Genomic DNA, 144179 nt, shown 5'->3' with positions numbered 1-144179 from the left:
AGAAAGGGTCTTAGAACATCCAGGCTTTCAACTGAAATATGTGACTTTCCTTATGCTTGAAGTGAAGAAAAGGTTTTTAAGGTCTCAAACCTGATTAAAAACACAGATGTAAAGAAATGTTCAGCTTTCAACCTGAGAATGGTATTGACTGATTTTGCACAGCATATTCTACGTTTGGAAATGTATTTTTTATTTTGCTCCCTGGTCAAAGAAAGGTAACATTTCTTGATTGACAGCAAATACTATGTAATGATTTTAATGGGGCTAGGAGGTAAACTCAACACCTTAAAAAACTATGTAAGTAGTTATAAATTATATTTTGGTGATGCATGATCCTTTAAAAATAGAAATAATTCATGAAAAATCTTAAGTGTTTAATTGCATTTTTAGAATACAAATCCGGCCCATAGTTGCTAAATAAATGCATTGGCACTCCATATTCTTACCGCCATCATGTCTCTTCCACATGGAGCTATTTCCTCATATTACGCATCATCAGAGCACCTTTATATTTAGCAGCCCTCTCCTTTCCACACTGATTAATGCTAAATTTGTGTAGTTCATAAGTTGAGAGTTTGGTGTATTCAGAGGCATTGAAGTTAAAGGAGTAAATAAAAAAAAAACATGCCGCACTTTTTAGATTGTTATGAAAAAAATATTGTCCTTTTTAGGTCTGTTTTAACATTATGTGCTACTTTTGTTGGTCTGTCATATAAAACCTAGCAAAATACTTTGAAGTTTGTGAACTGTTGAAAGTTCTCAGCTTAGCTGAAAGAAGATGTGCTCCATAGTTCCAACTGCGTCTGACTTTCCTGAAGGCCTTTGACATTAAAAGGAATGGATCTAACAGAAATATGTCAGTGAATGTGCTTTAAAAAATATTCTTTAGCAGCGCAGCAGCCCCGGGGTTTGCATGTGTCCCAGATAGAGGTTCTCCTTTGTCTCGTAAAACATTTACAGTGGCAGACGTTCCTGCCTTCTGCCGGTGGAAGAATGCCAGTATGAAGGCGACTCCACATTTAGTTTCCTCTTATCTCTGTCTCAGGTCAGATGCCAGTAGTTTCATGGATAACTTGAGATTAAATTTATATTCTTTGGGATCTATAAAAACTATATTTAAAATTGAAACCTGATATTGCTGGAAAACAAATGTGGGAATAAAATAGATAGAATACTACATGTTATTTGGAACTGCAGGAAAGTAAAATGCACGTATGAGACAAGCGATAACATATCTGGTTGTTGTAGAGGGTTTATAGGAACACATTCATGTCTGCTAAAAGGTTTACCAAATTTTTTGAGCTGGCGTTTAATGGACACTTCGTGGTTCTTGTTGTTTTGAAGCTGCTGTACCTCGTCCCTCACTATGACAGCTGCTTAACACTCATACAAATCAGCACTCAATTTGCCTCTTGGGTCTTGGACTTCACACCAAAATCTGAATAAATTCAGGATGTTGGTTGAAAAGGACAGACACATTTAACCCAAATTGCGTTGCACTGAAACTGATCACATTAACTGGATAACTTACACCATATGCCAACCGTCACAAGGATGTGTATGACAAGGAAGTGCTATATATACTGTGTGCATAATTTAGGTAGTTAACGTTATAATACTTCTTAAGCTCCTTGAGATATTTACTGTCACAGGTAGGAGCTTCGGCCAGAGAGTAAGAGAATAAATGTTGGGGCCGGTATGATTTAAGGAGGGCCAGCCCTCGCACGCTGAAATTAGGACCGGCCCACAGGGAAAATGCCTGGTATCACAGATTACCAGTCCGAGCCTGAACAGCATTCAGGGATGGCAAAGCTTACCCAAGATGATGATCATGCAAGAATCAATACTGGACAGGGACATTTTTTTATGTCTGCTCTGAAAACAAACGGTTATGATTTAATTTTCTGTTATCTACTGTAAAGAAATATGGATATCTTCTATTAGGGAGACTATTTACACTTATAATTACAATGTTACAATGCCTTGATTGGGCGTTCATAATGTGATATTTAGTCTCGAGTTAATGAGCTTAAGTAATCTAAATAAATATTAAAAGGTTGGGGTATATTTTAATTTAGAAATACTTTGATTAGAATATCATAATTCTGATATTTTTGTTTTTTTTTCTTGAATCGACTAAAATGCCTTGGCATAAACAAAATTTAATGGTTTCTGTTGATGGGAGCCAGCTGGTTTAATTATGGTTAAAAATTCAAATAGGTACTAAAGTGGGTCTAGATTTTTCCTGAGTTTTTACAAATACAATTTACTCCTACAGAGTAGCTAAACAGTCATTTAAAAGTTATGAATTAGTTGTTTTATTTCCGCACACCTTTCCTTACCTTCATCCACCAACCTGATAAATTAAATAGCTGCATCTCTGAATATTGTCAAACTAATAGTTGGCGGTCAGCAGTATGTTACATTTTATTCAAAGCCCTTAAACTTTTCACATTTTGTTACAACTGTAACCTTGATCATATTTTGTGTAGTATTGATTGATTGATCTCACAGTGGATAAATGTACTTGTTACATCAGCTCAAATAGTCAAAAAGGAAGAATGTGCCAAAGGAAGAAAAAGGTGTATGGATGTATACAGTATATGTATACATATACAGTATTCACAGTGTGTCCACATGACAGCTTTTTTTAGTAGCTCCTCCAAAAAACATATACAAATTTTAAGAGGCCAAAAAAAATATCTTTTACACGTAAAATATGAAACACGCAGAGTGCCTTTGGTTTCATTCTACTCTATTTGCTTTCAAAAGTCACATATATTTTATATAAAAAAAAAACCCTAACCCTTTATGTGATAGAAAGTGAGAATAACAACCATAAAATGTTAAAACACCTAAACTTTTTTTTTTTAGAAACAGTTCATACGAAGCTGACAAAAAAAAGCTTTTTAAAAGTTTCATTTTATTACTTTTATTTAATTGTGTCCAATAAACCAAAAGGGCAGAAGGTAACTAAATGGGGTCAAAGTTCACCAGCAGGAGTAGGAAAACAGTGGATACTGGCTCCAGTCTGCTGGAGCCAGGTTGCCATGGTGCTCCTGTTGGTTGCCGTGGTGGTAATCCTGCTTCAAGGTGCCATGTTCCAACGTGGAGACTGGGTAGACTGGAGCCGGATGGAGAGTCTCTGCTTGATCTCGGGTACTGGGTGGTAATGGGAATCTGGGGTACTCCACACATCTGGAGAGCAGAAACAGATCCATAGACATGTTATACAATATGTTTGCATCTGAGAAAACCTATTCCATCATGACTGGATGCTGAGTTGTTTTCTATATTAGATATTCAAACCTGTAAGGTTGGTATGCCATGGATGCAGGCACCATCTGTTCATCACAGCTGTAGTCATACTCCTGCAGCTCAGTATGTGTGTTCTCTGATAGATCCTTATCCAGGTTCCATTGGGAAAGGTAACTCCTCTTCAGTGACTGCTGTGTAGAGATCTGATTCTTCTCTGCATTTTCTGACTGAGAGGGAGATGGTGTCCTCTGCAGGCCTGATGAGGAAATACAGCATCTATTTGTGAGGTATACTGTAGTTATTTTATAATCTGAGGTTTTTATCTCCTGTTCCACCCAATGAAGACTTTAAACAGCTGATAAAAATCACAGTAAATTGGTTCATTAGTAGTATATTGGGAAACACTTTGAGTAAAATAGAAAAAAAATGACCTGCTGCACTGTTATGGAGACTTTTTTTGTCTTCTGTTGATTTTTTTGCAGGGGAATTTTTAGTTGAACGGCACCTAGAAAATGTATTCAATAGAAAAGTTATGTAAACAAAGGACACTCAAAAAGACATATGTGATGTTAAAAAAACAACAACAAAACTTAAGTTGTGTTAATTGATATCAGATAAAATCGGGGAAGAAATACCTTTTACTGTGAGAATGAGTTCCTCCTTCCCTAAATCCTTTTGCGAATGGATTGTTATCAATCTTCAGTCTGGTAATCTAAACAAAGACAAGAAAATACAGATGGTGTTTCGTTAGTGCCGGAAGTAATTTTATTCTTCAGACACATGGTATTTATATCATAAAAACAATGTACAGTACAATACTCTTTTGTTTTTCTAAGGTCCACATTGTGTGACCACTTCTACTAAAGGGAATTTCTATTCTATTCTATTGATTTAGTGTGATACTAAACTGCAGCTCCTTGAAATAAACTGTAAAATTATTCACACCCTCTGAGTCTTTCTGTGTTACAGCTACATTCAAATGTAATATTTTTATATAGAGGGCAAACAGAAATGACCACATAATTGCGAAGCACAAGTAAACTGTTAAAATATTTCATTTATTTTTAACAGATGAAATAATGGAAAGTGTGGCATGCTTGCCCTTTTAATGCGTGACCCCAAAATGGATGTGAAACCTTCAAAAGTGATTATAAATAATATATAATAAACTCCATCTGTGCGTCATTTAATCCAAACATCAATCCAACCTTTATCTGAAACACAGGGGAAAATCTTAGAGATTTTACACGGGTTAGTTTATAAAACTACGGTAATACCTTTAAAACTTTATAAAATTCTTTTGCATGATGGTTCATTTGATTACACAGAAATATAATTCAGTGGTCTTTCTGCATGGAGTTTGCATGTTCTCCCTGTGCATGCATGGCTTCTCTCTGAGTACTCCTGCTTCCTCCCATAGTCCAAAAACATGACTGTTAGGTTAATTGGCTTCTCTAGATTCTCCTTAGGTGTGAGTGTGTGTGAATGGTTGTTTGTCCAGTTTGTCTCTGTGTTGCCCTGTGAGACTGGTGACTTTTCCAGGGTGTACTCCACCTCTCAATCATTGAAAGCTGGAGATCCTGGAGATAGGCACCAGTGTGTAAAACGGATGGATGAATGGATGGATATCTGCAGTCCTGCCACTACATGTATGTTGACCTAAAGTCGCTGCCCAAAGATCCAATAATCAGTCATTCAGGAGGTTTGGGTCTATAGTGCCTTTCCGTAAAAGTTTAAAAAACAATCCACTGGACTTGGTTTCCAAAGGCACTTGGTGTCCATAGTGCCTTTTAGGAGAAATTGATACCAGGACAACTTTAGTATTTGATGTAACACACCATCCCCATTTTTCCTCTGCAGATCCATCCATCCATCCATCCATCCATCCATCCATCCATCCATCCATCCATCCATCCATCCATCCATCCATCCATCCATCCATCCATCCATCCATCCATCCATCCATCCATCCATCCATCCATCCATCCATCCATCCATCCATCCATCCATCCATTTTCTGACACGCTTAATCCCAAGTGGGGTCGCAAGGGAAGCTGGTGCCTATCTCAAGCTGTCTACGGGCGAGAGGTCGCCAGTCCATCACAGGGCAACACAGAGACAAACAGGACAAACAACCATTCACGCACACACTCACAGCTGAGGAGGACAGTCATGTTTTGGGACTGTGAGAGGAAGCCGGAGTACCTATAGTATAAAACCCACGCATGCACAGGGAGAACATGCAAACTCCATGCTGAAAGACCCCGGGACAGGCCTCTGCAGGGCCATTTGTCTGAAATAAAGGGAAGATAAATATAATATCCAGACTATTTTGGAAAAAAAGAAAAACATATGCTCAGAGTTTTACACTCTAACAGGACAAAGTTACAGGTTCCTAAGAACCATACAGACAGAGTTTGGAAGAAGGCCCAGCAGACACTGTACTTCCACAGGAGCTCCTGGTCATCTTCAAGGCCAGTTTTTCAGCCTGTCTTATTTGTCTATCATTGTGTTTGCCTCATCTACTAAAGAGTAGAGTGCCAAATTGCAAAAAGCAGTTCTGCAGAGAAAATCAGGGCTGACCTCCCCTCCATCCACAACTTGTAGAGATCTAGAAATACGAGGGCTGCTCACATCATTGCAGACACACAGTTGTGATTTTTATACTTCTATTCCTCTTTTGTTTAAACACTGTTTAAATACATATTTACAAGAAGAAAAATTGTGTATGTCTTTCAAGAAAAAAATGCATAAATATATTTATATACAGAAATAACTAGAATTTTAATTTGCCTGTTAAGTTTTATTGGTACCTTTGGGTTTTGGTAAGCAGTAACAGCAGTAAAGACTGTCTCAGGGAAGGAGAAGGTCTGAAATGAGCCCCAGCACACAGTATGTGGACTGTCTGCCTGTATCACATGAAAGCGAGGGTAGTAGCGATGCATGGAGTGAAGAATAATCTGAAGAGTAAAAGAGAAAAATAACCACAGTAAACACCCAGCGTAAGGACATTTTCATGGTCTAATTTATGCATGAAAAATGTTTTTACGTGGCCGTGCTGATCTAAGGTGTTGTTGGTGAGCTTCATCTTGAGGAAGGAAAACGACTGCTTCATCCAGTGACTTCCAACAGCAGGGGAGTCGGGGTGAATGTATGTCCGACATGGGGGCTCGGGCTCAGACTTTCCTGCGACCTCCCACTGTTCCTTTTTCCACTACAGAGAGACAGATGGGAGGGGTGGAGAGATGCAGCATTATCACATGAGAGACTGCAGGATATAAGTAATTAATCAAGAAACTCCAAGAAGCAAAAAAAAAATATTATAATTCATCCTTATGTTTATTTGCAGCAAGTAAAACTACTACTTTATTTTAAATCCCAGTTTAACATCCAAATCCTCTCAGACAGCAACCAAAGTAAAACCTTTGATTTGCTGTTTCCAAATGTGTTGAAAGCAACTGCTGAGACCAAATGGGCCGCAGAAAACCATAGGAGCTGCCGAATGTATGTGATGGCAGTCTGTTCCTCCATCGTCGAATGTGAATGAGGCTGGGATGCTAATTGATTGGGCTTCCAGCCTGGAGTGCACAAACAGGAAGCAGTAAAAGGCTTTGATATGCAGCAGTGAACGGTTGCAGGCAGACAGGGTAGAACAGTGTCTGACTGCAAACTGCTGCCTCATATTCTACAGCCTGATTGCTTAAATCCACTGACAAAAACAGAATATATAAGGGATGTGTTACATTATATCATACCTTGTATTTAAGGTTGTCTGCAGGGACGATATCCACCATAATAACATAATTTGCAAAAGGTTGAAGCCCAGATAGGCTTATGCTGCAGTGTGGAAACATTCTCCTAGAATCAAGAGAGGGTGTTAGAAGTTCCTTTCACCATCTTTTGCAAATATCTTCCAATTTAAAGCAAAGCTTTGTGTAAACTTCCATTATTATAGTTCTATAGATATTTGCATTGGGAGAGCTTTCAATGTTTTTACCTTCCGTGTTTTGTTATTATCATCTCTGTTCCAATGGTGTGAAAGGATTTCCATAGCTCTGAGTTCTGCAGGGTCATCCGGACGCAGCCTTGCTGGTAAGAATTTGCAGCTGATGAACACTGAGGCATGCTAGGATTTAATCTTTGGTCTGCTGGAAAATTGGAATTAAATATAAATGAGAAACATTGACAAAAAAGTAGAAATATAAATGCACAAACAGCTCGATTTGTTGTCTGAATTATACATTTATTTCAACTGCAGTGCAGAAAATGCAATGCACAGTTTTGTGCAAAGTTGTAATCAGAAGGTTTTCCAAACACTTTTTTTGTTGCACTTTTTCATTTACTCAAAAAAAAAAAAAAACAGAGCCTAACACTCCATATGCCATGACAAAGTCTGTATCAGGTTAGATAAAAAAAAACAGAAAATGCCAGATTGTGCGCAATAAGGCACAGTTTGTGGTAGAACCTCAAAACAGGAGCAACGTTTTACAACAACATATATTTCACATGAATAACTCTTTAGTTCCAGATCATAATAATGGAAATACATTAAAAGTTAAAATGATAAGATTACCGTTATGGATCTTAAAGTTTATTACATGGTTGTAATTTTTTTTCATGACTGCATTGACATTTATTGATAGAGTAAATGGTTAAAATTATTCTCATTCTTTCAACAACAACAACAAAAAAATCCATCTTACCAGAGATATTTGGCATGCTACTATGTGGTGCTGCTATCCTCACAAAGCAAACAAAAGGAAAATCACTGCTTTCAGATATTTGAAAACAAGCAGGGTACTTCAGGGATACCTATCCTTGAGAGGTCTGCTGAAGCTTGAAGTTGATTGGTCATTACTAAAGAGGTGTGGTCTAACCCACCTGGTGGAAACATTACTTGTTTTCTGCAAATGCAAAGAATTCTGCAAGAATTAACTTAATCTCTTGATTAGATTTTTATATGTGACAATTTTTTTGATAAAATAGTTTGCATATCTTTCAAAATAAACAGACAAAGAGATGCTAAAATATTACATTTTTAGGTGGGAAATTAATAGGCTATATTAAAGATTTCCCTGTTTTTTCTTTTAAGGCAGACAACTTCTGAATGGATACCTATGCAGTTTGTTAAGAATTTATGTTGCAGCAACTAACATTAAGGTATTTTACAAGAATAGATTTAATGGACCATCATTTGAAAACACATATAAATTAAATTAAACAAAATTATATATAGTTTTCTACATTTCTTGCATTAAAATGTGTATTGTGTATAAGTATCTAGTCCCTTTTTTATGATACCCTTAAGCAAAATCAAAACAAACTGCTCTCAGAAGTCACCTTGTAAACCAATTGGACCTGTTTGTCATTAATTGTGATTATAGATACAGCTATTGACATGGAGGTTTCTTTGAGACCCTTGTTGTACAAATAGTATAAAGGACATCAATAAATTGAGTAGTCATAAAGATGAAGAGTTTAAAGCAGGTTTAATTTATAAAAAAAAAAAAAAAAAAAAAAGCAAAACAGGCAGCTATCTTGATATCTTTGGAAGAGAATCAGAGGAAGACAAACAAATTGGAGGTTTGAATCTTAGCTCTTTATGCAAATGCATTGTGGAGCAAAATCAGTTTTGCACATTACCTTGAACAAACCATCCCTAATGTAACACATGATGCTGGAGGGATGCTTTTCATCATCATGAATGGAAATCCTGAAAAAGAACCTGCTACATATCAGGAAAAAAACATAAGATTGGAAAGAAGGGTCAACGTTCTAGAGCTACCTCTACAACACATATACACAAATTGTCATCATGCATTTTGATTGACGTTGCACAGTTTACCGTAAGTACAGCGCTCAAGAATGTCAGCAAAGGTAGTTGACAAACACCTGTCAGGATTATCCTTATTGATGATGCTTGAGTCTGTTAATCCCTAATATTACCTGCCTATTGCGTGTCAGAACAAATGTTTTCCTAAAAGGTTCATATAATTGGGACAGTTCCTCTGTCAGGGTAAAAGTCCATCTTCATTATGCATCTGGCAAAGATTTGGGAATGGAATAAGAGCAGTGTCCTTGATCTAAGAACAAAATATAATATTTTGATAAGGCTGAAGCCATGGATGTCTCCTCATATGTAAACATCTATGATGTAACAATGGAGTTGTATAAAATGCTTCTTTAACTGTGAACTGTGGCCACTTCACGAGATGGGAACCCAGGTGGTAAAAGCTGCGTTTGGTAACCCTGAGCAACTTCTCTGGTCTGAATAAGATTACAATTTCTATCAAAATCTGTTGTCATGTCTCATGGTTATTTTTGGAGTGTGATTTAAAGAGTTTGTCCCGAGTTACGTATCTCTTCTCAGGAAAACAACCAGAAAGAGAAAGTTTCAAGGTGTAAACACAGAGCTTTCATTAACAGTGCAGTTTTGGACCCCAAAAGGCCTGCAGATCTTATTGCAGCAAATGATCGTTCTACAAATTATTAAGTGAAGTTGGCTTAAAGGAAATGCAGGCCACACTTTTCAAATGTTATTTGTAAAAATATATAAAGAAACTCTTTCATTTTCTTTCCATCGTCAGCATATATTTAAAAGTTTGGTTGTACTGTAAAAAAAAAAGGGAAGAAGGCATTTAAAATACTCTTGCAAACCGTAATCAGGACTCTGGCAAATAAGAAGCACCCCCACCCCCACTGCTTCCAAATGTGTATTAGGAACAAGATGTGAAATCACAGAGGTTACTGAAGTCTTAGGTCTGGCCTTGACAATGGTTCTTCTCTTATCCTGCCAAATGGTCTCGTTGCATCCACCCCCCATGTCTGAACCATGATGTCTTTTTAAGTGTCCCTGGGGGGGTTGGGGGGAGAAGGGGGTGGCCTCTCTTCTCCTTGAAAGCCAGTTCACAAGGATGAGTGACATGAGGAAGGAGAGAAAGGTGGAGGTATATTAAAGAAAAACAAATATTATGATAAATATAGCCTTACCTTAAGTTTTAGGTATCTTATTGTAATTATTTTAAGCAGGCTGGTCATTAAATGTTAAAACAATGGCCCTAACACACACACAGACTGATAATATTTCAATCTTGATACATCAAATTCCTGCTGTTTTGGATCTGATCCAATTTACACATCTATAACAACCACAACTTCTCTTTGAAGGTTTCTATATTTTTTAGGCATGCCTAGTGTTTATGGGAGGGTTTGTTCTCTCTTCCAGGACATCTTTTAATAGGTCTAGCAAAGATGTTGAACGAGAAGACCTAACTTGGAGTCACCACTAATCTCTAATTTATCCCAGATGTGCTCCTCTAGGTTTAGGTCAGGACCGTGTGCAGGTCAGTCAGGTTCCTCCGCAGTAAATCTGCTCCTTCATGTTGCAATAGAACAACACCAAACTATATTCAGATAATTGAAAGCATGAAATTCTCCAAAACTTGCTTTGCTTGAACAAAGTGGCCATGCTGAACTCTGAAAGACAAGTCCTGTCCCAGTCAGGCTAGTGATGCTCTCTTAGCAGCTGCTTAGCCAACAGATGTCCATATGATTGCAAATTAAAGAAACACGATCCTGCTATCCAGAGAACACATCTCTGCTCTAAAGTCCAGAGGTGGCACATTTTGGTGATGTTAGGTTTGTATGCATCTGATCAGCCATGGAAACCATTTATAAAAAGCTATTTAAACATTGTTCTAGATCTAATGAAACAGCAACAGGTAATGTGGATCAGTTGACTAAATCATTTCACTGTCTCTATATTGTGATTTTACATAACATGCCAGTCTGATATACTATTGTTTCCAATTCATTTTCTCATTGCTATAATAACACCAGTAGCTGCTTATTAGAAAATACACTTTAAACTGAAAATGACAAGAATAGCCCAGTGAAAGTCTAGATTATGATCTGTTCAGAGAGAAGATCCATCTCCAAACACCGAAAGCAGCAGAATTTTCATAGAATAGATGGAGGAAACTTTACGTTTTTTTTTATATCAAAAGAGTGGGATAAAAGTGGGATAACCCTATAAAGAGATAATTCTGCAAAAAAAGGAAAATACTTACTTCTGAAGCCAGTAATTGGTTCATCTTTTTCATAGAAGAAATAGCTACTGATTCATATAAAAGAATTAAAAATCTTATGGCTTATAGTCCTGCATCCATTATCTGTTGGTATGGCTGCAAATTTAACAGATTAATTACTACTAATTATATTTTGCCATTATTTATAATTTTTTTCTTGCAAATTTCAATATATTATCAAAATAATCTTTCTATGAAAATATTTCCACTTTTTAAAGAAGAAAAAGTGTAGAAAAAGTTTAAATTTTAGCAATCTAGTAATATGATACATTTTGATGCTTCTTGTGTGGAAACTACATTCTTTAGATTTAAAAGAATTTTTGAATGATTTAGAGACGGACTTGCTGCCTTTGAAATAACGTTTTGCATCGAGAAAAGACAAGTTGGAACATTCCTCCTCTGCCTGAATCAACCTTAGGCTTAAATGAGGAATTTGCTCTGTTCCAGCCTGTGGCATGTAAACCTCTGCAACTACGCAACCACCTCGGCTTCTGCTAACAATATTAAATCAGAAGGAGTACGCATAAAGAAACAAATAGATTTTTAAGTTAGAGCTCAGAAGCAATGTATACAATTGCAAGCATCAATTTAAAGGTAAACTATTTATGAGATAGACTGTTTGGCTGTTCTCTGTTACATTAGTTCAGACATTCAGATAGTTTAGACATTCAAATAACTGCTGCTGCAGTTATTTTCTGACAGGAAATCAGAGGCGTAGCCAGAAAATCCTAATAGGGGAGGCCAGTCAATAACCAGTGTACATTGAGGGGTGGCCGAAAGGCACCAGAACCACAGGGTCAATCTACACTGTTTCAACAGGAACGAGCACAACATCCATATTTTCTAAATAAAGACAAGCTATGCTTTACTGCAGTCTTTGTTCAAAAAATAGGTATAGTGGACAAACTTCTTTCAGGTTTGAGTTCTGGGACGAACATATTTTACATTGTCATTACCTACTTTTATCAATAATCATTCTGCAAAAAATGATATATAGGAGCTAATTATTTTTTGTTAATAATTAAAAATGTCTTTTGTTTTTGTGCATAATCTAGCTAAGTTTATTTTACTTTATTGTTTGATATCTGTTAGGAGATTATGTTTTTTGGTTATTTAGTCATGTTCCTTTGTTTTTGGTTAGTTATGATTCATTTAGGTGAATTATTTTTCTTATAAATAGCCAGTCAATGGTAGGACCAGCATGTTTTACCAGCGCAAGAGAAACATGGAGGAAATGTTCGTCTTTTTTTTGTTTACTTGCCTGAGGAAAAAATAAACTGAGAAAACTAAAGGAGTTTACTTGGAACATTTTTTCTTTTTGCCTGCATAAAATAAGTCCATGGTGCATCTGTGGCCTTTGTGGATTTCCCTTTTTTGTGTCATCAAAGCTGGGCCACAACATGATATTTAAATCTATCCGCATTTAATGAATTTTGAAGTTAAAGTAATTGTTTATCTATGATTGCACTGAAGAATCCTAGATGACTTGCAGAGGTACGTAATTTTATCTTTACCCCAAATAATTCAAAATTTAGTTCTGAAAATAGAATGAATTCTGTATCTATCATCTTTAATGTTTTTATATTTATGTGCATAATTAACCACCGTGTTTCTGTTGTCAAGTAGTTGGTAATAGATGAAAAATATTACTGCTTCCTCCATCTGTATTAGAGGAAAAAAAGGTAGGGGTGGCCACAGGTGTGGCCAATGATTGGGTAAGGGTGACCATGGCCACCCCTGGCCCCCCATCTAGCTCCATCCCTGCAGGAAATACTGTGGTTGCAGCTTGTTAATTGTTAGTTGGAAGGTGCAATGTTAAGGCTATGGCTTGGATGCCTAACAAAGGAAAAAAAAGAAAAAAAAAGAAACAGAAATCCTATAAGAAGCCTGCTGTTGAAGCTGAATATGCTGAATATATAGAGCAAATATGCTCTATATAAATACCACTATTCCCTCACCCACCCCTCCTACTCCCGGGCGGGGTGGGAGGTTCCTTCATCTCATGTTCAGGTTCTCTACTAGAGCCATGGGAGCTTGAAGTTTCTTCCAGTATCTTAGCTGTTCCCAGAACTGTCTGTTCTTCCACTCAGACTGTTTTAGGGAATATTAGCTTCTGAACAGCAAAGGCATTTTACCTAAAGCCTTAACTGCTGCCACCTGCTGGGAACATGCATTTTAAAGTTTTAGTAAGTTCAAAACCTTTTTTTCCTGTGTTTGTGCATTAAATTATTATTCTGTGAATAAACATAATTGAATCTTAAAAAGGAACTGAGTTTTTAGCATAATTATGGTGGCAGGTATAATTCCCATTGGCTACTTTTCTCCTGAATGAGCTATTGTTGGTACAATGCTAACACAAGTGTAAACAGGACATGGGGATTCAGTGTTTGCTGCTTTATTTGTCCCATTTCTATTCTATTTTTATAATATAATTAATTATTCTTGTCTAAGGAGCTGTGACTGATGGGAGCTTCAAACTCCAACTTTTCCTATCTCCTGAAAGAGTTGTTGTGCTGCAATGTTAGAGCTAGTTTAAACATAATTCAACTCAAATCAGTTTATTTATATGGCGCTATTTTAAAACACATGTCATCTTAAGGCACTTTACAGTTCACCAGGTCATACAGTCAAATTGATTGGAAGTTTTCTATCTAAGGAAAACCAGTTGATTGCATTGACTCATTGACTTAAAGGCAATTCCTCACACTAAGCATGCTTGTAGCGATAGTGGAGAGGAAAAACTCACTTTTATAGGAAGAAACCTGCAGCAGAACCAGGGTTAGTGTGAGCAGCCATCTGCAATGGATACATAAGCAATAATTTGTAATAGTTTCAGACGGTTTATATTTATAATTTCTACTCAGGAGTTGGAGTTTTGACAGGGGATTTCAATCATTATTACGATATTATTAATCCCTTTTTTCTATAACACCAGTTTTGTTAACATTTTTGCTATATTTCGAATATACTGTATTTTTTTCTACTGAGGTACAGCAGCCAGCACAAAGGACACGTCTGCAGCCTCAGTCCCACATTTCTCAGGATAATTAGCTTTGTTGATATAGAAAACCTGCATTTTATATTTGATAATACAAAGTTGGCACAAACCTTTTTCATTCAATGACCTTATTTTTATTGTTTTCAGCATTGCAGATGCATAGGCCTATATAAATAAAGCCAGCAAAAATATAAAGACAAAATAGATACAATTATGGGGCAAAATGAGACAAACACAATAGTCAAATACCTTAAAACTCTTTTGTATTTCAGATGTATTAAACTAGTCTCCTTAGGTCTGATTGCTGCTTTGGACACTCTTAGCATCTTCCCGATGAGCTTCTTAAAGTAGTCAACTAAAACGGTTTTCTAACTGTCTTGAGATTTAGTAACAAAAATAAAGACAAACCATTAACTGAGAATTGCTTTAACATAGTCCTGTATAACAAACATCTGACTAACATCCTTTGACTCTTCCCAGTTGTTCCTTTTTGAAGTTATGACATGGCTGGTGTTTATTTCCTTTGATAAAAAAGCGACATCCTGGCCAGGGAATAATGCATAGTCAGGTATAAGAACATAGCATTTCATGAAAATACCATTTCTAAGAGTCAATAATAATTCCAAATATTCTACCAGGGATTTTAGTTTGACTAAGTTTGACTTGAGGGAACCTATTTGAACCCAGGACTTTCTACTATGAGGCAAGAACTCCAAAAACAGCCTCAGCTAAGCCACATTAGGATGGGTACAAATAGAAGATCAATGAATATCAAGAAACCTTTGCTAGCTAAACTTCAAGTTGAAGGTTTTGAGTCAGTTCCTAAAATGATGTTTTTAAAATAGTTTTAGAAAAGGAAAACATTTTCTGATATAAAAAGGAGTCTCACTGCTTATCAATATCAGGTAAAGGCATAAGAATGGGAACTCTTTTGCCATATAATAAATTCTGATATTGTTTGATAGAACTGTGTTTAAAGAGTTATGCCAAATCAGGATTAATTAATAAGGAACTGAGTCACCATACTGTAAAAACACAAATCAGTAGCTCACCAATTACATTTTACATTTACATTACTTTTTTTTTTTTTAATAAAAGTGCTTTGGTGAGCTTAGATTTTTTTTAATATTCACTTTCTAATTAATCTAATTTTGACACTGATTTTGTGTTTAAATAAATCGTTTAAATAATAAACTAAAGCTTGATGGGGAGGTATGTCTTTATAGTTGTATCTAAAATGTATATATATATATATATATATATATATATATATATATATATATATATATATATATATATATATATATATATATATATATATATATATATATATATATATATTTATTAAATCTTAATTTAAAATCTTTTTTTAAATCAAATCTTTGACAAAAAGTTGGTGAATGGTAGACTTTTAGTTTTAAATGCTAGAGACAATAAGGGATTGCTATAGACATGTGCAAACATTTATGATATAACCAGCAGGGGGCAGCACAACCCAGTAGAAAACGGGGGAGAGGCCTTTACAGTAAGTATTTAGATTGGAGAAATAATAAACTTCAAGAATATATAGGTTAACCTAACACAATAGTGCAAAAATTATTAGTTGGTAAAATTAGTTATATATATATTCAACACCAATAGATACATTTAGCAAAACTATATTAATGTGAGAGCAAAACATTTTCTGCTAAGTTGATGTTTGTTTTCTTCTTATAACTGTGGAATAAATGTAATTGAAAGCTCCCCTATGGATAAAGGAAATTCTTTCTCTGCGTGTTGCATCTCCACAGTAAACAGACTGCTACATCCTAACACGCCAACACAAAACACTTTCCAGCTTTTGCAGGAAATTGCTCCAGCAGCAAATATTTCAGCCTCTGTTTGCCTTCCCTTCAGACTGATCGATTGGCTCTACCCGACCTACAGGAACCCTGCCAGTGATAATAGGAGCCGTGGGCCTTCAGGTGCCGTTTCCGATTAAAGAAAGGATCCTGTGGCCCTGCCAGAGGCACATTTTAATAAATTAACATACCCATAGTGATTAAAGTTTAGGGGATACTATCAGAGCGTGATAGTCTATTATACAGGCACCTCATAAGCTGATTACCTGAAACAATCTCCAACAACTTTAAGGTTGCTCTTTTTAAAACCTTCACTGCAAAATGAGCTATTCAGCACCTGCGTCAGCTTCATGGGTCCTGCTTTGAAGTGTGCATGAGGACAGATGGAGCGTTGAATGGACAACCTGAACTACAGCTGCTCCTCTCCCCAAAGAAAACCACCTCCCACTCTTTGTTGGGGATTTATCCCTAAGACCCCCAAATCTCAACAGCCATCCGTATGCAGAGAGACTATCACTTTCAGCAAGGATAACAAGAGACTGACATATATGTCCTGCTTTCACTGTGCCTCAGAGCTGTTTGACTAATTGGATAGTGTGTTAATTAGGTCTGCCAGTCAGTCAGTTCCTCTATCTCAACTTTCTTAGCCAAAACATTTTCCTAAAACATGCAGGTGCATTAAAACAAATAAGTAGGTTACATGATAAATACTTGACTTTGTAAACAGATCATACATTTAAAGAATGTGGGGACAAAAAGTAATATCTGTATATAATTCTTTAAACAATATTTAAAACATGTAGTATTTTTGCATAAAATGTTGCTCTGAAACACAATTAATTATCTAATGTAACTGGACTGGATTAATTGCCCTTTTTATTGCAAATATTTGGATAAAGATACAATTATCATTTAAATACTTAAATCATTACATGCTATAAAAGGTATATAACTCCCTTAGAGGTACTTGTAAATGCTAAACCATCAGAGTTTGTTGAAGCAGGTGAACAATTAAACAGAAACCCATGCAGAGGTTTTCACTCATGCCCACATTAAATAAATGCTTCAATAAATTGCATTATGAACATTAACACTAAGTAATATTGCTTCATTTATCCTGTGCTGGAATAATGACACACTTAACAGTGCATGAGCTCCAAGTTGAAACCCAGCAGTTTTTTTAAATGTGGGATCTGATCAGGTTAGCAACTGATAGGAACATTAGCCATTAGCTATGGACAGAGATGGCAAAAGTACTCACTTTCCGTACTTGAGTAAAAGTACAGATACTTGTGTTAAAAAATACTCTGGTAAAAGTGGAAGTACTGATTAAACTTCTTTACTCAAGTAAAAGTAACAAAGTACAGGCTTGTAAATTTACTTAAAGTATAAAAGTAAAAGTAGAAACCACTTTTTTCATGCCGTTGCCTACATTTTAAATGGATGTCTGCCAATAGGACTAGATCTCAGTTGTGTTAATTTTCAATCATCTCGTCGTCCATGCTACAATGCTAACGCCACCGCCACCAAGCTGCAATGATTTGCCGCGAATACCACCGAATCTGTCGATTCATCTTGTAGTGGTGCGTCAAATGCAACGTAGATTCCCATCCAATTAGATTGAATTTAGTATTGATGACGTGAAAAATAATAACGGTAACTCCATTGAAATGATTCAAAACTAAAGTAACGAGACAATTTTTTTAAAATGTAAGGAGTAGAAAGTACAGATATTTGTGTACAAATTTAAGGAGTAGAAGTAAAAAGTCGGCATAAAAATAAGTAGTAAAGTAAAGTAAAAATATCAGAAAAATCTACTTGAGTACAGTAACGAAGTATTTGTACTTCGTTACTTCCCATCTCTGGCTATGGATTTCTTTGCATTTCACACTCAAATTGATTTCTCATGTCTGAACAAATTCAGCATTGCTCCATTTTTGTTTTGTTTCAGTTGAAGTCTCTTTGTATGTCCAGATGTATGAGGATTAAAGAGATGCAGAGATGTTTAACAGATTTACAGTTCTGAAAATACCAAAGAATGGTTTATTGCAGAAGAGGCATTCTTCATTCTTATACAGTTTACATGTTTTTATGTTGACTCATGATTCATTCTGTTAGCTTTTCATAACAACTACAACAGCTATAGGTTAAGACTTAAAAAAAAACTGTTTGACATTTGGGTTCTGGGATGTTAAGGAAATATTTTCAATTCCACAGTGAAGTTATGAGTTCACTAATTCTGCCTTGATATATATATATATATATATATAGCCTCCAATCACCCGTAAAGGTGATTTATTCTTTTTAGTCCCTTTCTGAGAGTGTTATTTAAAAGAAGTGGAAAGAAACCCAGCTCTTGGCATTTGCTTTTTGCTGCTGAGGCGTGACCCAAAAACCGAGGCATGTACTGAAACGTAATTTAGATTTACTTTTAAAGCCCTACCTTACAGCGAGGATCTTGGCCTGCGGAAGACCTTCTGTTTGCAATTTCCAGGGTTTCAGTGTGAAAACAATCAATTTAGACACATTGAAATTGAGGTTTTAAAGAATTATATTGAATTTCAGAGTTACGTTTCGGCATTTAATGACTCATCACACATTTAAAATCTATCACCTAAAATTATTTTTAAGATAACCCTAACCCTATTATAAGATTTCTTAAGAACTTAATAAGTACTGGTTTCTGTGAATCCTGCAAAATTTGTCAAAATGAGCTGATAGGCCAAAACTAAAAATAAGAAAGCAACATTTTTTTCTTTCATTTTAGTTAATTAGTTAAACAGTTTGTGTGAGAATTGATCAGATAAAAAAAAATGTCTTCTTTTAATAAACAAAAAAAAACAACCCCCCAAAAAACATATATATATACATATATAAATATATTTATATAATTGTACTGGTAGTCTCCCGCTTCATGTGGGACCAGGATTGGGGGACCAGCAGTCTCAGCAGTGACTCCTATATTTCCCAACTCCTCAAGTCTGGTCAGCTGAGATACATAGTCCCTCCATTGTGTCCTGGGTCATCCCCTATGCCTCCCCTCAGTCTGACGTTCCCTGGAACACCTCCGGAGGGTGGCGTCCAGGGGGAATCTGAAAAAGATGTCCAAGCCACCTCAGCTGACTCCCCTCGATGTGGAGGAGAAGCAGCTCTATTCTGAGCCTCTCCCGAATGGCCGAGCTCCTCACCCTATCTCATAGGGAGAGCCCAGCCACCATGCAGAGAAACCTCATTGAGGCAGGAACTCTCCTCCAACATGAATGCGACAAGCCACCTTTTTCCAGCTGAGAACCATGGCTGCAGACTTGGAGCAGCTGAGTCTGATCCCTGCCACTTCACACTCTGCTCTAACCACCCCAGTACTGTAGGACTTGGCAGGTGGGAGCTTTGTTTTCTTCTTCTTTTTATCTGCTCAGCATGCTTATTAGTTATTTAGCGTTTTGGCCTGTATTGTTTGTTTATCAATTTTTCTTTTGCATCCGTATCTAACTTTTGTGTCAACGTATCCTGGCAATTTTCTTTTTTCTTCTACTTTCTACCTGGTTGATTTTGTTGGCTAAAAGCTACCCTCGGGGACGGGAGTGGAAACTCCCGTCCCTCTAGCATATCAATGCAGGCTGTGATCTCTAAATGCAGTTTTGCTTAATCCCAAATATTTAGTTAAAAAGTGATTGACTGGTTCCACCTTGCCCTTGTAATGCTTTTGAAGGTAAAAGTGTCAAAGATGTATGTTTTTTTTTTTAACAGAAAAACACCTTCTCAGAAACACATCAAATATTCTAAATGAAATACATGATTTGTTAATTATTTTCCTGTTAGTTAGCATCCCCCTATGCACACAACATAGCATGGGCCTAGTGGTGGCTGTGTTCGCCTGTGGGTACAGGTGCTCTCCACCAGTTAATTAACATCAGTGGAGTGTGTCAGGAGAAGGAAAGGAAAACATGCTGCTGTCGGCAGAAGCGGTGAATATGTGACTTTGTAAACTCTAAACTTAATTTTACCTCTAAAGGAGTGAGTTCTGAGTTTGCATTCGGCAGAGCTGGGTTTAATTTCAACCCAACGGGTGGAATAAGTTAACACATATCCATAATGGTGCATAGACTGTTGCTAGCTGTGAAATGGTTGAATCTTAAATGTTATGTTTGTATTCTGTGCATTATGCATGCCAGATCTAGACATATGTCTAGCTGACTTTGATCTCAAGCTTGCATGTGTCAGAGCAAACAAATATTCTTGCATCAGGTGTTTTTTTTCCTTTGATACTTAGGAAAATATTGGCATTCTGTATAATCCTCTGTCAGCAGATTGATATGATGCCATTTGCATTCTTGATTAATGGAAGTGCAGAAACATGCAAGGATATCAAATTGATGGAGAGAAGCTGTTGTCATTGTGATCTTCATCTGAGTCAGTCCAACATTGCTGCCGAAAATATTTACACTCATCATTGAAATGAGCGAATTGAGGGAACTTGTTTTAATTCTGTGTGGATTGTCTCTAATCCCTTATAGTTATATGTACACCCAAAAAATTTAATTTTATACATTTCTTCACCCATAATGTTACAATCATTTGGTAAAATTTGACTAAAAACACACACCATGCTACACATGAGCAATCCTATTACCAGTAATAAAGGTCAACAAGGGAACCAGTAGGGTTTCCTTCTTTTTACAGTTGCATCATATAAGTACTGTAAGGCAATAGCTTAGACAGTTCCACAGTCAGGAGAAGTTTACCAAAAATCATAAAGGATTATAATACAGCATGCACTGAAAGGATACTTTGGATCAACTTAATTAAATTACTGTAATTTGCTACACTTACCGGTATATGTATTATTTTTTCTTAAATTAGATTAAATTAAATGAGAAAGCTGAAAGCATAAACTTTGATTTATTAGAAATATATATATTTTTTACCTTCAGTGAAAGAACAAAACTGCATTCAAAAGTTTAATTTTATTTATTTCAATTAGGAAATACATTACCTTTACATTTATTTCAAAGAGTAAATACATACCTTATTGACCCTAGACAGTTTTTATAATTCATGATAACTTTTTTTTTCTTTAAGTTTTTAAAACTGTAAAAATAAATAGTTGTATCTTGAACCTGAAATACCTCGTAGTTCTTAAAATTGTTTCAGTTGATTGTTTCCATGATAAGGTAATATTAATTCCGGATAAAGTAAAATCATTGGTTTCAAACAACATAAAATTTTAAGTTGACCAAATGACATGAACATTTTAATTCTTTTAGTGTATAAGATACTACGGTCAAATGAAGACCTAATGCTAACATTGAATAAAAAATTTGCCACAAGAAAGAGAAGTGTGTGTACATTATACGTTAGGTTTATTGCACCTTAAAAATTTTTTATTCTGTTGCAGACTTTAAGAGTTAAATCTAACACATGACTACAAAAAGTTTTGCTGCACTTTAGCAAGTTAAAAATAAAAAATTTAGAATATTTTGTTAATAGACTTTTGAGAGCCGCTCTATAAACATACATCTAAACTAATATTTAGTATAAAATTAAGGGGTAAAAGTAGTTATGTATGCATATATATATATATATATTAGGCAAATGAGTATTTCGACCACATCATCCTTTTCATACATGTTGTCCTACTCCAAGCTGTGCAGGCTTGAAAGCAAACTACCAATTAAGTAAATCAGGTGGTGTGCATCTCTGCAATGAGAAGGGGTGTGGCCTAATGACATCAACACCCTATATAAGGTGTGCTTAATTATTAGGCTACTTCCTTTCCCTTGGGTAAAATGGGTCAGAAAAGAGATTTGACAGACTCTGAAAAGTCAAAAATTTCCAGATGTCTTTCAGAGGGGTGCAGCAGTTTGGAAATTGCGAATTGCGAAGCTTTAGAAGTGGGATTATCGCACAATCAAGCGGTTCATCACAAATGGCCAACAGGGTCGCAAGAAGTGTGGTGAAAAAAGAAGATGCAAAATAACTCCCCTTGAATTGAAAAGGATCAAGCGTGAAGCTACCAGATGGGCCAGATGGATGGGCACCAGGTTGGATCAGCAAAGGGCAGCAAGTTCCTTATCGACTCAGACGCCAGCAAGGTGGAGGTGGGGTACTGGTATGGGCTGGTATCAAAGATGAGCTTGTGGGACCTTTTCGGGTTGATGATGGAATCAAGATAAACTTCCAGACCTACTGCCAGTTTTTGGAAGACACCTTCTTCAAACAGTGGTACAAGAAGAAGTCGCCATCATTCAAGAAAAACATGATATTCATGCAGGATGATGCTCCGTCACACGCATCAAAATACACCACAGCGTGGCTGGCCAGAAAAAGTCTAAAAGGAGAAAAAATAATGACATGGCCCCCTTGTTCACCTGATCTGAACCCCATCGAGAACCTGTGGTTCTTGATGAAATGTGAGATCTACAGGGAGGGAATACAGTTCACCTCTCTAAACAGTGTCTGGGAGGCTGCAGTGGCTGCTGCATGCAATGTGGATCGCAAACAGATCAAGACACTGATAGAATTTATAAATGGAAGGCTTTTCAGCATCATGGTGAAGAAAGGTGGCTATATTGCTCACAGATTTTTTTTTGTTTGTTTTTTAATGTCGCAAATGTTTATTTCTGACAACAAGTGAGATGGGTATAAATTTGTTTTTTATTATGTTGCCTAATAACTGTACAGTAATATTTACCTGCACACACACAGACATCCTCATAAAATGGCCAAATCTAAAAAAAAATAAAACACATCAACTTCCAAAAATATGAAGCTCAATAATAAAAATAATCCTCAAGAGTACAACTTGCCAAATAATTCTGCACATGGTGTATATATATATATATATATATATATATATATATATATATATATATATATATATATATATATATATATATATATATATATATATATATATATGTATATGTATAGAGAGAGAGAGAGAGAGAGAGAGAGAGAGAGAATTATTTAGAGCTTAATTACACTTTTGTTTTAGATTTTGAGCCTTTAACATTTGAATTTTCAAGAAAAACAAAAAAAAATATTAAGGACAGCCCTAATTGATGATTGATTCAAAATGAAAATGCAGAGACATTCTGTATGAGCTAAATATTTGTTTATAATTCCAGAATTTTTCAATCCATTTTTTTTATATTTAGCAATAAATGCCCTGTCGTCATTTATTGAACACCTTTAGAAAGAAAGTTTTGCATCACCTCTTGTGAGCTTGAGGAAATATAATCCTGAAAGTAAACCAAAAGCATTTTTCACACTTGGCAGATGGTGTTTTTCAGCCAGAAAGTTTCTTAGATACAAGAACTGAGAAAACCAAGTGCAGAAGCAGGGTCAGTGCAACACTGGGGTGGAGCATAGAGACAAAATTCAAAGTTGATTCAAATTTGGACACAACTGGATTCCCACATATGGATAAGCCTTGGTTTTAGAATGGATAAAGCAGCATTATATTATGCTTAAAATCCTTGACTAAAGTATACAGAGAAATGAGTGTGCCTAACAAGAAAGCTTTTTAGAGGTTAGAGAAAAAAACACATGGCTGATAGAACTTGCTTCGGACATTAAATCAAATATTGGTGAAGGTGTATGCATATATGAGGATACATATAAAACTTAGATTATAGAAAGTGGACAATAATTTCAAACTCGTGTTCTCAATTATATCTGAAAAACAAACAAGCAACACATCTAATGCACCAATAAATCCCCCGCATAAATAGCACTCATGGTCACTATGAGTGCTTGTAAACTTCTGATTTTAACAGAGCCCTTTAACACCAATAACACCCACACAACAATGTTCTCAAATGAAGCACCTAATAAGAATTCACAAATTTAAGTCGTTTATATTATTTTATTACGTTTTTTTTTTACAAAAATATTGTACATTAAAAACACAGCTTAAAATATACACAGTTCACTTGGTGATGCAATAGCTGCAAAAACATCTCCAGTCAAATATATCAGTTTATAGGTAAATATATCTTTACAGCAAGAATAAATCCTGCGCCCACGATGATGCAGCTGCAGGCAATAAAATAAACAGGAATATGGAATCTTCATTTGACAGCAGGGAAGTTATGAGAAAGACTCAGCCCACAGATGAACAGGAGATCCTCATTTTGGATCAGTGTCAACAAATTACAGCGAGGAAACAGGTCCATCCACCTACAGGAGGGGCAGTGTTAAGTATTCACACTCATTATAAGCAGTGAGGAGCTCGCTGATAGACACATGTTTGAATAAATTTTGGAGTTATTCAAATTCCACTTTGAAAAGCCTTTTGTGTTTTAAAAAAAATATTTTCAATAATATAAAATCTTTTTTTTCTTAATTTCTTTTAAAAAAATTACAAGTTCCAACAGAGAAAATAAGTTTCTTTTCTTCTAAATAAGAAGCCAAAACTTTGTTAAACATGTTTTTGGACCCAAATAGAATAGCAAGTGTTTGAACTATTATGAATAAGTATCCTGTTTTTGCCGTCTTGTCATGCTTAAATGTTTCAGGTTAAACAAATATTACTATCTGACAGATATATTGAGTCACAAGAAGCCTTTTTTTAATGATTTGATTTACTAAAGAAAATGTCGACTAAACCAGACTAGCCCATTGTGGAAATAAAATTGAATACCTTCGTAATCTTAACTTTACTATGTAAAGTCAGTTTTCTGTTCAAGTGGACGAGGCCCTGTCCTACAAAGTGAGATAATGGCCCTAATCTAAAGAAAATCTATGACAGATGTTTAACAAAATCATGGACATCTTTTTAATCCACTCTACAAAATCAGCTAAGAACTGCTAAGTTTTGTAATTACTGACTCTGTGTCCGCCTGTCTGGTGTGAGTAGTAAGTATGTTCTTAAGCTTAATTTTCATTTACTCTACTGCTCTTCTAATATATCTCTTCATTAACCTATCAAGAGACTACAGATTTGAAAAAGAAAAGCACTCGGAGACGCTGACCTCCCCCAAGTAGCTAATTTCCTCCGACATGTTGTGACTTCCATGTTAATTTAATGTCTGTATTCACAGAATCTTTCGAATAAGGGTAATCAGTAATCGAGATCATCTTTTTTGCAAGTCACTATACGCATCTTCTCTGAAAGTTTAAGCAAAATCGGTCCAAAACTTTTTATTTATTTTGAACCAGACAAACCAAGTCTGATTAAAACATAACCTCCAAGGCAGAGGTAATTAGTTTATGCTATAATTTAGAACGGTAGGTCAAATTTTTTAATTTATTACTGCACTGTATGCTGTCCCTTTTTAAATAAAGTGTATTATAATTAGTTTTGAGGTCCAAGCAAACCATAGTTTAAACCATTATTCACAAACCGACAGAAATATAGAAATGGTGTAAATATTCCCAAAAGTCCTCACGCACTCACACTTAAGGCCAGTTTAGAAACATAAATCAACAGTTTTTGGACTGTGGGAGAAAACCGGGCTACCTGGAGAAAACCCATGCATGACCTGCATACTAAATGCAGAAAGATCCCAGGTGTTCAAACTCAAGATATCTTTTCTGCAAGAAAATAGTGCTACAAGCATTTCTTTGATGACCTGAATCATTTAAGTTTGACAGATAATCAATGAGAGGACATTAGCATTACATCTGCATACTATTACAGCATTTCAAAACTGTAAGTTGTTTTTGATTAATTGCATTTATTTTACCAAGCTGGGCATTAATAATTATTTTCTATCTTATGTCCTAAAATGTTGCTCACCTGCGCACCTGAGTGATCACTGAACTACACCTGCTGCACATGGAGACATAAGAACCCTGTTTAAAAAATACTTCTGCTCTGTAAAACCTTTGTTAATGAAATGTTGTTGAAAATGACAAAGCATTGAAAGTCAGGTGCATTTGTAGACAGAAAAAAAAATAATAAAGGGATTTATTGAATAAATAACTGCAAAATCAGAGCAAAAACATACAAAAGAGTTTCGCATCAACATTTTTTAATTATTGATCAGTCCGCTTGAAAGAGCTTTGTCCAGTGCTTCACCATCATAGAAGTTCAGAGTAGAAGCATAATGAGACTGTCCAAAGAGGCGGCAGTAGCCAGAGTGATGATAAGGAGGGCCGGACCCCCAAAGGTGAAGCAGTGTCTGAGGTGCAGGAGCAAACCTCGTATCCGTTCTCTGCATGATCTGGGTGCCGCTGCACGTTGACTGCACTTTTGGCATCAGTGTCTGGAGAGTCCGACTGCATCTCGGTGCAGAGCAGCCAGTCCTTCGCAATCAGGCGGGGGTATCCCGTCTCCACCTCCATGTCACTGTCCGGCACTCTCCAGTACTCCTTTCCCTTGAAGAAGTATGTAGAACCTTTAGAAAGGGAGGACCAATGGTTAGAACTGTTGTGAAATATTTTAAATGTTTATCAATTTTATATGTGGACTACTACTAATGAATTACTTATTTGTTCAAATATAACAAATCTGTAAATACTGCAGCTTTTCATCCATATAGATGAACATTTTTATTTGGATTACTGGATTTATTTAAAATATTTTTTTGGAATTTAAAATGTTTTCCAACATATGAGGCCTCTAATAAAAAAAAAAACATTTGTTGGGTGCAAAACTTGTAATTGATTGTGGATTTTCTCTTAACCACCTGAGGTTACACATAAAGATACACATGCAGGCCTAAATATATATAAATGGTAAAATACACAAATATACTATACAACAATGTACTACTTACATTTCCATAAATAAAAAGTTTTTCTAGATCAGGCCAGACATACCAATGTTAAACCTTTATAAACTGGAAAATGCTGTAACACTAGGGCTGAGTATTGGCATGTGTGTGGTGATATAATACGTGTCACGATACTTGGGTCAAAATACGACATTTTCATGATTTACAATAACACTATATATTGCTATATTTTCTTTAGATATCAAAAAGAAATGAATTGATAAAAAGGAGCGGTATATGTTCAACAGAATCCATGTTGCTTGGGGTTTGAGTCAGTTTACTGTCACGGTCTTGGTTCTGTTAAGTTTCACTTTGCTGCATGTTTTCTAGTTTTATTGGTTTAATTCCTATTTTGTTGCATTTTCTGGATATATTTGAGTTCTAAGGGTTTTATTTGTTGCCCTCTTGTGTTGATCTTTTCGCTAGCTCCTTCCCAAACTGCTCTGTTCAAACCTGCTCCCAATCTGCTCGTTAGTACTTTCTTTGTTCAGTCTCTCATAAATACACTCCTTGTACAGTTCCTCAGTGCTGGTTCCTCATCCAACATTGCCTTACTTGGTCCTACCTCATCTTACCCTGGCTCCTTGTGATTGTTTTCCCCTGATGTCTCCATGGTTGTGGTTTGTTTTACATTTTTAAGTTGGAGTTTGGATTCCTGCCTCTGTAAACTGTTACCAGTAATTAAAACTGCAAGAACTCACCCTGCCTCTCAGCCTCTGCTATCAGGTCCTCAAAACCACAACCAAATCGTGACATTTACATCTTCTATTGTGACTGCTTCAATTACAGAAATTGCATTACAAAGCAAAAAGGCTCCATGGTGTCATCTACCAGAGTGGCAGTGCAGAGGTGGCCTGTTTTCCCTCATTGTTTTAGATAAACATGTTTGATTTTGGAAAACGTTGCTAGGTACTGAAAGATAGATATTATAATGGGCAGCCGAAAATCACGACATAATCGTCATATCGTTTCTTTCCACAACCCTAAAGAACACCTTCTCACAGTAAGGCATGTTTAGTGCCAACCTGAATACCGAATACTAAAAACTCTTTTAAAACATGACTTGAATTTGCATCTACCCACATGGACACGTCCACTTTCCTCTGGGGAAAGAATAGAGAAAGATTACGTTTTTTGGGCTTCAACTCCAAAATAATATATAGAGACAAACACACTTTACTGGATTTGCACCATGGTAGTGGTGAATTATTCAAAATATCCACAAAAATAAAAAAATAAAACAAAAAAACACTACAGCTATAGGGTAAAACTTGAATATAAATAGATGTGTAAACATGAACTTCTTAATCACACATCAGAAAATTAAAGCAAGCTAGCATCAAGCCTTGAGTGGACCTGGTTTTAACTATTTGATCATTTGCAGGTTATAATTAAACACTAAGTCTGTGGCTGAAAAGGAAAGTATTTGAAAAATCTTTATCTTTCATAGGAAGACTGGTTGTGCAATATATCCAGCATAAATTATACCTTGCCAATGTCTAAAACAGTATGTAAGCTTGCTAAATATTTAACAAAACAGAGTGCATTGTTTTTTTATTTAAGCCTGTATAAATTGGATAGAAAATGTACAGTACACTGAAATATGTGCAGCTAACTCTTAAAAATATAGATATTTAGAAATACATAATATAATTGTCATGTTCAGGATGTGTATGTCATTTTGTAAAACAATGTTAAACATATCAGGAAGATTTATAGTTAAAAATCACAGTCTGGTTAAAAATATAAACCAATCTTTTCCCCAAGAACCAAGTAAACATAATTTAGCCGGCAATTACATTTGTCAGCAACAAAATGGGGGAAGCAATCTAGTCATTTGAGAGCGTAATTTGCTGACATGAGGCTCTGTAAAGCTGAAATTAAAGTACACCCTTTATTCAGCTGATGTACAAATAATAACAACAGCGGACACACTAGTGTTATTCATAATGTGTTGTCATGAGCTTGTATTATGTATGTTATAAGATGTGCTGTAGTTGTATCTTACAACTAGAAGAAAAAATAACCAAAAAGACCAGAGTAGAAGCCTGTATCCTTATTAAACCCATAAGAGGATTGTACTTGCAGTACAGCTAGTAGCCGTACATTAATGTTGTTTTTCCTGTGTGGCATTGCTTCTGTTATATTTAAAGAGAACCTTCATCTATTTGGATCTGATTTAAAAAATAACAATCCAGCTTTTCTTAGATTAAATCAATTTTGAGTAATTTTCTTAACCAGTGGACTTACAGAGCCAAATCCTTTGGGCATTTTGCTCTCATGATTGCAATGTTTCACCAGACGTTTGCAGGTAGACACATCACTCCTCCTCTTGTCTCACTAAGGGGCCCTTAAGTTAATTGGAGTCACTGAAATACTAAATGTAGTCTGACACTCTCTGCCTCTGTTAAAAATGTCACCTGGTTGTACACCAGCATGTGATGTAATGATGTCAATTTTCAGGGCAACATTTCTACTACACTCTTTCTGTGCTCCTAAACAGAGTCAAAATTTGGTACTGGACTGAACATAAAAGCTGACAGACTCAATTTCTTATATGAATGTTACTCTGGAATAAGGTCCACAGCTCTCACACTGAATGATCTTTTTAATTTACTCTGTTTAAACAGAGACACAAGGCTTTATGAACTCATCCATTTGACAATACACCTAAAACAAAGTATGTTAAGTGGAAGGTAATCGCCTTGGCCAAGGCCAGATGAATAGTATTCATTTTCTTTATTAACTTACTAACTGAACCAAACAAGTAAAGCAGGATATAAACAAATCACAATAGCGTGCTTCATTAATAAGGAGTAAATAAATAAAGAGAGAGGTAAAATGAAAAACGTCCTCTCGCCAGTAATAGCTCACGTTGAAAGAACTCCAAGGACTGTAAGTCTTTAGTGGTGAGTGAATGGTTTCTCAGCAAGGGAGATGAGTAAAGACAGATGCCCTTGATTTATAACTCCACGCTTTTGCCTTGAAATGAAATGGCAAGCACACGTCACACTGTTAAAGTAAAGCACACAGTTTCCTACAGAAGATGAGCTTCTTGTAATCTGTGAGGTTTAAAATTGATGAAAACAATGAGGACTCTTAAAGGTGAACATGCATTACTTAACGACCAGTTTTATTGACATACAGGTTCATCACAAGACTTTCAGCAGATAATAGTGTAATAGAGTGTAAGAACTTGAAACGCATTGTTGACTTGTGTCTTTTACCTAGCAATGCATACAGCCGTACAATGTACCCCATTTACTAAAAAAATATGCCCTGTTTTTTCCCCAGGACACTACGCTCAAGGGTCCAAATTTTTACAAGCAGCAGATGCTGGAATTCGAAAAATTGAACTTTTGGTTCTCAACGAACCACATCAGCCAATCAAAGAAGCTGATCTGGGAGTTGACAGGGAGACATATACAGCACTGCTGATGCAGAGACCTACTGTATATCACTCCTCTAAAACAGTTTATTAAAGTCTAAATTACCTTAAAATGTCAAAACCTGCCGGCAATATATGTTTGCTTTTATTATTTTGGTGGCTACAGTTTGTGCCAAATACTTGAAAAATGCTAACATCTACTTCCAGTCACTTTGAACAGTAGCAGGAAACCCCCAAAGAGGCGACCGGGCCAGAGGAAGCCGCTGCAAGGGATTCCCAGTGACAGCGCCCTGCTGGTATGTGAAGGGGACTGAGCAGCTCCGACAGTGAAATAATATAAGGCAGGATCGTAATCTTGATAAACTGACTTTTACCCACTTATCATAGCAAATATAACAAAGCTGCTCTCTGCCATTGAACATAGGAGCAGCAGAAGTCTCAGATGTATCTGTACACATATGTTTTATGATGGCGTCTTATGTCTTCATTATGAAAGTTCCACCTGTAGTCAAACACACTTGCATCAATCAGGACAAAATTTGTGTTGTAACAAAGACAAAAACTTAGCTGCATTCCACATCAATATGAAGGAAATAGCATTTCAGAGAGTCTAAATTTCAAAGTTTTCCAGGGGGAGGATACCGCGGACCCCCCTACACTGTGCAAACCTTAGAGATGTGATACACCGAGGTATACGCCCTATGAAAAATTCCTAGCTAAAAGCCTGCCCCCTACATATAAACTACATTGTTTATATGTAGGGGCGACAGTAGCATCAGGTGCAGGAGTTGTGCAACCGGAGGGTTGGTGGTTCGAGCCCCGGCTCTGGATTTCAGTGTTATGTGTCCTTGGACAAGACACTTCACCTGCACTGCCTAATGACGGTGGTCAGAGGGCCCGGTGGCACCAGTGTATTGCAGCCCTGCTTTTGTCAGCGACCCCCAGGGCAGCTGTGGCTACAATGTAGCTTGCCATCATCAGTGTGTGAGTGTATGTAAATGGGTGAATGACTGAATGTAGTGTAAAGCACTTTGGTGAAGTCTCCCGACTTTAAAGAGCGCTATATATGTACAGGCCATTTACCATTGACATTGTAGCCAAAGCTGCCCTGGAGCACACTAACAGAAACAAGGCTGCTATGCAATAGACGCCAACAGGCCATCTAAGCACCAACTGCAGGCAAAGGGCAGAAGGGCCTTACTGATAGACACAACGACTGAGATGGAGTGGGGATTAAACAGGCAACCAGCTACAAGATGAAAAGATGCAACAAAGTAAGTTGATAGTTATAGAGACTAAAATCTTCAATCATTTGTTAATTCTGTATTACAGTATAATATTATAGAGCAATCGCAAATCAAATCCAACTTTACTTATAGAACCAAACCCGTACCTGAACTAAAGTGCTAAATAGCTGAATAAAAACACAAGAGACGTCAAAATATGGGAGCAGTAAGCAACAATATCGTTGATTTTGTGTAACTTTTATTTTGGTGTTCAAAATAACAGAATTTTGCATGTAACTTTATCTTTGTCTTTATTTTTTTTTCCTCTTTTCTTTAAGTACTGAATCTGATGTTAAGACCCAACAGGTGCTACTTGGGTGGGTAATTAACCAAATACAGAAAGTGTTGCTGTAAGTAGGTTTGCCAAAACACAACATTTACATACTTTAATGTACAGTATACATTTTAGGACATAAGGTCTCAGAAAAAAAAGCAACTTTTAAAAATTTTTTATTCAACGTAATCCTGACAAACTGAGCAGATGTTGGAGTTTAACAAATCTACATTTTCTCCCAAAAACATTTTAAAAGTTATTTTTTAGTCACAGAAAGTATATCAGTTATTATCTGCCATTTCTGTACGAGCTTGACCAATCTGCTTTGACTGGCAATGATCCATAGGAATGAAAGTAGTGGGGAAGGAAAGGAAAATGCATAGTCTGATAATCTCTGTTCGGGTCACCTGAGGATCAAGCCATGATCCAGAGGTGCAGCTTTCACAATCAGCCAGCTCTCTGTGATTCTACAATAAGATCACTCACAAACTCAGTAGTTTCTGCCAGGAACCTGTTGTGCATCTGCGACAGATGAAGTTATAATTTGGACAGATCCAACAAGATGACGTACAGAGGCTGCACTGTTTCTAATGCACTGTCCTGACTACTCCATCAAAATGTGCAAGAATGGTCCGGTCAGTGTTGAATTCTATCCTGATTAAGTCTGCTATTCCAAAGCCGTTTTATCTTTTCCAGTCTATATGACTATAAGTCATCTGAATTGGGATTCATGATGGGTGTAAAGTCACATGTGGAGAATCCAAAGAACATCCACAGGCTCTGACCCACAAGTAGCACAGATGTTACCAATATAGTTGCCATCATGAGCGGTTCTATCTCTGAGGCATGTGTTGAGGTAGCATAGCTAATGCTGGGCTGTGGTCATAGAAAAATAACTGACTGATAGCTGTCATCTATCTCAGCCTATTCACGGCAGTAAAAGCAGGTTAACTCAGCTTTCCAAGATTTATGTTGTTGTTTTTTTGCATAAGCAGCAGTAGGCTTTAAACTCTCAGTTTAAAGCAGAGTTTTGCCAAGCATAGTGTTGTTTTCTTTAATGCAAAATGTTGTTAAATTAGCATATTTCCATGACAACAACTGCTTCTGCTTCACATGGGCCACAAAAGGATGTGGGCTTGCCATTAGCACAAAAGATGACTATCAGGACAAAGACTTGCAGGGAAGCAAAGTTATTGTGAATCAACTCAAATCATTAAGGTATAGTGGAGGATGTTCTTTTTCTGGGTGGATCATCAAAATAAGAGGTCCTCCTAATTGTGAATCAATCTGATGATATGTTTACATAAGGCCATCCTATGTGCTCGTCCCCATTTTCACTTACCGGTGGTGAGTCTGACATATTGGAAAAATTGCAAATCTTCTTTTGGAAAGTAAGCTTGTTATATATATGCAAACAGCAACTTTTAAACGGAGCGTCCACGAGGAGAAATGGGCTTGTGCACGCTCTCACATGCGTTTAATATGCACACCCTCTTGGGAGTGGGTACAGGGTTGTGCATGTGCATTTTTTTTAAAGTGGAGAGGGTGGGTCTTTTAAAAAATGTGGGAAAATCTTCAACAATCCCTTTTTAAAAAAAGTAGCTTGTTGCTATTTGAACATGCTAAGGTGTGGGTGTCTTTTAATATGCCTTACAACATTAAATGTAAAAAAATTAGAAACTAATAACTGTTTTACTGAATCACTACTTTGTTTTCAGTATTTCTACTGCCTTCTCTCACATATCCATAACTGCATTAAAATATGCATGGAAATTAGTGACCTCACATTAACCCTACTGTTTAGCATAAAGACTTCTTTATGATGGATATGGGTCCTTTTATAGCTCCGAGGACCATCTGTGACATCCATTTCTCTCTGCATTACATACAAACATAATGAAAATGCAGCTACCTCAAAAATGGTGAGCAACTAATATATTTGCTTCGTAAACATGCCCGTATTTCTCAAGGGTTTTGATTCTAAAGAAAAAGGAGTACAAACACATGGAGGGTCACCCTTTTGAACTTCCGTTACCCTCAAATGTAAAATCTTCTTCTTTAAAAGATTTTTTGTCTTAATAGCAAATTCCTACAGCATACGAATATCATATTTTCATCTGCCTTTATTAAGAAACACCTCGTATTTTACACAATCTCTTTAAAACACTTTCTCCCAAAATGAACATTAACTATAGCACAATTCCCTCCACTAATTACAGTAATATATAATATATATATATAAATAAATAAAAACAAGGATTAGCATATTACCTTTCCTTTAGGAGCTTAACAATTGCTATTCCATATGGAGGCTTTAGTGCAATTAGTGAAAAAAGGCCCCATTGGTGGTTGGTGTGACTCATTTCCATACAGTTAAACAAGTTGTGATTGTGTGCAGAGGTGGAGCAGAGAGCACACAGAAATGTTGTTCAGCACATTAAGAAGAGAATTGAAGCAGAGCAGAGGTGATGGAGCAGAGGTCGTCAGAGTTGAGCGCACGGCAGACAGGTTTGGAGCGAGGTGCTGGGAGTTTAAGCGCTGCACATCTGTCTCACTGTGTGCTCAGACTGTAAGTGTGCGCACAGGTCGGTGGCACAAATATTAAGACATATATGGATGGCACGTATTAAGGCGACTGCAAACACAATAAGGCCGTAGCTTAGTTGTCCATACAGATTTAAAGGTATTCGGTTCGAGCTGTGGATTTTAAGCTTGAATACCCTCAGTGGACCAACACCTGTGATGCTGCTTTTGTTCTGTCTCTGGTTCTTACGTGTACAAGAAACAGCAAGTGGAAAGGTTTTCCGCTTGGGAAATGCAAATAATTGCATAGATTTTTTTTAAACAAGTTAAAATGTTATTTAATCGCATTACAGTCCCGGCACTATGAAAAAGGTTTGTGAAAAAAATCATGAGTTAGGCTCTTATATTCTAATTAGACACATTTATTTCGAAGAATCTATATTTGGTTCTAGTCAGAATATGAGTCTGATACTGCTCCATAGAGCTGTGATTATGGGGCGTGTTTCGAACGAACCAGGAAAAAAAATGCCTCTGCACTCAATTGGATAGATCTACAACCAATAAGAGCCACGGAGTGCGTGACGTATGTTAAGCGAGGCATAGTTGTTGTCCAAAAAAATCAAAGCGTGCAGTTTCACGCCTAGAATAAGAAGATGAGACTTGATCGCGTTTCTCTGTTCCTCTTTTAAAATTAATTTGCTGTCGATATCTTCTAGAACAGACCTAATAGCAGAATCTACTCACCCAAACTCTCCAGCGGCAGCCATTATTGTTGTCACCCAAGCGCGCTTTGGTCACGTGGTTGATTACGTTACTCTTGATCATCTGTCCATCATCGTATAAAGTCCGCCCTGACAATTTGATTGGATCGCCTGACAGTGGGCTATAATACTCGCGCTACTATGGAGCAGAGCCAGACCGAACTTCCCCGAACTCAAACCTTGTGGGCGGGACTAAGTTCTGACTGGCACCCAGGCTAGTAGGAAACTGTAATGCTTCTTAAACATGGAGCATTCCTTTTAAAAACACATTTACACATATTCATTGCCCTATTCTGCAGTTATTCATGCCATATAAAAATTTTTTTCATTGTATGCCTAAATCTGACTGTGGTGCAATTCTATGTTTTGGAGCTGGAGGAAAAAAGCGCAACAGGAAGGCATCGGGACATAACACATTTCAGCGTGGTTCACTGCACCTCAGTTTAACGCAACAACACGTGGGAGTGCTGAAACCTTTAAATAGGGAATTAAAGCATATTTGTTTAGAATGGCCTTTGTGCCTAAAAATGTACATTTTCGGTCCAACTTTTCTTTATTTTTTTAATCGATTTTATGCTTTTGAAAATAATAAATTTATTCTAACCAATCAATTGTATTCCTTTTAATTATTTGTGTTTATTTTATGCCACTGCAATATACTTTTCTTTTGCTCGTTATATACAGCACTTTTAATTGTGCTACTGAAATGCTCTATATCAGTCACCCTGCCTTGCCCTGAGCAAGCTCTGCACTGGTGGCAGAATTATTCAATAGTTCTCTACTGAGAACATCAAACTCTTGGATGTACTTCACCCTTTTTCACTGTAACTAAAAGTGAAGTCTTGCTGGATGGCCTATATAACTGTCAGATGTAATATTCTTAACAGCAGCTTTTCTGCTTCAGAACGATCTATTTCAGACACATCACCCCCTTTTATTAGAGAGAACAGTTACACTTTAAAGCTAAGACAACTTTTAATGAATGATTCATTCATTCATTCATTCATCTGATTACTTCTTAATCATTTAAACTAAGCTGAATACATCGCTGCCTTTGCTCAAACGTATTATCATCTTCTGAATTTATAGTAGCACTCAATTAACATTGATTCTACTAAAAAAATAATAGCCTTTTGGCAGCTTCTCAAAGCATTGTCCTTGTGAAAACTGAGCTTCTATTGATCAGCAGCTCGTCCCTTTATTCTGATAAACTTAATAAAGACTACTGTCCCCTTAATTGTAATTGATCTCTCTCTTCCTTATAAACAAGTTGTAACTCCTGGCTGTCTATAAAATATTGGATGTCAGTATATAATTAAAAAAAAACAGCGTTCTATCTCATTTTCAAAAAGATTATTTAATTTGTGTATCCTTTTAATTTATCTCTTCCTAAAATCTTAATTTTACATAAATGTTCTTATATTTTTTAGTCTTGCAAAATCACAACAGTGGAATATCTGTTTTTAATAACAAAGAATTAAACTAAGAAAACAACAAGGTTACAGGTATTAAACTAATACCAGTCTGTATAAGTAACAATAGTGTTTTAATCCTCTCAAAGTACCTAAAACAACTTCAACTAAGTTTAGAAGTAGCCTCTAATATTGACAATAAATGATAAAAAATATAAATATTTTTCATGGAATACATGAGTTAGATTTCTATATACATATATTCCACCATGTCAAAGCAAAACACCAATGCACCAATGATTCTAAAGCATTTAAACTCAAAAATAATTTTTTTATATTTCACATCTGTCATTCTTAGAAGTAGAATCCAAAATCAAAAGTGTTTTTTTTTTTTTTAATCACTGCAATTCCTGATAATGACAAGGATAATTCTTCACACTTAGATGACAGTATAAATATTTACTAAATTAGATGTTTTCTTTTTTGACTTTTCTACCTGCTTTTGCAAACAGATTTTTACTGCTTTTACAAAAATCGCCAAAACAAGCCCAATCTTTTTCAGCACAGCATCACAGAGAATAATGGAACAATTAATGGCACAAACTGTGTTGAAATCACTGTCATTATAAAAACAACAGCAAAGAAAGTCAGTGGCAGTCAGCATCACATCAATAATCCAAGCAGTGGTTTCAACAAACGATCCACATTTGAAGAGAGGGATGGGGAGAATCATACCGGAATGACAGCTAACGTCCTGCAGATGTTGGAATGTTTATGCAAGCTGAAAGGAAGAACTTTAATTCTTTTATTTGACTTTTTTTTTGTGCGCTATCAATAAATATTTAACTTAGCATGCTGTGTTAGTTTATGCAAACGGATGAATTTAAAATCATGCTTCTGCATTAAAGGTAATAATATTTGCTTCTGAGAAAAGAACATTAAGATTCAGAAGAAGGTTTATCCTAATTCAGAAGTATTAAAATAAAATTCTAAAGAAAAAATATATTTAAGGAAAAGAGATATTTGATACCAAAATCCTGACTCTTACAGATCAGTTATGATCTGAAGATTTCATTAATCTATCCATTAATTCAAACAAGATGAGACCCACCAATCAAACCAAAGGTTAGATTTGGCAAATGTTTTCTTTGTTTCATTCTATTCTGCTCTCTTTTTACTCTTCAAATACAACAAAATAAAGCTTTTAAAATAACCGATAAACACATAATCAAAAAGTAGGTACACTACATAGGTGAATTACATAGCTTTCTTTTCCTTTTAAACTTATGTGGAGAAAAATTAAGATGAGGTTTGCTAATCACAGTCTTTCCAGAAATTAAGCAAGAGGGGAATAATTGCATACATTTTCCTTTAGGAAGCAGTGGCCTGACGACGATGTTGATATATAATAAATACTAACATTAAAAAAAAGGGACAGTGAATCGAAACCCCCCCCCCCCCCCCCCCCCCCCCCCCCTCGCTTATTGAAAGGGAACCATTTAAAAAAAAAATTTTTCTGGATTTCCTGTTGATGTCTCTCCACATGGAACGAATACACCCCAGCAGCCCCTAACTTCTGTAAATCAAGCCACCACTGGATTTTACACACTGACAAACAAATGAGTGATTGCACCTAATGCTATATGCGAAGCACAAAAAATAATAAACTTTATTTAAGTGCTTTGATCTGCTGCTATGAGATATTTGCTGTCTTAGTGAAGACAATCTCTCCTCCTAATACCTTCTTTTCTGCCCATTGCTTTCAGGGTTCCGTTGAAGTGTATAAAGATTAAACTACTGTTCAGCTTTTCATACCAGCATTCTTTTATTTTATCAATAAGAATGCTATTTCATCTCCTGCTCTGCTTCTCGATCTTTCTCCTTTCTCTCCTTTTTATTACTCATTTTTCTCTCTTTACATCAAGATATGGAGAAACAAACCGACAAAAAGCTTTGATGTGGCTCCAGTTCCAAAGCCTCATGATCTGTCGATTTGCATTTATGCATGCAGGTTTACGCTCCAGACTCTGGACGCGGTAATGACAGCTGTGCAACTGACTGGACTTCTCTCAGTCTCTTTTTCACTAACAAACTTTCATTGTTCATATGAGACCTCAGAATACATAAGTTCAGTCCAGAGATCACAGCCCACTAAACACCTTACAGGAAAAGGGCTTCGTTGTATGCACATGTCCTATGGACAGGTTAACCTCAAATGTAGATGTGTGACCTGGGAAATAAAAAATCTCATTAGCTGGTATTTTTGGAGGTTGTTTTAGATCACACCACATTATGAGCACATCCCAGATCCCAAAATATCAACCTATAAACCTATAAACAGGATAAAACGGGTCCCAATTCTAGGTAAAAATGTTCTGAACCATTTTACAGTTCTTATTTTCCTGGGGTCAGATAACTGTAAGTATCATGCTCTGATGGAGGCAGTCATTGTGACCTTGGTACAGTGGAGCTGCACATTCTGATTATATTGGGCCAGCTCCAAGGTTTGAAAATGTTTGACTCTGGAAATGTGAAGCAGAGTGTTGGCAGAGAAAAAACACAAATTGATGGAAAAATAAACTCTTTTGACACACTTTACAAACAGCAGAACTCAATAAACAAACACATCTAATCTGCAAACCGCAGCTTTTCCAAGGACTCATGTAAATCGAAATTAAGGTAAATAAAAGTGCATAAATGCTAAAAATATCCTGAGGAGCGGCTTATTCTAATGAGAGCTGTGTTCCTATCACAAACAGTGGTTTGAAACTCATATTTTCTTGATTTATTTTTTAAGCAGACTTTTAAGGAACAGTTGAGGAGCATATCATTGGACATTTTAAAGTGGCTACTGGTTGCAGATGTAAAGAAACTGAAACTAAAACAACTGTGAACATCTATCTATCTATCTATCTATCTATCTATCTATCTATCTATCTATCTATCTATCTATCTATCTATCTATCTATCTATCTATCTATCTATCTATCTATCTATCTATCTATCTATCTATCTATCTATCTATCTATCTATCTATCTATCTATCTATCGGCATCCAATGTTACTCACCATCAGACCACCTCATGACATCATCAAGTTGTGATGGCAACCCTTTCCAGAGGGTGCTTTCTTTTGGGTAGCCCAGGTCCATACGTCTTAGGTGGTCATCATAACGCCAGTACTCTTTGTCTTTAAAGAAGTAGGTTTTTTCATTGTGAAGCCAAACGAAAGCTGCGTCCACACCCTCCATAGGCAGGCCGAAGTCACTGATTGGGCGTGGGTAACCCTCCTCTACAATATTGTCTTTAAACACCCAGTATTTCAACCCTAAAGACAGCAAAAACAGAAGATAAGGGTTACGGTCTTCACCTGTTTTCTCCCACATTTTAGTAGTTTAATAATGTATTAACATCACTAATTCTGTGGAGTAACATCAAATGAAAAATGGTAGGAAAAATCCTTAAATTGAAGTAGATAGTAAGTGGGGGGAAATCATCGGGTAAAATTAATAAAACTTTAATTTTATATTTCATGTGGATCTGATTGTCTAAAAAGTGTCTAAATTCAGTAATATAAATGTGGCTTACACTTTCATTCTTATATTTAGACAAAATAAGAAAGACAAAAAACATAATCTAAGCAATTATTATTCATATTTTAAAGGTTTAAAACAACTGGAACTGTGACAAACTTGGTCAAGGGGTACAGAAAGATGTCAAAATCTTGAGACTAGCAGCATATTTATTTCAAAGCGTGTCTGAACGTTATCATCAACTGCAGCAATAACAGCTGTTTAGTAATAACTGCTACTCATAAGAAAAAAAGAGCCAAAGTGAAAAAGGATCTAATGTAACTGAATTACTCTAGAACGAGCAATTACATCGCAATAATATAAGCAACTAAACAATAAAGTTCCTTAAATGAATATGAAACATGAAGTGAGGAAATTAGAGAGACGTCAATAATATGACAGCCTTCAAATATCAGATGCATTCTATAGTTGCATTGATCACAAATTAATTAACCTACTCGTCCAAAATTTACCTTTGAAAAAGACAATTTTGTGGTCCCCTGGCCTCTCATACACAGCATCCACACTATCCAGGTTGGTTGGAAGCCCCCTCCAGAAGCGATGGATCTGTGCAGGACGTAGAGACACCAGATGCTTTTCCCTTGTTAGTCGCCAGAAGTACTTTCCTGAAGAGGACACAGAAAACTTTGCTGTGATAATGTCCATTTCTCTCTCAGACCTAAATACAGATTACTTGCAATAAAACTGCAATAGTAATACAGTCTCTATTGATGACATTTCTAATAATGATCAGCTGACCACACAGTAGGTTCCAAAAGCATTCACGTGCATTCACTTTGTTTTTTATTTTCTGTCAATGGTCAGCAAAAAACTTCAGGAAAAACTTCATGAGAGAAGCAATAAAGATTCAGCCAGTCATTTTTCGTTATGCTTTATCCCAGCTGGGGTCACGAGGGGTGCTGGTGCCTATCCCCAGTCTGTGGGCGAAAGGCGGGGAGCAGCAAAGATGTTCACAAAAAAAAAAAAACTAATTGATTTTAAAGGTTATTTTAAATATATGAGCAGTCAAGGGCAGGGGGAGGTCTGGTTTGTGGACTTGTGGGTGACGTGGTTCTGCTGGCAGACTCCTGCCAAGACCTAAGCCATTAGCTGGGTGGTTTGCAGCTCCTGCTGTTCAATGGCAATGGTTATTAAGCAAAAATAAAAGTACCCTCTTCAGTTTAAACATTAAAGGATAGTTCCTGATGCAAGTGAAGGAGTTTAAGTTTCTTGGGGTCCTGTTACCGATTGCAGGGAGAATGGAGTGAGAAATTGATAGACTGATTTGTGCAGCTGCCGCTATTATGTGCAGGATTTACTGGTCTGTTGTGGTGGAGAGAGAGCTGAGCCATAAGGCAAAGCTCTCAATTTTACTGGTCAGTCTATCCCAGATATTTGGTTATTAAATCTGGATCATGAATGGAAGAACGAGATTGCAGATACAAGCAACTAAAGCTGCTTTCTCACTGAAAACCCAGGTTTTTAAAAACCATGTTAACCCGCTTTCAATCTGCGTACGTCGTCCGTCCATTGCGTAATTTAGCTAGTCAACCTGGGTCTGGTGTTCCCACAGCGTGCCGATCAGAGCTGAGGTGATTTTAACGCAAGTCAGTGAGCTGTTCACTCTGGCAGTAAAAGCTGATTATTCCCAGGTGTAAACAGTTTTTTTGCCCAGGGGGAAAGGGGTATAAGAGTAGGTTTCTCCGCAGGGTGGCTGGGCACTCCCTTAGAGGTGGGTGGGGAGCTCGGCCATAGAGCAGAAGCCCGGAGTAGAGCCCCTTTTCCTCCACATCAAGAGGAGTCAGATGAGGGGGGTCACATTTCTTGATCAGATGCCCCCTGCCCGTGTAGAAGTTTACCCCACCGGGAGGAGGCACATGGGACAACCCAGGACAGGCTTAAGGGACCATGTCTCTTGGCTGCCATGGAACAAAAGACACTGCTGGTCCTAAAAAATTGCCATTCACAAACCATGCCCATTCAATCTGAATTTAATCTTCTTTTCATAATAGAATAAGCGAATCCTCTGGGTCTATCACATAGAACTCTAATGAAATGAATTTAATTTTGCAAACTTTTGCAAGACACTGTAAAAACATATGTTCTTTTATTCTAAAAACAAAAGAAAAATTTTTTAAGCTCTCCTGGAAAAAATTATGCATTAAATACATGCTTACATCAAACAAAAGCCAAAATACTGCAGACTGTATGAATTGTCTTAAATATGTCTCCCATATATTTGTAAGAGCATCTCAGCTATTAAAATTAAAAGGACAATGGAACGGAGGAGAGTTATGTTGTGGCTTTTCTTGTCACTTAAAACAAAATGTAAGCATCAATGATGCATACAGATTGAGATGTTCTGACAGCCTTAATACATGAGATGAAAAAGGGTCTTTTAAAAGAACTACAATTCAGCACACTTCACTGACACTTACGTTGCTGAAAGTTTGAATCTGCCTCTTGTTTCTGTCGTCAGTGGGAATCTTAGGGTCAGTCCTCCAGAGAACAGCCATAAGAGCCTGACGTAATCTTTGGATTACAGTCTGTCAGCGGCTAAGAATCCTCAGTCAGACATGTACAACTACCTCCGCTCTTAGTCATATTCATCCGTTTCCCTTTATAATGTACTTTAACTTTGCTGTTTCTCCAATAACTTATCCTTGTATTTCGTACTATTCCCTCTGCATTGTTATTCCTCCCTTTGTGCTTCTGTACCTTTGAAAAAGAAGGCCTCCCCCCGTATCTGGGCCACAGCATCAAAGTGAGTTGTGCATCTGTCTGGGGCGTCTCGTGCCAGCCTGGGAGACATTGGTAGAAAGCAGGAAAGAGAAATGTAGTAAAAGGACAAACAGAGGTATTTAGGGTAAAAATTCAGAGTTTTACCCCAGACCATTACACAGAACAAACAGGATTCTTTTTGTTGGCTTTTAGCAACTATTCCACTCATATTTTGTAAAACTTTCTAGACACTCGTGAGTTTTTCTCCTATCCCCTATCACAGGGCTCTAAAGGAACAAGTGATACTATAGTTAACGAAAAAATGAAAACCTATCAGGCAGAACCAGCTGAATCCCTAGGTGCATTTTTTCCCGGGGTTTTTAAGTGATTTAAAGCTCAAACGTGGCTTGCCTGCCAATGATGAAGCTAATAGCACCAAAGGGCTGCGAGTGGGAGCTCGCCAGGCCTTATATTACCAACAAGGGTCTCTGTTCAGACCTCTATTAAAACTACATCACTGCAGAGTGGACGGATTGGTGCCCTTGTCAGGCCAAATTCCGCTCTCCCACTCATTATGCTTTGATGAAATTAGAAAAACTAATAATGAAATTAATGGTTAAACTACTAAGAATTAGCATTTACGTATTTAATTAACTACATCCCAATTGACCCGTTTGTATTTGTATATGATGTTCCAGACGCAAATGCTTGTGTTTGGGAAGTCCTTCAAAGGGTCAGAATTTCATAAGATTTAAGAGATTTAGGTGGAAGCAGTTTAGGAGTATGAAGTTTGACACTTTATTACCGTGTTAAAAAAAAAAAACTATACAAGAGAATTAAGATATTAGTAAAGTAAACTGACTTTAAATTCTAGGGTTTGTATTTGTTTATGCTAAGATTTTGGTTTTGTAGTAATTTTTTGCCCAAATTTTTCATTCTGATTTCATCTATGCTTAATTACAGATAGAGTAAAACCTTATGTGTTTGTATTTCGTTACACTTCTGGTTCCATGAACATTCGCACTAAACCTGGTAAATTGCAGATCATGATTAAAGGTATGAAAGAGGATTTTTCTCAGAAATAAAGTGTCCAGATTAATCTAAAATTAATTAATTGACGGCTGGCATTCTTGCACTTATAGTTTCCCCCCCAAAATAAATTTAAATCTATAACCTATGATCGTGGTAGGGCCTACAAAACTTTAGCCAATCTACTTTGCCTACTGTCGAAAGTGGATTGGCAACTTGTTTGTCATTCAAAAATTTTACATAAGCTCCAAGCGTAACTTATACGCTGTTTGGCTAGCAGTCCGCCATTACGCTGAAGTACGAATAAGGACTCTTGCACTTGTTTGCTGCTGCTCCAATTTACACTCTTTTGTGTAAATTGGAGCATCAATGGCCAAAAAGAAGCCTGATAAACCAAACTGGAAAAGAAAGCCTTTTTCCAATGTAGTTGAAAAGAGGAGAGAAAGTGGGAGAGAATGAAGTCTGCAAAGTGTGTGTTTAGGAGATTCTTTTCAGAGATGCTTTGCCCTGAAGGTGCAAAACGGTCTGAAAACAGATGCTTTGTCGCAAAACTTCAGCTGGACAGGAAAATTCTGTTTAATTCTGTACTAAGTACTGTATTTATGGAGAATTCCTGCTGACTAGGTGCATCCTGGCACTTTGCTGTAGGTGAAATACAAAATTACTTATAGAGGCGTTTCCAGCGTAGAGAACTTTTGCGAATGAGGGGGCAATGATGCATGCGCACAATTCAAAAATACTCAAACAGCAGTTGGACATATCCTCCCCCACAGAATCCTCTTTCTTGCCTATATAAGCTAAAACCCTTAAATAAATAAAAAGATGTATGCTCTGCTTATATTCACCTCCACTATGTTAGAGACACGATTAAGCTATAGATCTACCAAAGCTAAAGTTTAAAATTAATTTATTCCAAACATTTTTTTTTGTGAGATTTGTTTGGGTTTTTGAATGTTGAGCCAGTATTATATACCCATGACTGGTATCGTTTTTAAATGCTGAAATTTCACATAAATTACTTTCATTGACAATCCTGTCTTCTGGACTCCTCTGACAGTGAAAAGAATTTATAGATTGAATATCTAAAGGTTTAGAAATACCTGCTCTACCCCAAGAGAAAGGTAATGCTAGAATAAGTTTTAAAATGGTAAAGATGGTTGTTTTTTTATGGCATATGAAAAATTATGTTTTTTTTTTAAAGCTTACTTACAGAACAGCGGACCTGTTTTCAGGGAGATCAAGCAGGACAGGAGGCTCAGGTGTGAGCGAGGGGTCCCCTGGTTGATTTGTGTGGGAAACTGAGTCTCTGACGCCTGCAAGATGGGATGAATGAATACAACATTATAAAATGTAAACTCTTGGTAATCCTCACTTCATGTATAAATTTCCACCCACTCCACTTTTGTTCAATTCAATTTATTTTCTGACACATTCCTTAAGCGTTTAAGCCAGCGTTACACACTTTGAATGCTGATCGTTTCCTTTTTTATTTCTCACATTGACGGTTCCCGCGTACAAGCAGAGCATGATAAGGTCACATTCCATAACAGGGTCCAATTAACTTCCTCCGTGTTTTTTATTAAATCAATATCCATGCTCTATAAAACTCATCAAAGGCTGCTTCCTGCACAATGAGGCCTCTGCACCTTGAGTCTCCCATAAACAGGTGTTCTTATCTGATAGACTGCATAATGACTGCAGAGGCTTGTAAGTCAAGGCCAGTAAAGGAAGATAGTGTGAAAGCACTTATGGGTCAGAGAACTAATCATATGGCCACAAAACATACTCTTGGAAGCACCTGAAAATACGGCTAGTCATAAAAATGACAAAGGCTTATTGAGGTAAAAAGGGGTGAAGCGGTACAGAATTTTAATTCCATATCGTTATGATTTCCACCACAGCTACAATACTGTGAAAAAGATAATGCCTCCATTTTGGCTTCTTCAGTATTTTCTTTTTATTTGCAAATTATATGTCTATTATATTTTTTGAATAAAAGTATAAGACAGAAACCCAGCTTAAGCATCAAACTTGGGAAGGAGTCTTTCAGGATGCTGTGAATGCGTTTTAGGCCACTTTTCTTAAGGGTCCAAACTCACTATATTAAAACATGTTCTAAATAAATGAATGATAAAATAAAAGAACTGATTCAACTTTGATTTCAATGAGCAAGAACAGTAAAATGTTCAATAATATGAGCTCATTTAAAAAACTTAATCCTCTCCTACCCAAAGTGTGGTAAATGATGGAGATTGTGAACGACCCTTAAAATGAGTTGTTTAATTTGGCTTAACTGGAGGGCTTATGAGTGTAAACAATATTTTTGAGATCATGACACGATTTCATGATCATTCAAGATTTTAACTTGTCGACTCCAGCACAATTCGAGTGTTTTGAATCATGTATAGGTGGACCACCTGGTTTGCTTGAAATCATTGTGTGGACCATTCTGCTCAGAAGTGGGTAGAGTACCCAAATAATTTCATTGTAAAGAATAAAACTAACGTAAAAAGTAGCTAATCATGAAATTACTCATCTAAACGAAAAACAAGCATTTGTTAAAAAGCCTGCGCAAGCAGTGAATACATTTTCATGACATCTGGCATACTATTTAAAATTATGTAAGAAGACCAACCAAAATATGCAGCAATGTAAAACTCTGGTATTTTTAAATATTAAAATGAAATAAGTTATGGAAATGGTTAAATCACTTGTAAAATAGCAGGTTGAGTCAGCAATTTTTTCAACATAAACATAATCTACCTAACACACCCAAACAACATGACGAATAGCAGAATGAATGGTTCTATCAATTAGAGTAGGTTGTCTAGAGTCTCAAGAAGCAAAACTGCCTCAGATCACATTACCACCACTTTTAATTGTTAGCATGATGCTTCTCGCCTGGAATGTTGTTTTTAGATTATTCCAGCTTTGTCTTGTTAGTCTATAGATTATCTTTCCAAGTCTTGAGGATCATGAAAATGTGCTTCAATAAATTTGAGAATTGCACTTTTGATCTTCATGGTCAGCAGTTGTTTTCTGCTTACATCTCTCCCGGAGCTTGCACTTTTTCTCAATCTTATTTATATATAATAAGCACTGACATTAATGAAGAAAGCCACATCTGTAGTGATTCAGCTGATGTTCGGGGTTGTTTGCGACCTGCTGGGTGAATTGTTGCAGTAATTTTGGCGGGTCAATCACTCCTCATTTTTCCCTCTTTTCTCCAGTTGTGGATTATGACTCACTATGGTTGACTGTAGCCTGTGGCATTCGTTTACATGCTGATTTATTTGAATGACTCCTTTCTCTTCTTTTATTGAATTTCTTTAGCTTTGGAAACAAAATCTTTTTAAAATATTTTGGCCTCCTTTATATTATCAGAGAGGTTCTATTTTTTTTTTTTAGAGAAGTTTCTAATTGTACAGGTCCAGCATTCATGAGGTCTGTGGTTGGTGAGATAAACTTAGCTAAGACAAAATAGTTAATTGTCCTTCATTTCTAAATTTGAAAGGTAGTAAGATGTATTTTCATGCCGGGGACAGGTTAATTTAATAATTGTGTTTCTTTGTAAATGAAATCCTCTTTTAAATGCTTTTATTTTGTGTAATTATAGAATTTATTCAACCATCTAATGTTTTACGAGTACAAAGCAGCCCGGACTAAAATATCTATAAGTGTGCACCTTCTTTCACAGTGGATTGCTACTTATGTAGGTGTAGGTATTTAAAATGAATTACCTTTTCACACATTTAGTTACACATGAGCAAATGTAAATTCCTTCATACCGTAGAGTTGCCAGACACGCACTTTGTCTTCATAGGGTAGATCATACTTCAGAGGGTCCCCTACAGGACCCTGGTAGTACGGCCTCATGATGGATTCCATGGCCGAGGTGTGAACCAGACCGATAGCATGACCAAACTCATGGACTGCAACAGCAAACAGGTCCATCCCATGAGAGTCTGACGAGAGGCAAGGAAGAGAAAATAAGAATAAAGAAATTCTGGTGAAAAAAAGCAGACTTCAACAAAATGCAAAACAACTCAACAGAAATATCAAAGGTTACATACATGACATCTGATACTCTGAATCTACTGTTATGTCCCCCCTTGCTCTCTTGACAAGCATTTTGACTCTTATTTATGTCAGTTGGAATTATGGTCTGACGAATGCTATTTCTATCAGTTGACCGTGCAAGGGTATCTAAATCTGGAACTAAACAAGACTAACCCAATTTACTGGGTCTGTAAAATAAAATAAAATGATTGAAACAAACAGACATTCCTTAACTACAGTAAGTTAAGTTAAAGAAATAGTATACACACCGAAATTCAAGTTGTAATTGGAAAAACAGTGCGTCTCGCTAAATGTTGAGCTCAGTAAACAGGCTATCCACCATCTTTTCTACAAGCTGATTACAATACATGTTTTTTTTTTCTCCATTCCATCCATTCAATAAATAATATGCGGTTAGATCCACTTTTTCAAACATGCAGCAGCAATATTAACCCTGCTCCTTAAATAATTTTGAATGTAGGATCATTGTTCTTCGTCTTTCTGAAATGAAATGAAAAAAAATTAATTCTGACTTGCCAGAAAAAATAGACCTCACTAAAAAAATATGCAAACAGCAACATTGCTTACGTTAAAAGTGGAGGATGCAAATCACCCTGTTGTTCAGTAAGATTTGCCTTAAACTGTACAAATAACTTTTTGCAATTATTATCTTTTTCTACCAGAACTAATAATAATAGATCTGATCGTTCTCGATCAACAATGACACCTGTCTTGACATCAGCAATGTCAGCAATAAACATTGAATTGTTTGCTGCTGGTGATCATAAAAGGTAGATCAGAAAAAAGACTGAAATAATTATACTGCTGAAGCAAAAGACAGAGGATTTAACATACTGTTCAGGTGCTCACATACTGTGTCCCTGAGCAGTACTAGAGGTGTCATTTTAGTTTCACCAAAAAATATAAATATTTCTGTTTTTTCTTGTATCTAGAAAGTTTGGGTAATCCAATCTGATGAAGGAAAAGAAAAGGTTGAGCATAAATTAATGTCAGACAGTAAGGAAGCAAAAGATGATTTATTTTTATACAGCATATAAAGATCTAGCATTTTTGTATGTACATGTCAAAATAACAGCTGTTAGCCTGATATAATAAAACTTCTAAATAAACATGATGAGAAGCTCTTTCTTACTCCATGACTAACAGACTGATGAAGTCAGATAGATTCACGCAAATAAAAAGCATCATGGTGACCTGTCTGCTTTAAATCTGTGACCTAAAATAACAATTTTCAGTTACTTTTCATCTTCTTTTCATAGAAATTAAGAAGCATGAAAGACAGCTGAAGAAATTCTAAGGGATATAAGGTGTATGGCATGGTGAGATAACCGTAGTAATACTGCCTGAGTCCTTGAGGCGGCAATCAAAACCTGAGTAGGAAAAGGCGCCTAAAATGGCTGCTGGCAATTAAAGCACCTTTCCTTCATGTTCAGCCAAAGCAGGAAGAGAAGCCCCCAAAACTCCTTGTCTGAGTGTGTGAGGACACACAACACCTTGGGCTTGGAGACGAAGATTTGCAAACAAATGGGAAGACAACATGGCAAGCCAAGCTGGCTTAGCATCCCTTAGTGACTTGACTAACGTCAGCAATCGGTTAACCTAGAGTTAGCTTCAGCTCGGGACACGCAGTCATGCCTATAGTATTCACTGAGGGCATCCGATAGACAAATGCCAGCTGTAATCTACAGAAGCACATGGTGCAGGTGAACAAAGGAAGGATAAGAGAGAAAGAACAGAGGCTCAGAGCAGAGGATCTAGCGTGTCATCGTATTTATGGTTCATGAGAAACTGACAGCACAGATGTAACGCCTGCTGGACAGAGGCAGAGCAGAGAGAGTTATGAGGATGAACCGGATTCCTTTTCTAAGGCAAAGAACAGAAACAAAGTGGAGATTTTTTTTTTTTGGAGCTCCACTAGCTGCCGAAGTCTCTTGAGTTAAAGCTTTGTTCTACATCCACTAGTGACCCATTAAGCAGCTTTTTATCAACCCAAATGCTTTTATTGCATAGTGCTACGAATAGATTATGAGTCTTATTCACCAGATACCTCTTAGCTTTTCCAAACTGTTGTATTCTTCAAGTCTTAAAAAATTACTTTGATCTTGGTTGGAAGGGCATATAAAAGACTTTACAGTAAGTAAATTAACTTATAAATGATTAAATGACTACCATCAGGCTAATCCCTTAACAGTTAAAACAGTTAAACAAAAAAGCTTTCTCAATGTTATATATTTATATGGGGTTGAAGATCAATTCTCATAGGGCCACTGGTACAAGAGTCATCAAGAATACGTCTACATATAGCTACAAGTTTTTCATGGTCTACAAACTACTTGTAAAAGAAGTCATACATCATTAATATTTTGTAACATTCACATAAAGATTTAATTCACTTTTATTTACATTTTATATTAAGTACATAAAAAAGTAGCTTCTCTGCCTCTTCAAAACAATTCCCCAGAGGATAATGCTGCCACTGTCATGTATTACCATGTGCACAGTGTGATAAGGGTAGAAACTTGTTTCAAACACACAAATAGTCCTTTGCATGTAGACAAAGAGCAACTTGGCGAATCAGAAAAGTGCAGCCTTATGAGTGTTAACCCTCTTTTAGTCTGGAACTCTTACATAAAACTTAAGAGCTAAAAGTTAATTCTACCATTTTACCTTAAAAGTCATCTAATTGGTACATGATCCTTCTCTCTATGTCTTAATCTTAATAAAGATGCAGCTTTATTGTGATGGTTTATTGTGAAGGTTTGTGAAATCAAGAAGACTAAAGAACACAGGAAAGGGATAAAGCTGTGAAAAGTAATAAAACAGATTTAGGTCATAAACCATATGCCAAGTTTTGAACATCTCACTAATGAGCATTCTGTTTGTCAGACAGAGTTGTGACTCTGTCACAACTGCACACTTCTCAAGAATTGGCTGTCCACCTAAACAAATAGCAAGGCAGGAGGAGCATTAATTAGAGAAGCAGCCAGAGGTAACTCTTATAGAGATGCAGTGATCTACGGCTCCACTGACAGGTGAGCCATTAGTGTCGCAATCCCAAGTGTGGCCAGAAGAAAGCCACCATTGAAAGAAAGTCATTAGTGGTCAATTCAAAGTTAGCTTCTGGTGGGGGTGGTAGAACACCTTCATGCTATAAATGAAGATGCTCTACAACAAAAGCCAATACATCAGGAAAAAAACAGCACAAGCCTGGAACCATTGTTTCTTTGCAGAAAGTGATGGTGGCAGCATCATGCAGTAGGATTATTTTCTTTAGCAGGGATAGGGTCAGTTTTTTTTATCTCAATTATAACCTTATACCTACAACTAGTGCAATCATGAATTCATTTAATTTGTAGGATATTAATATTAAAAATGGCCAAGTGAAAGCACAGACTTAAACCTAATAAAGAATACAAAATATAGACAGGAAATCTATTGTCATTGCTGATATTTTGCAAGCAACAACATATTAAACTATACTGCAGTTTAGGGGAGGTTAACACAATCCTCAATAGCCAGTGATTGTTTCATACAATGGCTGATTGATACTCTAAACATCAGGGCTGTAATGGTATGTGCATTTGTGTCAAACCAAATGATACACCACTACAGGATTTGTAGGATTTAGCAGTTTATTGTCTATGTTTTTGAATCTCACCAGACAAATGAAAATATTGACACATGAATTATTGCCACCTCTTTATGTAGCAGGCTTACCATAAAGTTTCTAACAACTTGTAAAAACATTGCACATTAATTTGTTGAGCTAGAGGAAGCAATAAGAATCCTGCTCGGGTCCAGTTTCACAAATCTGAACTCGTCCGAACCCATTGGGATGACTACTAGGCCTGACCCATCTCCTGTAGATATGGGTTGGGATTTGAATAGAAGTTGAATTGTGTGTTTAACCCACAACTCAAACCATTAACCTTTGTTTGCACCTCTTTTTTCTTTTTTTACTATATTTACACTTTTTCTGCTTAATAATATAGCTAAATAAATCACCTATACCCATCCACATTACATACATTTTTGCCTGCACCCATTAATTTACATCCTTGTAATTGTCTGCTATTCAATTCAATTCAATTTTCAATTCAGTTTATTTATATAGCGCCAAATTCACAACACATGTCATCTCAAGGCACTTTACAGTTCAACCAGATCATGCAGTCAAATTGATACAAAGTTTTCTATCTAAGGAAAACCAGTTGATTGCATTGACTCATTGACTCTATTAAAAGGTACTTTTGTGTGTTACCTGTCGGGTGATTGTTTTTATTTTTTATTTATGTATTTGTCATGAAGTTACTCTGACCAGAAGAGTAATCTGCTGTGGAATTTTTCCTCTCCACTGTCGCTACAAGTATGCTTAGTATGAGGGATTGCCTTTGATTCATGAGTCGATGCAATCAACCGGTTTTCCTTAGATAGAAAACTTTGATTCAATTTGACTGTGTGATGTGGTGAACTGTAAAGTGCCTTGAGATGACGTGTGTTGTGAATTGGCGCTATACAAATAAACTGAATAGAATTGAATTGATGTTTGTTTTTTGTGATGAGAAGGAGTGAAAATAAAAGAGGAGCTGTTTCTGTTTTCTGCTCTTATAACTCAGAGGGTGTCACTTTAAATGTGAAAGTGTGTTTTTCGTTCATTTTATTTCAACAAATAGTGTAAATAATATTTAAGTTGTTTTTCTTATTCAAACAACATGCCAAAAGAGAAAACAAATGGCTGTGATGCTAAATAAGAAAAAAGCTGTTAACAAAACACAAAATCATAAATATTTCTGTGTTTCTTCCATTAGTTAGTGTAACAAAGAAAAACCGAACCGTGTTTTGTGCACCGAGGTACATACTGAATCGTGAATTGTGTGCACCATTATAAAGCCAAACTAAACATGTTTTACCGAAGCTCACTGATGATCCATTTATTTGTTGCAGCTGTATATATATATCTATATATATATATATATATATATATATATATATATATATATATATATATATATATATATATATATATATATATATATATATATATCCACATATGACAGCTTTTTTTGTTTTTTTTGTTTGGGGGTATCAGAGTAAAGAGGGGCAATTGTCAGATGTGCAAAGGGATGCAACACCTTGCAACTGCAGCAAACAAGCTGGCATATCGAGAGAGCACATAAACCATTTTGATATCCATGCATCATTCTCTTTCAAATAATATTTTTTGAAAGTTAAACCACAATACATTATTTTGCGCTTGTGATAATAACAAAACAACATATAAGACCATTGAAAAGGTTTTAATATTTGTAAAGAACTATGATAAGGATGAAAACTAGTATTATGTGATTGTACCCAAACCTTTAAAGCTCACCAAAGGTAAAAGACTGTTTGGGTAAAAGCTTTTTTGCTTCCAGGCAGACATATAGTCACAGATAAATCATATAAGGAACAGCTTTCAAAGGTTTAAAGCTTCCAAAAAGTATAACAACTTTTTGATATGAAACAGTTTGATGACATCACACTGGCTCCTAACTTCAGTGCTCCAAGTAAAGTGACCTATTTTTGTGACACTATGATGTAACCGTTCAGGCCTTCAGAACAAGAAGCCTAAAATCTTACCGATACATTAAATGTGAACCTTGCAGTGATGTTGTCAGCTGCTGCAACATCTCCACCTGATTTCTAAGTGTTTTAAAGTAAGAAAATATTTTACATGTCAGTTTTTACTAGTTTGTATGACAGAGTTGCTCTTTTTGAAATTTGGTGCATAAATTCAGCATGTCCCCATTGCCTTTCACTGTAAAGAAAAGGTAAAATCTTGTTTATGGCCTATGCTCTGTGTTTTAGAGGAACGATAAAACAGATTATAGTACATTCTGTAAATAAAGTTTACCGAAGCAGAGCTTTTCCCTTTCTAGCTTTTTTTTTTTTTTTTTTTAATCGGCAGGACTATGTAGTTTGCTTTTATTGTCTGTATGGATGTTCATCCTGCTTTTGTTTTCTCAGACTAAATAGCTCTGTAAAATTCTTTACATTCTTTGTTTAAAATTTTTGTACTCGAACTGTTTCTTATTGTTTTCTTAAAAAAGGATAATACAGAGAGTGAAAACATTGCAAAGGAAGATAATGATGGCAGAGGAACTGCAAACAAACTGCAGGTTTGGCATTGCTTTATCAAAGCACTTCCTAAAAGCTTGATGTAAATAGGACAAAACTAAGGTCTGCTTTTCCAAGGATGCAATACCTTTCAGGATAACAGATATTTATTTTTTACTTTTATATGAGATGGCAAAACTTTCTCTTCTCAACCTACTAAAAAACAGAAAGGGACAGGGAATATGATGGAAACATAACCCTTATAGTTTCTTAGCAACACATTTCATGCAGCTGAGCTTAACAAAAGCAAAAGGAAAACACAAACCTTCACAATATCTGTTGTGCTCACTTGACTTATTTTTATCCAAATAAAACAAATTCTTTTTGTAGGACAGACTTAAGACTTGTGATTCATTTGCACTCGGTAGAGAGAAAGATTAGAAAACATTAAGCTTTTATAGAAGTTGGTGGAAATCCACGGGCGCAAGATTAGACTAATTACAAAGGGGACAAGATAAACTTTAAAACCGTTTCTCTCCCTGTAAATATATGATTACATTTAGGTGAAAGCTTTATTCTCAGCTTATGTTTGTAAGGGCTGGTGTTTTATTTAGATGAAAGCTAGAATCATAAACACTCATATCAGCATCACCAATTTCCTTCCAACTGGACACAGAGAGGAGGCCAGACTGTGGGTGTTTACACTTGTCATCACTTGATCTGCACTCCACTGTAACTGAATTGCCTGAATGAATTCTCATTGTGAAAGGATTCATGGAAGTCTGGCTTGTAGTTTTAGAAATCTTGGCAGGTTGTACAATATATATTTTGCATATAATTTAATTCTGTCGCAGTCTTAATTGATAAAGGTTTACACACCCCAGGTAAAAGATTGTAAAGTTGTTTGCACTATAATATATATAAGTGTAATAAATCATTTCACAAGTTTTTGTTACATCTGTAAATATTGCATTTATCCCCTAAAAACCAGCTAAAAACAAAAAAAAAACAAAAACGTGCAATAACCTGTTTTCCTAACTTGTCTCACTTCAAATAGATCTTTGTTGAAACACTTTCTTATTCAATAACTGCAGTTTTACTTTGACTAAGAAATATCTAACCAATATAATCTGCAATATTTCTCAAAATACTTATATTTCAGGGACATATCTCTTCCCTTACCTACAGCCCTCTTAAAGAGATTCCACAAATTTTTAGTCTGAATCAGTTCAAGAATCCAGCTATGGCATTTTAAAACTTAAATGTATTCTGATGAAGCCGTTCCTTAACTATTTGTATTTATGTCTGTTCTGCACTTAAGGAAAGTAACTCCAATAAAGACTCAGGACTGATACCTTTAAATGGTAAGATTCTATTAATAATGTATGACTTTGTTAGGATTCCAGTCTGTGTGGTTTGTTTTTTGTTTGTCTTCCTTCCTCCACCAGGTGGCGCCTGATTCTGGTTCGCCTCCTCACACACCTGCGGAAGGTTACCTCATTAACAGAGTGCTCTTAAGCTGCTGACTGCCACTACCACGACGCCAGAGTGTTTGCCAGTTTGGGGAAGTCATCCTGCAAACTGGATGTTTCGGACCTTCTCTCCCCTGGAAGGATCTTCGGAGAATCAAGCTGAGCTGAGGATTCAAGTTTGGGGTTCTGGTCAACCCTTTTGGGGCTTCTCTCTGAGCAGGGGATCCATCTCCACAACAACCCATTCAAGTACCGCAGGAAATCTAAGTGGCAGTCAGCCTCTCCATTCTCCAACGAACAACCGCATTCTGGGTAAACCCTGTCCGCCCTCCATCGAAAAAGACAAACACTGGAACATCCCACACCGACTGGAGTCAATAAGAGACCACCTTTTTCTGAAAACTTCCGGTTGAACAGTGTTCAGAGCTTTACTGGACTCATCACATCCATCTCAATAAACCTGTTAAACTTTTCATTGGTCTCTCTGTGTTGGTTTACTGCATGTGAGTCAGAGCACTTGATAAAATCATGACAGACTTGACCCCTAACTATGGCTTAAAGTCAGCAGATTCTCAATGCTTGATGGCAGGGGTCTAAGTCAAAAAGAAAGAGTGCTGAAAATTGATTAAAAGTTGGTTTAATAAAGAGCAAGTCTATGGGTGTCTACATTTCTTTAGCTGTAAAATAATTGCAGCTTTTTGAAAAAAAAAAAAATTAAATCAGTTTAGTTATTATTGTTCTAAATTGTTTAGGATAGTATTTTTCTTTTAAATGTTAAAATGCACCTTTAAATCATTCAGAAAAATCTAGTTAAATTGTGTAATTGCACTCTAATAGTGTTATGAACACTGGGATCCACTGCAGATCTATAGAAAACATCGTTTGGACTTTCAAACTCCTCTCCATTAGTCCTCAGTTGTTTGGCTGTTTACAAAGGCAGTTTCTCTTGAGACATATTGATGTTACTCTAAATAGTCAACTGAGTTTTTGCACTATAATGCAATGTGTATATGGTAGTAAATGCTGAGTTGGCTGAAAGTGAAATGAGATTCTGTGTGGGTATGAACACGGCCTTCTGCTACATGTTATACCCGTGAAATCAATTGTAAATAATCGTCTTAATCCAATAAAGAAAATTTTTAACTATGTAAGTTTGCAAAGACTTTTTCTAATGATCAAATTTTAATTGTGAAGTAATGTTTTTAGCTTAGCAAAACAAGAATCAAGTTGTCAAAAAAAGAAAAAAGAAAATCTTTTAATTTATTATGATACTGATCACTTTGGATTGAAACTAAATAATGGATTTTTGTACAGAAGTATATGAGAAAGGAACAATGGCGGAAACAGCCTCTCAGGAACCATAAGTACTTTCAGGCTTAGCTGGAACTTGATTTTCGTTGTGACAAATTTCTTTTCCTTGATCTCAGCTTTTACCATGCATTTATGTGTGTATAAACAACCATTAGATGCTTTGAAATTTAAAGTAAATACAGGCGAGGCTGGGATCTAAACCGGAATCCACATGCACATATTTACAAGGCACACAGATGTGCTTTTTGTAGCAAACTTTTGTGCTCATGTTCAAAAGGAGCAGTTTCTTAAACAATTCCCTTTCACTCTTCTGCACATAAACAGTACAAACCTCACATGTGTTCCTATCCCATCAATATAAACAGGAAAAAAAAAACAATGCTTTGACATGGAAAACTTCACCTGCCTAATGATGCTTTTGTTTTAGTCGGGCTAATCATTTTGCAGAAGCAGATTGCTCTCTTAGTGATAATTAATAAAAGCAATCTGCTTCCTGTCAAAAACAAGACAACGCTTTCAGACCTCTACTTTTTTTGATCTTGGCGAGACCACCACGTCGTGCAACTTTTAATGGATTCGGGAGCTATCAGTATGCACAGTGGGGGTGAACTGTTCTAAATGCGGTGCTTAATTTCCAGGATTCAGCATCATCTTGTGCACTAGGGAAACTAACTTAGTGGACCTGGATTTAGGCTCCCACTGAGAACAATACAATAGGAAATGGGGGAAGGGAATTAGCCATGGCAATTATTCATCTACGGATTTGTATGATAAGCTCCTTTTTTCCTAAAGATGATTACACAGCTCTACAATTTGCTGAAGCACCAACTCTGACTTTTTACCTTCAGCCTGACCTGACTAGGTTACGTCTTTTCAAGGGATTTTCAAACCTTGGAAAAAGTTCTACAGGCCAACAATATAGGTCCCTTCTGGCTGCTGTAATGCGCTTTTGTAAGGTCTTACAAGAAGATTGGAAATGCGCATGTAGGGGTATGCAACAGCTAAGTAATGTCTCAGAGAGAAACTGATGACGTTAGAGGAGGATGTGAGATAGCGGCGAGGTGAGACTGGCAGAGTGTGACATGAAGAAATTAGAAGCTGTTTAATTAACTTTTTTCCCTGAGGTTCAGAACATCAGGCTGGCAGCTTCGCAGTGGTGGGATAGAGAAAATTCAACAGCTAAACAAAGCAAGCCAAGATTGCACTACCATACATCTTTGTATAATATGAAGTTTAATTTCGGCCATAGGATATAATTCTGACTCTGAATTTTTTTAGAGCTTCTACACTGGTTGTTTTCACCAAAGGAATCTATTGAAATCATAGGCACACAGGGTTAAATTAAAAATAATGTAGCAAATGGCTAAAAAGCAGAACAGAAATGACTTTTGGATATCATGATGTAAAGGGCAAGTGATCTACAGTGGATCTTAAATGTCTACAAAACACAAAATTCTATGACTATAAAAAAAAACATTTCAAAGGGTCTTTTTTGTTTTGTCCCTAATTTGCCTTTAACCACCAGATATCCAAAGGTGTGAACATGCGGATGAAAATTCAATCCATACCAAAGGTTATTATTAAATTACTTTGCCATTATCTAGTGGCTGGAATAGGGATTTACTAATAACAAGGATTTATATGTATATTTTACAGTAGAAAGTTAACTCAGCTACTGGTTGCTTAGGCAGACAGATCTATGCCCCAGATATAATAAAATGACATATCCGCTTTTGTCACTACTGGATACACCTTTTTTCTTTAATATATGGTGCTGCATTTCTGAGTATCTACAATACGATACAACGTGGACTGATTTCTGATATCTGATGAAGATTCTCAGTCATCCAGGTCATGGTCATTTCGTAAAAGTTCAAAAACTATCCATTGGACTTGGTTTCCATGATTTGAAGACGTTTTGCCACCTCTCCAGGAAGCTTATGAGAAAGCTTCCTGGAGAGGTGGCGAAATGTCTTCAAATCTTGGAAACCAAGTCCAGTGGATATTTTTTTAACTTTTAAGAAATTTTTGATATCAATATCAGATCCAGAAGTCCTTACTTGATACATTTACAGGTGATTACTTATGATGGCAATTTCTGGTTGGTATGTTGTGTCCCATTTGTTTTTAATTTGAGATACTTCTTGTAAGATAGGACAATAACAAAATAAAAAGCTGTTGTGCAGCGACATCTATGCTATATTCTTGTTTTTGTTAAATGTTAGTGATATTTATGATTTTCATGTTGGAGTCCTAAATGAACCTATTGCATGTGTGCTCTACAAAAAAAAAAACACAAAAAAATTAATTATTATTAGAGTGCATAAAATGTTAGATACAATTCTAGGTTAGCAGATAGAGTTTCCAGTTGCATCTGGTTCTCTTTGAAGGTTTTCTGTTCATTCCTTTCTGTGTACACTACAAGGAACCTTTGATGGGTTGTGTAAGATTGTTAATCTTGCTATCAAGGACGAGCTGGAAAATCAACAACAGTCAGCTAACAGACTAAGACGGGATGAAATTAACGGCATACGTAGGCAGGGGAACAAAGCGGTAGCAAGGTTACTTTGCATTAAAAAGAAAGAAAGTGTTTCTCTGAAACATTTTGTTTGCTCATATACTAGCCTCTGATAAAACCTCTTAGTACAAAGAACAGTGTTTGTATCTGTAGGTAAGACAAAGAGTATTTTCTTTTCTTAAACTGTCATGATCTTGGCACTGATGACTGGATTATTGGTTTACTTTATCCACCTGCCTAGCTCCACCCAGTTTTCATTATCACTCATCAGATCCACCCTTTCCTGTTCCTATTTAAAATGCTTGGTCCCAGCCATCAGTGCCAGATTATTCGAACCGTACTTGAGAGTTCTCTAGCGTACCCAGTGTGTTATTCTGTTTGCAAGATCCTGACTAGTCTCTACTAGAGTTGCACCGATGCCATTTTTTTGCCCCAATACTGATACCAGATACCTGGCTGTGCAGTATGGCCGATACCATACTGATACCATCTGTTTGAAATTGATGTGTGTGTGTATATATGAAGAACTGCATACAACTTGGATGTAAAATAATTGCCATCATGGCTTTGTCAAGCTGCTGCCTACCTTTGTGACACAGGAAAAAGACTAATACAAAGTGAATCCAGTAGAACTTTTTATTGCCTCCCTGGAATGGGTGACAATAGTTATGCTATCAGTGCCCTATTTGTTGGTACTCGCTGATACCGATACCACTAATTTCATGTTGAATCGGGGCCTTGCCCGATACTGGTAATGATATCGGTGCAATACTAGTTTCTACTCCTTGACTTTTGAGTTTTGCCTACCCCTTTTCTGATCTGTTTGCCTGACCTGTCTACTGGCTTCCTTTGGATTCTACCTGCTAAAAACCTTGGATCTGTCTCCCGACCACAGCTTGGATTTCCCTTCAATACCTCTTCAGATCTCTGATCTTCTGGCCTGGACCTCTGCTTCCTCATCAACAGTTGCTTTGGATTCTCCTTCCGGAAACAACTCCTCTTCCTCTTCTGCTGGCTTCTGCTTATCGGTCTGCTCTGGAGAACCTCTGGCTTCTACTCCTGGAACTGTCTGGGCTGCTTCCACCACATGTTGTGTTAAATCATCCAGCTGGATACCACTCCTTCCTTTGGGCTCAGACTGAACTTAGGGTAGTTACTCACATTCTCGCTATCGTTCCACGTCAGTTACAGATTCACTAACCTGTGTTTCTACCTCTACAGAGATTCCAGTTATCCTGTCCTAGTAGACGAGCCACAGATCCCTAAGCAGTTTATAAATGTTTTTTTATAAATCACTTCAATCTGTCTGCCAGAATCCTGGATCCAATGTTCTGAGACCTGACAAACAGGCTCACTACCAACCATAACAACCTATGACTCCATATTCTTGTTGAACTAGTTGCTCCTAGCTAAGACTTTTTCATGGTCTTCTGCATGGCTATGTGTGTATAACACCTAAAAAGTATCAGAAACATTCAGCATCTAAGAAGGTTGAGGCAATCCAGAGACCAAAACGCTTCCCATATATGGTAAAGGGAAGTGTTTTTGGGATCCCAGTCTAGCGAAATAAGGTTTTAAGCATTTTCATTTTATTTGAACTCATTCAAATCTGAGATATGTATTTACTTTTTAAACTGTTGTTGCAGTTTTTAATATTTTTTTGGGGAAAAAATATTATTTAGGATTTTAAATTTGTGTAAGTTGGTTTTCAAAACAACACTACAGAGAGACTTATTATATCCGCAAAATGCATCATGAGTGTCCTTCATAGAAGGTTGAACATTTCAAATATGACTCTCTTTTCTTTATTGATGGTTTGCTGCAAATGAAAAATATCCTTTTAAAGGGCTAAATCACAGGGAATGAGCAAAGTATCCTTGAACATCAAAAAAGTTGGCTAGATTGCACAGAATCCATCTAGTTCCCTTACTTTTCCCAATATTGAAGGCCATTTGGTAGATCATGCATAATCAGACAGAGTCCATCAATTATTTATGTTGGAAAAAAATCAATATAATCTTAATGGGTCTTAAAATATATAAAAGTGTATTAGTTGAGAGGTAAGTCCATTAATTACTGTAATGTGTGAAAGCTAACATGTGCTCTATTTTTTTTTCTTTCTTACTACATTGTTCCCATGAAACAATCCTCCATCTGCACAGCTGTTGTTGGCCCCTGCCATCACTTCAAAACCAGGCTACACTTCTGCACCGCCTCCTTTTCTTGCCACTGCTGCAGCCTGGTGGGAGGTCTGATTCGAGCAGATTGAGCTGCTGTCCTGCAGCATATGGTTTACAGCCCAAAACAGCCCAAACAGCCCAAAACAAAGAGGGGAGATCAGGGAAAAGGTGCTGGCCTCACCACAGACACCAGCTGGGTTAGAAAACATAAATATACCCACCGTTGCTCAGGCTGAGGTTTTAAAGTGCATCAGGGAAACAAAGCTTTTCCTTATTATGGACAAAAGTGATTAACACTGGAATATGATTACCAGACTTTCCGTATGAAATGTGATGCATTCTCTTTAAGAGAATTTTATTATGGAAAAAATGGAAATTTAGGGGGAAGCTGTCAAAGAATGTGGAAGGAAATTTTCAAAACAACTCTGAAACATCAAAGACTTATGCAGGTGAAGCAATATGTCTGGACATATGGAGATGACAGCTCATTCCAGTTCATAAATGAGGAGAGTTGGCCTACAGTTGCAAAGTGCTTGTGATTTTTTTGTGTCTTCCTTGAACCCTCAGCCCCCATTAGTTCAGCTCAGATGATTGTTTAAAGCAGCACTTAGTAACATTTCTACCTTAATATGTCCCATATAAGTCCCTATGATGCTAATCTAACTGTTTACAAGATGATTGAAGGTCTGTCAACTCCAACTTCTATATCTGGTCAAACCCCCCCCCCCCCCAAAAAAAAAAAAACCCAACAACTTACAATGCCCTGACCCATTGGTAGTGATGTGGCTCTCATTCTTGAACAGCTTTATGGTGGCCTAGTGTGAGCCCATCGGCAGCAATAGCCACCTGCCGCATGCTGTGCCACTCACAGGTAGTCATAGAACACTTTAGGATTTTGAAGAATAAAGACATGGAGGGGCCAACAAAAAAGCTACTCGTTTTACAGTAAGGTCCTGTAGGGGAAGCCAGACTTGAAAATTACTTAGTCCTACTTCAAACTAAGACAGACAATGTTTCCAGTTCCATCTTGATAAATAGAAGGAGTTACTTCCCACTGTCAACCCATGCCTGCTCAGGGTGAGGGTATTGGTCACAGTCGGAGCAGTTATTTGGGCTTCCTTAGAAAACCTTTTTTTATTAGCTGGTACAAATTTTCAACACAATTTTTGGATTGAATACAACAGTTTGTACTGTAATTTAATCTCAAGGTGATTGATTGGTCTGTATGAAAATCAATCACACTGATTTGATTTGAGTTAAGAATAAACTGATTTTGATACAGATGGATATAAACTGGGCTTTACAAGTTCCTCACAATTGCTTTTTTTATCTTGCACTTTATAATTAAATCTATATGAGTGGAAATATGTGAAAGGAAATAATACTATAGAGTGGTTTCGTGGTATTGTTGTTGTGAGTCCTTCTATAAGGTGATGTGTTTATATGTTTTTTTAATTACCCAAGATCAAATACAAATGTCATGTTATTCCTTATCCATTATTCTCTCTCTGCCTTTTCTCATTATAGTAGCTTCATCTGGTCTGTTCCTGCTTGTCTGTGACACCATTCTGGAGAGAAATATTAGCTGCGTTGCTGCCATCAACACCTTTGTTAATAGATGTTGGAGCTTGGTCTGTTTTTCAGTGTAGTCCTGTTTCTCTGACTGTGACTAACTGCATATGCTCGCTTTAATTCTCTGACATGGGAGCTGGTTTCAGAGTTTATTTGCCTGGCTGTGTGTTTCCTGGACAGGGCCGCCTGTGGAGCTGGTTGACAGTTGCCTTTTGTACCTCTGCTTCTTTTTCTATGTCTGCTTCTGTCTCCTTGAACCCCAGTCAGCTTTGACAGATGGCCACTTACACTGAGCCTGGTTCTGCTAGGGGTTTCTTCCTGTTAAAAGGGATATTTTCCTCTCCACTGTCGCTACAAGCATTCTTGGTGTGAGAGATTGCCTTTGAGTCAATAAAGACCTGAACACACTAGACTTTTTAACCTCGAACCAATTTTTTCCCATGTCACACTGAATGCGTATAGAGGCTCCGGCTGCGCAGGGTGGGCATTCTCAGCAGATTTTTTTTCACTTTTGTCTGTGTGCTATACACAAATTAAAACAATTTCCCACATTTGACTTCGACAGATTATAAAAAAGTTATTAAAAGGAATAATAAAAAAACAACTGGTGTAGCTATTAAGCAAATCTCACCTTAATGAGTCCGTGCAGCACCTCAAAAGGATAACGAAGCAATAAAGCCTAAGGGACGGTTTATACTGTATGCTTGCTGAGTTAGTGGGAGATGATTCTCACAGAGATCTGTGAAGTTTGTCGGAAGAGTGGAGAATGATGATCTTCGCTTACTGTACCTTCTCTGTCTGCTCCTTGATATCGAGTTTTTTTCTGCGGAAATCACTATTACACTATATGTTTTTTTGTCCTCCCGGAGTCCTTTTTTTCTTTTTCGAGGAATGTGATAAACTGTGCTTTATGTCCTTCTTTGGTTTTGCAAGGCTCAAACAGGAGCACTACTTTATCCGTTTCCTGTCCTCCTGAATTCCTATCATGGGTAAAGTATTCTTTTTATATTTTATGAAAAATACAGAATCTTTATTAAAGAGAAGTGTAGTCATCTTATTATTTGTGTTAGTTAGGCGGAACTGTGGGAACAATTACTATTGCCCTCACCCTGTTTAAATACACACATTGATAACAGACATAATTAAGATCAAATTTAATCAGTCTGCCTTTTAGAAATGCAAAGAAATTAAAAGCTGCAAAATTCCCATCTTAGGAGAGGCAACATCATAACTTATATCCAGTTAAATTGGGGGACCACTCTCAGAAAACAAAATGCCTGCTTGCAATTTAAGAAGCAAGAGTTTCTAAATAAAGTTTGGATCTATGGATCTATCACAACCAATCCCATTGTAACAACTAACTGCCTAAAACTGTTCACTTGTATTACTTTAAGGGGTCATAGAATGATTATATAATTTCAATTCAATTCAGTTTATTTATTTAGCGACAAATTCACAACACATGTCATCTCAAGGCACTTTACAGTTCAACCAGATCATACAGTCAAATTGATTAAAAGTTTTCTATCTAAGGAAAACCAGTTGATTGCATCGACTCATACAGGGGATTTGGTGCTGGTCCTTAAGGTCTCTGAAAACGGTGTGTAACATTGGTTGGGCTGAAAATGTAATATTTGCTTTTCTATGAGCCCTAATGCAAGTCTGGTTAAAAGAGTGAAACGACAGGTGTTCTTCCCTTTATGGTATGCTCATGGATATTTAGATGAGCTGTGCCCTGATTGGTTGGTTGCTGAGCAACTGCTGAGCAAAGACGCATCATAACAATAAGCACTCACTCACTGAAACATCAAATTGTTGCTATGGTAGGGTGACCAGACGTCCACTTTTTTCCGGACATGTCCTACTTTTCATACCCAAAAAAATGTCCGTGGGGAATGTCAAAATCAACCGAACCCGACCTGGTGATGGTAGCCTAGACTACGGCGGCGCCATACCCAAGCATGGTAAGGCAGGCGGAGGGAAGCATACCATCACCAGGTCGAGTTCAGTCAATCCGTCCACAGCCGCCGGGATTCCCGGACCAGCCCTTGTTCTCCTTTACAGAAACCCAAATCTGGATAAGTTATCAACAGCTTTGCAATAGAATCATACTTACTGCTTGCGGTTGTGATGGCCTTACGGTCGGAACAGCCCCTCGTTTCAGTAAAAGAAGTTCAGCAAATCCTGCTTTGAACTGTTTTTATTTTGAAAACTGTCTTCGGTAAAATGCTTAGATCAAATGTACAGCTGAGCATCAAACTTTGCAGGGATCTTCTGATAGACAAAAATAATCCATGCCTGTAGAGTTTTCGTATCCTTGGGAAGACTGTGAAATTTTTTTCCCTTTCTCCGTGCAGCCTGTAACACTGCATTTACTGTATGTCAATTTCGTTGCGTGACAAAAGTACAGGCCAGAACCAAATAAGGCAACATCCCCGTATTGACGTCAATTCAGTGCTTCGTTTGAATTTGCCCATTTTATGGTGGAAGTTTAGAATTGTGACATTTGTAGAGAAAGGAGGTGTCGATGGGTTTGAACTTCTCTGTACATCTATTTCACCCCTTTAAGTTTCGTTATTCATCTACAACAAGGTAAACTCGGTTTTGCATTCTATGATCTCTTTAATGTTGCTTTTATATGTAACTTAAACCGAAAAAGGATTCTAACTGTATCTGTGCATCCGAGAAAACTGAATATGTGGTTACTACTTCACTGTAAAATACATCTAAAGTGAAAATGCTTTTAAAAGTTTAATTTATATAAACTTAATGAATTTCTATATTTTTATGTTCACGTGTGGACAAATTTTACATTTTAGTTGTTTATTCTCTATATTTTAATTCTTATCTAGGAGCACTGTAAATGTTCTGTCTCTGCCTTTTTTTCTCTTATACTCTGTTGTACATCCTCCTTTTGTAAAGAACAGACAAAAGGGGCAATGGACGCAAAAATGGAGGGTCAATTTAAGTTCAGTGATCTGGATGAAAGGAGGAATAAAAAAGGAAGAGAACAAATGATTAAAGCTGTCAATTGTGTTGCTGTATGGAGACAGTCTCTTCCTGGTGATGCATTCAGTAGACTACATCACTCCATCCGGCCATTTCATCCGGATGATTGGACTCATAATGTTGCCCCACCTTTTACCATTTTCCAGTCCCTTTTCAGCTTAGAGAAAAAGGACAGTGGACAGAAAATGAGGTTGATGCTTAGTGACAAGGAAATGGTCCCATTGTGTTACCAGCTATCTTCTTTGGAGGAAAGCAAAACCCGATTCGTTTTGCAAAAGTGCAAAAAAAGCAAAGAAATCCAAAAGTGTATAGGATGGAACATATTCCCACTGGTATTGTTAATGAGTTAACAAATGAATAATAAATCAGTCGTCATAAGTGGCACAGAGACCACAGATTACTGTGTTTTCCAGAACTGTCTAAGAATGACGGATATCTTTAATATAAACTCATCTATTTTTGATTGGCAGATCTGATTGAATTCTATTTTAGAGAAGCTGTCACTACGTTCTCATTTCAAACTCGCAAATCTCTCACGGCGGGTAATAAAGCTCTTTCAAAACACTTTGATGAGACAAATTAGGCCAGATCATTCAGGAGGCCAAAGCAATTTAACAACCAACACATACAAAGCTGAAAAACACAAAATGAGCATCTATCATTGGCATTATTGCAGCCTCTGTTTATTACAGCTTTACTTAACCTGCCAATAAAGTAAAATGCATTCGATAATCAAAATTAATTAGAAGTGATGGAAGTCTGTAATGTTTTGAAATGTTAGTTTATTGTAGCTTGACAAAGAGGTGTTTGAAACAAGACTGATGAAAACATTTTGCGTTTGTTGTTGCAAAGGGAGAGACAGGAAAATCATTACAAGACAAATAAATCATCCGTCAATCTTTATCTCCGTTTCTCTCTTCGTCTATCTCACATATTATGAAGCTTGCAGGGTGCTTGATCTTTTTCATATTTTGAATATTAAAAATATAACCTCACATTGCAAACAGCAGATTTTTATATTAGAAAATTAAACAGCTAACTCTATTGTTTGCTGTGATTCCATTAAATGTTTTGGACTTGATGTGTTTTTATAAAAAGTTTTTAACTTTTTACAATATTTAATTCCTACCTCCAAGTAAAATTTACTATCCAATCAATGTAAAGTTCTGTATCTATTGTTTAACAAGATCTAGTGAGAACTTAGCAAACATTTGCATAACGTTGTAATTCTTGAGACTACACTAAGCTTCCTAATACATGTATTTAAAAAAGCGCACTGCTCTAACCACCAGGCCAACACTCCCCCCCCAAAGGATCAAAATCTCTTGTACTGTTTCAAATCACCTTGTTTTATCTAAACCATGAATAATCAACAGTTCCAAATTTAATCTAGAACACTAATGAAGTAACTGTGTTAACAATTCAGAGCTTGATTCTCCTATACTCCAGAGTAGCATTATTGTGACAATATATTTTTGATCAAAAGTCATTGGTGAATTATATATTTAGAAAAAAAGGAAAGTTTTCCTTAATAGGAAAGAGCTGATGTTTGCAGTATGAAAACATGACTTTAGGAGATGGTTTTTCTCAATTCCATTGATCAATTAGAAGTAAACATGAAAACTGACCTTATATTGAGCACATTGCCTGTAATTTAGCCATATTGGATTTTTTTGTTTTGTTTTAATCAGAATCTTTTAATTCAGATGGAAGAGTTAAAAAAAAGGGTTTTCTTTTGCCTGAAACCTTGCAGATGTATTACTTTGTCTGCCACCTCCAACTTACTGTAAAGGCAAATTCATAATCTGCAGTGTTGTTTCGTGCACAGCATCCTGTGATAAATGTGAAGTCATGTGAGGTAGGGCAACATTATTTCCTTTTGGCCTGGTGTGCAAGTGCCAATTTTGGGAACAGCATGTATGGAGCTTGCACGAAGACAAGCATTGGCATTTTTAAGCCGTAAGACTCTCTAACCCTCACTGCTCTGAGAAAACATAAATCCTTAACATACCTGTTCTTATTTACAAACTTTTCCTTATTTTTGCATTTTGTTCCTTTGCTTATATGTAAAAAAAAGAGTTTGTAAATTCTTTCAAAATACACTTAATCAAGTCCACATTTGAATCTGCCAGTGCTAATTTTCATCTATGCATTTTGCTTTTGATGTACAATTGGTACTATTGTACATTGCACATTACTTTTATTCTTATTTCTTGTCACTTTTCTCCTAACAATGGATATCTCCAAATAAAAAAAGGTAATAGAAAGGCACAAACTGTGCAGATAGACTTGTGTATATAATCTACTTCCTCCAACTTCTTCTTTACAAACCACATATTTTTCCTGAAGCTTAAGCTATTGTTTAAAGTGGGATCTTTTTTGTTTACAAATATTCAACAAACATATTTATGCACATGAGAACTGGAGTGTGAATCAACATAGTTCAGCAAATTTCTTGGATTCAAAGACAATGATCAATATTCATATTCATGCCCTATTATGCACATAACAAGGCAACAAACTTTAAGGAGCTGCATTGCAAGTCAAACATTTTACTTCCAAAAATGTGTCCACATTTAGAGGGAGAAATACAATATACAAACAAATGGAAATATATGACAACTAAGCTTTTAATGTTATAGATCATTGTTTTATCTTGTAAACCAGAGCTGATATTAAACAGGATGCAAAACTGAGCAGGTTGAATGTTCAGTTTTGTTTTTCTTATGGAGTAATTACACAAACTTTAATTTACTTTTACTTTATTTACTTTTCTCAGGACCTACAGTGTATTTTGGGGCTGTAAATCTAATTATTTTTGTTGCTGTTTCTGCTATTAGATACTGTATATTTTTAAAAGCATTACATTCCCATAGTTGTTCCAGTTTACCTTAACATTAAACTCTTCCTCACCTGGTGATCTGAAGGTCCATGGTTCATCATCATCAAAGTGTGTATCCCCAGCTGTGAACCTCTCTCCAGGGAAAAAGGCATGTGCCACCGTTCCGCCTGGCCCGTCAAAGGGGTATCCATCATTGTGGTCGGCTTTAGTGAAGTCAATCTGAATGTCTGCGTTGTTGCCGGCCACCTCGTGGAAATTTAGAGGCGCAATATCGCTCCAGACCTTCAAAGCATAGTACATGAGGGCCCGAACTGTGTCCCTGCCAAGCAGGGCAGAATCCTTTGGGTAGGTTCTCACTCTGAAAGACAGACAGGGTTTGCATGTTAAATGTAAGAATAGAAAAGGGATGAGCTGAGAAAGGAAGAACAAAAGGGAGTCAGAATAAAAATGCTAGAATGAGAACTACAACAAGGGAATTTGAGGGAAGCCTGACATATAAATAACGTTGAGACGAAAATAGGTAAAATAAACTTTGACTTTCTGAATTTCTAAGGTTAGCATTAATACTTATACTAGGGCTTAGCAAGGTTAGATCCTGAGAGCTTTATTTAGAGGAAGCAATTTTTCTAATTAGCATTATTAAAAATTAATTAAAACCTATTAAAATGTGCAAGTGGTCCTAAAATGAAAATGTATAAAATGAAATTAGCCTTTAAAAAAGGAGAAACAGCTACATTTCTATCTGGCATATGTATGGATACATTTACCATTGTCTATATAGAATGTAGTGAATAATTTTATTTGTAATTTATACTTTTCTTTTTTTTAAGTTAACCAGAGTGTCAGTGAACTTTAAATACTTTTGGGTGTATGTATACAAAGATGCCAATTTGTCTTACATAGGTTAAAACCTGGGAAAGACAAGAAAACATGCCATCAATAAAAATGAAATAGCTACGAAATTGACCTATTAATCATCATTTGCAGTTGTTGTGAACATAATGTTATAAGTATTAAAGGTATGACAAATAAGATAGGACGAGGGGCCATATATGCCAAGATAAAACATTTTGTGTAAAAAAAAAAAAAATTCAAAGTTGACAGACCCTTTGTATTTTAATTGTTGTGTGCTTTTTTTGGATTGAGTACCATTCTTTTTTTGGCTACAATATACAATTATAAATCTGGGATCCATACAAGACTATTTCAACTGTTTGAAGGGACTAGATTATATGTGTGCAGTCAGACGCCAGTACATCTCTTCCCAGCTCTTGTACATCAGAGCCAAAACCACATCCTCTGAAGCAATGACTCCCAAGTTAAACTAACTTTAACTCTTTATTCTAGTTCAGGCAGAGAAATGGTTACAGAGATCAGCGCTAGGTCTCATTCTACTTATGGTTGCAGAATGGACCAAGAACTTTAAATCATAAATGCATTAGGTATTCATAAAAGTTACACTTCCTCACATGACGGCAGTAAAAATATCTGTTACAGCATGGATTTTATCTGATTATGGTTATGTAATAGTGGGTGTTTGAAAAGTTATTCTAAGTGTTTGGTTACAGACTGCTACATTATCCGACAATGTGTCTCTACATGCTGCGGTATCTTTGCATTCTCACCGCTTTGCAACATCCCTTACCAACTGTAGTTTATTTAACTTTATAACGTACATCAATATTCCATAACTTAGCAAAATAGATTTTAAATTATTCTCCATTTTCACCGTAGAAGTATTTGAAGGAGAAAACAAATAAAACATGATTAATTATACCTTACACCACTATGATATGAGTGGGTATATTTCATTCAATTAAATGTATTTATATAGCGCCAATTCACAACAGATGTCATTCCAAGGCACTTTAAAAAGACAATTCAACCAGATCATACAGTCAGATTTATTCCAAGTTTTTTATCTGAGGAAAACAAGTTGATTGCATTGCCTCATTGACTCTTCAGCAATCCCTCACACCAAACATGCTTGTAGCGACAGTGGAGAGGAAAAACTCAATTTTAACAGAAAGAAACCTCCAGTAAAACAAGGCCCAGGGTGAGTGGCCATCTGCCGAGGCCGACTGGGGTTCAAGGAGACAGAAGTTTTAATCAGAAGTATAACTATAATTCAAAGTCATCAAAATTATTCTTCACAAAACCTTTAACAAGACACAGACTCATTAGTCACTTTTTGTCTTGAAAGACTTTACCTAAAGCAGTTTTCTCACAAATTTCGTTGGGTTTTATGCATTATGTTTCATATTTTTATCCTAAATGTAAGGATGTAAGGCAGATGTAAAGGGTTTTCTTTATTTTCTCCATCTTCCTCGGCCTATGATAAAGAAAAGTAATAGATAGTGCTGGAAAAGCAGTAGAAAAACAGGAGACTGGCAGCTAAAGAGTTGGACAGAAACAGCTTTGAATTTAAAGCAGCAGAAAAGCGCAAAGGTCAACTGCACAATGTTTGCCACTGGTGGAGACCTGCACAAAAAGTCCTGTTTGCATATTTCCAGCAACTCCATCGGTTATTGTATTTCATGCTCAGGTGCTCCTGCTGCTTACATATAATATGCTGAGCATACAATGTGCCTTTGAAGAGATTATAGAGTCAGCTTTTGGGAACAACTCATAAGTTCTTTTCCACGTCTTTCCCATTTCCTTATTAAGTTTTCATTCTTCCTCACATCACATCCACAGCTCTGCAGCCTTTTCCTCTCTGACAGTTACAACAGAAATGAGACGTGTACAAACTGAAAACCACTCAGACATCATGCTAAGTTTTCCATTTTTTTTTCAATCCTCTGATGGTCTCTTTCATCCATTTTCTTTCCACTCATTGGTCTTTGCGTCCCTCTACGCCTTTGCTTCTGTATGATGGACTCGCTTTCTATGTCCCTGCATGTGCCTTTTAGTCTAAAACTACCAAACAGTGTGGCTGATACAGGCTGCACTGGGAAATTTATTCAGTGACAGAAAATATCAGTGGAGCAATCTCTGCCTCAACTAGCTTTCAGTCTGCTCAGAAATCACAGAAAAGAAAAAAAAATGGTGTGTTTAAATGTAAAAACATGCATAAACAAGTCAGAGTAAAAAATACGTAAAGGTTTTATAAAAAAACGCATTATACAACTGCTAATTATACAACTGCTAAATGAAGATGTTTTGACACCTATCCAGGAATCTTTGTCCTCCTGTATCTTCCTGTACACATTCCAAGTCAGATGCAAATCAAATAGCCAAACATTGTTCTTCTGGATTGTTGGAGCCTTTTGTTGTGTATGTCCTGTATGATTGGTCTTTTTGATCATAATGGAAGTTCTTATGGCTTTTTCTTTTCACAAGGATGGCTTCCGTGACCCTCTTTTTAAACATCCCCTCTGTCCAAAATCTGAACACTTTGGTCTTCAAAGGTGTGTCCTTTTTCTTGAGGTGCAAGTGTGCAGCTGAATCTTGCCCTAACACACCTATAATCATACTTAAACTTCTAGTTTTATTAAAATTTCTAATAACGGAAAAGTTAGGCAACTTCTTCAATATTTTAGATCATAAAAAGTAAAAACATATTCACTTTGAGTAGTAAGTCATTATTTTCATAAGTTAATAGCTCAGTTACTTTTTTGGAGAAGTAACTAGTGACTATAACAAGTCACTTTTATTATATAACATACCCCATGCTGGACATATACAACACAAAACAAAAATCTTTGCTCAAAAATAAAATGGTCTACCAACTGCCATTGGTCTGTTCTGTTAAATCACACACCTGTGTTTGGGAGAAGCACCCAGAATAAGGTGTGGGAGAAAGAAAAGGGGCACAAAATGTCTATGTATTGAAAATGGCTTGCTAATGTTGAAAAAAGAAAAACACTACTAGCACTGCCAAAGTAAACACATAAATACACTATTTTAATACCAATAATTAATGTTATTGAAAGATTAACTTGCATCCTTTCATACAATTTGGACCTTGTCTACACTTTAGAATTGATAAAGTGTCCAGAAGACATATTCTCTCCACTCGCCCTGTCTAGCTCTCCTACCGGGCATGTTCAAATTCAAATTCCCCTCAAATAATAAAAATGACTTACTTTAAAGCTACAGTGTGTAATTTTTAGCGACATCTAATGTCCAGACTGCAGACCGCAGCAACATGAACATCCCCCCCCCACCGCTTCTCCCCCCCCAACAGTACGGCGAGCTTTACGAGACAAAATGTCTTCCACGACGTCCGCATCACCTACTTTCTCAAGTGATGAGGTTTGTTTACATAGATAATTTTACAGATAGTATTTCATTAGTCTGTGTGTTCAGTACAGTCTCAGTTCATCTCTCTCAACTTGCCGTAGTTACTTTCGAGCGTAATGGGCGATCTCGCAATCGCTAGTTTGTTGGCTCTGCGCTGCCGTAGCGCAAAGATGTCTGCCTCCATGGCTGCGAGACCCGCTCCTATGTAATTACAAATAATGAATTCTAAGGTAACGCAAATATTAAGGTTAAGAGGCTGAGCTCGTAGATGATGAAAAATAACATAGTTATGTATAATATATTACATTTCTGACTGTATATCCCTGTAATTATTACACACTGTAGCTTTAAACAGCATTGTTTAGGTTGTCAATTTAAATTTGTAGAGGTACTTCAGAGTTTAAGGAATTTTTTGCTCTAATAAAATCCTCTTAATGAATCTTTCTCAGGAAAACAAAACTTGTCACAACCACTTGGATCAGTTTTCTACAAAGTCTGACCTTTTTAATGTTTTTAAGAGTTTGCAAGTCTTATCTTAAAAGCACTTTATAGAATGAGTCTTAGTTATTTTGCTGCATTCCCTAAATTATTTGCTTTCTCATGTCAATCACTCTTAAAAACTTCTGTCCTTCTTAGTTTTCCTCTATGAAAGGTAAACAGTTATTGTGGATGAAGGAATATGCATTAAATTATCTACAGCATTTTTTCAGTAAAGGCCCATTTATTTTTTATGTAGCCTTAATTGCTGCAATCATAATAAGCCCACATATGAATATAAGAGGTATGTTTGACCGCTCTAATAGTAATATTATAAATATTAATATTCAAAAAAGGTAAACTGAGTCTGTTAAAAATGTCTGCAATTAATTTGTGATTATGAATGAGTTAAGTTGCAGCAGATCCCATTTCAATACAATTATTTGACACACTCATTTGCAACTGGACATGTTATGATATGCATTTCAGGCATTTATTTAGTAACATTTTGTTATCTTAGCTTCAAGTTATGGTTTTCATTGAATTTTCATGCTTTTCACAATTTTTCTTGTTAATTATTTTCAATAGTTTTGGCCAAATTCTGTTCCCATTTACAGTTTATCATATGAGTTAATTTCCTTATTCTCATTATAACTCCAAAATGACATTCATTTTGTATCATATTGTTAGATTTCTTCCCCTCGTTCCTCCCATTCTTCCCCTGCTCAACATTGTCTCCCCCTTCCATCAGTTAAAGGCTTAATTCTCCTCAGCTGTTGCTCATTTATCAACTGATTGCCCTCACCTCCTTCTTCTTTTGTCCTCTCCTCACTCTCCAAGTATTTAAACAGTTGGTTATTTATTCCTCGTTGTTGAAATCTTCCATTTACCAGTGTCTTAGTCAAGACCACCTAAAGCGAGACCAAATTAAAATCAACACTTTTGTTGATCAAGACCAACTCCAGAGACAAATGCAGAGGGAGGAAAAGACTGATTCAAGATCAAGACCAGATCCCCGGACTTCATGTCATGATAAAATGTAAAACTTTTAAAATAATATGAAAGATTAACATTCCTATAGAAACAACAATGTATTAAAAATTCTGAGCTGAAATAAATGTAACTTTTTTAATTAAATACTCATTAATAGCTTAATTTTTAAGTCAAATATTACTATAAAATCATGTCTAAAAATTATGATTGTAAGCAACTTTATTGCCTGCTTTGTTAAAACACCTTTTAACAGTTAGCTGTACATCATCTTATAAACTTAATAACTATATTTGACTTTAATGTAACAAGAAGGTCTTTATTTGTAAGGCAGATAAGTAACAAATTAAAATCACAATGTCGTCAGCACATGGCCAAATGTAAAAATATTTAATAGAAATATTATCAAAATTAAAGCAAATGTTCAATTCTTTATTTATTTAGAATAAAGATGGTCTTAATTTAATGCATCCATGTCAAGTCACCATAATTTATTTAAATCTTTTTTATTTTAAATGATTTTAATTTGTGGCACTTTTCACCTGACCATACAAACTACGGTCCAATTGTTTCTATTCAGGGGCTTCTGCTTGTGTGATATGTTCAGATTTGTTTAAAATGTTTTGGTCAGATCTTTCTTTAGCAGCTGAGGGTCTACAACAGGATCTATGTTTTTTTTACTAGTAATCACCTCCACCTTCCTGCAGGTGCAACAGTGGGTACTGGTAGTTACGTAAGTCTTGAGCAAAGAGGGAAAAAGAAGCACAGCCTTTAAAAAAAATATCTATTGGTCCAGTCTTACAGAAATTATGACTGAAGATAGCAAAGGTACACAACAAGTCCCTTGAAGAACTTCTTAGATTGTGAGATTCACAGAGACCCGGCTGCCTGTAGGTGAAGGCAAACTAAAGGTAAGCTGCATCTGGGGTTTGAGGCATGTCCCTCAGGTGAGTCAATGCTTCCTCATCAAACTGATGGAACGGCTGACCAACCTACAGTGCAGAGCAATATTCAAAAGTCTTCATACGTATTTTCCTGTAAATTTTGTAGCTACTTCACAGAGCAGCTTGCATAATAAATTCAAAGAACTCACCCAGCAGGGATCAGGGATAGGGAATGGCAGCAGGGGCGGATTAGTGACCACAGTAGCATTACAAGTAATGAGTAGCGTTATTGTCTCGATTTGAATGATTGCATTTTACATTAGAAAAAAAATTAACAATAACATAAATTTAATGATTTAATTAAATTCAATCTTGAGTACTCAAAGTTAAAGACTGTGACAAGACCAAGTAAATATGCTGTTGAGTCTGTGATGAACCCAAGATCCCCTTACAATACGTTATTATGTGGTTGTTCAAAAGGGTGATTAAGAGTATAGGGAATGAATACTTTACAAAAGATTTAATGTAATGGAAATTAGATAGCAACTCATTACACTTTTGATTTTGACTTCAGTACATATATTACACATAACGAACAGATCATGCTCAAAATGAGAAAATATTACAACAATTTTAACACTTTTCCACAGTTTCATCTTTTATCACATCATTTAGTAAATCAGTAAAAAAAAAAAAAACCCCAATGCAAATTCACAGATTTATATTTCAGGTATAAGAACTCATACTATAGTAATTTAAGCTCAGGTATCCTACATTAAACGGCTGACTCTTGTAAGCTCTAACAGAAGTTAATACTGATGGAAAAACATCCTATAATACTGATGGAAAGCAAAAGTGGACGAGTGCCTACGTTCTGGGTCTTAGCTTTCCAAGTACCTGCACCAGAGCTTCAACAACCATCTGTCAGAACACCTGCATTACTGACTTCTAATGTGATTTGCATAAAGGAAGAGACAAGAACACTGAAAAGGAAAAAACTAATCTGGGGTACAGAAAATGTGCTCTATAAGGATGACATAAAGGTAAGCATAAATCTATGTGAGCTGAATCTCTCTCTTTAATCCGGCTTTAATTCCACCTGTTTATTTAGTGTTTTCCATCTTTTTAAAAAGTACAAACCATCTCCCCTTATGTGTGTGAGCTCGATATTAAGGAACCAGATAAATTAGTTAAAACAAAGAATGGGATAAAAAGTGCTTGTGGGTTAATAAATTAAGAGAGCCTAATTCCAGTAGGGTTAAATAAATCTCCTTTGTTCAGCGTGATAATCTATAATAATGAAACATTTCACTATTGGAGCAGTAACAGTTCATAAAATGTTATCCATCTATTATTAGAAGTCTATGCAGACCTTTAGGCCACTTTAATGTATTATTTCATAATAACATTAGTGCTGGAATCAGTAAAAAAAAATACAACAGCCAGGGCATGAAATTAGCACCCACCCACACACCTAGTGTGGGTAACTTATGTGACTGGTGGGTGAAACTATAAGTCTACCTGCCATGTTGGTGGGTAGCCAAAAAGATAACATGCCACATTGAGCAAGTGTGTTGTTGACCAATCAGGCAGCCTATTGGTTTTTAAGTACTTTTCAAAATAATAATAATTTGGTGTGGTAACTTGCCCTTACTTTAAGAGTCTCTATAATGGTCCCTCAAAAAGCCACAGAATGCCTCATTTTTATTTAGAGTCCTATATTTATTTATTTTAAATGATTGCTTAAATGTGCATATTTTTAGACATTGGGTTGCTTTGGAATCTGCAAACTAACTTAATTTCATTCCATGTTAATATGTTAAAATGACTAATAATATTTGAAACATGATGTTGAAATTTTTTTTATTTCTATTTGACTGTTTTGATGTTCTTCACTATGGGGCCAACAGGATAGGGAGGAAAAGGCAGAGTCAAACCAAGTTCCCTTTTTGGCCAAGCAGCAAGAAGAGGGGTGAAGAGAGAGATAGAGGGAGAGCAGGTACTATAAAAGGAAGATACTGTTTATAAAGTTAAACGTTTATTGCACGTAACCTGAAGTATTGTGTAAGATTCTAATAGAAATATGTTCAAAAGCTGGCTTTCCTTAACAAGAGTGAACAGATTACTACTGAAGTAAATATAAAGCAAGTAATCTCAATCACACTGGAATATGTTTTGTGACACATTTCTAGCCAGTTGAAGATAAATGGCCTGTACTTATATAGCGCTTTTTCAAGTCAGGACACTTGACCAAAGCGTTTTACACTACATTCAGTCATTCACCGCCCTGCCCTTGGGCTCACTGGTAGAAGCGTACACTGGTGCCACTGAGCCCTCTGACCAACCTCAGTAAACATTGCAGGTGAAGTGTCTTGCCCAAGGACACAACGACAATGAAGGCCAGAGCCAAGGCTTGAGCCGTCAACCCTTCGATTTCAGGGCAAACTCCTACACCCTAAAAATCAAGTTTGCAAGTTTATAATGTCTGACTAGCCTATTCAAAAGACATAATGCTGCTGCTTTTGCTCCTATAAGACTATAAAGATAAAACGGCCAGATTTAGTTAATGGAATTAAAAACATTTTCTGGGGAGCCGCTGAACCCGCCTAGAAGTGACTCTTGATTACAGTACTTTTTGTGCCCTGCGTCCGTCTCTGTTCATAGTTGGCACAACTGATCCAAATTACGATCAAAAGTGCCAAATCTGATTATTTGAATTTTCTGACTAATTTGAACATAAAAAAACTCTATTTCTATATGTAACTTTACACAAATTTTTATTCAAGCACTCTCTTTTATAATATTTACAATTTTGAGCTTTCAGAATTTTGACTATCCATTTTCTGTGTGTCTCAGATTTTTGCTCCTCCTCTCTCTTTACGCACATAAATAAACTTAATTAAACTAAATAAAAATGTAGCCCACCCCCACACTTCCAATACTTGATTGCAAAGCATATCTTATTGGCTAACAAAATAAGTTTGATCTTACAATCAGTTGTTGAGTTCCAGCTGCGCAAAGACTACAATGATGCATGTGAATAAGCCCATGTAACGGCTTTAATTTCTTTTTAAATACCAACAGGCCTTAACAAAAATTAGCTTAAATGAAACAAAACTAACGAGTTTATTTTAAAAATGTAAGGAGTAGAAGTAAAAATAGTCTAGAAAATAATTAATTTTGGCTAAAGTATAGCCAAAATTTCCACTTAAGTAAGACAATGAAGTATTTGTACTTTGTTACTTGACACCTCAGGTTACTGGTTATTGTGGTGTACTGTATACAGTAGTTGGCTTAGCATTGAATTTAGTTTAGGATCTTGCGAATCTAAAGAGTAACAACAAGTTGGGTTTAGTTTAGAAATAATCCTGCTGTTCAATGTGGGAGAAAATGTTTCGTCAAAACCAGTTGGGGCTGGGCAGTGGGAGCTAAGGGGTTGAATTCAAACTCATGCACAAATTCCATAGTTAAACAAAGAAAAGTCAAGTTCTAAAATGTAAGACTCTTCTATAGCCTAATGTAGGAAAATGGTTCCATTTGAGTAATGATTTCAGCCTCAGAAAGCCTCAAGTTTTCACTTCACAGACCAGCTCTCTGGAGTAGTCCCTAATTACCTCAAATATAATATCTTGTGTGTATTCACACTAAGAAGTCCTTTGATCCACTTCTTTGGTCCAGAATAAAAGCTGAATTTTTGGGTTGGTCCGGTTACTATTCATATCACCACTTTATTTTTTTCAAGTAGACTAACTCACAGCAAAGCCATGTGACAATGACTACAGCAGAACAGAGCACCAAACAGGAAACTGTGGAACACTCCTGCATGCAGCACCTCTGCTTTACATATTAATGCATTCATTGTGTCTATAGCAGCTCATTAAATACATATTTTGATATGTAGAGAATGCATCCTTCAAGGGGAGGAAGTTTCGCTGCTTGCTTGCTTGCAACATTGCTGTTTAGCAACAGACAGGAGAACAGGTATGGATTTCTTACAATTACTACTAGGGTGGCTTGATAAGAGACTTTCATTTCTGCATTGAGTCACACCCAGGAGGGTTTTTATCCATACCTGAAATGAATTACACCAGTCTGTTTATAAGAAAAACTAGACCACCTCAGAAAGTAGGTCTCATTCTGGTTGTTTGATTCCCACCAAGGATAGCTGGTCTTTATTCACACATGGACATAAGGTCTGGACTAAGGAATTAAACAAACTCTGGTCTGTTTGAAATGGAAAAATTAAGCAGGTGTGAATACACTGATTCTTTATATTACACTCTTTTGATAGCATAAAAAATTGGTACATTTTACTGTAAAGAAGCAACTTTATTATGCAATGATATATAATCTTGTTAAGCATGTTTTGGTAATGGATTAGTAATTTAAAAAAATATGAAAGAGCAGGCTAGAGAGCTTGCTTAAACTTAAATCTGAATTAGTTATGTCGATCTTAGTGATATAAAATGCAAATCTAATATCCATCAATCAACAGAGTGAGCAGCTGATTCCTCAGAAATAAAAAACTTCTGCAATTACCCAAGCGTTTGGTCACTTCATTAAAATCATGTTGCATTTAATGGTTTGAAGAGACAGACTTTTAAATACATCAATGTATTATTGCTCCTCCAGCGTACACTGTTTTTAAATAGACATAATATGCTTTTTTTTCTCCTCTCCTCATGCATTGTTCTGTAAAGCAGCACCATCTCCCTCACTTTGTAAAATATGTCATTCAGTTGTGCGTGATAGCTACATAAGTCCTAAACACCCTGCATTTATATCCTTCTCAAAGGCAAGTCAGATTATTTTACAAAATGTTTAGTAACCTCTATTGTCATTTTTCAAAACAAATGTTAAATTGGCCTCTTGGTGAGCTTTGTAACAAACTAATTTGCATTTCCAATCTCCAAAGAGAAATTAGTTCTCTCTCTCATGGCTCCAAGAATTGAATTATTCCTTCCATGGTTTAGGAGTTGTTGCAGTTTTCTATCGACACATTTAGTGGGAAGATGATCTGTTCTTTGTGTTGTCTGTTTCAACTTTAATATACTACTTTTGTAATAGGGGAGACCTACGACACTTCAGAAGAGTTCTGCATTTAAGAACTTGGTAAGTATAAAATATCCTGCTCAAAAAACCCAAAAACCTTGCAATGGGTCACGCATCCTCAGATAAATAATATTTTTCTCTGTTCTTGAGGCGGATAAGCCATAGGGCTTAGAATGTTGTTTGTTCTCTGTTGTAGATAGTGCACACACAATAAAGGCCTCATTATTTTTGATGCCTTAGAACAATCTGATCTATCTGTGCAAGTGTCAAACTCGAAATATGATTATATTAGTAAATACTGAGGTCACAAATAGGCTCAGACTCAAATTCTGACACTACAAACAGCCCCTATATGGAGTACTATGTCAATAATCTTTATTCTTTTCTTGATCTATGGCATATTCAAAATCTTATTTTCTGTCAAAAATGTTTTGTTTCACAGTTGAAGAATTAATCATTCAGAGATTTTTTTTTAACAAGGTCTGGTGATTCATACTTTTGAGGGGAGTTCTGCCTTTGTTCTTTTGCCATAAAATGAAGTGACTACAGCAAGGGTTTCTTTGTACTTTGTTGAAATATTTCTTAAATTTGATCAAACTGTTTACATTTCGTGTTTCTGAAAGGAAGAATCACGGAGACTGAAATGGTAAAAGCTCTCGAGTTTTGTCCACTTGTCTACTGCTTCAAAAATGGCTCCTAAAACCCCCTTCAATCATTTCTCAAAGATTTTGAAGTTATATTTCACATTATATTATTCATCCTAATAAGTCTAGATACAAGTGTGCCTGGCAAAGTAATACTGGCTATTCCAGGTTTCAAATACCTGTGTACAAACCCCATCTAACTAATACAATGGGTTATTCTAGTTTCACAATACAGTCCACTAGATGATACATACCAATTTTTTCAAATAAAAAGAGAAAATAATTAATTTGTTGAGATATTCTGGGTGGCAGGAGAAGGTAAATCAAGTAGAGTAGGAAAACTGAGAGCGATAAGCAGAAGTGCAGCAACATTTCAATTGCAGCCATATTTCTGACAACTCTCCCTATGGCCTCATGTTCCACAGTTCTAATTTTAGTGAGAAAAATGCTGTGCGTTCCTTAAAAGAAAGACATCCCTGTTTTAGCATTTCTTGCGGCTACTCCAATCAGATGGATCAGTGATCATACTGACACATTTCTATCCCTGACTCTATCTCTGGGCTTTTTTCTACTAACAAGCGCTTTGATTACAAACTGCTTTTAATAAAAAAAAGAAAAAAGCATTTCCACAGTAAAACTGAAGTGTGCTCATGTCAGAAAACGTCACATTACTATTCAGCACAGAATGCAACAAGCTCCACCAGATGGTGAGGCCAACCTGTACATACCCCCAGAAATGAAGCATGTTGGGTTTTCAGTGAAGCGCAATAAACAGATTCAAATCCGTCCAACCTCAATGATTGTATTATGTCTAAACTGATGTGGTCTATATAATTTCCTGAACAAAAAAGACAAATTACTAAAACAAGATTAAAAAAAAGGCTTAGCACAGTAAAATAATAAATATGAAGAGGTGCTGTTTCAATGTGATCTGATTGGGTTTCTTGAGTTGACGATTCATCGGTCTACTCTTATTCCATTGTGTCTTGGCAAGACAATTATGGCACAATGTTCATTATGTTCCTGACTACCTCAACAAATACATTTCTGATAGCGAAGAATGGACAAAAGACTGTTGGATACAGATTACGAGCAAGTTACTGCAAATTTACCAGCAAGAACCATACATAGAGGAGGAAGGGGTGAATTGGAGGACGGAAGGACTGAATTTCATAGAGAGATACAAAAAAAGAGACATCAAAGTGGGAGTTTTGCATGTCTAGGAAGTTTATTTTAGGACTTCCTGGACAGTAACTTAGGAAAATTGAAGGCAAAACCTTCTACAGATGATGTGGAAATGCTAGGATCAATTAAAAATACAAAAGCAGATGTTTGGAAAGTATTTACTGTAAAGGTTGGACACAAATTGTGTAAGTCAGTTTTTGGAGATTGGGTTCCAGATGGCAGCAAGAAGAGTGGTATGCATCTTCTTGATCGACTAACCTGATTGAATAACAATATAACATTTTCTTAAAAACACAGATTTTCTCTTGGATCAAGATCTTTTTATAACATCAAAGGATAAATATTTTGAACATTATGCTGAGTTAAAAAGCAGTACATCGTTGTATTTGATCAATTTCTTGTGGCAGGTGTATAATACACAGAATCAAATCACTTAAGCAGTAATAATCTTAATCAAAAGATATGCATAAACATATTTATACACTATAACTATACAGGAACCTATTCCATTACTGAATACAATAAAGAATAAAATATGTGAAAACCTTATAATTTCCAATGTAAAGCAATGTTAAGCTATACTGAAAAGACAGGGTATGTAACTCTGACATTGTGTCAGATTATTTGCCTCTTCATTTTAATAAGATGGACAGTAGAGATAATATAGTTTCCTGTTTCTTGTATAATTTGGCAACCAAGTATGAAGAGAGGCTTTATGTTGTTAGCAGCACTTTTAAACAGCTGGTTCTGTTTCCTTTCAGATGAATGTTAAAAATTGGCTCTATGCTTTGACATACAAAAGCCTTCCCCATCTTTCATGCTAGTCGTTAGCATGTGTTTCTTTCATCATTGTCCAAATGTTTTGCATAATTCTCTCCACTTTTCTATCACCAAATCATTGCCTTTCAAACACAGTAGAGAAGTCACAGCTGCTCTACCAAGCAGCATAGCCAAATGGGCAGTATTCAGGTGGTAAACTCCAGCTCCTGTGACTGAGCCTTATTTTAACCACTTTGAGGCGAATTTAGGCTCCATTTCAATGCTGTATTTACGCCTGGAGTACAACCAAACTTTTTAATGGCTATACAACTGAAGGTTAGACAGTGGTTCAGAGATCAATGGACTGAAACCGTAGATTGCGGGGATTAATGGTCAAGAACAAATGTAGTGCCTGGCAATTTGTGCAATTTTGTGCTGAAAGCCCTATAAAGAAAAGGCGACGACATATTTGGACAAAGACATGGCTGAGAAATTGCGGTTACTACGGTCCAGACATGGGCAATGTGGAGTCAACAAGTCATCTCCATGTCATGTATTTGTTCTACCCAGCCACTGAAGCAGGTGAGTCCAATCTTCACCGTGAATTAACCTGTGCAGATTGGACTCATCTGGTTAATTGGCTGGGTAGAACAAATACATGAAATGGAGATGACTTTTTGACTCCACATTGCCCATGTCTGCTACGGTCTGTCAATTTTACAGAAAGAATTCCATTTCACTCGCACCCCCCGCCATGATTCTGTGTTTACATCTGGGAGGAAGAAGACAAAGAAGAATCCTTATTTGCCTACTGAGCAATTTGCCCACGACGGTCGGGAGAAAATCAAACATGTTTGATTTCCCCCCGACCTTAAGATTCCTAATCGGGAGGTTGCTGTGAGAGGCTGATCGCCCCTCATTACCCCCTGTACACTATACGATGCACGATCAGGCTGAAAGTCGGCTGGATCTGAAAATTCTCGCACGACTTGAAAATCGCCCCGAAAAGGGCAAAAAATCGTACAGTGTACGCCCGGATTTACTGGATAAAAAAAGTGAAGTTTTTATGTCTGAGGCTGAGTGATTCTAGAAAGATTGAAGTACCATTTACACTACCCTTTTGAAACCATGATCGGTCCAAGTATGGTAACTGAGATAACTGTAGATGGCAGGCAAAACTGAACTGGACCGTCCCAGACACAACCGAACTGTGCTAAAATTGTACTAGTTCATCAATAGGGCTCGCTGCGGTTTAGTTCTTGCTCGGTTTTCTGATAACAAAGAGCGCATGAGCAGAGTGTGCCATCTGCTTACGGTCAGTCTCTGTAATTATTCATAAAAATACTGGCGTCCCTATCATGCCACATGATTTCCAGTGATGATTCTGCTTAGCAGTGTGATGAACTTCAGCTCCTGTCATTGTTTACTGCGTCTGTAAGCCCTAATTACACTATCGTTTGTTGTATCCCCTTCCCAAAAACAGACTCTTTCCAGTAAATTCACCAAAGGCTGCGCTCTTCGCCTGACTCTCTGCAAACTTTTAGAATTTTACGGGCACTGCCATGTTTGTTTGCTTTTTTACCTCTAGAGAGCAGTAGTACCACAGATCGCCGCTAGGAGGCGAGAGACCGTGCTAGCCTGTAAAAGGTCGTAAGCAACCAAGCTCGGCAAGGATCGGTTTTCAGAGGGTAGTGTAAATTGGGATTAAGAAAGACACAACCTTCCAGATCAATGCTCTTCAGTTATGCTAAGTGAAACACGACTATAGAAAAAACACGAGGAGAAGAATGTTATATGCAGGTAAGAAGCTAATGCTATGCGGCAACAGAAAATATGACAGTAAAATGCCAGTCGTACTACCAGCCATGGGAATTTACTGCACCGACTTCATTGTCACTATTAAACATCGTACATAATCCTGGACCGAACTCTCAAATGATTAAAGTTTCTGCTTTTGTATGCTTCGGTTCCAGGATGACTTCTACTGTAGTACCAGTGAGGCTGCACTTAAGAATGAACAGCAGCACCCTCTCATAGATGTTGGTAACACTACTACACTGAAAGAAATAGTTATTTTAGGCTGACATTGTCAATTAATTGGATGAAAAACATTTTAATCTAATAAACCTTTAGTTGTTGGTAAATTATTGTTTAATATCACTACTGGAGTTTATTAACACTTAGCTAAGATAACAGATCAGATAGATGACTGCAATTCCAATAAACGGTGAGTTAATCCACAGTACTGAGTTTGACAGATGTTTGGTGTTTTATTGGCCAGATGATGTTTCCCACATCTGCTCATTTCTTCCTTCAAGGAATAGGCAAGAGAGCAAATAAGTAAAGTTCAGTTCATTTAAAAAGTCACCTTTTTAAATGGTAGAGCTCAGTCTTAGAACACACTACTTTCCTTTAAGACCGACAATGACTGTTTCTACTTTTGGCTACTTTAGATCGGACATGGAATGTATAATAATAGCAAATATAGGTAATAATATGTTGAGACTTTAAAAGAGATTTGATTCTTAGGATACGGGTACAACACAGTTTGTCCGAGTGGATTTGGCATATAATGACATCTTAAGAAAGGACAGGGCCCCGACCAGATCTGACCACATGAGCAGATCTGGTACCTACACCCTCAACCCACCGATATTACATAATAACTGGCCTATGAAAAGCACTGCATGAATACCATTAAGTGTTTAAATAAAAATCTTTTCTTGACCTACAATGGGGAAATTCACTCTCTGATATTTACCCATCCCCTTGGGGAGCAGTGGGCTGCCATCGTTGGTGCTTGGGGAGCAGTCTGGGGGTTCTGGGTCTTAGGGGACCCAGAGTGGCAGTCCATGGGAGTGTGTCGGTGTTAAACACCGGGACCCAAGTGCAATGCTCTAACCACTAATTTATGTGAGAGGTGGAAAGTCAAGTAAATATATTTGGTAAAATGCTGGTGAAGATTCTCAGCCATCCAGGTCACAGTCTTTCCAAAACAAGAAAATTAAAAACAATCCACTGGACTTTATTTCCAAGTTTGAAGACGCTTCACTTCCCATCCAGGAAGCTTTGTCAATTTAAAATGTCAGTAATAGCATTGAGTTCAAGGCTTTATACTTAACGCTATTCCTGACATTTCAAATTGAAAAAGCTTGCTGGATGGGAAGCGAAACGTCTTCAAACTTGGAAACAAGGTCAAATGGTTTGTTTTCAATTTCCTTTTTTTGGAATATATTTGGTAAAGAAGTATTATTACTGACACCTTCAGAATTGGATGTAGATAATCTTAACAAGGACAATCAGGCACCATTGTGCTTATCATTGGATGAAATCCCAGATTTATGGATAAATTTACCTAATTATTGTGTTCCTAATCATTTCTTCAGGAGGAATTATTGTTTAGGTTCAATTCACGAATTCATGCTGGAAACCACGGAAAGGTTTACAGCAGGCATCCCCAAAGTCGGTCCTCGAGTGCTGCTGTCCTGCAGGTTTTAGAGGTTTCTCTGCTTTAGCACAGCTGATTCTGATGATTGCAGTTCAGCAAAAGCCTGTTAATCAACTATCAATGTAAATCAGCTGTGCTGGAGCAGGGAAACCACTAAAATCTGCAGGACAGAGGCCCTCGAGGACCGACTTTAGGGATGCCTGGTTTACAGCAATTTATGTGAATTCTTCAAACTTTGTTATATTTATTTACTTATCTGTGGTTTGACTTATCCTGTTGATCACCGGAGAGTGGACCTCTAAATATATCTGCACTTTGTTTTTGAATTTAAACTGTTTTGACAGGGCCCTTTCAGTGCCAAAATAAATCAAACAATTGTTTTGGATCTGATGAAGTTAATTTGTGATTAAAGTTTTATATAAGTGAAATCAAATGTCTGAGAGAAATTGTGGTGAAATCTGGCTTAATTTCCTCTCAGTTGAGTGAAATGCTTTCAACTACAGAACTGAAGTCTAGTTGCCTTGCGGTTCTTTAGTTTTTAGATGAAGATAGGTAATCTTCACACAAATGATAAGAATCAGGGAATAGATTGCTAGAGTCAATAAGATAGAAATCTAGAGGCAGAACTTGTAAGAAAAGAGAACGGAAAGAGACTAGGGCATAATCAGCACTTATGTTTGCAAAATGATTTAACATCTGTTTTATGGAGCTGACTTATCTATAAACTTTTTCAGATGCGCCTTGATGGGCCACAGCTGGGCAGCCTGCACCTGCCACCCACCCTGGGGAGTGGGAGGAGAAAATGCAGAAGCAACAAAACAGCTCTGTGGATATGACATAAAGTGAATGTGAATTAAGAAAAGGGACAGAAGAAGGGAAAGTGTTAAGGAGGCATAATGAAAAGATTCATAAAAAGCCTTGAATAGAACTAATAAAGACAAAACAGGTTTGTTAAAAAACTAGGGAACAGGCAGATCAAGTGGATTAAGAGAGACAAGGGGTCATAAAAAGGGATGACAGGGTGAAAAGGCATAATAAAAAAGGATGTTAATAAAAGGACGGGGAAGGTCATTAATGAGAAATGAGTAGGAAAAAAAAGGTGACATATTTCAGTGAAAGAATGTGAAAGGGTGGATGAACTGGATTAACCTGGAAGGAAGACTGATCCGGAACATGAGTAGGATAAAAAAATGTATTCAGACTGGTAAATCAGTGAGGGAGGGGACAAGTGGGATATATTCATGTATTAGGTAAATGAAGGGATCCAAAAGATGAGGTAAGGGTCAGATGCGTCAAATTAAAGTAAGTTAGATTTAACAACACAAAAGGGAAGAAATAGAATAATTAGTGTAACCAAAGTTACTCAGCATAATGCAAAAGTAAATGATGGTGTGCCAAGCATTCCAATGTTTTTCCAGAGATAGGCCAAGTATGACCACATGTGGGAGCATATGTGATATTTATGTTACATAAAATAATTTCCTATTTTCTGTACTTTCAACTTGTCCATGCTGTAGTGGAGAAGAAACTGTTGCCCCCATTTGCAAAATAAAGCAGATTACTGGAGTCTATTGTGTTTGAATATTGAAATAAGGAAAATATGAAGCCTGAATCCTCCTCTCTGCAGTGAGTCAACCAGATGCTCCATCACTGATATAGAAAGGATGGAGCAACTCTCATCTGAGGAACAATCCTCAAGCCACACCTACAGCCAACTAATGGTTCACTCTCACCTTTGTACTGTCCTTTGAACAGTCATTTAAACTATGTCCTGTTAGGATGTGAATGCATGTGTGTAAGCCCCTGCACCTGCAGGATCTTGGGGCCCTGTCACTCCTGGTCGATTTCGACAGCGTATGCCCGAGGTCCAAGAAAATCCTAAAACGCTGGCATAGGCTGAACTTTCTATGTATTGTTTTAATTTTGGGCGTATGCATAGAGTATTCATTATGCATCCAGAACTTATGTCCGTTCACAGCCTAACTTATGCATAACGCACTTCAGCGTAATGCCAATGAATTGATGCACAAGCATAATTTAAATGGCAGTACAAAGCATCAGTTAAAGCTGCTCCCCTCAGGAGTATCGCTGATCCTGAGGGGACCAGCAATACACAGGCACCCGGTCTGCATAAAAAGATGTCTTTGATGGTGGTATTAACGTAGCTGCTCTTTACCGCACACCCCAAAAAAAAAAGAATGAATAAATAGAAAAAAGAAAAAGAAAGAAAGAATGTTTGCAGTGGGTGGTTTCTGTGGGAGTGAACCTTCACACTCGCTCTATGATGCTGATGCAGTCGGGAGCAGAACTGATGGGTTTCCTCATGTGAACCCCTTTTTATACAAAAACACTGCCAATACACCATTATACAGTAGCTGTAACTTAGATACACTTTCATCGGTCATTTGAAACACGTCAAATATGTCGATATGCATTGGAGATAAGTTCTAGATAAGTTACGCATAAGTTATGCAGAAGTTACTCATAGGTTTTCGATAAGCTAGTCGCCACTACTTATGAGTAACTTACACTTAATATTTGTCAATGATCAGATAACTTACCTGAAACTTATGGCCCATGTATGAGCATATGCTGGCATTTCTCGGCGTACTTGCCCTATGCCAGCATGCTTTGGCGTAATCATAACCTATACAAAACATACCCATAATTTTTCCAATGTAGGCCAGCGTTTTTGCCAGATTTTCGATACAGGCATATGCTGGTCTAAATCGTCAAGGTGTGACAGGGGCTTTAGCTGAAGGTGAGCAGCATTGAATAAACAGATCCTGCTGTAGAATATCTACTACTAAATAAAAATTCTAACCATAACATTTTGAGCTTGTGATTCAAACAGGTCTCACAACCCGAAGAGTATAGATAGGTACAATTGGACAGCAGCAGGTATGGAAAGTCAATGCCAGTCAATGCAAAATTTGTATTTGCAAAAGTGAAAATTCTAAATCTTAAATTTAATCTTTCAGTTTTACAAACCGAAATGATTGTTTCTACAAACAAGTCATAGTGATTTGGATTGTAACACGATCTGCAGCTGGCTTCCACTATGTGCATAATCTTTCCAAATATGTTCTTCACTTTCTTTTGAAATTCCCCCAAATAATTATCCAATTGAAGAAAAAAAAACAAGAATTTATTTTAGATATATATTTCCAATCAATTCTAAATATTAACATAGAGTAATTTATTAGGCTAGGGTTAAATTTGGGGGCTTTGGGAAATTTAAATCCATAGGTGGGGGCCCATATCTAGTTTTATCTATTTTTCTGGAACCTATTCAAGCTGTCAGCTGGCCTGGGCACAATCATACCAAGAGTCCAGTTTAGTCAATAGATCAGGGTTCTTCAACCCTGGTCCTCAACATCAACTCTCCTGCAGGTTTTAAATGCATCCCTTCTCCAACACAGCTGAATCAAATGAGTGGTCTGTTACTAGGCCTTTGCCAAACTAGATGGCATGCTAAAGGTGTAATTCAGTAATTTGATTAGCTGCATTGGATCAGTGATGCATTTAAAATCTGCAGGACAGTAGATTTTTAGGACTGGAGTTGGAGAACCCTGCAATACATGCATGGAAGAAGTGCATATATTCAACTTTATTTGTTGAAGTAGAGCAGCATAAACCAGAAGTAACAAGTTCTGAGTTGTTTAGTTCAAACATTTAACTATAGATTTCAGATGGAACCCTTCTAACTCCCTGCAATGAATGTCAGGGTAAAGGGGATTAAAGTGACTCTGAAATTAGCTCGATGTGCAAAAGTCTGATTAGGTTAGACTTCATTTTCCTGACCTACTTAATTCCTAGACATGAGTTTCACCTTCATTTGACAAATGAGTCATAGAAATCCACATCCACAGTCTGGATTTCCAAAAATCCTGGTAAATCTTTGCATGCATTCTCGACCAGATACATGCACAGACACAGACACACACCTACGCTTAGAGTTGCATATCACATTTCACCTGTATGACTTTAATTTACACATAACCTGCTTATTCTGAACCTCTCTACTCTTAGAGTTATGATTCAGATGAAAAGTGGCAGAAGCAAAAAACAAGGATTGCAGGATACAAGGAGAGTAAGGAAAGCAGACAGAAAGAAAAAACCTCTAAGACTCTTCTGCTGTCCCCTGCCTTCATCTTCTCTGCAGGCTCCTGCCTCCTGCGGCTCCACTACTCCAGAGAGACATGAACTGACATCAGAAGTGATGATAAAATGTACAGAGGCTGATGCTACCCATAGTCTCATTCCATCCTTTCCAACCCATTGCAGACAGGAGCTGATTACCTTACAAACTGACTGGTCAAATGGTAACAGTAATGCACGTTCATATACTGTAGATTTATACATACATACTATATAACAAAATATGAGGAGGCACGAGCGTGAAAGCTGCATCTCACCAGAACTGCTTCTACCGTTCTTGCAAACAAATTCACATGCCTCATCAATCAGAATGAAGATGAAAAACATTATGTTAAAATGCTTCACATGATTCTCTCCTCGTGTTAAAAAACATTTAAAATGTTTGCCTTTTGTTATCTCCATTTCCCCCACTGTAGGTCTATCTTCCTTAAAACTCTCAGCTGAATTGTGAGAATGGGTGAAAAGCTAATAAAATACATATATTTTTGACAGGTCTCTAATGAGATGGCAGCCTGATTATACCTGAGGTTCTACAAATCAATTTCACAAGTTAGGGGCTTAAAGTGACAGCTTGGAAATAGCGAATGAGCATTTAAGATACAGATAAGGGGCTTTACTTTGACAAAAAAAAAAAATAAAATAAAAAATGAAAATTATACCAATCAATCATAAAGATGAAAAGCATGAATATATATATTTTAGAAATAGCTCCAAGCAAGCTTAAAGTTTGGGTATTATTGACAAAACATAAAAATATAAAGATTCCTTTTTTATTATTTTATAAACTGAATCTAGTATTGAGGTTTTTATTTATAACAGTCAGTATTTCTCATCTCTGTATTACTTCTGAAAAGAAAAAAACTACTTTTAAATATCTGAACAGATTTGGTGCTACTAACCTGTCAATCTGCCTAGCAGTATTTTGAAATCTGCGACTTAGAGCTGAGCAAATCTTAAGCAAGTATTTACTCTAGGTGAACAATTTCTAATTGTATAATATCTAAAACCAACATTGAGTTTATTCTACAATGGCTGATAGCCATAATTCTGTCTGGAATTCAATTTATGAAAAGAAATTCTTAACAACTGAAATAATTGCAAAACATGTTATATTTTTAAAGAGTGATCTAATGACTGTGCATATTGGTAATATATTAACCTATATCCATTTACTTAATCCATATATGTGTGTAGTAGCTGAGTTGTTAAAACTCACTTTTAAGAACAACAGGAAAATTAGGGGCAGTCATAATGAGTATTACAATTTTCCACAATAGTATCAAATCACACATTTTCTAGAAATCCAGTTGTAGAATAAACCCTGCTAAAAGTAGTAGCTATTTTCAAGAGCATATTAGACCAAAGTTTGTTCCTTAAACACACTGTTGCTCATTATAAAATAACAAAGTGTAGTGAGAGGTTAGTCATGTTGTGTAAAGCTATAATTTTATAATAAGATAAGAACAACCATGTTTGCAGGTCACACAACCCCAGATCTGTCACACTCAGACAATATTATTTATATTAAGACTACCAATGGTGGGCTAGGTGACTAGAAAGCATGCTTTAAATTCAATAAAATAGCTATAAATGTTTGAAAAAAATCAAATAGCTATATTTTTAGTGGCAGGAAGTTTAACTTTATTCAAAATTGAATCTGCTGATTTACCAAAAGTATCTGAAGTTCTTGTTGAGTAAAGTTTGAAAGAGCAGGTTGATTATGTTAGTAGGAAGGGAGACCAACAAATCCATCTGTTTTAGGAGAGTAAGCTATCTTGTCACTGAAAAGTGTCTTCCCGCTTTATATTGCAGCCTTGTTTATCCTAACCTCACGTACTACAACATACTTGGGGGGGATTGTTTATCTCACTAATCTATACAAGATTTTACTTATCCACAAAAGCTTTGTTAGAATAGCATCTCTGTCAGGACCACTCCTATCCTCTCCATTTTTAGTTAAAAGATTAAAGATTCTGAAAATGTAAAAAAATATATAGTTTTCAAATAGGCGATTTCATTTATAAGATTATTGTCTATTGTCTTAAACCAAATGTATCTGTTGATGTGATTAAGAGACACGAGTCAAGGGATCTCCATCCTCCTAAATATCTTAATCTCTGAGGCCAACTCTTTATCCGATTCTCCTGTGTACAACTTTGAAATAGTTTTTCTTATTAAGCAACCCAATGTTTAAGAGTAGAAAATTTTTAATGTCTTTTAACAATTAATTAAATGTGGGTTTGGACATTGCAGCACCACATCTTGACATGTACGCTGGGAATGTTTAAGTATGGGCGTCCAAAGTATGTATTTATATGTTTGTATGTGTATTTCTTTTTTCTGTTGGTTATTGTTTAATAACCATTGTATTTAACATTATCAATTTGAATTTGCAGATGTTTTAATTGTTTTTTGCTGGAGGCAATCTAGTTTTTTCCATTTTCTTGCTCAGTTTTGTCTTTTAACTTCTTTTCACTTTGTATTCGATGTATGATTTTAAGCAAATTAAACCTAATAGGATGGGTTGTGGTCTTTCAGTTGTAGCATCATGATTTCAGTCAAGGAATCTACCACAAACATTTCTAACAAACTAAATTTGTCTTTCTTATAAGTAAAACATACATAGTAGCTCTCTTTCAACCAGAAGGCAGCACCATTTAGAGACAAGGCATTGCAGCATTACTCTATGCTTTAAAACAGCCTATAAAAGAAAAAGAAAATAAAAAACTATAGCTATTACGATACTTTGAAATCCCATTACAATGAGAGCGAATTGCAGCTGTTGATAAAACGAAATTGTTAAATTGATCAGAAAATGATGTCAACCAATTCAAGCATTCAGCCCTTCGTGCTCTGAAATCTTGATTACTGTGCAGAGCATCTGCAAAGGGTATGAGATTAAGCAATACTATGTTATCAGTTCATGAATTTATTTATCTCTTTGCCTTCATTGAACAAGGTTATATCACATGAAGATTACAAATGTCAAAGCAACATCATAATAAAAATAAACAATTGGGAATATTACTCAAAGAAAATGCATAATGGCAATTCAACATAATAAAAGTGATAAAAAATTAAAAGCGGATGACCAAAAAAAGTACATGAAAAGGTGTAAGGCTTACATTTTTGGCAGACTCAATAATTTTAATTTAATTTGTTTAACATCTAATGATGTAATTGACATGCAACAGTGCTTTCAATAATATGTGTTACTTTGAGATCATCCCAAAATCAAAATGACAAACGGGTACTTTAGAGGGCTATCGCATCTTCATTTAGGTAAACTCTATCAAAGAGGGTTGGGTCTACTATATGTGCTGCATATGCAGTGTCCCAGAGTAACAAAGCTCATAACCCAAATCAGCTGTATGCATAGAAAATTACACTGGAGCATTGATTATATAAATTAATTTATCCACATACAGTAAGACAGTTTCATCTAAGGAAGTTGCAAAAAAAAAAATAAAAATTGTTATATTGCACTGAACTAGATCATCAGAGCCACAGCTAGCAGCTTTATCTTTTTATGATTATAATGGTGCTTTTGGTTCCAGCTGAAATATTTCTGAAAGTTCTGAGCTCTGATGGATCAAGACGGCTACTTTATCCTGCTAAGAACCTAGAAGAACTTAAAGTATTAATAATCTTTTTATAAGAGCTATTCGGATCCCCTACCTGCAGATTTCAACAGTCTTTAAAGGTGTTCAGCATCCCTCAATGTTCATTTTGGGACTTTGCTGATTTATTTGACGGATGAGCACTGATGGAGTCCATGAATTTGTTAGTAAAACTTTTTTACAATTGTGAAATAAATGAAATTAGCAGCTTTCGTTTGATGTTTTGCCCTTTCGTCCCCACATTCTCCTCTCTCTCGTCCTCCTCCCTTTCATTGTCCCTCTACGCTCAGCTGGCTACACCTATCTGTGCGAGTTATCTGTCAAGCTGCTAATGACTGCCAGGCTGTCTGCTGTGATAATGGCCCAACAATATGAGGTAATGGGCTAACAGTGAGCCATTACACCACTCAGCTTTTAATGTCAGTGACACACTCGACCAAACGGACTGTGGAGAAGTGGAAAAAAGGGAAAGGCAGAATGAAGTTAAATTGGGATAAAGGGCTCAGCGTAGTCACAGAGAGTCTCAGACACCATCGGGAAAAAAATGAAATCATTTACTTATTCCTATTAAGAGGAAAGATATAGCTGGAATTCACAACCCCAAAATGAATATCTACTCAGCTGAGCCACTTATCCTTTCTTCACTTCTGTCAAATCACAGCCACTCAGCACGAACTCTGCATGTTTTCAGAACATAATGATGTGAATAACATGTGCACATAAGCAGAGAGGACTATGAAGTGCCAATCAGCCTGCCTGTCAATTGTGCTGTGGTGAACTAAATCAGAAAGAAGTGGGTGGGCCTCTACTTCCTACTGTATGTAAATAGGCTATTTTAACTAAACATATGCTTCAGACTTCCATTTGATTAGGCAATTCCCTAAAGTGAAACATTGTACAGTATGTGCTGGAAATAATCAACACCTGTTATTCAGTAAATATCTAAATGCATTCTACAGCACATCTTAAACATTAGCATATGAAACTATTTTATTTCAGCATTTGCAAAGATCCCCTTTATCTGCAGCTGGAGGGCAAATTCATTCTGGTTCTTGATGGTAACTGCTATATTTACAGTTGAAGATCATAATATCTGTTCAGACCTGGATAGGTCAGTTTGTAGCTACAAGGTCATTTTGGAGCTATGTACTGCCATTCTGCACTTTTCTAGTTTTATTTTCTACCTGTATTCAAACAATTTTAGATTAAATCAGTTTTTTTGCAACAGATGCCACCTCTAGGCAATGTACAATACAAACTAAATACTGGACTATATTAACAAATTAATATAATTCTATAAATAGATTGAAATTCAATCCAAGGTTTAATACCAAAGGTTCAAATTTATTTTACTAAGCCAAACTATAAGAATAGCTTTTTTTTTTTTTTATATATAAAACCAAGTGGAACAAATCATGAAGTACATTTCCCTTTAACTGAAAGAATATGTTGTGGCAATGAGTGTTTGATCAAGTTGTCATCTTTGGAAACATCCTCACAAAAAGTAAATATGAATTAATCTACTGTTTACAATTTGATGTGAGTATTTGGTTTTACCAAAAGGGTAAAAAAGATTTATGAAACATGAGTTGCATCTATAATCTAAGGGTTGTGTGGTGGAGAAGTGTGTAGCCCTGTCCTGGGTTCGATTCCTGACCTGGAGTTTTTTTGTGCATGCAGTTTGTATAGTCTCCATGTGCATGTGTTGGTTCTCACCAGGTACTCTAGCTTCTCCCACAATCCAAAAACATGACTGTTAGGTCAATTGGCATCATGCAAATCATGCTAAATTGTGTATGTTTCCATGGTTGTACCCCTATGTGTAGCCCTGTGACAGACTGGTATGTATATATATATATATATATATATATATATACCGTATATATATATATATATATACCGTATATATATATATATATATATATATATATATATATATATAAATCTGATATACCCGTCTCTCACATTCTAACAAAAAAAAACAAAAAAAAAACTATAAAATAAACCATATTCATAATGCAGAGTAAGTTTCAGTGGTGCTGGTCTTAGTGTTGAGGTAGTCAAGACCGGTCTTGGTGTTTGTCTCGGTTTTAATACAAGTTGTAAGACAATGCTTATATATAGCGTTGGTCTAGTTCTACAATGTGCTGGATTTAATATCTTTTCCCAAGAAGAAGAATATTTATTAGGATATAAACTTCATTTGACAATGTCTCCTTTAGCCATGACAAAAAAACAAAACAAAAGAAAGGATGTTGTTTATGTTGTTTTTTTTGCTTTTTGCAAGTAATCATTTGCTAAGCTAGATGGTGAATCATATGCTTTGCCAAAGACAAACTGTAACTTCAGCTACCAGCATGCCTTGTAGTTCTGAAATCACACCAAAGGTGATAAAACCCAACTCTGAGCTTTGCTGCCGTCTTTCTCACCTCAGCTGAGAACTGTGTTGTTTGTAAAAACTCAGTGAACCTTGTGATGCTGCGCTTTGACGGTTGAATCTGCTGCCCATCATTTCCTTTGAAGAAAAAGCTTATTAAAGCCTGGAATCTACATGAATGGAGAATCTGGAGAGTTTCCTGATTGTTTTCCAGTAAAGACATAGTGACTGAGATGAACCTGTGTCTATTTTGCTTAGGCAGAGAAGTCCTGGGAATTTTGTTGCAGTGCAGCAAGTGCAGCCGGTTAGTCTGAAGTGCTCTACAAGGTTATCTTGTTAATGAGGTGCTAGTTTCAGATTTTATGGGGGTCCCAGCAGTGAAGGAATAAGGTTAAAAATGATTTCTCACTGGTTTGGACTGGGACTTGGACTTATCTAAAACTTCATCTGTTTTGTTCTGTTCTCACATATAAAGCCTTAAATGGCCAAGCTCTAGGAACCATTAGCTTTACTAATGGTTCCTAGAATTTCTATAAGTTGATTGGGAGGCTGATCTTTTAGTTATCGGGTTCCCCCCTGTGAATTCAACTACCAGTCCGTGAGGCAGACACCCTGACTACTTTTAAGGGTAGGCTTAAAACTTTTCTTTTTGATAAGTTAGAGAGTTAGAGAGCTCAGGTTATCCTGAGCTATCTCTATAGTTATGCTGCTATAAGCTTAGACTGCCGGAGGACATAGGGACTGATTTTTTCTCATAGTAGCTTCATCTGGTCTGTTCCTGTTTGGCTGGGATACCATCCTGGAGAGAAATATCAGCTGTGCTGCTGCCATCAACACCTCTGCTTATAGATGTTCGAGATCGGCCTGTTTTTCAGTGTAGTCCTGTTTTTCTGACTGTGACTGGCTGGATGTGCTGTCTTCATCTTCTAAAATGGGAGCTGGCTTGGAGCTCGTCTGCCTGGCTGTGTGTTTCCTGGACTGGACCGCCTGTGGAGCTGGTTGACAAGTTCCTTTTGTATCTCTGCTTCTTACTGTATCTCTCCTTCTGTCTCTTTGAACCCCACTCTGCCTCAGCAGATGGCCGCTCACACCGAGTCTGGTCCTGCTCGAGGTTCCTTCCTGTTAAAAGGGAATTTTTCCTCCTCACTGTCGCTACAAGCATGCTTAGTGTGAGGTATTGCATTCGAGTCAATGAGTCGGTTAAATCAACTGTGCTTAGATAAAAAACTTTGAATCAGTTTGACTGTATGATCTGCTTGAATTGTAGAGTGCCTATAGAGGACATGTGTTGTGAATTTGCACCATATAAATATATTGAATTAAATTGAATCATCTGTACTTGAATTTTTCGCAAATTCGATGGTCTTGACTGCATTATTGATTGGTATATCTTTATCTTATTATAGAGATGACCATACACTATTCTTTGCATCAGTGTACCATGTTTTAAATTGGATACTGATTTTCCTCTAAAATAATAACAAAGGAAGGGTTGGATACCGTTCTTCATTTTCATTGTTTGTTCTGCTCCCAAAATAAGTTTATCCATGAGAACCAAGTTTCTGCCCTACTTTAAAATATAAATTTAACATAAGTATTTGAAGGTGCTTAAAAACAGTTATATTTTGAGAACTCACTGAAGTGTTGCATTCCCACATTCAGTACAGTTGTCAAGTTATACCTCAGGTATTAATGGTAGCTCAACTTAACTTGATCACTAATCTAGCCTATTTTCCATTTATTATACTAGGTTTTATTATATTAAAGGTGCTGCTAAATATTGTATCATAAAACTAAGCCCCGAGGTGAAAGCTTTACAACATCAACTTAAATCTGAACGGAGAAGAAATACAAGACTGCTGTAGAGGCCAGTCTGAGCAGAATATAAATGATTTCCCTAAAAATCTGCCACACGTGAAAATCTCTCAGGATTTAAGCCCGGTACATAACCTATAACTGTTCCACTGCTCACTTTTACAAATCCGACAACTGTGAGTATGAAGGCGTTTTTATAGGACTGAAGACACGGCTGTCTTATTTTAGTGTGTAGCGAGCTGACAGGAGAGCTGTATGATTGGCAACAGTACAAAGAAGGAAATGAAAGTTAAAGTCCACCAGGACAAAAGAAAGGAAACTTATGCAAGGGAATATATACTTTATTTTTGAGAGTCTATTTTGGATTTCTCTATTTTTCAATTCACATGTGTATTTTCTATATCTATTTACTTGCTGTGGTACTTGCCTCCGCAGCTGTTTAAAGGCAAAATATGTTACATTTCTCATAAACCGACACTATATCATACTCCACTATGGATACTACTCAGAGAAAGTAGAGCATATTTTCTAAGGATGAGCCATTACCTGATATAAAAGCAGTGCTTTCCTCCTGCCTTGAATTCAGTGTTAGTATCTAAAAAGTAAGATTAACTACTTGTGAGTCCTATATACTAATTCAAGATTAGAAAGACTTAACATGAGTAGAAAGGTAGAAAAGGAAAAGCTAGAAGTTTGACTTAAAAGGAGAGACAAGAATCGCAGCATCATCCGTGGTTAATACATGGTTCAGATTGGCTGCTTCCCCTGAGTAAACACACCAAAGTTTCAAGGAATCACTTTATTGGAAAAAAATTAAATACACTAAAATTGCATAACATGATCTAATTGACAATATAAACATAATATATTCTTTATGTAATACATAACAATGTTAGCTATATAATTTATACACAGGCTTAAAAGATACTGTGCAGTTAAGTCGATTTTCACTCCAAACAAACCACATTATTTTAAACTTATTCATTATTTTGTATTTTTTTTTTTCATTTTATAAAAGCAAAGCCCTCTACAAAGTCTTAACCCAGGTACATGATGGGGCCTCGTTTTAAAAATCAGCACCAGTAAAGATGGTTATGGAAGGAGCTGTGCTTATCCCTGTTAAACGTGTTAAGGTATAAACAGGTTAAGGTATAAACATGTTTCAGCAAATAGTCCATTTAACAATAATAATAATATTTAAAGCTACAGTGTGTAATTTTCAGCGACATCTAACGTCCAGACTGCAGACCGCAGCAACATGAACATCTCCCCCCCACCGCTTCTCCCCCCCAACAGTACGGCGAGCGTTATGGGACAAAATGTCTTCCACGACGTCCACATCACCTACCTTCTCAAGTGATGAGGTAATACTGCCATCTATTGTTCAGTACCGTCTCAGTTCATCTCTCTCAACTTGCCGTAGTTACTTTCGAGCGTAATGGGCGATCTCGCAATTGCTAGTTTGTTGGCTTTGCGCTGCCGTAGCGCAAAGATGTCTGCCTCCATGGCTGCGAGACCCGCTCCTATGTAATTATAAATAACGAATTCTAAGGCAACGCAAATATTAAGGTTAAGAGGCTGAGCTCGTAGATGATGATAAATAACATAGTTATGTATAATATATTACATTTCTGACTGTATATCCCTGTAATTATTACACACTGTAGTTTTAAGGGAAATTTTTTTTTTTTCAAAACATCCTGTTTTTTATTTTATTATACACAAGAAACTAATTTGTGAAACCAGAAACCATACAAACCAAAATAATGCAGAGTAGTTTTAAAAATGTTTTTTTCAGATGAGCAGTAATTATAATTATTTTTTAAAGTATAATATATATATATATATATATATATATATATATATATATATATATATGTGTGTGTGTGTGTGTGTGTGTGTGTGAAAAACATTTTGAATCAAATTTTTTTCTTTTAATGCATTTTGTTTTCTCTTACTAATTATATTGAATATGGATATTGCTGGTTTACTTCTAATTATTTTATGTTTTTTTAAGTTTACAGATTAAAATCATCGATTTCAATTAAGTATTCACAAAAATGTTCAATGCTTGTAAGATTCCACTGGTTGGTTAATTAGTCTGGGTGTCAGCTCTGGCACCAGTTCTGCAGTCAGCTCTTGAACACACTCTTCATCGTCTGCCAGCTGTTGCCTTCATTAGATTGATGCAATGCCAGTCAGTTCTTTTGATCAGAAATATTCCCAAACAGTTCCAAAAAAAAAAATGCACTGGACTAAGTTTGAATACGTTTCACTTCCCATCCAGGAAACTTTTTCGATTCAAAATGTCAGAAATAGCATTGAGCTCGAGGCTTTATAGAGTGGACCAAAAACAAAGCCATGTTTTGGCTTAGATAACATGCACATTTTTTTGTTTTTTCAATTGAAAAAGCTTCCTGGATGGGAAGTCAAACAACTTGGAAACAAAGTCCAGTGCTTTTTTACCGTTCTGGAATGACTATGACCTGGATGACTGAGAATCTGCACCAGCATTTTTCCAAACAGCAGAATCAATCTCTCTGTCATGTAAGCATAAAAAGTATAGGTGTCCCTTTTTAACCAGTTAAGTGTTAGCTTCAGGCAATGAGTAGTAGAGGAGGGTGCTGCATAACATTATACCTTTACACAGATAACCCTGAAAAGCATTTCACTAATTGAAAATGATTGATATCTGATATATCAAACTTGCATATTTATTACCATCTATTCTAAGAATAATTAGGTAGAGTAACTTGAATGTTGGCAATTTTTTTCATCATTTTAATATTCTATGGGCTATTTCTCAGACAATCACTGATGGGCATTTCAATGTTTAAAATGGCAGCCTCCTAGATGGATGTCCTACCATAAATCTAGTGTCATATGGGTTATTTGTTATTGATCAGATGCCAAACAACAAGGTGCAGATGAGAAAACAAACAGCATAAAGGATCAGGAAAAATTGCTCCTGAGAATTCCTGAAAGGTCACTGCATAGCTCTCTTCCCTGAAGCATTTTGATGTGTTTTTGTTTACTTATCAACACATTTAAACCCTGCCCAAGGCAGCAGCTCGATTTTGGCCACGCAATAACGTATCAGCGACCACACTAGGGTTTAAATCGCAGCTATTTGTATGCTTGACGTTATTTACAAATATTTTTTTAAATAATACTTTAGTAAAGTGATTGAAAAGAAAAAAATGCAACTGCGTGTTCTCTGAAAGCTATTATTTTCTTTCTCCCCACACTACAATATCAGGGATAATAGAGAAACTGATGATACTAAATTGAACATAATGAGAGTTTGCATGGTAGTCATTCTCTGCATGGTATTTGGCTGCATAGTATTTGGCTAGGAATCTGTTTGAGGTGTAACCAGCATAATGCTCTACTCCCTGAACGAAACAGGACACATATATAAATCTAAAGGTATATACAGTGTGTTTTAAAGCATTTCATATTATAATATACCCTCTCAACCCACCCCTCCACAACCCCTGTGGGTGACCATTAATATGCAAACAGTTTTAAAATCTCAAAGTATTGTAGCAGAGTTAGTGTCTGCTGCTGTCCTGGATGTTCTGATTGCTCCAGGGTATCTTCTTACTTTTAGATAACAGCTATAGAAACCCTTTATCAACTCCTTCAGGCACTCAGTTAGTGAATTAGGCTAAGCCTAATTTGCTTTAAAACAAAGTTCAATGACACTGAAAGAAGAGTTGCCTTTTTTTAAACTACATTATACTTCTCGCAAGTAAGAAATAAGTAGAGATAAACTGCAGTGACTTTATACAGGGTTTTGTTTAATTAAAACAATGGCTGAGCTGCCCAATTTATGTTCTGTGAGTTGATCAAATAGCTGTTTTGTAAGTTTTGTCATGACCTTACTGAACCTTTCTGGGTCAAAGAGAGGAAACTGCATGCTAAAATTTAAATAGGTTTCCAACTGAGATGATACGCTCCTCACATTTTAATTTAAGTCATTCAAAATGAAGAGTGTTATAAAGTATTCATCCTTAAGACAGAAAGATCAGATTTAACTTAATGATTGGACAGATTAACAAGACAAAAAGGTCCATATTATTTAAAACAAGTTCTGATTTTGCTAAAGTAAATCAAATTCACTCGATATAAATCCAATTAATTTTTATCCAGTTCTGTTCAGTCCAATGTAAAACGTTTATAATACAAAATTGATTTTAAGGTCAACCCAGCAACAGGCATGAACATTATCACATCAGCTGTCTGTAATTACTAATTAATAATCAAATGTTTTGATGTAAACAGTATTTCAGCACAAATACTGTTTACATCAAAGCAATAAAATACCACGGTAATAAGAATAAAGAGAATATCTTCCTTTAATCTTTTATTGGTTGTTGAGCCAATCTCTTTATTTTCTTAACTTTAAAATAATTGTTGTATTTGTTAAACAATCCCAATGGCCTTTGGTTATTTTGAAGAAGGAAAGCTTGCTAGAAAACTAAATGCAGCAGTGTTGCACGTTTCTCAATTAATTTACATTTTGCCACAAAGAAGAATAGTTTTCTTGTAAAATTTTAAAAGAGTAGATCTAAGTATTTCTTCAGGTTCTGGCTGTTTAACTAGTCAGAGCCTGCACTAAATTTTCAAATTCTGAACTTCTAATTATTTATCTCTAATTCTCTGTCTAATTCCTGCCCATTTGAGAGAAAGTTTTTAATTTGTGTTCTGTTTGTTTGAAAAAAATGTGGAAAAAAGGCTCCTCAAACCTAAAGTATGGATATATAGGAGTGTTGGCCTTTTTGGTCAGAGCAGTGCGCTTGTGCTCTGAGATGGTTGCAAGTACCAGGTTTGATCCCCACAGCCTCTACTCTGGGTTCACTGGCAGCCCACTGCTGATGGGTCAAAATGCAAAGAACAAATTTCCCCATTGTGGGACAATAAAGGTATTTACATTTACATTTTGGATAAATAGTACATTTATATGATGAAATTCTGTGATAGTCGGGCGACCGGTCCAGGGTGTAACCTGCCTCTTGCCCATAGACTGCTGGAGATAGGCACCGGCCCCAATGCAAACCAGACGGGAGAAGATGGATGGATTGATGGAATAATTAAATATTTTTTGATACTTAGACAATTCCCTTTCTGCTGGCCCCACAAAATAATGCACACAGAAAAGATACCTCTAGGGTCCCTCAAAATCACTGTACTTCAATGACCTAGTAAAAATAAAGCTTTTAAAGAGCTTAAAAAAACTTTGGAGGCGACTTGATTAGAAAACAAGGAAGTCCTCCATCTTGGACACAAAATTAACATATGAGGGGTTTAAAACTTTTGAAGATAAAATCATGTTAACAGGAAGTATTAAGCTTTAAAAACAATTTAAAAGTAACATCTCTAATAATTTAAAAATATTCAAACATTGCTATCTAGTGTGCATTAAACATTTAATTTCTTTAGATTATCAATTCAAATCATACATTGTTTTATTCTTAGATCTACAACATAGGCCTTTAGCATTATTTTTGTCACATAATTAAATGCTTATTTTTATATATATATATATATATATATATATATATATATATATATATATATATATATATATATATTAGTGCTGTCAAAATTATCGCGTTATTAACGCGTTAACGCGAGGCCATTTTAACGGCGATAATTTTTTTAACGTGAGATTAACGCTATGTGGTTTTATGGTACAATTTTCCAAGTACATCCCGCTGCAGCCTGCAGGAAGGCGGGGCTATTTTCCCCCAGTCTATGCATTTCTCATAGGCTTCGAGAGCGGACCTCCTCAAGGGAAAAAGACGCTCATACACTGGGTGACGCTAGTGCCTTTTCTTTACGCCCCACCACCAACAAACAAGTTGAGTGTCTGGTAACTAGTAGCAACCTGAAATACGCTGAGAAAACAGATTACTGAGGTGAAACGGAATCTGCTACGGCACGCTTGCTGTCTGTGTACGCACCAGGTCGGTATCGGGTGTTTGTGTGTGTGTGTGGGGGGGGGGTGGGTGGGTGGGCGTTTGCTTGTGTGTGTGTTCTCATTTTTGTTAAGAGGCTGAAAAGTAACTTTCTAGAGCATAGACTACCTCCATCTAGTGATGTCGGTCTATTGATTTTGATGTATTGATTGAAAATTGTTCATTATTACCTTGGTTAATTAACATCTAATGTTAACTCTACTAAATTTTATAGCAGTAGGGTAAAATGCTTGTCTTTGTTCAAAAGACTGTATTAACTGTAAAGACTGTCTTTTACATCAGCCTGTTTTCAGGGCCTTTTTTTGGCTACATATTTGTTATTTTTTGCTACATGCCTCCCCATCTTCTTGCCATATGTTTCTATGGCATAAATCAGTATCTGTGACCTGTTTTCATTTTTAAAAAAGAACATTGGCACAAACCTAGCCTGTATGTATTTTTTTGTATGTCATCGAGAGTATTTAAATGATTTTCAATCAGGAAAAAAATGTGCGATTAAAATGCGATTAATCGCGAGTTAACTCAGGCATTGATGCGATTAATCGCGATTAAAAAATTTAATCGATTGACAGCACTAATATATATATATATATATATATATATATATATATATATATATATATATATATATATATATATATATATATATATACCCCAGTGAAGTCAGATTTCATTTGGCTGCTTTTTTGTGACCGGAAACTAAATCTGAAACTCAAATTATCATCTCTCAATATTACTTGTGGTAACGATGAGGTAAGGAGTAAAAAATTTTTTAAGGAGTAAAGATTTTTGAACCCAGTCACAACTGACATAAATAAAGGTGGATATATTGTATGTAAAAAAAAAAAAAAAAAAAAAAAAAAAAAATAAAAAAAGCTGGTATACACTAGTGATAGAGTTGCAGAATTATATACAGAAGAGAAGGATAAATGTTTTAAAAGTTTTGTCAGGTGTCTCCTACCTCCAGGAAAGATGCCTCTTGTTCCATTTGTTTTGAGGAGTAACACTTCGTTTTCTGCGCATTGTTGTCACCTCAGCCTGAGACACATCTGGCAGTGAGCACCTCGGTGTTTTCATCAACCCTAATGTGGCTTGGTCTATGAAGAGTGAAGAAAAATAAATAAAAGGTTTGGGTTTTACCAGCAAGCTGCAAAACAACTTTATTGTTTTATCAAAACAAATCACTCACAAAGCTGCTTAAAGCAAGCCTTAAAATACCTAAAACCCCAGTCTCTTTCAGCCCTCCAAACCTCTGCATGGCTTTTATAGCCTTGGTCAAGGCCTCCTTTGTCTGAAGCTGTCCGGTTACTGGGTCAGGTGGTGGGAGGTAGCCAAACTTACTCAGCCAGTCCTGTAGATGAAAATAGTAGACATACAAAGTTCAACAGAGTTCATTTGAGGCATTTCAAAGAGCTCTAAAGCTGCAGAGATACTGACACCTGTGCCTGTTTACTGTCTGAGGATACTGTGTCACTATGTGGTAGTATATATATATATATATAAAGAACCAAGGGTCCCTGTGTAATCTTTCTCAGCCACAGCTTTACATTACAACCAGTTACAATCCAATTCACAATTAAACCTATGTGCACGGATTTAGCTTTTCAGAACTTAAAGTAGTTCTTCATATTTTCTTCATGTTTTCAAGACCCCAATATCATACAACAAGGGACTGTTTGGAATGATGACGCTCTAAAATAGAAATTCCATTCCAATATATGGATGATGGAATAGCCTATGCTACAAGGGAACATCAATAATTATACACAGAAAGCAGATTTTCTTCTTTACTAAATCTGTCTAAAGGGAATCTGACAAAACCATGAAAGGCCACTTTATAGACGTATAAAAAGATCTACTGATCACTTATTTTACACAAAGATCTGGTAAAAACAAAATCTACTGCTTAGCTTTTTCTATTTTCTCTGACATTGTTGTCAAAAATTGTTGTTGACCTTTTGTGATTGATGTATTAAAATAAATCACTTCATAATCTCTTCAGATTTTTTCTTACAATTAACAGAAACCTATTTTTTTTAGTTTGCAGGCCAAATGAATAACAGACTTTGTTTAGGAATGTTTAACTACAGAATATATAGGATTAGCTTCAATTGACCTTTAAGATAAAGCCGGAAAACATACATTAGATGGAATGATACAATTTCTCTGGCATATATCCTGGAAACAAATAAATTATAGCTACAGTACATTATTCAATTCAACTCTCATGACTAAAGCATTGACTAATAATGTGTAGGAAAATGAGACTTTAAGCTGCCCTCCTACACTAGGAGTTGTGGACAAAATAGGAGCATGGAGGAGTATCAGAGTAGACATTTAAGCATCTAAATAAATGTTACCAGAATTGAAAATTTTTTATTAATGGACTTCTCTCTTTAACCAGAGTTTTCTTCATCATGTTTACAAAATCCAGGCAACACAGGCTTTAGGCAGCTGATCAAATCCTGGTAATGGTGGTGATCTGGTGGCTATCCAAATGTTGCTCTCTGACACATTTTTGTCTTCCTCTGAACAATAAAAATCTGAATCTGGAGAATTTACTATTTTTGGGAGGCCACTGAGTAATGTATTAATGCAATAGATTCATAGGTAAAATCACATAAATTTAATATAATTTCACATTTAAAGTCATACAAATGTTGCTATACAGGGTAGCACTGTTGCAGCAAAAAGGTTCCGGGTTCGATTCTGCACGGAGTTTGCATGTTCTCCCTGTGGATGCGTGGGTTCTCTCCGGGTACTCTGATTTCCTCCCACAGTCCAAAAACATGACTGTTAGGTGAATTGGCTTCTCTAAATTCTCCTTCGATGTGAGGGTGAATGGTAGTTTGTCTTGCTTGTCTATGTGTTGCCCTGTGATGGACTAGCGACCTGTTCAGGGTGGACCCTGCCTCTCGCCCGTAGACAGCTTGAAATAGGCACCGGCACCCCTCACAACCCCAGCTAGGATAAATCATGATGGAAAATGGATGGATGAATGGATTATCATACGGGAACACAACTATAAAGTTAAAGTTAAGTGCATTACATTATTTTGTAATGCAAACTCTTAAAAAATGTACTAGTTTTTATGTCATGCTACAAGGACAAACAAAATAAGTTGCAACAACAGCTAAATTAAAATGAGCAACTTTAGGGTCGAGAAGTGATTTAAACAAATGTGCTTCCCATAAAGACGTCTAAGGCTTCACATTTAATCTAATTTGTAAAGCAATACCTAGCAGACATGGTGTGTATAATGGGTAACACAGCAATGGAAGCAATTTGTTTGGAACGGAAGATTAAACTATATGGGAGGTAAATTTCTTTCTTCTCTTTGCCTGCTTATTGCCTCCATTCCCCCAACTTCGCTTACTTTTACTTCTACCTTTGTCTCCGCTCCATTAAATCCACCAACTCTCCCATCTTCATGATCTGACAGCTAATCAGAACAGGCAGTTTTAAAAAGGTTTTTGATCAGTACTCATTGGAGGTGAGTGACACAGATCGATAGCAAGGTGGCCCCTCTGTAATGACACTGCTGGGAAAATCCCATTTACAGGCTGACTCCAGCTGTACAGAACTACTATGCAGCCATGTCCTCTGCCTCCTGATTCTTTCTATTACCGTCTGTCCAAAGGGCTTAGAAGAAGCAATGCAGGAATTAAACTGAACCCTCTTAACACTGTAGAAACCAGCAGACAATAGTTTCCAGATATAAGATGATATGAAGGTCAAATGGAAGGTCATAGAATTTACCACAGTTGCATTCAAAGAATAACAGGCTGCCAAAACAAATGTCAGAGGTCTTTTGTCGAAGCTGTTTCTTATAAGCCATTAAGTATCTCCAGATATCTCTCCATTAATCTTTTTTTTTTTTATTGCAACATCTCAGCTTCTTTTTCCAAGATGTGCTACAGTCTCTTTTCAGACTTTATTAAACTATAGTGTAGCCATACATATCAGATTGGTATGTTTCATTCAGGTGTAAGAAAGAAAAAAAGAGCTGAAATTTTGTAAAGCCAGATAAAGGAAAAGGTTATTTTTGACACAAGCAAATATAAAATAATTAGGTATTCTAATTTACCTGGTCACAGCAACTACTTAAAAATCAGAAGTAAGTATTTCTTAATATTCACCTAATTTTGTTTACAACCAAGCAAACTGAGCAGAACAAAAATAGATACAAAAACTTTATTAGAAATCAACTCTGAAGTTTGGCAGCTATTCTGACTTATTCGCAAAAGTGTTGAATGGATCAGCATTAAATGGCACAATGCCGAAGATTTAATTTATAAACAATACCACAAAGTGCTTACAGCTTATTGGCACTGCATTGTTAGGAATGTTTTACTTTCATGTCATTTTTATTTCACATTGGAGCATTTTACAAAATTAACTTATCCAATTTATATCAGATGTACAGGACAATATTTTTAAATCAGTGCAAAAACTACAGATAGACAGTTTCATAATGTTAATTTTGTAGAGTTCACTCTAGTCTGGATACTCATACATTAAAGATAGTGTGGTCTTTTAAAACATATTTAAATAACAAAACTAAATCTCAGCTTTAATGCATCAACATGTTCAAAACAATTTCACAGGAACCTCCTTACTATGCTGTGAGCCTCTTTAACTTGGATGGTTGTTTGATTAGTTCCAGCTTTGCGGCTGCTGACAATGGCTTAAAGGCTCTCCCTGGAGCAATAAAATTTAAACATTTTACTGATTAATGACAAAAAAAAAAACTTATGGCTTTCACATGGCTTTGGATTTGATTCTTTTTCTTTTTCTTGCTTTCTATCACATCCATATCTATAATCTTCATCCTAAAAACTTCCCTCTAACTGTAAGAAATAAGTTGAGACACAATGGAAGGCCAAAAATCAAGAATGGGATCTGGATTCTTAACTCTAAAAGTAAACAAGAGATAGTTGACATCTCATAGTCAGATTTAGACAAAACCGTTGCTGTCCTGGCAGTTGGCATGTAGAACTTCTTAAAGTAGTAGGAGAGTGGATGTTCCAACCATTGCATTTCCGAATTCTCCCGAATGGTGCACGACTTTACACGAGTGAATAAAGTGGATGTGATTGGTCGATTATCAAGAGGGCGGGGTTGTTGTGGCAGAAGGTTCGCAAGCAAGTTTGATTATGGCCGGTTTGTCGGAAGCATCTTGCTAACCAGTTAGCAACTTAGTGCTAGTAGGTTCCCAATGGGAAATTACTTCGGGACCAAGTAGCACTAAATTGGTGACAAGACTGGCAAAAAATGCTGCGGAAACATGCAAGAGGAGGAGAGTTTTGAGTCTCCTTCATCATACATTTTTTATTTAGAGGAGGAAAGTGGGGACAAAAATGTTGTGGAAGAGGACACCAGGGTGGCAGAAGCTTGTTTTGGTGTAGAAGGCTTACAGGCGTACATGTTTGAGCCCTTGCCCAAAGCTGTCAATACTGTTAGCTCTATGCCTGCCGAAGACACAGACGTCCATCCCCGTGAACACTGGGATGGAACTCAATGGTAAAGTAAATTATTCTTATTTATTATTGCAACTGCTGCGTTTATTAGCTGTGACATATGTCCTAACTTAAGTTACAGTTTGCGTGACAATTTTTCTAAAGCATTATTTAATTGGGAAGCTGCATTGTTAATATTAAGGAGCACCAATCTCCATCTACCAGAGGCCCAAACCAAGCTCTGCAGCCCAAGCTCCGCTCCAGCCCAAGTCAGATGATCACCCCTGGCTGGTAGCAGATCAGCTCAGACCAGACCAGCTTGGAGGAGCTCAGCTCGTTCACTGACACCTACTTCTCTCTTTCCCTCTCCTCTCCAACCATTTATGTTTCTTTTGTTAAATAAATCCCACTTTAAGTTATAGGCCTACCTATGCAAGGCTTCCCTTTAATTTGTTGTGGTCCAGGAGCCAGGCCATAACAAATGGCCTGGAAAAAATTTGATTGACAGATGACCTTTGATATATGATTGGCCGAATTTAGGCGTACAAGCTGACGTATAACTATGTGGCTTGCATAAGATAATGAAAAAAAGCACAAATTTTAAGGCAGGATTTTTCGTTTTAAATAGAAATTTTCTAAATTTTGAGACAATATCAACTGATAAAGAGTACATTTATATACATGTTTAAGCCAGAATGAATTGACATCTAAACCTGATTTTCCTACGACTTTAACTAGATCAGGATAGAGTGAGTAGTACACACAAAAACTGTAAGTTTATTGGTTGACCAGAGGCCCTGTTCTTAAGGCACAGTCTATATAATAAACATTCAAGAAACAGATGTTTCTTGCTTTGTTATACCCCACACTGATCAGTTGTTTTTTAGATTGGTTGGGATCTAGCAGGTTTAGATTTACTCAAAGGTTTAGCTAATTTTGACCAAGCTAGCTCTTGTAGAATAAAAAATAAATAAACTTAGTAAAAAAGGAAACACGTTTTACTCCATAAATTTCTCATTAACAATTCTATAGTTATCTCATGTAAAATACAATATTTTTGGTCATAATCAAAATGACATTTAATTTCTCTTGAAGCTTTCCTTAGATGCAGCTGCATGAAACCAAACAAAACTATGTTTAATCACTGCCAGTAGGAAGGATGCTTTTAATTTCTGTCGACTTTATGAGACAGGCACATGCTTTCGCCTTTGCTTCATTAAGCTAGTTTAACATGCGTTACAACAAACACCAAGAGTCAATTTAAATTAGCTCACGATAGAAAAGGCCAAATAGAGGGGGAAGGACTGCTCTTCTTTAAAGCACACTTAAAAGATTCATTTTTATCTAAATATCTCAGCATACTAAGATAACAATAGTTCTTGTAACACTTGTGGAAGATCTTAGACCTGAACAATAACATGTTTTTATCTTTAAAATGCAAAAAAAAAAAGAAAAAAGAAAAATAAAGGAATCCGAAAGAAAAGGTGACACTCCAGCTGTTGCTGTTACTGAGAAACAAGCCCTGAGGTCTTTATGTAATGGATTTTTTTGGTGTATTGAGATAAAGTATTCTGACCTTGGGTATTCATTTCACCAGATTATCTGAAAGGCATTTTGTTATTTATATTCAACAGCTTCCTAGTTAGCACACAGAGGTATGAGTAAGACATCAGTTCACTGATTCATGTCCCATGGATATACAACAGTAAATCTATAATGTAATTCTGAATGCTACAAAATGAAGGGGAAGAAGAAGGAGAATATTCTGAATTTCCAGAAGTGAAAACTGCAGATATATAGCACAGCTATAAAAGTAGAGGGACCCAAAGGGAATTGCTAACCAAAAGGAAACCACAAAAACTGCAAAACAACCCAATATCTGCAGAGTAAGGCATATCCTGAAATGGAATAGTAGGAGCCAGCCATCATCATTCCTGTCTTGTCAGAAATTATGGCAAAGCAAGAGGGTAGAGGCCACAACTAATAAACAAGAAAACTCTCAATGCAAAAACAGTTCGACCAGAGGTCCAGCACCCTAAGACTATGGAATGATGGCCAGTATCACAGTCAATGGGCATTTCCCCTGCATTACATCAGGAGAATTACCCTGAGCGATGAGCTTTATGTCCTGGTAGTAGGGGCCAGTATAGGGAGTGGTGAAACAGGAGGAACCACCATGAGGGAATTAGGCCTAGTTTGTCACTAAATGGCTACTGAATCTCCTTATACAATGAAACATGACTCAATGGAAAAGATATCTGTACTAGAGAACAAAATATAGACACCAACAGAGTAAAAGAGGCCTCACTCCATCACATCAGATAGGCCTCAAGACTTATGCAGAGCAAAGACACCCCTGAGACATTTCAGTACAGACAACCAGGCCTTACGATGAAGACTGCCTAAAGTATGCACAGAACAGCAACTGCTTTGTTATCAAAACCTTAAATTGTTGATCATTTGGACAATGCTACTACCTATAGTGAGGAAGTTCAAATTGCATGTAGGCATAGAAATAAATTAAAATCCATTCAGCCTACCAGAAATGTTATTTGTGGTCAGAGTTTAAATGTGTGGTACCTTATATAATATAACCAGCTATTGCATCCAAGAAATACTTATGTATTGGGATATTTCACATAATACCATTGTGATGACAAATGCAGTTCTATATACTGTGCTGATTTGGATAGATTTCTATATTAGTAACTGGAATTCAAAGAGAGAAACAGGTATACTTGCTGGACTGGAGCTAAAAAGATGTCAGTCTAAGCAAATCATGATATAAAAGGATTGTATACTTTGAATCTGCGAAATACATACTGCATTTCAAAAGAATATTTTTAAAACACAGCGCTCAATAAATTGCAAACTGAAATTATCTTACCGTACTCAGTCACTTCTCAAAGATCCTGCCTTTCACTTGCATAGTTGAACACATAATTGAAGTATAATACCAGTATTAGAGGTCCTGACAGCTGTGCAGCAGACTGTACATTTAAATGATAATTTGCTTCCATAATCCTGAACAATTGTTTCCCTAATCTTCTGATAAAGGGGATCCGATGAGTGAAAATGCTGCTTATTTAAATATCCAGTTACAAAGCAAAGGTAAACAGCAATAGAGTCTTGAACAATATTCAAGGAATGTTTAATATTCAGGTCAAATGAGAGAACATCTTTCCTTGTGTCAGTGGCAATGATATATAGTCTGTGTGGATAAGTTATTGATAAGACATTATGATGTGGTGTATTTATAGTATTCCTTTTTTAGGATCTGGTGGATATGGGAGGCACTGATGTGTGGCACAGAAAAATGACCCAGACTTACTCTAATTAAATCGCTGCAGATAGAGAAAAACAAAGTGAGACAGATGCTCATTGTCTATATACAACAGAGCTGCTTGTTCTTCACAGGGAAAAGAGGAAGGTTGAAATGGAAAAATCAGAGTGTCACTCAATCATTTATAAACTGCTAATGCAGTAAATGTGCAATCTTTTTTTGCAACTTATCGGTCTTCATTAGACAGGAATGAGGTAAGAAAGTAAGCTTAAAGAAAGATGAGGTAGTGATCTTAATGTGGCTAATAGGTTTTGTGATTGTTAAAAATATTTTGATTTTACTCAAATATGACAGAATAAATTGCAAGGGAAACATCAAATACCCACAAGAGCAAAACAAGATTAAAACTGCATCTTTTTCACGCCCAGAGATGCACTATAACTCCGGTCCGGGTACTTGCACTGGCAAAAGTGGCATTCAGAAAAAACTGAAGTCATTTCTGTAAATAGGTTGTTAGTATAAGAGCACCGAAATCCCATTTTACAGCTTTACACAAATCAACTCTCTATACTCTTATACAAAATTTTCAGAGTAGTGTACAATTTCGTTTTGTTTTATTTTTCCAGACACAGTGAACATGCAAAAAAAAAAAAAAGGAGTTTCATTCTCTTGCTGTTCAGGCTTTTTTGTGGGGATGCACCTGGATGCACCTTGTTTTCCAGCAAATTGCCAATTCGTAGTGGATGTAGTCTGTCTTCAAAGTATTTTCACACTTACCTAAACTTGTATATTACATTCACCCTTCTTTGATTCACTACAACTGAAATCTTAAGTAAGAAAAAAAACAAGCTTCATTTATCAGCATAGCTCACACCTGGGTATAAAAAAGGCTAGTTGTTCCTCTAAAGGTTTGTCCCAGACTTTTCAAAGGATCCTAGAATATAAATTCTTTCAATGAGATGAGAAACTAAAGAAGCAGAGTGACTACTCTGACTGTTTAAATCATGCAGTGTTCAGTACTGCCCTTTCCCCCACCTACTAGTATAGTGAATATCATTTTAAATTTCCACAGTGGGGAAATTTTTCTCATAAAGTCTGAGTTTTAAACCGGCAAACTCAGGGCCTTCCCAAGATGCAAACTAAACCAAACTATGAACTGCATGTAAGTTAAGAGCCAACTCCAGGCTTGATACCAAAATAGTGTCAGCCCCTTATACTTGTATTTTTCTATAAAGAGCAAAACATAAAACATGATTGAATATAGAAAGTAAATAATTTGTAAAGATAAGCCTTTTCATAACAATCATCATAGGCTATTAATATTGTAAACTTAAGGTTACAATTATGAATGTATTACAATCAATAGATAATAGGAAAGCAATGCTTTTTACATTTGGATAAGCTCATTAGAATAAAAAAATATATTTTTTTACCAGTTTTAGCTAAATTTCTATTTCAAGAATATATTGCAACATCAATCAGTTTGCAGAATATTAGCTTTCTATAGAAGAATAAGACTCAATGTGTCATTTTTAACAATATTGGGTCCTCCACATCATTTCCTTTAGTTGTTGTGTCGTGTTAGGCTGTTAGATGACAGACACATACTTAATGAGCCATACCACTACTCACATCCCCACATCAACTTCCCAAGTCAGATTTACATAAATGCATGTGATCTCTGCCATCTCACAATACCTCCCTGTTTAGCCCTGATGAACAGCTGCTGAGTCTCTAAAGCTTTTCCATCAAGACAGGAAATGACTCTCTGGGAGACATTTAACCCTGTGACCTTACTGATTCTCCAAGGGTCACAAAGTAGCACAGTCTATTATTGGGTTTCGTTGTTCCTTAATACCTCAAGAGTGAGGTCAGATCTGTGGGTAACCTTTCAGTCTTTTAAAAGGTTAAGAAGCAACATTGGATAGAAAAAAATAGTCTTTTTGTTGGAAAAGTCAGAGCAATATTCACAGTTTTGGCACCATTGCCAAAGGTCTATTAATTAGTGCCATTTAAAAACTTGTAAAAAGCAATTAAAGATTACCAACATGTCAAAACAATCTTAACCTATTTCAACATGAATACAGAACTCACTAGAAAAGGCACTGTTGAAGTGAGCAGGTTATAAGTCTCAGTTTGAGTGTGAAGCACTTCTGAGACCCCCCCAAGAGTCCTCCATACATCCATCAAACCTAGTGGTCTGGGTCCCTGAGTAAGAGAAAAGACCCTCCCTGGACATTGCACAATGGCAGCTCACTGCTCCCCAAAGGGATGGGTTAAATGCAGAGAGTTCATTTTGTTGCTCTGTACTTGTGATAATGTAATGACAATAAAAAGCTGAAAAAACCCCCCACTTCAGTTCTTTCTGAAAGCTCTTTTGGTGTTCCAAGGCCAAAAGAAGCTTCTTTCTGTTAAGCCCTGAGGGGCTTCAGAAAATAAACAGCTGAAATAAATCCACAATTCTGAGGTCTAAAGGTTTGATATAAAGATAAGACATAAAATAAAGTTTTTCTAGCAAAACTTCCATTCAAGCTATTTGTAATTAAAGTAAAATAAAATCTTTTTCGATTTTCAGAGAAATTGCAACACCTGATGTCCATTTAAATCAGTGTACATTGGTTGCATCTTCTTTGTTTAGAGTTCTATAAAACTGAAGCCATCTGTTAAAAAAATTAATAAACACATAAGCACACTCCTTTCAACTTTCTAATTTCTAAGTGGAAGAGCAGCGGCTCTACTCCAAAGTGTTCTGAGGACGGGGCTCCTAAACTTTTCTCTTGAGCTAAGTCCAGCCACGGACATAGAAAACTTTATAACAGCTTAGAGAAAATTCAAAACAGCTCCTTTTGTAAATGTCGGATGACCACATGCAAAGGTAAGAACATAGCATTACTTCTGCTGAGAACTTTCCTTTTTAAATCAGCAGACTGTAAAGAAGAAATCACTGAAAGCAGGAAGAATTGTAATATCCTTTGTAATACCTATGCCATACCTATGAATGGGGTGCTAATGCTATCACAGAAGTAAAGAATTTTACATGGCAAATATACATAAAAGAGTGGTAGGAGGGAGAGCATGGCAACAACAACCTAGACAGGACCTAAAAATAAAACAATGTTTGCTTGGACATTCAAGTAAGTAAAATAGCTTTTTAAAAAAACAACTGCACATTTGAAGTCTGACATTGCTGTTGGTGAATCTGTGTTAAGGGTGAGCCAAGGCTTTACATAGCTGGTTAAGGGAGTGAGATCTGACCACACACAGCTGCACTAGGGAGTGGCCTTAAACTTTCCTGCATTTACGCTTAACCCTAATGTCAGTTAGACAGTGCCTCTAACTGTTTGAATGAGGCAAAGAAAGAACCAATCAGTGAAATCACATCCCGCTCCTTTAAATGAGAAGATATGGCCTCAGATTTATAGGATCCTACTGCCATTTCACACCCAACTACAACCTCCCCACTTATGCTAGAACAGAAAACAATAATGGTATACTGCAACTGCATCCAAACAATGTAGCCTGTGAAATAAAGTCAGAGGTCTTCTAAAGATAAAAAATATTGATTTGACTGGACAAGCAGTCTCATGAAGCCCTCAAAAACTCTGTAAGTTAACCACTGTATATTTAAAGTAATTCATTTTATTTTCCTGCAGATAAAATGTTTTTCATGCTTCAGTGCAACCCAAAAGCATCTAGCTTACATGCCTTGGTCACTTGAAGAGCATGCATTGACAATCCCCTCCATTTGCTATCAGAATTAGTATCTTTTTTATTCAAACTGAGACTTGTGTAAAAATATTTTATTACTACCATTTTTAAATGTAAATAGAGAAAATAAAAGCAATATCTACTCCAAGAGTCCACCCAAACATATCAAGTGGGAGGTGAAGGTTTGACAGGACCCAAATGTAGACACAAAAAGCTGAATTGGTTTCTTGACTATTTAATTAACCAAAAAGTTAAACAGAAGCAAAAATCCAAAACATAAATCCCCAAAAACTGAGCACCAGGAATACTTACAAAAAGGGGGCAAAGAAATGACAACAAACCAGCAAAGAGTGACTGAACAGGAAGAGAATAAATGGGAAAGAGAAACAAAGACCAGCCTAATTAGCAAATTGGGAGCAGGTGTGAACAGGCAAGAAGGAAGGAGGCAAGAAGGAAGCTAGGGAAAAGGAGACTAACACAAGAGGGCAAACAAGAAATATCTAAAGAACTCAAATACAATCAAAAATAAATAGAACATGAAAATAGAAATAAGACCAATGAAAACTCAAGAGATAAAACTTGAACAGAACCAAAACCACGACAAAACATACTGTCAGCACATATCAGGGATCTTTTAAACTGATCTGATGTCATGTCAAACAAATCAACGTGGGCAAAGGCTCTCAAAAGCTTGTATCGGTCGATCTTTACTACAAACTACGTCGTGCCACCATGAACATCACTATTTGAACTAAGCCGTTAATTGGAAATGACTACTCTAATATAGAGTAAATATTAGCATACCGTATTTAAAAAACTTTATTCACAAACAAGTCTAATTGACTTCTAATAACTAAGTGCATTTGTTTCAATGTGTTATGCTTAAAAACTTTCCCAACAAATGACCACAAGGTCAAATGTGGGGACTAAGAATACAGATAAGAATCAAAGAAAAAGATTGGACAATCATCAAGCAAAAAGAGCTCAGATTGATTTTCCATTAGAAACTGCGTAGACTACACACAAATCCTAATCTTTTCATTTAATTAGGAGAATCTTTAACTTACAGACAGAGTGTGGGAGCCAGACAGAGACACGCCGCAAAGATATAAATGCCTCACATCAAGGGGACAGAGACTTCAGATGCTGCTCTCCACCGAGAGCATTCCTTTCAAGCAGCTTCTATCAGAACATCCATGAGCTTTGCAACAGATTAAAAACGCTGTCACAATTTAAAGCAGCTAAAATGACTTTCTCTATTATATCACCAGCTAATACCCCTAGAGATGGTTTACTTTAAGTACTACACTGAGATGATGGAGGGTCTTAGGAATGATAGCTTGTTTAAGTGTGTTTGACTGAAAATCTCCTGCAAGCGTTTTTTCATGGTATGGAGTGTAAACAGTTTAATGAAGAAGTGAAGAATTTGGTCTCATTTGTAAAATCAGATAATTTAAGAGGGAGAGAAGAAGGGAGGGGAAAGCAAGAGAAATTGGGTATGATATACAGTCTGAATGACACATTTAATGAAAGAGAAAATTGAGGTAGGAATGTTAGGTGGAAGAAGAGCAAGAATCAATTCAGGCCATTTTCTTGAAGTTTGGCTTAAAAAAAAAAAGCTGACATACATCAAATTATTCATCATTGATCCTTGTCTTGTTTATCATTTTAATTAGTTTCCTTCTACATTGGTCTACTGACAGAAAGAAAATAGATGGATGGTTCTGCTGGCCTGGATTTGGGTCAACAGGCACCACCAGTGCAGCTAAATCAGTGAGACAGTGATGGTTTATATCCTGATAACCATTGATTTGCTCACTAAAGTCTCACTTTTAATGGCCAAGCCAGTATGCGTAAGCTGCTGGCTGAACTTGCAGCAAAAAAAAAAAACTTATCTAATTTATGTCAGGTCTCATGTTCCTGTTGAATAATATAACAGAACAATATTCTAATGCTATACAATTATATAGTGATTATACTATATAAGATGTATTCATTTTTAAAGGCTAAATAAAGCCCTTTGAGGTGTATTTTAAACTAGTTAAGCACTTGGCAATTTCCAATGTACCTTATTATAAGGTCAAAAAACCTTCCTGATTCTGTCAAACCATTACTTTTTAAATTCATTCCAAATTGGGTAGCAGAGACAGTGTGCGGTTGTCTCTGGATTAATGGAGTGCAATATAATATTCCACTGATCCCACCTGCTACTATGTCATTAGTCAAGTGGGTATGATAAGAGGAAAAAAAAAACTTCTCTTTTTGTTAGCAGCAATACAGACTGGAACATACTGCATGCGTCTGACTCTGCAAGCTCTGATGCAATGCTTTGTTGTCTGTCACACTGGCTGCATATAAGGTCGCACTATGCACCATCATTTACAGGAGAGTTTGTCCCCAAAAGCACAAAAAAGCTAGATATTCAATGTGTGTTTGCTGCTCAAAGAGGATATCTGCTTCACGTTTGAACTTATGCCATGAGTAAAGTGCATTTTTTTAATAGGGCTAATGTTAATAATTCAGTATACATATGTTGTTGTACACATTTGCACCCCCACCAAGGAATGCTTTCATCAGGTTTGGTTTGCCTGTTTGTTTGTTTGTCTGTTTTCAAAATAACTAAAAAACGTTATGTACAGATACGGCTAAGATTTTCAAAGAAGGTGCATATTGTTAGCCTGGCATAAGCCAGATTTGAACAGTACACAGTCTCAATCTTGAAAGCCTCCTGTAGAACGTGTTTGGAAAAAGGGAGGGATATTGGTACAATTCTTCGAGCTGATTGGGTACCTGCCTCCCATGTCAAGTTTTATGCTAATTGCAGTCGCAGCTGAGACATATCACATTCTAAACTTGTTTCACAAACTTAATTACTACCTTTTGTACATTTGCAGAAAAGAAATAGAGGGTATTACAGATAAAACCATAGCAGCCATGTTTGTTTTACTTTAGCCTTCTGCCTCTGTTGACGCGTTACACATAACTGCATTTCATTGATCTGAAACATTTCTGTATTGAGGCTTGTGCTTGTATTGGCTTCTAGAAAGAGTTTTTTTCACGAGTTTGTGAATTAAAAAATCTCGCAAAAATTCATCTTCCTTGCAAGGTAAACCTGTGACTGGAAACAAATATTTAGATTTTGGTGATGATCCGTATCACCATCTGGATCCAGGATTTTTTTAAATATATTAATTCATGTATTAACTTAAAGATGAAATCACAACATGTCGGGGACATAGGCTACTTGACGGAGGTCTGTACTCTCTGAGTGCTTTTCTAGTTTAAATCATTTAATCTCTGGATTAACACTCTTGATTTGATTTTACTCACCTTCTTCTATTAAATTCTATTGCTTACAAATAGATGCTTTAATGTCACACCCTCTCTTCCTGCTATTGGCATGGACAGGCAAGCATTCGCACTGCATACACACTGTTCCCGAGCCCAGATAAACTGTATAGAGATTGGCAGCTGTAACCATACCAGGGTACAGTTTCAACAAACAGGACCTGGTTCACCCTATTGTGGTTTGTTCAAGAAACAGACTCAAGCTTGGTAAATGCATTCCATTGGTTTTGTGTAAGTGCAGCCTGAGATTTTGGGCAGGTGTTTGTTTTTAAGTGGTAGAGAACATAAATACCACAGGAGGAAAATGTATCACTCCTTTGAGGTATTGTTTGTTTTGAAATTCAACTTTATAAAAAGCAACTTTAAAGAAAAGAAAAACAGCCACTTGCAAGAGTTTTACCAAAACAGAAGACAACCATAGACATTATAAACAAACTGTAGAAGCATTCATTAAGATACTACATATGATGGGGGTTTTTACCATTATGGTGTGCATCTGTTTTAATATGTATAAAAATAGACTAAATAATGTCCACCAAAAGTCATTCCAAAAGAAGTTACCAGTGGATTTTTTTTTTTTTACTTTAAACAAGGACCATGTTTTTTTGGAATGACCATGACCTGGATGACTGAGAATCTTCAGCAGCACCAACAAAGTCATCTGACTTTAAGTTTCATCCCAATAACTGAGGTTAAATTTAGTTTAATCTAAAGCTGTTAAATGTTTTTTTTAAAAGTCAGTGAATAACAAATCTGTGATGCTTTTTAACAATAATTATGTACTTATATGCATCAAAATTAAGAGATGATGGGATGGTAATATTAACATCAAAAATTGAGGAATTAAAGGGAACATTATGAAAAACTGTTATCCTAAAATAATCTAGTAATATCTTGCAACTGCCTCCCCTGCTTTGGTTGTATGATGTATTTGGATGCAAGTAAATGTGCAGAAAATATTTCCTTTTTGTACTTTAAATTGTATTAATATTTTGAAAAAAAATACTCATTATGAGTAATGTTCATTATTTCAACAATACCAAATAAAAATATTTTTATTGACATTTTATTAAACTCTTTGTTCTAGATAAAATACATTTATTTTCTACAAAACAGTATTTTTAGCTGCAATCGGTTCAGCTTCCACCTATTTTACAAGAATAAATAACTACATGTAATTTGTGTTGTCCACACGGTAAGGACATTGTTAATATATTTAGCTCTAATTCTTTAGTGCTGTCCTATTAAAGCAATGTAAGGTGTCCACAGTGGATCTGGCACATAACAACACCTCCACTTTATCATATGTGACAGAGCTTTCCTAACAAGTCGGTGTAAAAAGAATGCACATGGCTTTAGTAAGTATTGATTTTTTTTCTCTCCTAGATGTCAAATTAGAGCATCTTCCTTTGAACAGTTTGTCTCAGATATAGTTTTGCAGAAAATGTAATATACAACCTTGATTTGACCTCTTAAATCATTCAGTCCTGAAATGATTGTATGAAAATATTAAAGATAGATTTCTCAATATTAGCTCATGTGTTATGGAGCACTTAACTGCCATTTAGTTTGGTTATTTGTGCAACTTTATTTGAAAATCTCCCTTTTCAGCACTTAGAGTGAGCTACAATTTCATGGTTTTTCTCTAATTGTATGTATGCAGTCAACAGGAAAGTGAAATAATGGGGTAATAATGTCTTACAATTGAATTGTATGAAGTTCCACTGAACTGTTTTGCAAGCAGATGGCACAAGAACCATCAACTAGAGAAACCATCACTCCATCTTTTTGGCAGACACAATGTGCAAAAAGTGTGACACAAGTCTGCCTTGTTGACAAAATGCAATACATTTCTGTAGACTTTCTATCACCCAATTTCCAACTGGAAGAATCTGTTAGTGAGTATCGTAGACACTTTGGAAGAAAATCTATCCCAGTTTGCATGTTAGAACATGGATGTGATGATAAGGACTTTGAAATCTGTAATCCTTGCTCTAGAAACAGCTTGTTCTACAAAGAGGTGAGACCTGAAATCTGTTTTTTTCTTAGGGGATGCAAAAAGAAAACTAAAAAAAGAGTTAGAAGAAAAAGACAGGACATGTCAGAGAAGAGAAAACTTCAACTGAGAGTGAGAAAACATAATCTGGTAAAACAACAACCAGACGACAAAAAAGTACACGTAAAATGGGGATGAGCAAAGGACATAATAAGAGTACGATCTTAATAAGTTGCAGCATGACCTGGATTTTTTGAGTATGTAGTTAAAAAATAAGAACATAAAGAAACCCAAAGTCAAAATTACGTGATTCTGAAGATAAATAATCTGATGGAGTCAATAAGAAAAACACAGGATGTGATTTAAGAGAGCAAAGTTTCAGTGGGTGCATTCAGAGGAAAAAAAACCCAATCCCTCTTTGAAGTTCTTTTCTCCATGGGTTGGAATGTGGTATGGTGCTGAGAAAAAAACAAAAACATGGACAGAAGGATTGAATAAAACTCAGCCTGGTTCCACTAATGAAGAGGGTAAAAGACGAGGTTGTGACGTAACACACATAAACAGCCCTTAACTGTTAGTGTCAGTCCTAAAGGCATTCTTTTGAGTTCTGCTTATAAATGTTTTATGGACAGAATCTCTAGCTATAAATCCTAATTTTATAGATCAACCAATGGTCTTTCCATCATGTTGTTGATCTCTTCTTTAAAAGCGAGAGCAGCTAATTTAAAAATGCAAGGATGTGCGATGAAGTAAATAAGACACATTTTAGATAACCTTTATGAAACAACATCCAAAACAGCACCTGATATTTGCTTTAGAATGTCAAACAAAGCCCTGTGTTTCATATCATGGATATTAATATTTCTCACACGTTGTTTAGCTGTACATACTTTTCTGTGAAATTCGAAAAATGTAGGATGCATGTATAGATGTTGAAAATGAGGAGTTTTTTCTTTACTTTTCTCTTACTGTCTTGTTCAGTAATGACTCATAGACTGGGCACATGTGAGTTAATGGTGAACCAATATTTCTATTCGTTGTTTGGTAAGTAATACACAGTCAAATGATAAAGGTTTAAAAATATATTGATTTTTTTGTTTTTTTGCTGCAGAACACAAAGAGACATATCTCAGAAAAGAATACATATTGCACAGTTATTGAATACAAGTAAATAGATAAAAGGTATTTTCAGGTAAATACAAAGAAATATTCAAGTAAGAAAGCAAGGAAGGAAAAGACACAGCATCCAGTTTACAAAACCATGCAAAAATAGAGCAAAAAGCAAGTGAAGAGACCAATGCTTGCTTTACTGTGGACATTTTCATTAACATCTATGGTTATTAACATCTATTTTTGCTAAAATCTGTAAGATAAATATAAATTGGAATTAAGACTTGGCAAAACAATAAGATCAAAAACAATAGCAACCACTAGCATGTTTTAAACATGTTTTGGGCCTGACAGTTTCTCTCTTCCAATTGACAGTTCCACCATCTCTCCCTTCCTCAGGTCAAAAATCCAGGTGTCATCCTTCATAAAAATCTCTCAATCACCACCTACATCAATTACATTACCTGCTCTACCAATTTTAACACTATAAACATTCCTCCTCTTCGTCCCCCTCTTTCTCCACCTCTGTTCTCAACCATAGCGTCATCACCTCCTGCAACCCTTCTGCAACCAAAAGCACCAAAAAGAAGAGACTTTTTCATCTTCCTAAGAAGTTTCATGATCTTCAGGTGGTCCAGAATTCAGCAGCTTGTTAATTATCAAAGTTCCCTCATTCCCATACATCACTCCAGTCTTACAGGAGCTTCACTGGCTTCCTGTCCACCTGAGAATTCATTTCAAAATCATCCTGTTTGGTCATCCATAATCTTACCCCCTATACATCTCCAGTATCTTCAGATCGCTGTCCCCTACTCTACCCTTAGCTTGTCCTCTTCCATCCACCTTTTTTTAAGCCTCCTGCTTGCCTGGTCACCATGGGGAGCTGCTCTGCTCCCAACCTCTGGAATTCACTCCCACTATATATTCATAATATTGACACTTGGCCTCTGTTTAATTCAAAGCTAAAAACGTATCTTTTCAAACCTGCATAAGGCCATTGACAGCCTCCACTGTTTTAATATTGTGTGTATTATGTAATATTGTGTATTGTTGATCAATTGTTGTAAAGTATATGTGGTTATCCTGATAGGCAAATAGAATAAATGTATGATTATTATTTATTCGCCTATCAACTGTCTCTCAGGAGTCTTCTGACAGTCCAAAAATGCTGACATGAAGAACATTCTTTCTCTCCTTTCTGTTACTGCACCTTCCTTCCTTCTTGCCACAATGACAGCAGGCATTTTTGGTTGTTTGCAGTTGACTTTTAACTATAATAAATATGGGAACTCCAACTGCAATCTGTTTTAGGTTTGCTAATTCCTGTTATGGGTGTAAGTAATCATTAGCCTATCCTCCTCCCAGCTTTTTGTATTTTCTGATGATCAGCATGTGTTCTGCATATTCATAGAGTCAAAAAATTGATACTATCTAGTATTTTGCTCAGACTATTTTGCTCACACATTCAAATCTGGCTCCACCTAATTAGTAGATGACAGTTCTGTTCTGTATTGATTTAGCATTTTTTTTACATAAACATGAAAATCTTTTGTAGATTTGGGCTACGGTGAGCACTACTATATGCTTGTCAGTGATGATGGTCAGAACTGTAACTATGTCATACAACAAGAGATTTCACCCTTATTGGCTGTTTAAATGAGTGTTCAGAATGGATGAAGAAACTATTAAAAGTAAAGAGCCATCATTTCTTCAAAGCCTTATGCAGTCTGTTTTCTTTATCCACCTACAGATGTACCACTTCTGCTTTCTGAATTGGCTTGTTTACTTGCACAGGCGCAGCACATACATCCAAACTGACATGGAGAAGATGTCTCTGTGTGTTAAAGTGTTACTTTTCGCCAAGAGGCAGTCAGCATGGGAATGCTTCGTAAGGGGCCTGATGTTGGTGCTCATTTTTAACGATGGTTTTGGGTTAAGGAGCCTAAAGACCTATTATAGTGTCTAGTCACAGCTGACACAGAACCTTGGAGGGTCGTTTTATCTTTTCAGCAGACCTGGGAGTGAACAGAAACTTGTGTGTTTAAAATAACATTGTGTTTTTGATCATCTTTGAATCAGCTTAAACGTAACCTCGACCACAACAGAACCTTTGTTTTTTATGTTCATTAAAAATTGCTGCAGGTGGAATCAAGTTTAATCTCTTTAACCTTTACAGAAACTGGTCATTTTTTTGCACTTATAGTAGAAAAAATAAAAAGGTTAAAATGTGATATGTGGATTGTATTACATCCAAATGAACTCCTACAATACCATGTTGAACTGTACAGTATGTTATATGGCATGGATTACACTGGATTGCTGTTTGTCAGGCTTTACCCAAGTCTTTTCCGACACATTGGCAAAGTGAGTAAAGCACGTGCATATGTAGTAGTACTTTGGATGGATAAGGCAAATATGTTCATTACTGGATCAGTGAATGAATCACATGTAAACCGAGATGAAACAAGCTAACTTAATCAGTTTGGAAAAATCTGCATATTCAAGAATGTTTGATTACCGGTAAGTAAGATAAAAAGTAGGGTATTCCAAAAAATTAAACAAATGCATGAAGTGGTAGTTTTAATAACAGGGGCGCTTGTCACTTTGCCGCTCTGAATATCAGACTCTGTAACTTTACTCATTTCGTATGATATTTTTCAAAGTACAAAAGAATCCATCTCAGTCATTTCATACAGATCATGTGTCAGTTCATGTCTACCATGATGACATCTTTAAGAACCAATAATTTGCAGCATTTAGTGACTCAGATAACATCAAGCAGCATGGGGATGGTAATCCTTATTTTGGCTGTCAGGTGTCATATTCTGTCACGTTTCATAGGTTGAGGTGCCCAAAACAGAGTTTAGGAGGCAACACAATGTTAATAGACTAAAGCACAAGAAGAATATGCATGAAGCTGGTAGGTACGTAACACTAACTTAAATTAGGGCTGAAAGAGTCCAAACCACACTTTTAAAAAGTTTTTATGGAAGTCTTCTATTCAACAAGAAGAAGAAAGCTCATATTAAAAAGGTCAGTGGTTATGGTAAGAACACTAATGACATCACAGTTGGCATCTGCTTAATAGCTTCCTATCTGAACAAATGAATGGCCTTTTCACAGCTTTTAATGAGTCTGGGACTTCTCTAAAACAGGGAACAGATATTTTTAAAAGCACAATCTGAAGTTTATGAAACCTTTTTAAGGGTATTTCCAGTGTTTCCCTGGTTTCAGCCTAATGTAATTATATACAGCTGTTGAGAGCAAAATATATAGACTACACAAATCTAGACTCATTAGTTCTACGTGGATTTTATTTTCTTTGAAAGGTGTGAAACTTTCATTCTCTTCAAAAAACAAAAATAGGGCTTTGTAGTTTTCCAAAAAAAAGCCGAAATCTTCTTTTACTTTTGTGATCTCAGTGTTGTGTATCATCTCACTGCTTTTATTAATATATAGTAGAGTTTATAAATCCCCATGGGAAAGAAGTAATACATACATCAGGGTATATTTATAGACAACCCTTATACACGCTTCATCAACCTTTAAAAGGGGATGTTATTTGTTTCTATAGTGATCTTTACAATGTCTCATGGGGTTCAGCTATGGAATGCAGACAACTGGTATCTCCAGCAGAGAGCAAGCATATAAACAAACACACAGGAGACATGCACACACTTGCATTTGACAGTTCATTTCAATATGTAGTGAGTTCCATTTTAAACCAGACCCTAAAAGAGCAAGGACCTATGCTTTAACAATAGCTCTGCTGCAAAATGAAGTTCCGGCCAGACTGTCAGTCAAGCAGTCAAACACTGAATGATTCATACAACAATGAGAGCCCCTTATATTTATGGGGACTATTAGTGCCTCATTAAATTCACTTGAAAGGAAGTTAAGTATCAAGTCTGGACTGAAGAAAGTTGGTCTAATTGCCGGTGATAGCTGGACAGAGAGGAGGCTTATCTCTGCCACCCACTCAAAGTCTCCTGCTCTTCCTTTCACTCTTAAAATACTCTTTCATTCACTTGCATCTTCAGAAAAATGGGATCACGAACAGAGAACTTACACACTGTGTGAGGCTGACTCCAAAGACAAGCAATCATCCTCATCTCGGTTTCTCTTTTTTTTTCTTCTATCACTAGCTTGCTAAGAGCCTGCTATTTTGAATAAAAGTATAAAATCACTTGTATAACAGAAACCATCTCACATAAACACAAGCAGGCATGGATATACCGACACAAAACCCTGCAGTAACAACATGCATACACACACAAAACCACATTTATTATGATTCCCCCAGCTTCTGCAAGTAATTTCAGAGTAGCTTTGTAGTTGCTTTTGGGTTTTCTTGATCCAGCTATTAAAGAAGTCTATTGGCAGCTCAGTTGGCAAAGCTATAGATTATTTCAGGCTTCATCATATGTGCCAGCACAACACCAGAAACCACCATAATTACAAGATGTAGTCGGCCTTTTGAATAGAAATGGCCAGCAGAGTCTTGATGTGGTCGAAGACAAGAAGGAAGGCGAAGCTCCGCAAGTTAAAATAGAACTGCCCACATGGAGTTGATTTGAGGTTTTCTATATGGGGAGCCCTGGAGTGGGCCTGCAAAAGTGATGAAGTCAGTTAGAGCCAGCGGAAAAAGACCACTGCATGGGTCCCTGCGGAAAAGAAAAAAAAAAAAAGAGAACCCGACACTGGTAAGGGAAAATAGATGAAAAAAATAAAACTAAAGTTTTAAAGTACACAGATGAAGTTTTGATGTGAAAATCAAGCACTTTAGATAAATCCTAAGTTCTGCAGATGCTGAGATACTGTCCACCAAATAATTAATCATATGTTTGTGTATTTCACACTATATAAAACATCACACAGCTGGCAGGTTTGATAAAAGATATTAAGATTCTTTACTAAGGTTGCTTTTAATCATTTCAACCAAAGAAAAAAAACGTTTTGAAATCAAAGGTGTGTTCAAGTAACAATGCATTTATGCTTGTATTTTCATGTTTCTGCTGAAGTCTCTTATAAGTGAGTTTTTGCATTTTTTCACAAACACAATGGTCAGTGTGGTCAGTGGTATTTTAAAGCATAAGTTTGCCTTTTTTTAAGGAATTCCTTCAACATTTTGACATCCAAGGCTAGCGAGTACCTCAGTACCTGGCCAAATAAATAAAACCAGAGTGACAGAGGCAGATGATCACTGATGATCCCTGATGTGTTGAAATGTAGAACCACCTCTGCCTGGTTAAAGCACCAGGTGGTGAGGCTGGCAGGCAGTTTGTGCATCATCCCTGCCTTGTGGTAGCATTCACATACCAGTTTTAAGGGACAGTAATGACACATTTAAAAAACACCATCTGCATTCACTTTTTATTTGTGTTCACAGCCTCTCTAGCTCCTGGAAATATACATCTGTTTTTAGTTAAATGTGCTAAGATAAAAAAATAAGATAAAAATTGATAAAGATCAATCACAATCTCTGGTAATACCAGAAAAATAATATAGGGCTTGTTGCCAAGAGGGACCTGCAAACAAAGCTGCTGAGGACATTTTGAGTGCATGGATTGTGACCGGACAGCAATTCAATATCAAAATATATTGCAAAAATATTTTTTTATTGATGGTGATGTGACTTTAAACCCATTTACTGTATGGTATTCAGATATACTCTACACTCTGTGGTTACAGCGTTTGTCAGTGACTGACATTTAAGGCACAGCTGATTTAAGCCAAACAAAAGGAGAGCAACACTTTGGGTCTGTGATGTAGGACTTTCACATAGTTAAAGCCTGCGGCTGCAGCTGTGCTTGGCGGTGGTAGGCTAAGATCCATGTTAGATTTCAGCTACAAAATAAGTGTCCATGACTGTCTCCGATTTAGCATCTGATGAATGAGAAAGAGACTGTTGTGTGTGAGGTCTGTGTAAAAAGCATGTTCCTCATGAGCAACAAGTTGCACAGCTTAAAGTTAGAGTCAAAGTAGAAGAGCTGAGCCATGTGTGCAGGTTTTAAATAAGGTGCAGAATGCAAGCTTGTCCCCACTGACAACAAAACTGTATTGTGGTATTATGGGATGTGCAAATTGATTGATTTTGTCTTAAAAGAGCTGATCCTTTCCATTACAAAGGTTTGGTTCACATAAGGAAACATTACTGGTGTTGTCAACATTTGCCCCCAGAGGCCTGTTTCACAAAGCATGTTTAATTAACTCAGACTTAAATCCTCAACTCGGAGTTGATCTAGCCTAAGGTTGTAACCTTGGTTTCACAACAGCTGCTGTAAATGAGTTTCATAAACCCTAACCAGGTTCACTCAGAGTTGAGCATCGGGGAAACAACTATGAAAAGCCATTATCAGTGGAGATTCAATTCTACGAGTCACCATGACAACAGGCAAAAAGAAGGGCATATTTCACACCTTTGAAACTAGAGATTTTAATGCAGAAATGAAAAAAAGACATTGAGAAAGTGTTTAAAAACAGATCAACAGCATTACAGCCGCTAATGAGATGGAGATGCGAACTGATGTTGGAGTTAATGCATAGGCTTATAAGAAGTCCACTTTGGCCAGCAGTTTTGACATTTATTAAAAGCACTCTTCTCACTGTTGTTCCATTTGCAGATAATTAAAATGGTTCTTCCTGGTCAAAATCTTTATTTATGCTGCAAAAAGTTTTGCAGCAGAAATGAAGAGTTCCAGTATTTACTGTAAGTGAATTTAAGAGTTCCAGAATAAAAAACAACAAAACCAAATTATACGATTTAGAATTTTTATAATATATGCAGAGTTTCATGTACCTAGAAATGTTTACACATTTTAAGTGGCCATTTTGAAATTCATGAGCTTGACTGAATATGTACTTATGATATCTGAAATACATTTCTCCATAGTCAAAATAATAAAAATGTTGACCAATAGCAATAGGAATTTGGACATCTGATATTCATTTCTATAGTTCCAGAATATTTGAAAAGTGTATTACAGATATCATAAATACATATTCAGACAAACTAATAAATATCAAACAACCTGCAATAGACTGTTCTAAATGTTATGGGGAAAACTAGTTCATTGCTTGAACGTTAGTGCGCTGGTGTATTCTGTTTAGGTGAAATCAGCTACAGTAGCAGGATGTAGGATAAAGTAAAAAAACTTTTTCAAACAGGTAGGTAGCATCTCCTGGGGTTCCTCTTCACTTTAATTCTGGCTTACATTACAAAGTTAATACTAAGTGGCCATTTGCAGCCGCTTTGGATGTTATCTTCCTTTTAAATGGTCATTATTAGCTGTTATCAGTTCCATAGAATTGCTTCAGATTGTGCTTCCTACCTTCCAGTATGCTCAGTAGGTTATTATCACAGAATTAATCCTAATCCTAACCCTGAGGTAATTTCTTTTCTTTTTTCGTTATCAAATTGATTAATCTATTTATGTGTAATCTGAAAATAATTTCTTCATGTATTGTAAAAAGATAATAATAATCTGGATGTTACTCATATTACGCAAACCAAAAACAAAAATCTCAACCTGTCATTAATCTCCACATTAAATCTGTGTGACTGAAACATTGGAATTCATTTGAAGTCAAATTTCAAAAACTTTGTTTTAAAAATTAAATTTATGAACATTTTATCATATGAACCAAAAATAAAATACTGTATATATATTGCAATATAATTTCTGGCCATATCTACCAACATAGAACCAATCAGCAGCCTGTGGATATTTATAGTGATCACTTAAAGACACAAGTGCACATACTGCCTGTATACTTGCAATAAAGACACTAACAAGTTCTTTTGAAAGGCTTAGCAATAAATAGTTACCAGATTGGTAAAAAAAAAAAAAAATTAAAAATCAAAAAATAAACTGCAAACTTAGATGTATATAAACTATACTTTGGCTGCTGTGACCCTATCTATCATCCATAGCACTGCTACACCAAAAGAAAATACAGACTGCAATATCTATTTATGAAAAAAAATGATAAAGTACCGAAAGAGAAGGTAAAGGGAGCTGTCATGAAACCCAAGCTTGAAAGCAACTCTGAGCATTTTTTGTTTTGACTTCATTGTTTCCGATTTCCTTTTTCTTAACAGTCTCAGTTTTCAACAACTTCTTATTTGTTTCATTTCGGGCAATAACAGTACTTGAATGTCAGGAAAGAATTGTGGCTTGGTTTAAAACTTTCAAGTACATTTTGGAAAAAATACAATGAAATTTCACCTTGAAAACTGACAAAATAAAACTATTGTGCCATCAAAAAGAGAACATTCTGTGCTGTTGTCAAAAGGCATCATATGAAAATCTCTTTATTTTTACAGTTTATTATTTTTTCATATATATATTACTTTATATAAATTATTTACATAAAAATAGTAGTGAAGTACGTGCCTTAATTCAACAAGTCTTTATCTATCGGTGGTCTTTAACAAAGTGGTTGCTTTGAGCTGGAATCTCCATGAAAAGTTGAATACGACGTTATAATACTATTAAGATGATCAATAAGGCTGAAGCTTGTCGGTCTGCGGAGAATATCAGACATGGGCCATTTTGACACTGGGGTTTAATACCTATTCCTGCTGCTCACACCCCTTCCCTGCACAGAGTGTACTGACTTTCAAGCTCAAGATTGCCAGTGTGCACAGCTGTATAGCTTGCATCAATCTAAAACATATGATTGATGTTTTGTCCTTACCAGTGAATGTGCTTACCCACTTTCGAGGTGGTCAATATATACCAGCCTGCAAGTTCACAGTGGGCTTCTATGAGGGGATGAGCTGAGGATGAGGGGCTGTAGCACAGCAGAGAGCAAGGTAGAGGGACCTGTAGCATGTGCTTGTTCAAAATTTCAGGATAAGTCCGTACTTTTCTTAGACCTTTCTACTGCAACTTTAAGTGGTTGATACCAACATTAATTTAGTACTTCTAACAACAACTGCAGTAGTTCCAATCATTTAGCATGTCACTATGATAAGATGCTTTGTAAATAAAGTGTTGAAGATCAACTAGAGAGATAAGTAAGCCCTTTTTTATCCCATTTCTTATTGATCACACTTTTTTGTTCAATCCTTCTATTCTTCCTGTTGGAAACTGCTTCTGCACCAAATTTCTCTCTTAACCCTGTCTCCTCCTGAGTCTTCAGGTGTAATCATAAGAACCTTGATGAGCTGCTGAAAGGAAAGCCTCTAACCTGGATATTTAGTAGAAAGCCAAAAGAAAGGAACTGGAAAGATGAAGGGGGAACAAAAATAATGGTGGTGAAACATGCACTTTAGAGAGGCAAAGGCAGAGCTAATGAGGACTGGTGGAAGTGGAGCTGAGCAGGCTGGTTGCATGAGAGTTCAGTATTATAAGGTCTAGTGGGGAAAGGAGAAGATGATGGTAGAAGTGGGTGGAGGAGAGTGACTTCCAATAGGGTTTTTTTTTTTTTTGTTCAACTCAATGGACAGAGCAGATGGTATTCTCATTGAGGAAATTAGGAGGCAAAAAGGAGAATTAGAAGCAGCCTGGCAGGGAATGGTTGTCCCCTTAGGCGTGCAACACACATTCATTTGCTTTTTTCCCCCTATAACACAAGAAGTGCAAAATCAAACAAACCCAGTCTTATCCACGGTAGGAGATTTGATACTATGAAAACATTTTTTTTAAGTTTTTACAGGATCAAATGCCTACTAAAAGAAGCTGAATCGGTTATGTGAGTCTTTATAAGTTAGGTAAACCTTAAGAGACATGGAGTAAGATTAACAAGAAAAGTAAAAAAAAACATGCAATTTTAAGTTGTACCAGAAAATTAATCATTAATTTTTAAGAATTCCCAATTAAACCCAGACTTTGTAAGTTAACAAAACATCCACCAATAAAGGTAACACATCTAACATTTTCTAGAAAGAAAACGGTTTTAACATCTGTTGAAAATGAAGTGATCATGTATAGAATGGTTTACTGCCTCCATTTATCTATATACCGTATGTATTTGCAGGTGCAGCTGCTCAGTACAAATTGGAAAGTAATGGACCAAACAAAATGCAGTCTGTATAAAATGAAAAATTTATCTGATTCTAATGAGTCATGGAGGAAAAGAAATAAGATGCAGACATTCTTTTATTTATGTTAACCCCAATTGACATTTGCTGCAGCTTTACGATTTCTTTCTTTAGAGATTTATATTGGTTATACTGGTGTTCACTTTAATAATTGCTGTTTAATACTGGGAATACTGGGAATGTAAAATCCTCCTAAACCATGCATTTTTACAAGTTCTATAAAAGAAACATTTTTAAAGAATATAATACAAGAAGTGACTGCATAGTTAAAGTTTGTTTAACTTTCTTACTACAACTAAAGTGTTTTTCATATTTGAAAAAAAGGGATAGGGTTGCTAGTTGGAAGGATTTTCCGTGACAATAAGTGTCTTTCAAGTACATGCTATTTGGAACCATATGTTTCTTATAAGCGTATTATTGTAGCTTGCTCGACTCTAACAGAAAACTCAGCTTACCATTAAAAAAGCACATGTGTAATGTCTCAGATTTTCAAATGCTTAAAAACAGAGGTTCAATTTTCCTACCTTATTCTTCATATGTCAATCCCCTGATCCTCACCTTCTCTACTTAAACCAACAAGCTCTCATTGCTGTAGCATGATCGCAACCGATAATCCTACTATAGTCACCATGTCTGTCAGTTTGCTCGTTAGTCTTTTACCACAGGTTATCATTTATTAAATAAACAAACATGCTAACCTTCATGAATGATGATCCTCTTTGACTAAGCCAGGAAATTAGCATGGTTTAGTTGCCCTTACTATGGAGTTCTGAAGTTTAAAGTGGCATATCTGTTGCTTTAATAGGCATTTGACCACTAATGAGGCACAACATTAACATTTAATTCTTTAAAATCAGGTTCCAATAGAAAGGAAAACAAATATCTACCTAAATGTAATTTTGGTTTTGTTACATTTATTGTAGAATCTATATTTTTTCTCTTGGAGATAATACAAAGTATGATATCATAATGTTATATCAGTGGCTTTGGTAACAAAAGCTATTCTATTTAAGTTACTCTAATGTTTACATTAAAGCAATAAGATTCTAGTGACAACTTTTATTTCTTCTGTGTTTAAGGAAGAGAGTTGAATATTACTTTAAGTGTATTTAGAGTAAGAAAATTGGAGACACACTCGCATTAAAAGTAATTTAACAAGGGCTGCAACTACCGATTACTTTGTAAATCCATTAATCTGTCGTTTATTTTTTTCGATTAATCGATAAATAACTGGATAGCCAAATATTCCTTAAAAAATACCTTTTACGAAATCAAACCAGGTGAACCTAAAGCTTTTCCACTTAACGAGTTTGTTATAGAGTATATTGACATTTTTTGCATTTTTATCTTAAATGCAGAATGTTTATATATTTTTTTTACAATCTTTGCATAATTACTGCTCTAATTGGGTCGCTCTGTCAGCTAAAGGTATGTTTTTGAGTCTCTATACTTTAATTAATGATTCATTGATTACTAAATTATTTGACAATATTTAAATAATCTAATAATAACAATTAATCCAATTAATTGTTTCAGTGAATATGTCGCCTATCAAAATAACTCAAACCTTAGTGAAAGTTTTATTCTTGATTTGTGCAATACGAAAATCGAAACTACCTAGTTGGTTTCTGGTATATGAACAAAAGGGGGAAAAAAGGAAATAAGGTGCTTAAAGTACTTAAGTCGCATCATGTTCCATATTAAAGGCATTAAAAATTATTATTTGTTAGTAAATCAACATTTTAATGCCTTAAAGATGGAGTTCTACCACTACTGACACCTGTAGCAACAAGATGCAAAACAATTTAGAAAAACTTTGTGGTAAAAAAAAAAAAAATAGGAAGAAATATTTTGTAACTTTTGTTTTTGTACCTTTATATTGTGTTTTGCTGATATCCATGTTCTATTCTACAATAAATACACTTCTTTTTCTAGATGCAAAAAGAAAGTCTTTCTATATTAGTGCTGAAAACAGCCCTGAAGGATTAAGTGACACCATAAATGGAGCATATATAGAGGTGAAAACCTTGTAGCTGATATAAAGAAGCTCCCTCAACTGCTAAATATGTAAACTGCTGCTTTGCAGACATATTCAAGGCGGGATGTATGTAAAATTGGAAATGGGATGCCTTGGAGCGAAGCTGAAGTTTACAGCACTGCTAATTATGGTCACTGTGTACAGTAGTTAAAAAGGCGAATGGAAACATCTAGTGCTGAAGCTCCACTAAACGCCTTGTCGTGACTTTGAAGTATGACGGGACTGTGGAGCGACTGAGCCAGACATCAGGACACGCTACTGAGGGTAGATGACTGTTTTTGCAGGCCGAGTCCCAAATGCATGGCAGTTATGAACACAAATAGGCTGAGATGCAGCAGGCCACTGAAAAACCCCGACAACCAATTATCCACCTGTTCTCAACAGCTGAGAGCAATTTCATCTATGCGAGAGAAAGTCTTATTTAAAAGTCAATCAGCCTGTCTCAGGGGAGAAGGGAGCACATCTGTCAGTCAGCCTGTCTGAGTTCCATGATCACAGTAAATTCCCTAAACAAACAGCAGCAGACATACCTGTCTCTATGCTTGATAAGATAAACAATAATTATACTCCACGACAAACTATGAATGTAAAAATAAACAATGTAGCATCAAACTGAAGCTGAAATATACAGAGGTAGAAAAAAACAATCAGTTTTTTTTTAACAAGTAGCTGGTAATTTCATGACATATATTACTAAATGTATTTTTTAATATTGGGTTTATGGACCTTAAAAAATAATTTTCAAAACTTTGAAAAAGCATGTGTTTATTGTTTTGTCAAAGCAAAAAAAAAATCAAATCATATCTCAATCATTACACAGATATTGCAAAAAAATTATATCAAAATGTTTCAAATAATAACTGTAGAAAAAATATTCCAAAATGTATCAAGACGTTAACAAAAAGCTATATGTGTTTTTTTTTTGTTTGAGATTATAAAATACCCCCTATAGAGAAGGTGGAAAATTTGCTATAGGTAAAATCTACGAACTTTTAGAGTCAACTTTGTTCTGCAGCTGGTTTTAGTAAACAGGTTCCTTATAAATATAAACAGCTGTTCCTTGTAACCTGGCTTGTAAAAACCAACTAGACAATATCTGTGGAAGGATGTAAACCCATCTCAGCATAGATGATTTGGGCATTGTTAATGATCTAAAACAGAGGGTTTTGCATAGAAAATCTAGATTTTACTTTGTTGAGGAAAAATGTGATATTGAAAAGTTTCTGCAGGATCTAAAAGAAACCCTGAATAAAAGAAGATATCTAGAATAACCAATGCAACACTAAAAATAAATATGTCTGCTAAAGTCAACAGTATCACCACTAAGGTGACTAAAGGTGTTGTTTGCGAGTATAAAGTTGTCTGTTCCATTTACAGTTTGAACACACAAGGCCCTCATAATAAAAAATTTTTAGCTTCTAAACTATTAAATCATCCCGAGTAAAGCATAGACTTGATACAAGTAAAAAGGGGAACCCTTCAGCTATTTCAATTTAATGTCGATGCAGTGCTTCACAAAAACAGTTTGTCTATTTCAATGCAGTTCAATTCACAAACACTGTATTGATCGCAAAAGGAAATCAAATGTGTTTATAAAGAAAAAGTCTTTTGAAACTGTTTGCAGTTAACAATTTGAAGTTAAGACGTTCATGTATATTTTCATAACCTGTCTTCATAAAAATAACAAATTAAAGGTGAAAGGTACTGGCCATAAAAGCTTTGACAAATCAGTGACTGGGTTGCGAACATTTTAAATCACCTAAACATCTATCTTTATTGTTTTCTAATCAGTGCACAAACTGCTGTATACAGTTTTGGTTAATGAACTGACAGGTCAGCTACAACCGCAAACATGAATGAAAAGAATTGGAACATTTCAGAAAAGTTACAAGTACCCTAAACTAGACTACACCTTTCTTTAGCAGCAGCTTGTTTTCTATGTGGATGGCTTGGTATTCTCCCCTCAGCTCACAAAACAATGCATTCTCAAAAGTATGAAAATGTGGTCAAATCATGTCTGCAGTTTGTAGAACAGAAGCAGATGAATGACTAACCCCAAAGCTACATTTATCCATTGGGATTACCATATTTGGGTCCACCATAAAAGATGCATCTGCAGTTAAAGCGCGCTGCAGTATGAAACAAATCCAACCCTACAGCTGATGACACCTGCAAGGTTTACTTTAGCTGATAGAGAATGGGAGATGATAACCAAACATCAGTGGTTTAAGAAGAAGGTTTTGTGCTTGATGAGTCTTTTTTATGGTATAAAAAAACATAAGTGTCTTTTGTCCCAAAAAAAAAAAATATATATATATAATGGCTGTACTTTCTTAGGAGTACTTGATTGGAAATGCATTGATCAGGCTTTTGCCTGCTGTAATTAAAAATTGCTTTTTAATTATTTTTTTAGATGTCTTAAATACAGTAGCTGATCTGCAGATTCCATCTTCAACTGAAGGTTAGAAATCCAACTCTTTTTCTGTCATATGGATGCATAGAGGCTCCCAATATACACTACCATGCATTTACGGGAGTTTTTCCCATAAATTCTCCAATCTGTGGTTGCCACTCTAACAAGATAATAGATCCCTGTTTTCTTGTGTCTTCTGTACTCCTGAGCCCCTTCAATGGGGTCTGGAAGCCTGTCCCACTTCCAATAAATTGTGTTTTCTGGACACACCTATATGGAAATGAACCTGATATTCAGAGAATTTACTTTGTATTTTTCCCAAAGCAGATGTTTTCTTTACTTTGTTATCATATGTCTCCTCACGCTTGAGTCATGACATTCCAAATTGCTTCAAATTGCTGCATAGGTCCAACCAAAACTGACCAACAGTCTACTTTGGTCCAAGAGAATCATATCTGACCAGCCCCATGAATTAAAATGAGATGTATTCATGTAAGCAGATTTTCCGTCGGAGCAAACTTTAAACTGTATTCTGGCCTTGATGCTCACACTTTTTGTATCAAATTACTATGAAATGTAAACAATACAAATTGCATTGTAGCTTTTTTTTAAAGTAAAATGGACATAAGGAGATCAGGAAAAAAAAAGGAATTATAATACTCGACTAATTATTCATCAAAGCATATGTTTGCTACCCTAGTAAACTAGCCCCACCCGCCAGCAGCCAAAATCATTTTTGCCTGCGAGTTTGGTCTAGCCTCGATCAATGCCCCAGGCCCTAGAACTCGCGGGCCAATCACAACGCAGAGATGTGTTTTGAATGTCTGGATGCAAAGCAGACGCGGTTTTGATGGCGTGACGACAAAACTGGAGAAAGCACAACAAGGGAGATGGCAACAACTACTGAACAGTAGCATGCACTGCGGCAGCAGCAGCTTTCAATGGAGCGCTCAATTTAAAGTTAAAGGTTTTCTTTTCTGTTGCTGCTGTTCAATAAAAGTATGTTTTAAGATCATTTGAGGCGAGAATATTATACTTTAAAGCATCACTATATGCGTAATTTAAAAAACTATCTCCGAAGTTGAGAGGACCGTGGCAACAAGTGGACCCCCGAGGCTAACGGCAGCCAGGGTTAACCGTAGCCCGTCTGCAGCGGCCCTATCTCGGCATAGTCTTGTGTGAAGGACCGCTGGCTATGATTGCAATTATTGACTCAGCTTTGGAATAAAGTTTTGGACGGATTAGACTTGAAGTTTTCATTGAAACATGAGCAGGAAGAGGCTCTACGCTCATTCATTTTTCAGAAGGACGTATTCACCATTTTAGGGATAGGCTGTTTGTTTACACTCCCCTACTAGCTTTCTGTCACACTTACCACATCACAGTCAGTTGCGCTCATTGGTCAGAGCGTTGGCCAATAGGCACAGATATGGTTTAAAAAACAACGGATTGTTCCCATCAACAATCTTCCGATGTCTCATTCATCGGGGCCAGACTAAATTACACATTTAATCTTTAGTCCGGTTTATCAGGCTATATGTTCACTGCCTTTATTTGATTCTTTCTTAAACTCAGAAAGGTATATCAAAGTACATTATGTAGGTTGATGAGTTTATAGATGCACAGTAGATGCTTTTAAATAGAAAGTATAAAACAAGCATAAAAATATAGTGAAATTCAGACTCAGGAGCTCTAATGTGGATATGTACTGGCCCTGCCTTTGTCACTAGCCTTGCAGAGTTCCTGAGTGGGTTTTGGTTTTCTTGTCCACATGTGGCTGGTGGCTTAGACTTCACTCACTCACTGGGGTAGTTACGTGTGGGGTGTAATGGAAGTTTGAGGAAAAGGAGCTACTTTTAAAAGCTATTTGTTGCTTGTATTCCCAAAGCAAGAGCAGAATCCACATGCTTCAAGAAAAGCTGAGCTTGTTCTAAACAGGAAGAAGGGAAATTCTCAATCCTGGTCATGGGTCAGCTTTCTCTCCACCAGAGTTCACAAATAATAGTAAGATAAAGTAATGCTAACCCCAGATACAAATGGCTCAGGTGAGTGGGCAGACCCCACCTCCACATTTTGAGCAGGAAATAGAGGCTCTGCTCCTCCACAATGAAAGAAGTCAGTTGGTTTGGTTCGCACATGGAAATGGGATTCCTCCTACAAGCTTCTCTTTAGAGATCATATAAGCACGTCTCGCTGGGAGCAAACTCAAGGGCACATCCAGCTCCTGCTGGAGTAACTACAGTTAAATGTAAAACTATTCACACCCTCCACAATTAAGATCTAATGTAGTCTTTTAACTTTTAGAACTAGAAGTAAAATTAACATTTTGAAGGGGACCAGAGTCCTAAATTGAATGTAATAGGAAAATCAGTGAAGGTAGCAACAGTCTAGGAAGATGACAAGAGTAATATCCTTATAGAGATGACCAAGACTAATAATCAAACTACCTGTAACAAAAAAGAATACAAAAATGTAAAAAAAAAATTACATTAAAGTACTTCCAGTAATTGGTTTTGCAATGGTTATTCAGAAGTTAATTTTTTCTAGAAATGATAAATAAAAAAAAAAAAATTTAAGATATAGAAGTCTGATTCCATATTTTGCTTTTTTCAAGGAAATTATTTTGTAAGTCTGCCAGGGGTATGAAAACTGTCCTCAGGTTGGTCTGGCTTGGGAGGGCTTCCTAAATGATCTCTACAGCCTTCCTTAAGGATTTCGCCTCTGGACCTGTTAGCTCTGTTACCCCATATTTAATCAACACAAGACAAAATCAGAATTTAACAAAAATAATTATTTATCTTTTCCTAATATTTATCTGTCCCTTACAAAACAAATGTAACCAAGTCCAATTTCTGGTCAATCTGGTTGGATTATCTGTAATACTACTACTACTTCACTACTAATTACATGCTTGCTCTCTGTAAATACCATCTGTTCAGCAAACTCCAAACACAGTTGTTAAAAATTGTTGATATAAAAGATATGGCTCATTAAACTGAAGCATTTTGGAATGTAATGTAGGAGTTTAAATGGAATGAGTTATATTCTCCAGACCTCAACCTGCAAACTTCAGTAGAATATGTTCTAGAGCTATTGTCAATTAATCCTTAATTGCACTTCTTATTTAGCAGGCATCCTTTGCACTGTTGATATGAGCGTTCCTTTGCTCCTTATGGCGTCTTTGTGCTGGAAGTAAGCCCCGATTGTAACTCATCACTGCAGGGTATATATACCATGTCAGCATGCTGCGGGGGAGGTCGATATCCCGCCAAGGCAAATAAATATATTAACATTTACTCATGGCAAGTCATGCATTAACAGTGATATGAACTTTAGAGATGACTTTTATCCCTTCAGTTCGTTCAAGCAGCCTTTAAGGCAATGATCACCCCCCTGCTGCAGAGACGGTCTGCAGCAGGGATCAGAGAGCGACATCTGAAAGTAATACAAACTGCACTGTGCACAGCAACCACTTTAAATGGACTGGATACAACTTCTTAGCGCCTCAAAGAGCAGGACTTCCCTCCTGGAGGCAAAAAATTATATCAACTTACCACCCCCGTGTCCAGCTGCTCGGTGGTCAGAGCAGGAGCCGCTCCAATCAGAGGAAAGAAACACAGAATTGGGAAAAAGATCAGCATCTCAGGCAAAATGTTCCTTATCCGCATGCGAAGGAGAGAAATCATGATGCCCTATGACAGGTTGATCCTGCTGGGCTCAAACAAACACTCAAACGGCCGCATCCACGGGATAAAAGCACGCGCCGAGAAACTGAAACATGGAGCAGTTTACCTTACAGTGGAGCGCAAACACATAAAACACATTAAAACCGGTGGCGATGAGTAACCTTTGGGATTTATACAAGTTCGTTTTTATTCCACACAAAACGATATCGATAGAGATAAAACTAATAGGTCATGATCGCGGGAAAGGGATGGATTATTCATAGATTAGTCCATTGGAAGTGAATATCCTAAAGGAGTGAGAGGAGAGAGAGAGAGAGACACTCCACTCGTGGCAGTGCAGTCTCCAGCACTGAGGAACCACAGCAGCTGCGTGGGGCTCCGCTGAAGGAGAGCGCTTGTTGACGCTCACAGTGAGGAGCGTTTCCACGGTCTGAGAGGGAGGAGTGGTGTGGCTGTGGGGGACTGGTGGATTCCTCATGCGTAATCTGAGAGTCATGGGGTTTAGACACGAAATGTGTCTGCTTTGTTCATAGGATAGAGTATCATTTTACTTATGCAATAAACAAATAAATTTAAAAAAGGACAATCGTTATACAAAATGTTTGTAAATGCACTGGAAAAAGTATAACCTTGCACAAATAATAAAAAACAAAAAAATGTCCAGATATCACATCTAAAATATTTGACTTCACAGAATCTGAATTTAATCACTTGTTATGACCTGATTATTTTCTGAAGCAAACTAATATATTAAATTTGAACCAACCTAATGTAGCTACTTGCTCTGAACTAAATTAACATGAATTAATGCTTGTATTGACCCCAGTCAATTATTTTTAAATACAACCAAATTATAATTTTCACATTTCAATTGACTTTACTTCAAAAATAATTTCCATTTCCAATCTTACAAACTCTATAAAAAACATTTTGCCAACAGATTAATGTGTGGTTGTCTCTCAGTTTTCTTTGTTTGTTTGTTTTCCTAACCGTTTGCTTGTGATATTAATAAGGACACGTACTGAAAACAAGATATTTTAAAGGGAGACTGTTGAAAAAAAAATGAAAGTAACATTTCATCACCGAACGCATTAATAAAAGGAAGGCTGGATCACAGCAAATTAGGTAAATAATTTGGTGACAGATGGTCTCAGTGAAAAAATGCATTATTTTAAATATGTAATTTATATAACACATCTTATTTATAAATTAATTACACTAACAATGTTATATCTACACTTTTTAAAAATTGGATCACGGGCAGAAATGAAAAACAAAAGAGGCATGTAAAAACTAATTATTCACACCACAAGAAAATTAGGTTGTTATTGAAGAACAATGTAGGGTTATAGCATAAATGTAGAAATTAAGCTTATCTCATGTTTTGGCATACTTCACTATTATGAGAAGTCTATTAACTTGACATTGCCCAGTAGACTGTCACTTGCATTCATCATAAGGGGGCTTAAAACCTACCTGCTAAAGAAGCTGTTTTCTGACTTATTAGACAACTTTTATTGTCATTGTGTACACACAGTGTATAAAACGAGATATCATTTTGTACGCTCATGACATTTCTATTTCTTAAAGTGCAGCAGTGATAAAATGTAAACAGTGTGGGAGAAAGATATGGTGCATGAAACACATTGATATGGAAGTTTGGAGCTTTAAATATATATGGTACAATTATGCAGTGTTTTGGTTTGGTGTTGTTAGTTGGATGCTGAGTCTGTAACATGATTTAGATTTTTTCCAACAGTTCAGCTGTCTGATGGGGGTGGGGAAGAAGCTGTTTCAGAATCTGCTGGACCTTTTGACCTGCTGTCTTTTATAAAGGGAAGACAAGCCTCTATGATCTTCTCTGCTGTTCTTACCACTCTTCTCACTTCCTTCAGGCCTGCAGCGCTGCAGCCTCCACACCACAAAGTGATACACCTGGTCAGAACGCTCTCTATGATGCTTCTGGAGTTCTGTATTAAGCATATTGATGGGAAGTTGAGCAGAAACAGAGAGTGTGATAGAGACCTTTTGCAGAAATTACAGTGGGAACACAGTGGGGCCAAAACTGTGAAGCAAAGCTCAGTCAAGGAGGTTAAACTTCCAGAGCATGTGCTTCAAGAGTTGCCAGACTAAAAGTAAGCAGAAAAATAGGCTACAATGGAGACAGTGACAAAACCAGAAGAAACTGAAGTGGAGTAAGGTGGAAAAAGACCAGCCTGCAGCTTTTTTGTAGAAAAGTTCTCTTTTAAACTTACTATTAATGTTGCATTTTCTTGATTAATAAAAGCCCCAGAGTCCAGTGGAGCTTCTGATCCAGGGTGTAATGTAATCTACTGTTGATGTTTCTCTATATGTTTTCTGAAGTCTACAAAAAATGCAGTCATCTACAAGGAAACTTTAGTGCTTCCTGCTTTCTCTTGTTGACAAGCTATATAACGATGTAAAAATTTATAGCAATAGTTTACGCCTACCCAAGATACAACACAGTTTGTGTAAGTT

The 144179-nt window shown here is 36.3% G+C and overlaps 2 protein-coding genes across 2 annotated transcripts; both read right to left on the bottom strand.

Annotated features, from left to right (window-relative positions):
* Nucleotides 1–2910: 2910 nt before the first annotated feature.
* Nucleotides 2911–7400, bottom strand: LOC119792395 (T-box-containing protein TBX6L-like). Its single transcript, XM_038299017.1, has 8 exons — nt 7256–7400; nt 7014–7116; nt 6308–6472; nt 6072–6218; nt 3894–3970; nt 3690–3763; nt 3310–3514; nt 2911–3198 (listed from the first exon to the last, which is right to left on the bottom strand). The coding sequence occupies exons 1-8, from the start codon at nt 7381–7383 to the stop codon at nt 2991–2993; spliced, it is 1107 nt and encodes a 368-aa protein (XP_038154945.1). The 5' UTR covers nt 7384–7400; the 3' UTR covers nt 2911–2990.
* Nucleotides 7401–24037: 16637 nt separating this feature from the next.
* On the bottom strand, nt 24038–142100 carry LOC119792371 (matrix metalloproteinase-17-like). The gene is made up of 10 exons (XM_038298982.1): nt 141549–142100; nt 105810–105942; nt 105553–105688; nt 69022–69308; nt 47659–47835; nt 45081–45183; nt 42839–42921; nt 40594–40746; nt 39619–39876; nt 24038–26527 (listed from the first exon to the last, which is right to left on the bottom strand). Exons 1-10 carry the CDS (start codon nt 141678–141680, stop codon nt 26211–26213), a joined length of 1779 nt encoding a protein of 592 aa, XP_038154910.1. The 5' UTR covers nt 141681–142100; the 3' UTR covers nt 24038–26210.
* Between the last annotated feature and the right edge of the window lie 2079 nt (nt 142101–144179).

The sequence above is a fragment of the Cyprinodon tularosa genome, unplaced genomic scaffold (assembly GCF_016077235.1).
Source record: "Cyprinodon tularosa strain WSP-4 unplaced genomic scaffold, ASM1607723v1 ctg418, whole genome shotgun sequence".
Taxonomy (NCBI): Eukaryota; Metazoa; Chordata; class Actinopteri; order Cyprinodontiformes; family Cyprinodontidae; genus Cyprinodon; species Cyprinodon tularosa.
Note: the sequence above shows the minus strand (reverse complement) of the source record. Positions and strands in the feature narration are given on the sequence as shown.

Excerpts from the sequence above, each read along its gene's own strand:
- LOC119792395 (XM_038299017.1), bottom strand. The coding sequence starts at position 7,383 with ATGCCTCAGTGTTCATCAGCTGCAAATTCTTACCAGCAAGGCTGCGTC. Across the intron at positions 7,117-7,255 it reads ATAATAACAAAACACGGAAG|GAGAATGTTTCCACACTGCA; the intron begins GTAAAAACATTG and ends TCTTGATTCTAG. Across the intron at positions 3,764-3,893 it reads ACTCATTCTCACAGTAAAAG|GTGCCGTTCAACTAAAAATT; the intron begins GTATTTCTTCCC and ends TACATTTTCTAG.
- LOC119792371 (XM_038298982.1), bottom strand. The coding sequence starts at position 141,680 with ATGATTTCTCTCCTTCGCATGCGGATAAGGAACATTTTGCCTGAGATG. Across the intron at positions 42,922-45,080 it reads GAAAACAGGTCCGCTGTTCT|GCTGGCACGAGACGCCCCAG; the intron begins GTAAGTAAGCTT and ends AATGTCTCCCAG. Across the intron at positions 39,877-40,593 it reads CAAAATTGTCTTTTTCAAAG|GGTTGAAATACTGGGTGTTT; the intron begins GTAAATTTTGGA and ends TGCTGTCTTTAG.